Source organism: Serinus canaria, chromosome 4, assembly GCF_022539315.1.
Source record: "Serinus canaria isolate serCan28SL12 chromosome 4, serCan2020, whole genome shotgun sequence".
Taxonomy (NCBI): Eukaryota; Metazoa; Chordata; class Aves; order Passeriformes; family Fringillidae; genus Serinus; species Serinus canaria.
In genome coordinates, this window is record NC_066317.1 from 2,470,329 (window position 1) to 2,614,507 (window position 144,179).

Sequence of the window (144,179 nt, forward strand, 5' to 3'; positions counted from 1 at the left end):
AAAAGGCATTAAATGTGATCAGTGTGCTCACACAGGGAAACAAATAAATGGTAGGAAATTAGTTCACTGCACACATCAACTGACTAATGGGAGTTCTGAAGGCAGTGAAGAGATGCACAAGCCCAGTTTGCTTCCCTGGCTGGGTTTCAGGATCCTAACAGAAATCCTGCCTGTCCTACAGGAAAAGAGGAAATCCAGAAGTGCCCCACTGGCTGTGTAAAAAGGTTTAAGGCATCTTGGATAGTTCTCCTGCTGTGGTGAGCCAAGGGTACACTGGTAAGGAGACCCTTAAACTGACACAGAAGGGAAAAGTAAAAACAGGAAAGAGAAGGCAAAACTAACTTAGCAGGAGTCAAGATGGCAAGAGAAACATCAAGGAGCTGCTTAACAAAAGGAAAGATGTAATTTAAGTCTATTGAGGTGGATAAATAAAAACACAAGGAATTCTATATTGGTTAGCCTGTATCCATCTGAGCTACCAGCACTGGCATCTGGTGGTGGTTGGGGGTTGGTTTGGTTGGTTTTGTTTTTTATAAATTAAATGTTAAATCACTGCTTGGAGCCAGAAGCAAATGGGTAAAAGCGACGTAATATCAGTAAATATAAAAATAGTGGGGAATCATGATGGCAACAAACGGGACACTCACTGTCTTGAACTAAGCTCTACAAACTGAAGCACAAAGAGGAATTGACCCTCAGTTTCTTCAACAGGAACATCCTTGAGCACTAAGTGGATAAAATAAGTGACTACCTGTAATTTGATGGCAGCCTCAGGCCTCTACTGCTGAAACAGCCTCAGGACTTCGACAAATTACAGAAGAGTCCCCAAACACAAGAAGCCATTTCCAGCACTAAATAACAGTATATTTTAGTTGGTGTTTAAGAGACAGTTCCACGAGCCAAAACCAATTTTAAATAACATGAGGTGTGAGAGAAAATAGAATTAAACTGAGGGAAGTGACAATTGAGAACTTAATAAAAACACTTTGAGTAGATGCCCCCAAAACCACAAGTCTGGGCTAAAAAAAGAGAACTGCAGGTTAAAAAGCAGCCTGGCTTTGAAGGAAATGAAAGCCACAGTACAGCAAGATAAATATTGCTGTTTTCATTTCTACTGCTCTGTTCAACAGCATTCCCTTCATTCCCAGGCATGGGCTAAGAGAAGAAGGAAAAGGTGACAGCAGTGACTCTAAGTGAAAACTTGCACTTTAAAGAAAGGGAAGCAAAAGGTGTGGAAAGGTTCATTTGGCAAGCACAGCTGAAACACTGAGAGCTTTTCAAATGTACCTTTGGTCCCCATGCTGTCCATGGCAGCTTTGGAGCAGTTTGGGAAGCAGGAGCAGGAGCATTACTCACACCACTCCAAAAGCACTTTGTTTCAGGAGTTCTGTGTTTGGCAAGATGTGAAGTTGTAAAATGTCAAGGGCAGTTTGTACATGAAGAAGCAAAGGACAGCTGCCTTCCTCTACGGAGAAGTAAAAATGACATTTTGAATATAGAAAAGTGTAGACAATTTCAGTAAATGCAGCTGTTGGGGAAAATGGCCCAGAGCCTGTTTCAAGCTTATTAATGCCAATGATAGGTTTGAGAGTCTGACAGTTGGGTAAAGATGCTTCTTTTCTGGGTAGAATATTAGTGATGCCACAGGGTGACCTTCAAATATGTTCTTTCCAGAAAGAGCTGTAAAGGACTTTCTGTCTGCCAGTCTCAAGGGCAAGTTTAGCAAGAACACAGGCCACACTGGGCCCGGCCCATCCTCCTTCCCCTTGCCTGAGTCAATTACACATAAATGAAATTGTGCTCCCACCTTCCCCTGGTTTCCTCTGGCAGCCTTTCATCAAGCAGGTATTTAAAAGAAGCATTTCCTTCCTCCAGCACCTGCTAATGCTGTCAGTCCATGGTGAGAGCAGGCTCAGAGCAAGAAAAGCCCTGAGCAGGATCCCAAGGCTGCCCGTTGCTACAGAACCTGATGCTTTATTTCAGCAGCTCCTCTGGGTCCCACTCTTCCAAAGCTTTACATTCCTTGCCAGCTCAGAGGCTCCAGTTTCTCTAACGTTTTCCTTACGGTAACTCCTGGCTGCACCAAGCCAAAAGTACATATTTTTCAGCATGGATAAATCCCTTTTACTCACATCTGAGAATAAGACAAATACATGAGCACTCACTACATCTTACTATGAGCATGGACAGAAACAAGGCAGCCAAGGCAATAAATTCCAGGAGAAAGGCTTCTCCCAGGTGACCAGCAGGAAGTAAATGAGTAAAGGTACATATGTTAGGCAAGGCAGAGTCCACAGCAAGACATGTGTGGAAGGGAGGGAGAGAATAAATCTTTCCCTTATTCTCAGTGGAACTGTATTAGTCTTGCCTCAGTTAGGCTTTTCTTACCTACTCCTTTCCTCCAGTGGGCAAGAAAATAAAATCCATAGGAAGGATGGAAAGAGGAGAGCCACAGCTGAGGCAGAATGTTCCCTTTGGATGTTTGGAGAAGAACCACCTTCCATTTTCACTCCCATGGGGTACAAAGTGTATCTCATGTACAGGAACAGATAGGACACACTCGCCTCTTATGGCCAGGGTACCTGCTGCACTCCTACCCACAGAGAAATTCCTGTGCCCTAGGTGTGTGGGAAGTGGGGATTTGGAGGGGACCTTCACAGCATAACCTTCAGATGTGACAGTGTTGAGGCATGTTAATCATCTCCTATGAGCAACTGACACAGCATGCGGAAACAGACACAGAAATTATTCACAGCTTTCTTACCCAAAGGCTGTTCCCGTTTGTTGAAAGCACAATCTGCTACAGTCAGCGAGATCTACCTCCTCTATTTCTGCCCCAAAAAAGAGTACATATCTCCTCATCTGCCTATTCACCACCTTCTGATGTACCACAGCACCACAAACCCCTAAACCCAGCCCAGGATTAACAAAACATTCCCACCAGGTAGGACCCAGGCAGCACTTTCCTTCCTCATCACCACACACCCCCAGGGAGGCCCATGAGCACCCTGTCCCCAGCCCTGAGTGACCAGCTCTTCCCTTCTGCCTTGCTTTGCCATTCCCACAGCCCTTCCTCACCAGAGCTCTGCTGTGGTCCCAGACTTCTCTCCCTTTCTCCCTGCCCTCCCAGTGCATGGCAAAACCCCTTCCCAGGCACACCCCCTTGGACCCAGCATTCTGCACTTCTTCAGCTTGGACTCAAGAGCTTGGGCTCTTCTTGCTCCGTGTTTTCCCAGTGCCCAGCACAACAGGGAGCTCCTGGGTGACCTTCCCCTGCTCCTTCCCTGTCCTTGCTTACATAATGTGTATGACTCACTCATATGAAGTCGCCCGTAACATGCAACATCTGGGTCTGTTTTTGATTTTCTCCTTCCTCTGTGAAGTTGTCAAGTCAGCTCTGGGATATTTTGTCTAAACTTGATCCTTATAAAGTTGATGTAATTAGGATGGGAAATCCTTTCCAATTTCATCTTTTGGGGGATAATCCCATGTTGCTGTATGCTATTTCCTCGCTGGATGTTTGTGTTAGGAGAAGCCTTTTCTTCCTAGTTGTGTCTTCCACGAAGTTTTGGAACAGATAATCAATCCCTGGGTCATTAACCCTTTCTGTGGTCCTGCTGAGCTCCTCTTACCTTGTACTCCTCAGCATTTTTTCCCCCTGTGTATAGTCCCCTGAAAGGTTCCTCCATCTGTTTGGTATTTAAATGCTTGGAACAGCCTCTGTTTCTTGAGGGATGTGGCCCTTTCCACATAGGGCATGATCTGTTTTGCCTTTAAAAATGTACCAGATTTGTAAATTTGAGGGTAATGATTTATAGCCCAACTGGTCCTAATTCTCTCATTACTAGTCAAATAAGGACTTCTTCCAAATGTCAGATAACAGATGGTGAAGAGAAATTTTATTGCCATTTCTTCCTAGACTAACATTTGAGGTAGCATGGAAAAAGGGAAGAGAGGGCAGAGCTGGACACAGATTCTAAACATATTTGGTTTTAATCAGCATTTAAAACCTTCTCCTATTTTGGCCAAAATTTCTTACTTTCCAATCTGACTCAAAACTGATCAACTATTTACTATTCTATAAAGTTCATCTGTTTTTGTTTTTAAGATGCAGCGATGTCACAACAAATCTCTAAGTTTTAATAACAATAAAAAACCCAAACAAGCTACATGGTACCAAATGTATTTATGTTTTTCTTAGCAACAAATTTCTGTTACTACAATTGTAGCAAAGTGGAGATAAACGGCTGAAAAATGCCTGTTGGTTACTCTTCATAATCCAGGGTTTGATGAAAAGTCTAGAAACTTTACTATTAAATATTGGATCATGTAGAAGGCAACTAGTACTTATATTACAGCTACACTAAAGGACTCATATTTTTGTCTGTATGTGTTAGGTTATTGCAGGGCTAGTGATTCTTATCCATGGTGAATCTTAACCAACCTCACAGTTTTTAGTCTTTAATGAGATCTCTTTTGATCTTCTTAGGAATTTTATTTCAATATATACTGGGTAATTGTTAGTTATTGGCCTCTTGTTAACTTTCTTGACCTTGAAGCTAGCTATATATTTTAAGGGGAATTGAAGTAATTCATTAGGGTATTGCCCATAACAATCTGATCAGACAGTGGAAGGTATCTTAACACACATACCCTTCTATCACAAAAAAATTGTATGTAGACAAAAAGAAGAAGAAAATTCTAAAGAAAGTCCAATGTAAGAAATGCACATTACTGCTGTGTTAGGAGCCACAGGATTCCAAGAGTACCTGAAATTCCCTGGACAGCTGTGAACCAGCACTGGCATGATTATTCATCTGCCTTTCCGATGCATTTGCTGAGTTGTGTTTAGGGAATGAGGAGAATGTTTGATTTACTCTTAGAGTTAGTGCTGGACATTTCAGTGCGTGGTCTCATTTTTACAGCAAACCTCTCTTGTGACTTTGAGGCACCCACCTTTTACCTGCTTCCAATGCATATTCCTCAGGAGGAAACAAAATGTTCTCTCATTTTTGGGCAAACCACAGCAGTATCTCCTTCCCATTAGTGCAAAGTCAATCCCTTCTTTGCTACATGAATGGGAAAGATCTAAAATTTGTTACAGTAATTTAAACAACAGCAGCAATTTTTCAGCTTTGCACTGCTCTTGGTGACAACTGGGAATTCCAGCATGTGGCACATAACTGTGGAAGAGTCCTGGTGTTATGTGTTTTGTCAGTGTTTATGGGCTGGGGCAAAGCTGAAGATGTGGTAGAAAGCAGTGGGTAACAGATAAAAAGAGATATGAGCTGGTTTGGTTGGTTTGGTCTGTTGGGGTTTTTCTTGCTAAAATCTCAGGTTTTAGAGCTGGTCCTGTGCTGGGTGAGAACCTGACTCATGATTTCTGTGTGTGGTACCAACACAACACTGCTGCAAATGCTGCTCACAGCACCCTGAGTGGTGAAACAACAAAACCCATGGAATTGTGGAATCACTGGGGCTGGAAAAGACCTTCAAGGCCATGGAGTCCAGCTTTGACCAAACACAGCCATGGCCAAGAACCACTCAATCTATGGTACATTCTGAAGGTTGAAAATTTACCATGGAAATTTGACTTGAGGAAAACATAAGAACATATTTTCCATTCATTTTGATGATACAGATAAATATAAAACTCAGGGGAAAAAAAAGTTTGTTCTTCAAGGTTGTATACACTGCTAATAAATAAAAAATGAAATCAGATTATAAATACCAGATCCTCACACAATGAAATTCACTTTCCTTCCATTGATTTAAGCAAGTATTAAATTGATTTAAAGGCAGCTGTGTCAACTTCTATCGCCAAGGGGTTTGGTTGTGAATATCTAAGAACTTGATTTTTTCAAGTCTTTTATATTTATCATTCCCATGGTGCACAGAGAGGCTGATCACGTCTCAGCAAAGTGGAGTTTGCCAGACAAGTGAACAAAACCCAGACCTCTCACCATGTGACCCTGGTTTAGACCATTCCATGTGGGGACACATATGGATAGGGAAGAACATTTTTCCATGTATATATGTATCTAAAAATACTAAAATAAACATATATTTTATATGTACGTGGAAATAAACAAAGGTATACTGATTAAATAGACAACTTCTTAAATTATATATATAAAATATTAAAATGAAAATTACCAATTCCTTCTGGCTGGATCCCCTGCCTTTTCTTTGCTCCCTCATGTGTATTCATTCATCCCTCATGCTGGCTTGCCCCTGAAGGACCAAGGTCTATGAGCAGAGAGAGAGTAACTCCTTTAAATCTCAAATTACAATAATCCAGGATTTAAGAAGCAAAATGGTACCATTACTGCAGATAATTGTAACTCTGGAGAAATAGGTCAGAGCTGCAGTTCATCTCACCACTGCTACCAACAAAGCAGGTCACGATTTGCTTTCTTTTCCTGTGCTGTTGCTTTAAAAGAAAAGAGCTTATTTTTCTGTATTGATAAAGGCAATGAATTCCCAGGCAGCAACACAAGAAGGGATAAAAGCAGGAATTACATCTCTGGTCTATGTGGCCTCAGGTATCCAGTCCCACACAACACAGACACAACGACTCAAGGCTCTTTTTAATATTTCTTTTGCAATCACAAGCACTGTTTCCCTTCAGTTGCATACAATGTGCATGCAGATGTAACAGTATTTTCCAAACACCCTCTGTGGAAAGGATAAACATGCTGGCTCTTCTTCCTCCTGGAACCTGCATTCTCTGGGTACTTCTTAGAGACAAGCTGTCTCTGCAGAACAACTAAAGGCAAGGAAAACAAGAATCCCAGCATTTTCTGTAATAGCTTTGGTGGAATGTAGTCATTCAAGGAAGAATTTGTGCAGCTGGTAAAGGCAGTGTGACTACAAAAAAATACAGCCTCGCTATAAATTCTCTGTGATCCCTGAGGAAACCTCAGGAAAAAGGCCATTGCAATGCAGATTTGCATGGTTCCCTGAAGGATACTGCACTTCCACAAATCCTCCCCTGAAGAGATTAGGCTTTTCAACAGTTTGCACTCACATACAATTAATTTTGATGGCCCCTGCATGATTACAAGTCTAATGTTTAGTTTTGATATCAATTACCACAGGACACTCTTCCTGGGTCACTACTCTGTGAGCTACTATGGCTTTACTTACATTGAGCCAGCTCCATCCTCTCTATAATTTACACATTTGGAGCACAATGGTCTCTCTGAACCAGCTCAAGTGTAAAGGAACAGTAATAATAATAAATAAACAGTAAGTTAATGCTTTTGCTGTCAAGTATTAGAGGCATGGAAGAAATTAATGGGCACCTCTCCTGTTCTACATGCTGGCATAGGAGTTCAATTTTGGTTCAAATAATAGATGTTTATGTGAATAATAAGACTTGTGTGCAGGTAAGTCACTAGCAGAGTCCCGTGTGCAACCATTTACTAATTAATGCAGTTTGTTAATGGCAAGTATTTGTGTAAGTGTTGGTATTTAGGTAACTACTCACCATTTGTAAAAATCCAATCAGCTTGTGCTAGAAGAGAGCTGTTAGTTCTTTTCTGATTAAGAAAGGTTACCCTAACAGGAACCCTGAAAGTTTGCAGTCAAGCTTTTTTGAAGTTTTCTGCTTCACTATTCACCTCAATATATACATCATCTGTGACATATTTACAGAGGAAACCACTTCAACAATGAAATATAAATGAGTCCAATGCATTTCTCTGCCAGGTTTTACCCAGAGCGGTATTCGGGGGTTTATGCAGGGATAGGATTGCCTAATGAATCTGGCCAAGTGGAATCAATATGAGAGTAATTAATTTAACTCCATCTTTTGATTTTTCAAAGTGACAGATTTACGATGGGCCATGAAAGAAACATGAAGCATTACCATTTCCCTCTACTGGAGGCAGACAGGGCAGATAAAGATAACTGGCGCTCCTTATATGACACAGAGGAAGAGGACAGCTCTGAGCAGAAGGAAAAGGCAGGAGGGAAGAAGGAGGAGCTGGGAACAGCAGGCCAGCAGGCCTGGTCACCTGATCGCCTGCAGCCATTGCGGGGAAGCGGCACCAAAGGACAGCTGTCACTCGCAATAACCGCGGCATCTGGGGCACTTCCCCAGAAGAGCAGAGAGATTAGAGCGTACAACCACAGAACAGGCACACATTGTATCTGCTGGGCTCTTCACCGTCATCTTTATTTGACCCACTTATGACCCATCTGAACTGCTGTGCTTGAAAGAATAATTACTGCCCCAAACGCTACAATTGTGTTTTCTCTTTTATTATTTTCCCCCCAGATATCCTGCTCTTCTCTTCTTTCACTCATTTCTTTTTAATGTAAAAGGACTCTAACAGCCATATCAGCTGCTGAAATGGAGAAACCAAAGCAATAAAAGGATTTAAGCCACCACTTGTATATTCATTCTCTCTCTTTTAGCATTGTTCTTGGCTATAAATATTTTTGAATGTTGTCTCTGTGGCTACACGCAGAAGTTCCCTTTAGCTTTAGGCTTTAACAACTTAGTCACCAATCCAGTGAAAACCAGAAAGCCTGAGAACCCCTGACAGTTCACATCAACTCCAGAGCTGTTCCACTGACATTTGATAAGAGACCGTTGCAGTAGCAATACCTGGAACACTACAGGAATTAAACAAGGGCTTGATTCCCTTTCTGTGGATAAAATGTACAACAATCACCCTGCTAAAAGAGTGCAGAGATAGCAGACTGAGAGTATATGTGTTACACTTGTCTTTTTTAGTATTAATTTCCCCTCTCCTTGTTTAAACTAGTGGAAGTATTAAAGCTCATGACCAACCGTGGTAATTTCAATTTAGACCACTTCAGTTTGGTGAGCACTTTCAATTTAAACTACACGCTCCGGCAATTCCAGCAATACAAAATACTTTCCTTTACAGCTGCCCAGAATAATACAGGATTTGAGCTCTCTTAACTCTCACTCTCCAAACTCCAAGGGGAAAATATTATTGCATGCTGAGAGTCCTTACAGCGATTTCTGCCAAGCCATGAAAAAACCCTGTAGTTTTACTTGTCTGTGCTGATTGTTTCTGAGCAGTAAGGGAGATTTTGGAGGGTTTTGTAGGTGAGTCTGCATCTGTGCACCCTGTGTGTGAGCAGGCAAGTGACTGTGTCACCCTGCAGCAGGCTGTACCTGCTCCAAGGCCTGCAGATCTCATTGGGAGCTCTGTTTATTCCAAAGGCTGTTCGTGTTTGCAATAGGTAAATGGCTTTCCAAGCCAGCAGGAAGAGCCTGCTCCTGGGGACTGCTAAGGTACTGCTGGAGGGAAGAGGAATGGAATCTTTCAAAGATGTGAAATTGCATTTTGAGCACATGCAGACACTGAACAGAAATCTCATAGCGTTTTAGTAAAGCAGAATCAGAGTTTACAACCCAGTGAGTGCCTCTACATCTCACCTGCCTGGATGTTTCTCAGGGTTTCAGTGGGATTGGACAGCTTTTTCCAAGCATTTCTCCTACTGAGGAGCAACTGTTGAAAAACATCGCCATTCCCAACTAACAACTCCCACAGCTTTCAGGAAAACCACACCTGATTATATGAAATACATGAAAAAAAAATATTAGAACACACTTACCACACGTGGTGGAGGAGAACATGGGGCAACCTCTGCCTGCTCCAACTCATTCCCCTGGCCACTGCACTGCCCACCACCAAATCCCGAGGAGCTGCTCAGGGCTTTTGCTGCATTAAGGTGCTTCTTTCACACGGTACCCAGATTCTTCTTGCTCCCACACTGCCAAGCCTCTGGTTTAGTCCTGGAGTGGGAAGCCAGAGCCAGCAACCAGCATCACTAACAGGAGATACAGAGTGCCCACACCAGGTACTTGTCCCACCTGCACCCTCCTCTCAGTTCCCAAGTCACAGCAAAATAAATGGTACAGAGCAAACCTTTGCTGGAGCTCCAAGGGAACTGTCAGGCAATGTTGCCAACATATTTTATGAAAAATCCTTTACTTGGGATTTTTCCTTTCCTGGGAGCTGAGAAGCCTCAGAACAAACTAAACAATTCTTATCTGCTGCTGTGGAATGCCACGGGAAAATCTGTGATTGGCCCCGTCGGACTGTTTCCAATTAAGAGCCTATCACAATTCACCTGTTCGGCCCGTCTCGGGCTGAGAAGACTTCAGTTTACACATTCTTTTCTATTCTTAGCTTAGCCTTGTAGTGAAACCTTTCTCTTTACTCTTTTAGTATAGTTTCTATATCTTATATATCATATCATAATAAATCAAAGCCTTCTGATGCATGGAGTCAACGTTGTCATCTCTTCCCTCATCCTGGGACCCCAGAAAACCCCTGTAATAAATGGTGACCTCCGAGTGAAAAAAGGAGCACCACCACGAAAGGTGAACACCGGGGACAGAACTGACAGATGGTGCCTCGAGTGAAGAAATCACCACAATTGGACCCTGAGTGAAGAAGAATTCTTCATTTGGTAAGCCCAGAGGAGCATTGCTACATTTGGGTGAACCCCGAGTGTTTAGCATTGATGGTCACCTACACCAGGGACCACAGGAGTGGCTTCTAGCCAGGAGCTGAAGAACTGACGATCCTGAAATTGGACAGAATTCACAGCCGAGGCTGGCCACAGAGAGAACCTTTTGGAAAGTCTCCGAGACAAGATGTCCAGGTGTCTTCGCGGCACAGAGCAGCCTGCTGAAGCCCAGAGCACACTGTCGCAAGGTACTGTTTCCACTGCCCTTCCTGAAAATGCTGCCCTTCGTGTGAGGCAGATTTGGTTATGGCAGAGGGTGCCTACGGAGACGGAGGTTCCATTCTCTCCCTCAGAGGAGAAAATTATTGACCTCAGGCGAAAATGGGGTGATGAGGACAGCATTCCTATGCTAACGACACATTTTTATGAGTTTTTCCGGTGGGCAAAACACCATGGTTTTTTCTCTGATGTGCTGTATGCCTTTGACTCATATGTTTGGGAATGCATGGAATTCATTATCAGAGATCTTTTCTACCGGGGACTCGGTTTTCCTTCGATCTACCAGCCTTTCAGAACTCTCTTCCCAGTTTTGAAACGGAAAGCTTTAGCATATCAGTGGATTGCAAATGCACGGGGCTTGTCTCCCTTCTTGCTGGAGCTGGAAAAAGGCAAGCCTGTCCGAATCCGCTGCCTGGAAGTCTCCAGCCCCCCCGAATCGGGGTGGGGGGGCGACGCTTTGCCCGCGGCAGAAGAGAAGTTTTTTTCTGCGACCTTGGATCCCGCGCCGACGGAACGGCTTGCCCCCCCCCCCCCGCTCCTCTCAGGGGGGAGGTGGGTTGGCTCTGTCACCTGAACCGGGGTCAAGGGCCCCGCCCCTGCCCGCCCCAGAGGAGGGGCCGGTCCCTGCAGCTCCTCCCGTGGGCCCGTCTCCGGCGGGGGTGGATCCATCGCCTCCAACCGAGCTTGTCAGCAGTTCCGGGACGAAAGCACCGCCCTCCGCGGCTTCGCCCGCGTTGCTAGGCGACACACTCAACAGCAGCGACGATCGACGGCAGCCCGTCCCGGAGTCGGGACCTGCAGCCTCTCCCGCGGGCCCACCTCCAGCGGGGGTCGGTCCCTCGCCTGCCGCGCCGGTGGAGGGGGCTGGGCTTGAGAGTCTCCCAGCGGGACCGTCATCGGACCCGACCGCGGCTGCCGCGGCGGCACCGGCAATCAGCTCGGCCCCTCCTCCGAGCTTTTCGGGCTGTCCCGAGGCTGCCCCTGCGAGGGGAGCTGGGACGGGGGAAGGGGACTCAGGCTTGCCCCTCTGTGGGGGGGGTGTGGCTACGCAGCTGAGCACAAGCTCGGGCCGTCTGCTTGCTTTCAAACTCGGTGTTTTTCGCGGGCTGACCCGAGTCTGGTTCGGGGTTTCCCGCTGGGGGTTGGAATGCCTGACTCCCCCTGTGCGCCCTTGCGGCGTGGGGGAGGGGGTTCCTGAGCCTTCTGTCTCCGGTCACCAGCCCGCAGGGGGTGGGGGTGGTACCGAGGGGCAGAAAGTGGGAACATCTTTTGCACTTGCGTTGCAGAGGCAGGAGACACAGTGCAAAGTGAGCATCGCTCATCTGCTGTGGGGACGAAGCACCCCCACATCTGGGGTGTTGTTCCCTTGGAAAGCTTTTCTTCCCCAGCTGCTGGTCTGCACTGGTTCAGCGGGGATGAAGCGTTCCGTCACTCCTGCTGCCCGGATCTCGGCAGCTGTGTGCCGGATTGAGAGAACACAGAGCCCGCTCCGCGAGCCGGGTCTGGGCTGTTTGGCTCGGTTCCCTGGGCCTGGGCCTCCCGGCCAGCGCCTGTTGGGTTTGGGGGCGTTGTTCCCCCCGTCGGGACCTGGCCCACCTTTCTGTAAGCCGGGTCTGGGGTCTCTGTTCCCTCCACGGGGTGCAGGGCCCCCCGCAAATGGTGGCTGGTGGACCAGCCTGTTTGGGGCCTCAGTGGGCCATTGTCTGCTACTGCTCTTTCAAAAAAAAAAAAAAAAAAAAAAAAAAAAAAAAAAAAAAAAAAAATTAAATTAAATAAAAAGGGTTGAACGAGCTAGCAGCTCAGAAAGTTTTGCAAGCCTGTTTCAGGACCAAAAGGGACTTTTCTGCACTGTCAAAGAAGAACATCTTCAGTTTGGAGTTTTTCCTGAAACTCAGCTGTTTGGACTTGAAGCAATTAATTTTCCTTGGACTGTTTTTGCATTTTCTTCTATTTTAAGATTGTTTTGGTGATGTGATGGGAATTTGGTGTTTTGCAGGTGAAGAGTTTCCCTGATGGTTCCACACCAGCATTTGATTGATCTTTTGATTGCATTTTCTTTTTAATTTACTAAAATTAAAAGGGTGAGATGTTGCCAACATATTTTATGAAAAATCCTTTACTTGGGATTTTTCCTTTCCTGGGAGCTGAGAAGCCTCAGAACAAACTAAACAATTCTTATCTGCTGCTGTGGAATGCCACGGGAAAATCTGTGATTGGCCCCGTCGGACTGTTTCCAATTAAGAGCCTATCACAATTCACCTGTTCGGCCCGTCTCGGGCTGAGAAGACTTCAGTTTACACATTCCTATTCTATTCTTAGCTTAGCCTTGTAGTGAAACCTTTCTCTTTACTCTTTTAGTATAGTTTCTATATCTTATATATCATATCATAATAAATCAAAGCCTTCTGATACATGGAGTCAATGTTGTCGTCTCTTCCCTCATCCTGGGACCTCAGAAAACCCCTGTAATAAGGCAAGATCTCACCTGGGTGTGATTTTGTACAATCACTGTGCACATAAATCAAGTGTGACACTTACATCAATGCAAAGTGACTGTAATTGGACTCAAGCAGTCTCTTAAAACAAAAGTAAATTATCTAGATACATATAAATAAGTCCTGAGGGTATCCTTCACCTCCACACAGCTCTGCTTCCATGGCCCGTTGCTTGATTTAGTTTTCAGTCCTTACCCCATTACTTTCCATTGTCTGCATGAATTATTTATTTTACATCAGAAAAAAAAAAAGCAAAGGAAAAAGAATAAAAGTAGTAACTTAGCAAAAGATGAAACCACATGTTCCTTCTTTGTGATGTTAAATCCACTCTGGGAGCAAGAAAGGTTATTGGGTCCCTTTGATCTTGAATATGTTGGGTAAATTATATCTCAGTCTAATCAGTTAAGTGATGTTCATACTGCACTGATACTTGACAAGGAACTTTGCTGAAGTCTCTGAAAAATGTGCAGCTGTGAAAAAAGCATAAGCAAGAGGGTAGGATGTGTGAGAAATAAGTGAATAAATATGACCCAAGTTGTGATTCCTGCATGAGAAGCGAGCACTCAGCCCTCTGCAGCCAGGGTGTGCTGCCAAATCAGGTGGATTAAGAGACCAAAAGGGATTTTTTATGTTTTGTAAGTTGACCAATATGGCATAATTCAGAGATTTCACATTTTCTGATTAAAAACGTGTAAGGAAAGCTACTGTTTATCACAAAAGCTGGCTCTTGGTTGTGTGTATGTGTGTGTGCATTAGGGAACAAGAAATAATTTTCTTTGAATGCTGACATTTTTACAGGACTTTTTTTTACCATGTGCTAACTTTACTTCCTACAAACATAGTACGTGTGTGACCGGGTTTTTTTGGAAGATGATATAATAACTGGAAAAAAATGTATACTCCCTCTTCCCAGTGGTTTCCCCAGAAGTCTCCACAGCTTGCTATCTATTATTTCCTGAACAGAGAATACTATTGCACAGCTATCTCCCAGCTGTCATCTGCTTTTGCTTTAGTCATTCTGCAAGACTTTGGAGCTGGATTTAATTGTTTCTACACCCAGTTCAGCTGGTAACTCATAACATGCAGATCAGCTAAGTGACAAAAAGAAAAGGTCAGGACAATTAGGAGAATTTTTAAAGAGGATTATTTTGTGCAATCAAGTATTTGTTAATACTCTGCCCTTCTACATAATTACTGTTTTCTGTTTTAAAGTCATTTATTGCAAGAAAATGCTATCTCCTATTCCTGAAACACCCTTAGAATATTAAAATATCTTGAATATCAAATACCTTAACATATTAAATATAAAATACCTTCATGGATTTCCTTAGGTTTAATATATTTGGGAAATTTGTCAGAAGTATATGAATTTACTTTTATTCCAGTTTTATTTTGTTCTGAAATTTTACTCAGCAATTAATCTGCCTCAAGAAATTTGTATTATTCCAATATTATATGACAGAAAATGCTAAGTCAGAGTTCTGCATAAAAATTACTGACAAAAATACTGATGAAGTCTTTCCTGCCACACCTCACTGTTCACAATATCCACAAACACGCTGCTATAAATGGTATTTTTTTAAACTGTACGAGAACTGTCTGATGGTTTCACCTAAATCAACACCAGTGGGTTAAATAGCAAGTTCAGGGTTATGTGGTTATTGCAGTTGCCAGGTTCAGAAAAAAAAATCTGTTATTTCCAGTAGAGAAATGAGAAAATTTAGTGAGACCAATAAATAAATAACACGTGTACTGCCTAAAAGCAAAATAATTCTGAAAGTGACTGGTTTACAAAGTGCTGGTTCTATTGCAGACTTGAAGGCCAAGTGAGAGAGAGGCCTGAGAGCAGGGCAGTGCTGGCAGCACAGGTGCCAGTGCCTGCAGGGTTACCTTGCCCTTAGGGGCACGCTGAGGAGCCCCAAAGCCGCAGCACGGCTGAGCCAAGGCAAAGCTGAGGCTCTGCATCGTCCCAGGAACACACAGGGTGAAGGCAGCACTGCAGTTCTGAGTTGCTCTTACTCCCTGTAGATCTTGGGCCTGTTGCAATGAAGGCCTCTCTGTTTTCAAGGCAAAGCCACCATGGCCTGGCCTGCCCAGGGCAGCCTCAGGACTCCTCCATGGTGTCTTCTCTAGAGGGATCATCTCCTGGCCAAAACGGGGTGCTGAGGACCCCTTCCATCTCAAGGACATTTCAGATCAGGTGATATTCAGGAGCTTGCACCAGTAACAGAAAATGTGTTTCATGCACAGATGAGGCCAACATATCCAGGCAGAGCTGCTGAGCAGCAAGGGGCTGCCTGCAAGAGTTTTCACAGGACCATGGAACAGTTTGGGTTGGAAGGAAGACCTTACAGACCATCCAATCCACCCCCTACCATGGGCAGGGACACCTTCCACTGCACCAGGTGGCTCCAATCCCCATCCAAGCTGGCCCTGGCCATTGCCAGGGTCGTGTGCTGGGTAACTGTGGCTCTGTTGAAGTGAAAGCCAGTGTTTGGATTTGCTCTGAATGTCCCCGCAGCTGTGAAACGTGGATGGCAGTGCTGCTGGAACCAACTCTCTTGTGAGGTTTCCTGTACTCTCTGCTAGCAGTACTGCCAAGAATATTCCTCAGACAGCTTTTTTGCAGTCACTTGGAATTTCACACTCTAGATGAAAGCAATTCAAAAGCAAATTGAGAAGCAGAGCTTAAACGAAATAGGAGTATTTCAGGTTAGTTGTGTAAGGTTGAAGAAATGAGCAGGATTAAAGGGAAAGACTCCTTTTGGAATCCAGAATATATCTTATGGATCCAGAATGCCTCTGGATCTCTGCCTATAGCTGGAAACAACTGAAGTGGTACAGTAGCATAGCTGGCTTATCCATGTTTTGGAAAAGCAGTCCTCTCTTAGCTTGGAGAAATGAAGATGTGTAAGGATATTATCCTCTGTAAGAACTCCACATCTGACACTGCTTTTTGTTTTCCCCACAAAACTCCAGGCAGGAGAAAGCCCAGCTCCTCACAATCTTCAGGAAAGGTCTCTGGAGAAAATCCCAAAGCAGCCTCCAGTTCATGTGTGTGTGATGCCTCACATGAGAACTATTTCCACCTCCAGCTTCCCTGAGGACACGTGTTTCCCTTCTGAGTTTTTCTGTACAAACCACCTCTTGGTGAGCAGCTGAAAAGCAAGGAGACGTGCTGGAGTTGGCTCTGGAACTGCTCCCGAGTGCTCACATGTGCCTCATGCCAAGGAGCTGCAGCGCTTGAGTTTCATTTGGAATATTGTCTATGGTGTCACCACGGGCACAGCTCCCAGGTCCTGCACATTTAATGAGCCTGAGCACACTTCTCACATCTCCAGGCACAGCAGCTGGAACCTGCAACAAATATTCCAAGCTACATTGCCCAAGGTAGGTAGAGAGGGCCTAACACGAACCATCAACACCCAGAGGTTACCAATTCAGGATGATTTATGGATGGAAAAGTAGAGATGCCCAAAGTCCAGGGTCAGGAGGCTTAATCCAACTGTTTGTGTTACTGTGAGGGTAACTTTGCTAGCATTGTATCATAACAGTTACAAGTGTCTTGGATTGTCTTTCATTGCCTAAATATCTGGTCTTGTACTAAATACTCACATAGACAGTGATTGATAATACACTGAAGTCATCTGGTCATATAAAAAATCACAAAATTCCGTTGTTTGGAGTTCTTTATTCAAAAGTGGACGAAGAATCAACATCTTTCCTGCTCCATAAACCAATTCTAGCTGTATTTTTTCCCAGAGGCTGAGTGTGTAAAGGCAGAGCCTTCATTTGAGGGGAACTCTGTCATTATCTTCCATCTCCACAGCCCAGTAACTTATAGGTCTAGCTGAAAGATCCTGGGAGCATTTTCCCTTATTCCAAGGGTTCTCAGAGGTGCAGAGAGCTCAGATACAATCCCACCTTTTGTCTCATGCTTCTCAGATGCCTGTTCTTCACAGGAGCTGCTGCTAAACTTCTCTATGAGGAACATTGGAGGAAGAAGTCACAGCCACAGTATTCGTGGAGAATATGAAAGGAAATATTGTATTTTTCAGGGAAGAAGACAGCATGGGGAGGAATGAGAACAAATCAGAGTGAATCATTTTCACTCACTGAACTTAGTACAGAAATGAGGGGAAAGGGGTGAGTGTGAAGACGCTTCCCTGACTAATTCTATAAAGTAATAGCAAAACCTCCTCAGGACCCCTTTAAAACCTGTATGAAGCACTTAGTGGAGATGCATCTTCTGTACAAGCACTCAGCAGAGCAAAATCATACAGGAAGAAAACCCATGGGCTGATTTAACAGTGGCAGAAAGGCCACCACTAACTGTGTCCCCACCTGCCACATCTACACAACTTTTAAATCCCTCCAGTAATGGTGATAAAAGTTACTCTGGTCACTCTGGAGAGAAAGTACTTTTGAGAAAATCAAAAGGCAACCTGGCACCCTTCTAAACGGGAAATCCTTTGAAGAGAATGATCCTAAGGGATGGCAAGCACCAAGAGCTGAGGGGGAGGGATGGGAAGTGAACCTGGCAGGGGTAAAAGCTGGAGCAGAAGACGTGCACATAGCCCAGGATTTCAGGGCTGAGTGTTGAACACCGGCCCAGCCCAGTGCTTCTGGGGTGAAGCAATAAATGCAGCTGTCTCTGGAGAGGTGGGCAGTCCATCCTGCACTGACTCATCTCCAGGCTGTGCTGCTGCAAGTTGGCCTCTGCTGGGAAGGAGAGCTTGGCAAAAAGAGGTTTCTCTCTTGCTCAAGGTCTTGGTGCTGACTAGCAAGGGCCAAGTTCCCCAGCAGGGCTGGCAAAGGTGCCCGGATGCGTAACTCGGTGAGTTGGTCTTTTCTTTCTTGGTCACAAAGAGGAGTTACTGCCCTGCACTGTCAGGATGTGAATACTTCCCCCTCTACCTCCCAGGAAAAAGGGAAGGGCTCCAGAGAGCATCTTACCAAGGACTCCCCTGACACCTCAGCCCAGAGCACCGTGTGTCCTCCTCCCAGTCCCCCAATTAATTTAAAATAAAGAGAAGGACTTCACACCCTTTCTTTGGAAAAAAATAATAAACGACACAGCATTTTAATGACAATTCCTTACCAAGATGAGTAAAGCTTTGCTGGAGAGCAGCACCTGGACTAGGAGGTTTTTGTGTTTGGTCTCAATCTATGCACTCCTTCATACAAAGGAATTTTAAGATGATCTGAGGGCTAAACGAGGAAATTAGAACTAGAAAAACAATTACAAAGAAGGTGCACACTGCTAACAATCGGGGTAATTAAACATTGGAACAATTCAGCAAGATGGGGGCGGATTTTCCATATGGTTTAACATGTTTGTACTTAGACTGCTTCATAATGAACACGTATCTGTAGCAAATTTAAGAACACGGTTTGGTAACACAGATTTTTGCTTCAACTTGCAGCAGGAGCATAAATAGACTTAAAGTCATTAGCAGGAAGGCTAATAGAAAAAATGAATCACACCATGAGCCACACTGGTGATCCCACCCACCTTTCAGACGACACAGGCAGAGTTGAACCAATCTCCAGAAGGGCAGATTGGGATAGAAAAGAAAAGAAAAACAATATTCATAAGAGATTTATAATTAAAGCCCAAGATTCATTTCCGCTGGAAACAGATGGCCAGGCAAAGGCATTGGGGATAATTTAGCTAAAGCCTGTGCTTCAACTTGCTAACAAAAGCATGGATTTAATCTTCCATGCAGAGGGTAACCTGTTTATTGCGTATTACAGAGCACGAAACACCCGCATCGCTTCAAACCTGACACACTCACAGGGCCAGTGCACAGCCAGCACTGCTGGGAACAGCACCGCTGCCTCCAAGGAAAAGAAATTCCAAGTGCAAGGGAACAGAACAAACATCAACACTGGTAAAATCCCAGGGAGGAGTGAGAGATTGAGGGCTGGGTGAATGAGGAGAAACCTAATGAGGTGATAATGGGTGGGAGATGCTTAAGATGGACAATAAAACCTTTGTTTTCCTTCCCTTCTTTCAGGTAAACCAAGGTTACAGTGTGGCAGGATAAACCTCAGCAGCACAAACACACTTTGACACCGTGGGAAGTCTTCTGTCTTGGGAGACAATACAGAGGAGAGTCCCTGACTGGCTTTTCCACGGGGAATACAAGGAGAAGTGTTGATAACTTCACACCTGAACTTGCTCTCCTTCCATCTACCCTCCCTGCAATGACCAATCTTGTTTTACTGCTGTCACACCCACCTCAGTAATTCCCCAAATGCCCCTTTACACCCGTGTGTCTCTCACCTGGACCTGTGCACAGCAGGAACTACAAACTCTCAGACCTGGCCCACTCTCATTACCAAAGCTGCTAATGTTTCCAGCAGTACTGCCTTCCTTGCACTGCAACTCCTCCTGATGTGTTGTTCTCAAAGTACTTGGTGGGAAAAACGGTGTCAAATAAATGATCTTTGGGGAAGCAGTATCACTAGACAATTACTGCCTGATGAATTCTGGAATTAGAGGAGAGACTGAGTGAATTTCCTCGTTCAGCAGTGACAAACCAGCACGCTGCACTTGTAATCAGGAAAAGCAGAACCAAGATTTCCCTGTAACTATAGAAATGGAGCAGCTATTTTATGGCACTGATTACTCACCTCGAAGATCTTCAACTTGTTCTGCTGGGAAATGCAACCACTGAAACACTCCTGCTATGCATGAGACCCTGAGGGCTGTATATGAATAAATGTAATATCTCTGATTTCAATTAGGGGGAATTAAACAGTGCCTACCCTCTGGAATGAGGAAATGGGGAAAAGTGACTTCTGAAAATATAATCCTCACAGAAGGACAGGTGTATTTTTCCTGAATTGCACATTATAGCCATGACTGCTGTGAGCATATTATGGGATATAAAATATAATGAGAAAGTTTATTCTGTATCCTCTTTCTTTTCTCTGCTTTGCCCAGGCAGCTTTTATAAAATGGTTGTAGGGGTTGAGACAGAGAATGGAAATGCTGTGAAAAAACATGAAATCCTTCTTCTGGGATATTTTCAAACTTGAGTGTTTGGTTTGGGTTTTTTGGTTTGTTTTTTTTTTCCTTTCTAAGAATAAACAAGACCTGAGGAGTAAAAGATTGCCTCACACAGAACAACAAAAATAACCACAAACTCCACAGCCAGTTCCCTGCCTGGGAGTGCCATCCCAAGCCCAGAGCAGCAGGGGATGCTCTAGGCTCAGTGCAGCCCACAGGGCTTTCTCCACAGGAGGTAATATTCCTGTACAACATTTGGAGGACACTACTATTGGAGTATTTTATTTACTTTTGATGTCCACATTTTCTACAGTCTACTGAAAATCTGGAGAAGGGGTGTAAAAAAACTTCAGCTCCTACTTGGGAACTGGAGAAAGTTTCATAAAATGATTAGACTCTAAGGAGCCAATCTGTTCAGCTTCTAAAAAAATATTCCAGGTTGGAATACAGATGTACAGTCATGAGAGGAAAACAGCAGGTGCCTAAGGACTCTTTGTCTTGTGGATAAAAATAACATCAAGCTGGAATCCGTAGCCAGACCAAAAATCTTTTTACCTTTAACTCAGATATTAACTACTGCAAGAGATTTACAATGGGAAGCAATGGATTTTCCATGTTTATCCCTTCTAAGTCAGAAGTGGATGTTTTTCTTCATGTTAGTTCAAGAAACAGCAACCTTCCAGGTAAACAGAATTTCCTAGGTTTGAGCAATGAAATGGGACTTGAAGACAATGATAAGAAATGGCCACCTGAACTCTGTGCCTTTGGGAGAACACTGTATTTCAGAAGGCTGCTGTGTAAGCAGACAGGACAGTGAGAATGGTTATTGGATGCTTATGAATTTAGGATTATCCTATAGGAAATGTTTCCTGTGTGCCTCTGAGGAACAACCACAGCTAACAGAGGAAAGACATGACTCCACCTGGATTTCAAGGACTGTCTCCCAGTAGAGGTCCATGCTGGCCTCTGGCATGGACGAGAAAGAAACAGAAAGTCAGTGGGATCTCAGCCTACAGAGACTTTTCACACATTTCAATATAAGCACCCCACAAGTTCAGTCAGGGTAAGAGATTGATGGGAAAGAAAGACAGGAACCACAGAGGGTGCCAGAGGGTACCATTTAATCTCACCTGGCTCATTACCTGGGATAACTGCAGGCTAAGGAGTTGAATGACTGCTGGTGAGGGCTCTGTGGCTGTGGCAGGGGAAACAGCACACTGTGTTCCTCCTGACAAAAAGCAGGCACTTCTTGCTCTTCTCTGCTGCCATTCCATGCAGGGGCTTTCTAAGCAGACTTTCACATCCAATGCTGAAAGCAGAATTAATCATGCAGCCTTTTTCCTTGCAAAGAGAAGAGAAGAAAAATCTAGCAGCAGTAAAAACCTCAAAGAAATGACATTTAAAGACAAAAGATGCTGAAGTCACCTGGGCTGAAGGCCAGAGCTATGTGCTCCCTCTGTACTTTTTCAAATCCTTCATTGTGAATTTCTTTCAAATTCTCCGCAGTCACAGAGTAATAAGAGATCAATTCTTTTGGTGTATTAGAAATGGGTCTGCTAAGAGATTGCTTAGGGGTCACTTGAGAGCCTAAACAATTTGTTGAAGATAAACACCACGGACCCAATATGCTTTTTATCAACACTAATTATATTCCCTCCGTCCAGAGTGACAAGATGTAATGGAATCTGCTGATGAAAACCAAAATAAAACTGGAACCAATTACTGTAAAAAAGTATGCCGTGAGAGAAGGACTTCAGAATGTTGCCCAAAGGTAAGACATTACTAGTTATGCCCTTCAAGTTTTGCCAATATTCAGAGCTTTGAGGCTTATGTTTCTTTAGAAGAATATTAGATGATGATATATGAAGCATTTATTTAATGGCATACAGTTCACTGTCCCAAAATGCTCTTTTAAGCAACGTGCCATTTCTTCATTCAAAGTCTGACAGCAGTCACAGCTTGGTGCTCTTCATCTTCTCACAGGGCCACGCTTCTACTCCTCCTCCAGCCATCTTAAAACCCACAAATGCAGCTTGGTTATCTAAAAGGAACTAGTCCCTTGCTCTGGATTGTGGCAAGTCCTTACAGATGTTCTGTCACTAGTGATGGCCATTTCCAAACTGTGCCCACACGCTGCTGGTGTAGAACCATTCCTACACCCAGAGCAAGGCTCTGACTTCCTCCTGCACACTGTTCATGCTGGCCCAGCTCAACCAGCAGAAGCAAGCTGCATTTAATGAGGAATAAATATGCCCTTGCCATGTAATGCTCATAAATTATCTTTTAAAGCAAATCCAGGGAATGACAACAAATGTCATGGCCTGCACTGATTTCAGGTGATTAGATACTTGACTTTTACTGAGACACTGATGTTTATAAGGAATTATAAAAAAGTATTTTTCAGGCTACATCAGTATGACATTTCAGGACCCTGTTCCCTCCTCGTTATGGAAATTTACAATAACAGTTGTTAATCAGTTCTGTAACTTCAATTAAAAGCTAAACTTCAGCAACCTTGCCCTGGTTATACCTGAAACAAATGGAATTTATTAAATAACTTTAAACCATACCATGGATTATACTTTTGTTGCACCATTAATTCAGATCTAGGTACTTAATTATTCATGTGGCTATCTGTATTTATATTTTTTGTTATTAGCTTGCTTGGCAGAGACAAAAACAGGAAGCATAAGGCAGGAAAAGAGAGCATTTTTTTATTTTCACACTGGCCTGTCTTTGACACAAATCCTCCACTTCATCAAGACCATGACTTATGATCCACAGAAAGGAAATCATGTACATTACTGAGTATTCCTCTGAACAGAATGAGATGCTGAAGTGGAACTTGTGTTCTTTAACTGCTAAATTAAATCTTATGCTTTTTTTCCCCCCGTGGGAATACACATTCTCTGCCTGTTCTTGAAAAGGAGAAAATAAAAGATAGAGAATAGCAAACAGAAATGTTCCTGCTGTCCTGAGACTACAGTTCATTAAATCAATATCAAACAGGCACATTGTATGTCCCAGTGTCTTTTTCTGAGCTAATGTTATCTTTTGGACAAGCAGACCTAACATGGGTTGTATAATTAATTATGTCTGTAGTATGAAGTAAACCAGATTTTACTCACTTTGCCTCAGCATCACTGATGAATATTCACTGGGTTTAAAGGCAGATGACAAAAGGAACCTGTGTTAATCTGGAAGTGTTACATCCTGAAAACCAACAGGTACTTCTTCCTGTACTTGGGTATAGTGCACATCAATAGTCACCCAAATAACAACTCTTTGTTCAGGGATCTCCTTAGCTGAAAAAAAAAAAAATCCCATCAAACAAACTACAAATCATTTTCTTTCTTTCTTTTCTCAGAGATTTCCTGAACCGCATTCAGAGTAGGACCTGGGACATCCAGCACCCCCAGCTGCACAAAAGAATACCCCTGGGAGGAATTTACTATATCTGACACAACGTGGTGGAGTGACCCCATGGCCTGACATAACACTGTGGAGTGACCCCACGGCTTGCTGTAAAATGGTGGAGTGATCCATGCTCTGACACAAAACGGCAGAGTGACCCCACAGCCTGACACAAAATGGCGGAGCAACCCCCATGGTCTGCCACAAAATGGCGGAGTGTCCCACAGCCCCACACAAAATGGCAGACTGACCCACAGCCCAATACAAAATGGCTGAGTCACCCGCAGCCTGACACAAATAGGCAGTGACCCCACAGCCCCACACAAAATGGTGCTCTGAGTGCACAGACTCACCCAAAAGGGTCGAGTGTCCCACAGCCCCACACAAAATGGCTGAGTCACCCACAGCCCCACACGAAATGGTGCTCTGAGCCCACAGCCCCACAGGAAATGGCGCTCTGAGCCCACAGCCCCACAGGAAATGGCGCTCTGAGCCCACAGCCCCACAGGAAATGGTGCTCTGAGCCCAGAGCCCCACACAAAATGGCGCTCTGAGCCCACAGCCCCACACAAAATGGCGCTCTGAGCCCACAGCCCCACACGAAATGGTGCTCTGAGCCCACAGCCCCATAGGAAATGGCGCTCTGAGCCCACAGCCCCACAGGAAATGGTGCTCTGAGCCCACAGCCCCACACGGAATGGCGCTCTGAGCCCACAGCCCCACGAATGGCACTCTGAGCCCACAGCCCCACAGGAAATGGCGCTCTGAGCCCACAGCCCCACACGAAATGGCGCTCTGAGCCCACAGCCCCACACGAAATGGCGCTCTGAGCCCACAGCCCCACACGGAATGGTGCTCTGAGCCCACAGCCCCAGGCACACCTCCAGCCCGTTTCCCCGCCATGCCCTCACCCCCAATGGCAGACCCACACCCCCACCTTCCCCTGCCCGTCCCCCTCACCCCAATGGCGCCGTGTGTCCGTGCGGCCCCTCAGGACCCATCGTGCCCGGGGAGCAGAGCCCAGGACACATCCTGAACTCCCAGGGCTCCCCTGCCGTGGATCCAAAGGCCCTCGGGGCATGCTGGGCCCCACGGTATTGCCTCCATACCTTTGTCCTTTTTCTTCCTCTTTTTTCTCCTACCTTCTTCTCAAAATACATTGTACACCAAACTAAAAACTTCCAGGCAATGCCTTAGTTAAGTGCCCTGCTGTGTCTGGCTCAGTCAAAGTTTGGCCAAGCGACTTTACCAAGTCCAGATTTGTGCAGTGCTTTACTTTGGTGGTGGTTAAAATGTGCCGAGTACCTCACAGTGCCCAGGTGCTCCCAAGTTTGCAGGTCTGGCTGACCTCACACCCCCATGGCCGTCCCCTCCCATGCTCCCCAGGGACGGACGGACAGTTCTGCTTCACTCACCGCTCCTGGCACCACCTTCCACTCCTCTTCACCTGCAGCTGTGCAAGTGTTTTGTCTCCAAATTTGTGTCAAACTAAGTAACAACAACACAACAATAATAACAACGATATTATTGGTAATAAAACTTTAAAAGTCACTGAGGATGTTAAAGTTATCTTACCATTAGAGGATTGTTTGTGAAGAGCTTTAAAATAAAATTGAGAAAAGCTGGAAAAGACAGCGTTCTCCTGAAGAAGAGGCTGGCCCCCTGAAGGTGTGGTTGTCTCTGAGACCAGATCAGAGTTCTATCCAGCCTGCCTTTTCCCTCTGCCCTCACAGAGTCTGGAGAAAGCTCGAGACAATCTGAAAAATTGTAAGTAAATGCTCCCCACTGTCTGTCCCCTACCCAGCCTTTCTCCAGGTCTCTTTCCCAGTGTTTACCTATCAAACCTTCCCGAGAGTGGGCATGTAACACATCTGCAGATGTCAGCAAGCTGTGAAATCCTGCTGGGAGCCTGTATGAGCTACTGAGAGCTCAGCCAACAGACAGTGGGGTTTGAGAGCTGCACAGCACCCCAGGAACCAGAGCCCACGGTGCTGCTGCAGTGAAACAACAAGTGTCGTGTGAGAGCAGACACGGAGAAACTCAGCAAAACATTCGGGAATGCAGCTCAATTGTGGCTCTTTTCTGCCCCACTCTTAAGCCAACTTTTGCCCTCCTCTAGATCCAAAGACCAGATTTACTGGAAATGTGCTCCCACTCTACAAACACTTACTCTCGTGGCACGTTTATTTAACACTCAGAGAACTGATCCACTGCTCTGCCTTGCACTGGTTACTTTCAAGGACTCCCATTCTGCCTGAGAGCGAGAAGATATAAATAGGTATAGAATAAAATGTTGTCAGAGAATAATGTTCCCTGCTGCTTTGGTCCAATGAAAGCCAAAGCCACCATAAAACTTTGAGGGAAAAGGGCAATAATCAATTCTATGAGGATAACATTTTATCACACTGTCTTGCTGCTATTATGACAAAATAAATTAAAATATCTTAGTCTCTCTGTATATAGTTATATATTTTAACTTATACACTAATTTTCGCCTTTTAAAAATTACCTTGGAAAATTAAACGTATCTTCTCACAGATATGAATTTTATAGATCACATTTTGAAGAATATTATCTCAATATGTTACTCTCATTTCTTTTAAGGACATCAACGGCACATTTTGTTAAAAAGTGAGAATTTAGAGAACATCAGAGTTCCTGATTACTCACTGGATAGCGTGGATGTGAAGAAAAGCTAGACAGATTTCTAAGGAATTAATTAGTCATCTTAAGGACCACACAGCATGAAAAATAACAGTGACAATATCAAGCACTTACGCAGATACACACCATCCTTTTATAATTATTATTTACATGCAATTCTCCAAGTCCATTTCTGTGTCCTCCCCGGTATATTCATTACAGAAGTAACTCTGAGAGCTGCCTGACTTGTTTCTGTGTTTTGTTAATGGCAGCTTTATTCTTCTTTGCACCTTTAAGCACGCCATTTGCTGGGGTTTGGCAGTATGTACCTGCACTTAGCTGCCTTTTGAAAAGGTCAGAGGCTGCTGGAGCTCTGGACAGCTGTATTTCATTCAGATTTCTGTGTGCACTGATTTTAGGAACGCTCAATTTTTTAGCCATAATCCATTTATATAAATATAATTTCTGAGTTAAGTGACACACTGCTGAAAAGCAGGCTTATCTGAAATTTTACCAGAACACGTTATGGCCATTCAACAAATGAATCATCAATTCTACTTAATATAATTCATCTTGAAGCTTATATGTGTGTGTGCATTTTATCAATTACCACAGATCACCATGATTGTGCAGCCAGTCCGTGCATCCATCATCCATGCAGACACCTTGGAAAAGGGCAAACTTTGAAGCATGTCTCAAATGATATATATATTGGGAGAAGAAATTCTGTTTCAGAAGCAAAATATCATAAAACATCCCTGTACCAAAAGTCATAGTAATGAAACAGCTTACTTGAGTTTGTTTAAAACAAACTGGGCCAGAATTGCTATTTTGGATGCAAAAAAAGAGGCAGACCACTTTTATGAATGCCATAAAAATAAACTATTTTAATAGGTGCATAAATAAAAGGTTTAAAGTAGAATTTTCCCCCCGAACATCAAGATGGCCTAGCTTCTGTACAGAAAGTGAACAATATTCACGGGACTCCTAAATTAAATAAACCCTTTGTTACATTCAAAACCACTGAAGGCAAATGCATAATGCAGTGACGCACCTGAATTGTTCTCCTTCCTCATCCTAGCAGTGTATACAGTATTTCCTTGGTTTACAGTACTCTGAGGATATGAATCTGTTAAATAAACTCTGAATGACAGGGTGGAAATAAAATTTAAAAAGTCAGCGTTAAAAGAACCCAAACAACCCTGGCACCCAGAGGGGTACCTTGCATCAGCCAGGAAATTTTAATGGAAGAGAAATAAGGATTGTGCTGTAGAATAAATTATCTATTTTACATATTGTTGCATAGTTATCTTAAAGTATTTAAATATTACATTCACTTTAGTGATGTGTTTTTGTCTAACCTGTAATAAATTACACGGGGCTTGTGCTCGTTGGTCATGTGCTTTAAACCATGCAAATGGGGGGAGCTCAGCACACCTAGGAAAAGTTAAAAATATTTCAGATTTAAATAAGATGGACAAAATCTAATTTAAAGCAGCTTTCCTCCTATCATGCCCCCCTCCCCAGCACCTCTACGAAGTTACCCTGATGGCTTCAGTTTTTGCTGTGTTGTATCAAAACATGTCCTAGGCTGATGACTAACACTTACTGACACACAGAGGTTCTTGGGTTTTGTTTCTCCTTTCTCCCTCTGAACCATCTGTCAGTTTGAGAACATCTGCCATTAACATCTCCATGCTCTCCAAAGATTCCAGCTAATTAAGGCAAGGAACCATCATTTGTCCATCAAAGCTAAGTTTCCTGAAACAAGATGCTATCGCTGTTGCTCTCTGGAATGTGTCCGGCGATGGGTGAGGACCATTCATCCTATGGAGGAGAAAGTCTGTCACATGGTCACTCAGAGTGCTCAGGTATCTTGTGCTGGTGAAATCAGAGACAAAATTAAAAGATGACAACTTTCATTCATAGTGCAGAACTGGCATTTCTAGTCTATTCCACCACAAGTTCAAGAAGCGGGGCCAGGCTGACTCAGGCCTGGCCAAGGAGCCTGCTTGGAGTTTACCCACCCGCAAGACGTGACCGGCAGTGAAACGACTGCCCCTTTTTCCGACTGGCTTTCTTCTTCTTCTTCATCTTCTTCTGCTTATTTGCACCTTTGCTTTTGTCTGATTTCTTTTTCTTTTCGTCCTCCTTAAACCACGGCCCCCAGACTCCTCCGTTGAGCTTGGGATTGCTGCGAGGGTCCTTGGGCGGGTACCGGACGGGCACCGCAGTCTTATTGAACTGTGAGAGCCTCCGCAGCAGCTGCTTCACCACCTCGGGGTGCCTGGCAGACAGGTCCACGCGCTCGTAGGGGTCGGCTGTGATGTTGAAGAGCCACACGGTCTTCCCGGCGGACCAGGAGACGCGCTCGTTGTGCCAGCGGTTGGGACCCGCGTTGCTGAAGGCCTGCGGAGGCACCCAGTCGCTGTAGCCCGGGTTTCCCGTCAGCAGTTTCCAGTGATTCACTCGGATGGCAGACTGGATGGCAGTGTTCCAGATCCCATAGCCGGCAGCCCAGGAGCCGTTCTTGGCTTTGGTGTAGATGGGGTCGATGTTGTGCAGGATGTCCACCCGCGGGGAGCGCCGGCCCTCGCTGATGGTCTCCCACACGTCGTAGCCGTCCAGCTGGATGTCTTCATCGATCTGCCCCTCCGCCAGCGTGATCAGCGTGGGGAACCAGTCTGTGATGTGCACCAGCTCCTTGCATACAGACCCTTTGTTTTTCAGAAGGGGGCTGTGCACAAACCCGACAGCGCGGATACCTCCCTCCCAATAGGTGCCTTTGCTTCCTCGGAGCGGCCAGTTACTGCCTCCGGCCATCGGCTGCCCGCCGTTATCAGAAGAATAAATGATAATGCTGTTCTCGTAGTAGCCGTACTTCCTCAGAGCGAGGGTCACGTTGTTTATGGCCTCATCCAAGCAGGCCAGCATGGCTGCGTACCGCCGCCTGTTGATGTTGTTTATCGAGCGGTAATGCTCAAAATACCTGCCCGGCGCCTGAAGAGGCGAATGGACAGCTTGGTAGGCAATGTAGAGGAATATGGGTTTCCTGGGGTTATGAGAAGCCAGGATCTGCTGCACTTTCTGCGTGTACATCTGCGTGGAGTAGATGCCGTTGTCGTGGTCCCAGGCGGCGTTGTCGTTCTCGTACAGGTCGTAGCCGCATATCCCGGGGCTGTCGCACTTGAAGTGGGTGTAGTAGTCGCCGCTGCCCAGGAGCGAGCCGAAGAAGGAGTCGAAGCCCCTCTGCGTGGGCATGCACTCCCGGCGGTAGAAGCCCAGGTGCCACTTGCCCACCATGTGCGTGGAGTACCCGACCTCCTTGAGCTTCTGAGGTAGCGTGACGTTATCCAGAGGTAAGCAGTTGGGCTGCGTCGGCCGGATGATGGAGTGCTGCAGTCCCGTGTGGATCTGGTACCTGGAGGTGGGAGGAGACAGGCATCAGGCTGGTGGAGGAAATGATCAGGTGCATGGAGACCTAAACCCTAACAGAAAATATCCCTATGCATGCCAAAGCCTTCTCTGGAAATATTTCAGAGTGCCTGTGAGTGCCGCTTTCAAAAACCAGCTTGATCACACCATCAAATCTGTCCTTGCCTCACTGAGGGATTAAACCTTTCCGTCCATGATCTGAGCCACACAAAATACCTACATATACAGGAGCACAGGTACTTTGAGGCACCCTTCTTTCCTCCACATGTCTCCATTTAACAATGGCTATAGAAAATTATGTGGATAAATACAATTTTTATAGTGCCTCGTAATTCGCTAGTGGTGAACGTATCTACAGCATATAAAAATGCTGGGCTTTGAGCGTGTAAGAGCAGTATGTTTAAAGGATGGGGTAATAAATTCTGCAGCTCGCTATAGGCTATGTGTAAAGAATACATATGGCCTCCATATGATGACAAAATGAATCCAGCACGGGCAGCAGTAAGTATCAAAAATGAAGGGCAAATATATTTATACCAGTTTGACACTAAAAAAGAGAATGTAAGAGCAGATAGTAGAGCAAAGACACCTTCTCCCTGAGTGTGAGAACAGGTTCAATTCTCAACCATGCCAAGAACAGCCAGGTCCACCAATACTGCCCATCTCCCCCAAAAACGGTTCTTATTAATTTGTGGTAGCAGGAGTTGGGGCTTCTTGACACATTCTGCTGGTCTTGCCAATCTGATTGGCCTCCTGAGCTGTCTAGAAAATTAAAACCATTAGGCTCTGCCTGTCCATAAATGATTTGAAGCCTGCTTTCATATGAGGGCTTCCTGGCCAAGATCTCCGAAGGCGCCGTAGCTGTCTCTAATGGCTGGCAATGTGGATGGATTGAGTAACTCCCGTTTCATTCTGGAGCTAATTTCCTTGGACCCAGAAGCTCTGCTCTCCCTAACTGTCTGCAGAAGCTCTGGCTGTTGTGCTGCTCTGCACCCAGCGTGCTGCAGCGCTGCTGCTGTGCTCTGCCCCCGGCCCCTCTGCACAGCATTGTCTCTGGGACCAGGCTGGCGGCCTGGAGCCCTGCCACCCAATTGTCCCCAAACTCACAGGCTGGTGCTGACAACCCAGGAGATGCTGCAGGAGAGAGCTAAAACACATCCTGAGAATTATGGGTTTCTGGGATCTGCACTTCACTTTTGTAGAAGAAATGCCACACATGCACAAGTCCCACATCCTTCCCATGGTTCAGCTGCAACATTCTCCCTTAAAACAGGTAAACTACAACCAGGAAAGCCATCCAGTGCCCCATACTTCAGCTCATTCCGAATTTGGGACTCCTCAGGGAGCTATGTCCATAAGGCATTTCATTTCCTTCCCCTTCTTTCCTCCACCTTGTTAAATCCTTTGTGTAAATTCCCATTTTTTGATCCAACTGGAAAAGTCCTTGTCTCCACTTGGCTATTTCAGTCAATAGTTTCTGCTTTCTTAACTCTGACAGGCTCCTTGATCACAAGGTCAGCCCCTGGTCCCAGCTGGGCAGTTCCTCTGTACCAAGCTGATTTTGATGGAAGTCAGGATTTTCTCTGAAGGGACCCAGCCAGATCCTTCCACAACCCTTCTCCTCTGAAAACTGAGAAGCTGGGCCTGAGGGGAACAGGCGGCAGAATCTGCAGAACACTGCAAACCAATCTTCCTTTTGTAGGCAAATGTCTACACAGAAAGCACGACAGTCACACAACGTTAATTCCCATCAAGAATTCCTAAAACACCAGGCAGTTCCCCAGCAAGGGCTTTTCAACTAGAGATCCAAGCATGAAATTCCTAAGCTGTTGATCTGACAAATATTAACCAAAACCCAGCAAGAATTAGCCTCAGTCACAGAGGCATTCAGCAGTGCATCTTGCTTCAGCAGTGCCCTCGGGAAGTTATTCAATAAGCTGGTAACACTGCACATATAACATACATCCATCTATATGCACACATATTCCCTGCTGCTGCCTCTTTGCAGGAGACTCTGGTGTGTTTCCCAGATGTCTGTGTGTCTGTGTGCTATTTTTGGCACGGCTGTGCTTTGGAATATACCTATAGGCACACAAAGAGACACATTTTTATACTCGTATGTGTAAAAAAGAAGTCTGCATCGATACATTTTAAGTTGAAATATTTCAAGTGTAGAAATGCTTCAAAGAAATATCAACCTCTGTTTATCAGAAGACTGTTCACTATGACAAAAAAGGTCAAGATTTGTACACTTTCCTGCACCACATGCCTTTCTAATTAATCCATTATGTGCCAAGATTACTTTTTCAGTGAAAGCATTTCATTTTCAAAGGACTTGCAGGGCATTCATAGAAAAGCAAAGTAATCTGAGCAAAAGACAGTGATGATATGGAAGCAAATGACATTAATAGCAGTAAGAAAAATGTCTAAAAACAACTGTTTTGAAACTGTTCCTAAACTGTGCAAGAGGAAAAAAAAAAAACCTGAACCAGGAAAAACATAAAGAGATTAGGAGGCAGATGCTGATTTTGAGAAAGAGATTAGGAGGCAGATGCTGATTTTGAGGGTGTTCTCTAGCAGATAAAGTCATGTGCTCTCCAACTGCCATGAAATGTCTATAAGATACATCCTATAGATTTCATGGCTTCCATTTTTTAGAATAAATTGGCTGAATTTAATCCCAAATGCAGAGAGCAAGTTAGGACTGTGAATAGTCTGGAATTCATTATTAGAATTTCAGCACCAGTAACCAGTCAAATCTAAGCAAATGCTGACAGGCCACAGAATCTAATTTCACCATTTTTTAGACTTTGACCTTGGTGGGCATTATTTACATATAGGCCATTAACTGCTGAGAGCCTGTATAAAGAGCAGGGGTTCAAGACAGGGGAATACTTCAGATGGATGTGCTGTGCTCTCCTTCTCCCTGCTCCTCTGAGATTCTGGATCATAGGTGTCTCCTTTAGAATACCTGGAATTTCCAATCTGCAGAACAAGGAACTAAGTAAAATTTGTGCAAAATGTTCAGCTAATAAGATGCATTTTGAAAAATGATTTCTCCTCACGATACAGGGATGGCTCTTTGTGCCTTTTCTACTCTTGTTTTTGTTTTCCTGGTGTGCTGTTCAGATGTTCACAGTAAACCCACTGTGATAAGTGTTGCAGCCAAGGCAGATGCTCAGTGCTGGCTCACTGACACACTGAGTTGTTTTCTTGTTTGCAGGGGAAACTTTAAAGCAATGGCCTCCCCCTGGGAGCATCCTGATGACTTCACTGCCCTTTGCTTCTTGGATGCTCAGAGAAACATTCAGAGGGTTCTTAAAATAAATAAATAAGCAAATAAATCCTCCCTCTTGAGTGTGAGCTCATGGCAACCCTTTGCAACACTAGTTCCCTTGCTGTTTTAATTTAGACACAAAGCTCAGGCAGTGGCTTCACACCACTCCTACCTCCAGTCCCAAGGTGCAGAGACCATTAAGCTGCTGAAGGTGAAGTGCTGGAGTGTTATGGATGCAAACCACAACAGGCACACTGAAGTCAGTGAGACCTGAGCTTGAGGAATGTGGCAACATTGGGAGGCCTCATTTCCCCCTTCTGATGCCCTCAGTAGTGCTGCAGTAGTTTCCAGCTCTCATCTGCAGTGACAGAATCTCTGCTGTTCCCCACAGCAGAGAGCAGGGCTGGGGGGCTGTGGAGGGAAGGGATTCTCCTGGCACACCCCACATCTCCTGCACAGCCTCACACACGTAGGCCAAGCCAGCTTCCTTGAACAAACCTTTCCCTGAGGAGTTTTCTATTGAGCGTTTTCCCCCTTAACTTCAGGGTGGGTTCTACACCATGCTGAAGAAGAAGAAGAAGCTGGGATGTTTTTAATTTTCTAATGTGCGTGTACAACACTATTGATTTCATTTCCAAATACTGCATTAATTGTCTTCAAACTGAGATTCTTTTAAGGCTCACTGTAGATTAACAAAGAAGCTCAGTTGGAAGTTTCTAATTTCAGGAACTTTGCTAGCAGAGCTCTAGTTAGTACATGTGGAAAATGTATTTTTATTATGCTTGCATAGCTCAGGATATGTTGAAAAAATAAATCTCAATTTTAAAAATAATAAACTCTAGCCTAGGATTCAGAAAAGGATACTTTAAATAAAAACCCCACGTTTGACAGCACAGAGAGTGACAGCACTGTGGTCTGCATGCTACATAAATTAAAGAGATCATTACTGATGATTGTGCATTTCCCTGTTAAAAATAATGAAATACATCAAGTAGATACCAGTCTAGAACATAGATTTAGGGGTTTATAAAGAACAGTCTTTGACATCTTACCTGAAACTATCTGTATAACACAAAAGCTAAAACAGAGGGATTCCAGGCAAGAAAAAGTAGGGGAATATGTGATTTTGGGGGTTCTCAGTCCTCAGACATACAAGTTGCTGGGGGGAAAAAACCCAACATTCACTAGTCACCAGCAAATCATCAGAGGCAGGACACAATCACCAGTGAGAGAAACCAGATACAACAAAGACATTTTTACAGTGGACTGAGGCTTTAGCATGTTTGACAAAGTTGTTACTTTGGGCAGGGGTGTTCACTCTGAATCATCTCCAAGTTGTTTTCAGCTCTGTAAGGTGCTTGTGAGGGAAGCAGGAGCAGTTCAGGAGCTCTTCCACTGCCAGTCTTTCACCCAGGCTGGTGAAGAGCAAGGCAGAGGATCCTCACCATGGGCATGTTGGATATGGAGCAGCAAGAATCACACAAAAGGACTCTGCAGCAGAAATGGCTGCCATAAAAACAAAATATTTCATGCTCTATACGCCGAGGTTTCTACAACTAAACTCAGAATAAAGCTGGAAAAGGGGTGAGTGGATCCAGGAGACCCTGGGGCAAAGGGTAGAGCTGAGCTGATTTAAATGAGATGCAAATAAAGCCACCACAGCCTGACATGCCTGGTCCCCTCATAAGATGACAAGAAAGCCAGAGTGCAGAGCCACAGTGCTTCTCTCTCATTGCTATTAAGTCAGTTTGCTGAGAAGCAAAATGTTTACTACATGTTTGTGTCCTTCTTATTTCCATTCTTTCCCTAAGTTAGAGACTGAGGCCAGGGGTTGACTTTGCTGACTTCCAAGTGCCAAGCTGCCATGAGAGCCCAAGCAGGCAGTGGCACCTTGGCACTCCTTAGGACAGCACACTTGGCATCTGTTCTGGACAAGAGCAGGTTAAGCTAACTCCCATCCATCTCACTGCTTCAGTGTTTACAGTCTATGGCAACTGTGTGGAATCCCATGGGATACACTTCTAAATATCAGCATCAAAGTTTTCATGCTACATAGTCTGCCCAGTGCCTATCCCTAGGAGCCCTGAGCCTACACTACATTAGTGCACATTTCAGCTTTCAAAAATAGCAGAAAAATACCATTTCTGTATTGAATCTATCATTCATTATCTGTCATTTAACCATTTTTATCTTCTGGCTTATGACTTTGGGATTTTGGGGGAAGATGGGTCATGAGTGGAAATGCATCAGAGAAGAAAATGCAACATTAAAAACTAAATACAAACTCCAAGCCTTCACAGACTTTCACTGTGTCAGCCCACACAAATCAGACCTGAAGTCTTCACTCAGACATACACACACATTTATTTCATCCTCAGCTGTATTCCTAGAATTTTTATGTGATTATAAATCAGACTGAAAAAAGCATCTACTTCTAAATGAAGTGTTTACATTAAAAGTCTAACGTTATTTACTGTTTTATCACTCTGGCAATGCTATTGCATATTTGTCATTGGGAAGATTCTGTATCTTGCCCTACTTTCAAGTTTTTCATTGTTGTTTTTACATCAGTTAAGGATCTTCCATCAAATTCAGGAAAAGAAAAATAAAGTAGCAATTTCCTTGCAGACCAATAATGTTATCAGTGCTGCTCCCATGACCTTTCTTCAAGGACTTAGAGGAGCTGAGACATCCTTATTTCACCAAATGCCATTTGGATTTTGATGCATGAACTCTACCTCAGAATCATTTCTAAATTCTGATCTCACACCAGCCCTGGCATCTGGCCATTTAAATTATGTCCTTACACCCCGATATTGTTTATACTGCGAATGGGATTTTTATCACCTGGCACCTGGAAATGCTTGAAAACTGGGGAACCATGCCACAAAAAGCTGCTCTCCATAGCTCTTGATTCCAACAGTATCTATGCATATCCTGGTGCATATCTCCAGGATATGCACCAGATCCTCTCTCTTTTATCTTCCCAGCTCCTGCAGATGCAACTGGCACCCCAGGAGCAGGGCAGAGCTCAGAGAACAGCAGGAAAGCAACTGTTGTCTCCAGAGTTGTGAGCTTTAAAGGAAAAATATCTTACTGTGGGACCAAGCTGGGAGGGAGAAGGAACAGAAACCTTCATCTGCATTTCTTCAGGGCTACTCTTCCTGGTTCCAGAAGCTTGAACTTTAAATCACTGTCCAAATTAAGGTGCAATTAGTATTTTCATACACTAATTCTGAATTTTCTACCAAACATTATTAAACTGGCAGCTTATCTGCTACCAACCCTTCCTGTCACTGAGGCAATTTATCTGCTCCAATGGGAGGAGAGCGAGGAGAAGGGAGAATGTGGGAGCTGGCAGCAGCTGGAATGCACATGTGTTCATGCAGCTATTGTTTTCCTTGCTCCCAGTTTGCTGCAGCTGTGGAAACAGCACAACGTTTCCAGCTTTATCACTGTAACTCATTTAGGAAAGGGGGAAACGTGTGATTGCATAATCGGCGTTGCGGTTCCATGTCGACACGGGAAGAAAACAATGGGACCAAATGCTTTGCATGCCAACCGCAAAGCCAGAGCTCGCCACCAAATTCTGGGCTCAGCCACAGCAGATGCCAGCGGATATGGCACCTAATCACCATGTTACAGGGGAAAGGAACCTAAAATGACTCTGCCGTTAGTTAGAGATGGATTTGCAGTCCTGCTTTGGTGATTTTTGCAGGAGAAAAGCCAGAAGAAAAGGAGAAAAATGGAGTCTAAAAATTGTGTGCAGAAGAATCCCCCACCTCGGGTACTCCCAGAGCGAGGCTGGAGCAGGACCTGCCTGCCAGGACAGGGACACAGCACGTCCCAGTTTGTGATGGAGAAGTGCCTCCATCCCAGCCCCTGTTCTCTGCTGTGCTGGGGAGAACAGCACCCCAGAGCCTCCTAATATCCCAGAAGAGTCACTGCTACAGACAGGGCAAACTCCAAGGTGTCTCATATTCTGTCTAAAAGAATACTTTAATTGCAAATAACACAGGAGTTTTTACATGACTTGCCATGCACATGTGTGAAATATTTTCCACCTATTTCGGTGACAGTTTAGGCAAGTTGGTTCATCTTTATACAGGAAGAATTTATTCAGTGACTGCACCTAAGGGACATGAAAGATATTAATCATATGGTTGTCTTTCATAAGAAGACATCTCTCATAAAAATGACATATCTGATGGCAGCCCTCAAGGTAGCAGCCAAACAGTTATTGTCTGATATTACTCTCTAATTAAAGTACTCATTTTGAGCATTTAGTACCATTTCTGAATTAAAATTGTCCTTAGTTATTTTTCACACATCCAGCACTTAGAGTCTTTATCAACTTAAATGCTATAAAATGACCTTGAATTGACAGCAAGGATGACTGAGGGCAAAAAGACAAGATGTAAAATACAGGTTAAGAACTACCACATCACAGGCTTATATGGTATCATTTGAGAGAGGTAATTGCTTTATAATTAAAGAACATTATGACATTAAAAAAAAAATAGGACTATGAGGTGCTTCAGAGTCATCTCGAGTGTTTTAGACACCTTCACAACATCTGAGCTTTGTCACAGCTGTAACTTTTTATTAACCACTGAACAACTACATAAACACACCATTTCTGAGTGTGACATTGGAGAACATCATAGTTCCACTCCTTTAGTGAGCATAAGTGCACCATAGGCCATTAAGTTTCATTTGAATCCCTGGATAAGTCCTACAGACAGTAATTTAACATTGAAGATAAATTATTATTGTGAGAGTATGATGATCAAGTGGTAACAGCCACAAGCTCTCTTTAGTATTTAAAAATATTTCTATTATCCTGCTCTGTGAGATGTCTCAAGCTCAACTGTCTCCAGGATTCTATAACAGGACAGAGAACAGATTCTGCCCCCCTTAATCAATATGTACCTATTTAAAAAAAAGTGTAATTCAATCCATTTCAATTAAATAGGCTTCTAGGTAAATTTTTGCTCAGTCATCAAAGTATCAAAATGAGTCTATGAATTAATGCACCAAATTCCTTTTTTTCATGTGAGGTTCACTGGGAATGCTGATTAATTAAGAAACATTCTTGGGTGATTATTCCTGTTTCATCTCAACTTGGTTATTCTATTTGTTCTACTTAATGCATTCTATCACATAACATCATTGTAAAACGTGTACACAGGCATCAAAAGGAAATTATTATCTTCTCCTTCATCCCCGTGGATGGCACAGCAGTCTGAGACAGCAGGATTCCTGCTGTATTCTTTGGAGTTTAATTCAGCATTTCAGGCAGAGCACTGGATGCTGCTGCATATGAAATGATAAGGTGCTGCTCAGAACTGAGAGTTTTACAAAGGCTGCTGTGCCCACCCAGACCCCTCCTGCAAGGTCTGTTCTTGGCAGAGAGAGAGAGCAAGGCCCTCTGCTGCTGTCCCTGCAGGCATCCTGGGACAGACACCACCCTCAACTGCTCCATGCCACTCCAGAGTTTTTTTCCCAGAAAAGCTACAGCCCTGATAATATGAAGAACAGCTTAAACTGGGAAAAAACCCAAACTCTAATTTGACTTTTCAACAATATTGCTGGTTTTCTGAGCTGACATTTACTGGCAACAGCAGTGGCACTGAATCATTAGTGAGAGGAATAACCCTGCCTTGAAAGGGAGGGAGGGCTGGCAGCCAGGAGATGCTCTCTTCTGGGTTCTGCAAAGTTTTCAGCCTGAGCATCCCCACTGACCTCCAGTCCTTTTGTCCTTCTGATACTCTGATATCAGTTTCTGAGTCTATTCTGCTGCTCATCCCTTTGAGCAGGGATAGAACCCTGCCTGTTGCACAATACAGCCAAAGTTCAACATGGGCTTCTTAGTCCTGATAAAAGAGGTGGCAGGATGCAAATGAGCCTCACCCTGATGCCAAACCACTTAGAAACTGGACTTGTTAAAATACAGAGCTTACAGGCACCTGCTTATTTACAGTGATTGCCAGCAGTCATGTATGAGTTCTGTCACATATTGCTGGCTGCTGGATTTTCTAGTTCCTGATATTTGATTCACCTGAGAAATATAATATCAAAATCCCTTTTTCAGAACTCACCACAATATTCTCATTCAGTTTTGATCAAGACAAAGGCACTGTGTGTGGTTCCCAAAGAAATAATGGATGAAGATCATGAGGTACTGCATTAACCTGGGTCCCACAGGACAGGTTCCTGACTGACACCACCGGGAAATGGAACATCTTTGTTTACTCACAGGAGGGATCCCACATGGAAAGGAGCTGCTTTCACTGCCAGTGTCTGAGTGGATGTAGGTGTGCTGTTATAGCACAGGGAGAAGAGTGGGGAGCAGTGTTGCAGGGCTGTCAGTCAGTTCTGTGACAATTTTTAACTACCACATCAGAGACAGCACACACTCTGTGGTACAGCACTAAAAGGGGAAGTAAAATGTCTGCATTCAGAGCACCACATGTTGGAACTCAAAAGAACAAAGCAACTTCAGCAGGTACGTGACCAGCTCACTGTGACCCATGGCTGGAAAGGACCTCCAGGATGGAGTCCAACCAGTGACCTGACAATGACAATTCAATGGCTAAACCACGTCCCTAAGTGCCACACCTACGTGTCTTTCAAATCTCTCAGGGATGCTGACTTGAGCTTCAGGTGGTTCCAGAATGTGACAGTCCTTTGGGTGAAGATATTTTCCCCACTATCCAACCTAAATCTTCCACTGGCACAACCTGAGGCCCCTCCCTCTTGTCCTGTCACTAATGGTACCTGATGAAGCTCTGTGGTACCTCACAGGGATTTCTCTGCTCCTGTACCAATGGATTTGAGTTGCTACCTTCACTCCCTGCCCAAATAGGCAAGGGCTAGGAGAAATGTAAGGCTCTTCTGTGGAGCAGGAATGGGATGGAATTGGAGAACTCTCCCTGTCACACCTGAGGGCTGCAAGATGCCATGGCACAGATGGTGTGAAGCCCCCTCACACCACCCTGCCGCATTTCTCACCCTCCCTCACCAGAGAAGGGAACAAACTGGAGTTAACAGGGGACAGAGGTTAACAGCACATCTGTTTCTAGGCCACTGTGCAATGAATAATGAAGAGATTTGGAAAAATGCTTCTTTACTTCCCTCTAAATCCGGCTTAGCAAAACAAGCAGTGCTCTCTTGGATGTCAGCGCTGCACTCGCTAATCCCTCCTACCTCTCATTCACACTGCTCCTCGCTCACATTCTGCTTTGCTGCTGCATTGAGGCACTGTCCAAAGGCCTAGCAGCAACTGGGGCTGTGGTGCAATATCCCTGGGAGTAAAATGGAGCATAAAATTGGTGCCTTACTGCTGTTGGTCCCACAAAAATCTAGAAGCAGAGTCTCTTACATGTCTAGCAATTATGTATAAAAGCAGACAAAGCTTACATAAAGCACTTGCTATAAAATGTTAATGTATTAATGAAGCTGTGCCTTATTTCAGATGCTAGTAGGTGATTTTGATCCCAGACAAAATACCTCAAAAATGACTCATGTAACAGAGTGAGCTGGATAAGAGTAAGTGAGGTGTAAATGGGACACACACAAAGTTTTGAAAGTGTGCATTCATCATATCCAGCAACTCCTAATACACTAATGGAACCTGTGTAGAGATACCATCAGCATTGTATGCTGCCTTCTGTGGGGCTTTGTCTCCCTGTCTGAAAACATTTATTTAAGTAGAGAGATGTTAGCATCAAACACCCCATGAGAAGGGATTTAAGGGCAAACACCTCCCAGAAAATGAGGATCACTCATTAAAAATTGAAAATAAAAGCTATAAGTAGTGATTCTTTGAGAAATAATAGTTGTTCTGGAGAAAGGGAAACACGTTTAGCATTTATCAGTGTGTGATCACAGAAAAGCAGGTCCTGCATATTTGGTCTCCAACCCCAGGGTTTCCAGTGGGAAATGTATTTGGAAAAATATAACAGCACGATCACAACCGATCTGTTCTTCTGAAGCACAGTTAACTCTGTGGAAAGTTACTCAACTTGTGGCTTCCAAATCACTTACATCCTGTCCAGGTTGTGAAATTATGTATTTTAGTGGTTAATAGTCCTAGCAATAACATCAAAATTTACAAAATGGTGCAATGCTGAACAAAGCATCATCAGTTAGAATCTGTTCTTGTTATTTTCAACATTCTTCTCTAAGTGGGAATAAAATTTGCATATTGTGGGGATTGTAAAGGGAAAAGAGGGAAGGAGAAGAGATAAGAATCAGGCATGTTTTGCATTTGTCCTGAGTGAAAAAGCTAAATCTTTCTTTTCCCTTCAGGAGCCAGCAAGGCTAAAGGAGGAGCAGATCAGCCCCACAGCAACTCCCTGACACTGTGTACAGCGTCTGTAGCAGCTAAGACTGTACCACAGCACAGAGGTGACGAGTGGTGACACCACCACAGAGCAGTGGCTGTGCTCAGGGGAAGGGAACATGTCAGGAACACTGCTGGAACCACAACATCTGCTCGGCTTTGTCTGCAGGAGACTTTGCCATTCCCTAAACAAATCTGTGGGCTGTAGCTCCAATGGGTCACACAGGAGACAGGAGCCAGAGGAAGCTGTGAACTGCAGGGAGCCTGTCAGCTCACATTCTTATCTCTACTGTCCCATTAGACACAGCAATTAGTACAGCATTAGTAACTTGTCCCACCAAACAGATAAATCAGCATCCCTGTGTACAGCTGCACTAAGTCAGAGCAGTAAGTCACTGCCAACTTTGAATATATTGTTAGAGCACTGGGCTCCTGCAGGATCACCTCACCAGGTTTCTCACAGGAGTGGGTGCACACTACAAAACACATTTTCAACTTCTTCTACAAATATGCCCCTGCAGCTTAACCACACTGCCTTGGCTCTTCATGAACTCTCCCCGTTGGCTTGTTCAATATCCAGCACTTACTGTATTTGGAATTCTGGTAATCTGGCTGCATGACTATAAAACTCCTCAACAGTCCATTTCATGCCCTGCTTTTCACGAGCAGTGCTCGACAAACTGCAGGACCAACTTCTTTGCTATTATTTATGTTCAAGTCAAGCATCTGCTTCTCAACCCCAGGCTTAAGTCTGTGTGTTCAAAATCAGAATGCAGGGGAGGTGACTAAAGAGTCAGCAGCAGCAGAATGGGAGAGCAGCAAAAGGTCTGTAAAGCCTCTGCCTGTACTCCTTGGGAGCCAAAAGTCTGGACTAAATATGGATTCTGGCTCTGACCTGGAAGTTTCTCCCATATAATCTCTCTTATATAACTTCTCATATCATCTACTTCCTGAAGATGGAAGCAGGGCTGATGGTCACTGGGGAAACTGCAGCCACATCTCCTGGTAAGGAGACTACAGAGAAACAACGTAAAAGAAAGAAGGGAAAGATGAAAAATCCATAAAAACCACATCAGAATCAGAGTGGAACTTAGTGATTCCAAGAGGCCTTCCTCTAATGAGTAACACTACCCAAAAGTTTAAATTAAGCCTTTCATTATTTTTTTACATTTTCCTTTAGAACTTTCAGGAACAGTATTTTAGACATAGAGCCAATATAAAATCAGTATTGTAAAACCAAATAGACACTAATCTAAAAATCCAGATAAATCCAAAAATCGGAATTACCATAGCCAACAACAGCGTAAAGGACACCATGAGTCAGCTAACAGGCAACAAAGTTTCCTCTCAGGTTTTTACTGCCTGGAAGTTCAGATATTTTTTTCTGCTCTGGGGAGTTGTGGTGATTTGGGGTGATTTTCTTTGAAATGTCACTCGAATTTAAACACTCCAGTATATTTTCTGATGTCGCTCTCCTCCTCCCCCTTTTCCCTTGCAATTACATTATTATACCAAAAAAAACCAACAAAAAATCTTGTGGCAAACTACTTTTCTGCAGTTGGTCACAGTGAGCATAGCTTGGACATGATGCATCCATCTAAGAACAATAGAATAGGAAAGAACTGAATAATTGGATTTGAAATGGCAGACATGCTGGGATAGCTGAGGAAAAGCCACGGCTGGACACACTTTCTCTGGAAATATGCAAGTTCAGTTCAGTTGTGGGATGGGAGAGGAAGTTTTCTGCTGGCTCTTCATTTTTTTTTTTGGTATGTTACATAAGCTCCCTTTCCTCTTTACTTTTATAACAGCACATAAATATTTTATGAACTATGGGCCTTTGAACTGTGTTGCTCTGACCCATTGACTGAGTCTCATTTGCCTCTCTGAAATTGCATCTCAAGTGCTTTGAGAAATGCATCATCCCAGGCTGTCATATAAAACCCAACATAAACCCCACAACAGTAATTCTGTTTGTTGCCAATGCTACAAGTCAACTCCAAGGACAATAAATTTCCACTTAATGCTAATAGCAAGGTTGCTGGAGACATTGGCATTCTGATATATTAAAGGCATAAAGTGCAAACAGCTTTTAATTCATTCTTTATATACTTTTAGTTAGCCACCCCCAAACAAAATGTAAGAAAAGGAAAAAGTGAAGAACAGCTCCACTTCTGGTGTGGAGTAACATAAATCCTGATTTTCACCAGCAAAATAATGCCTAGGTAGGTCTATGGATCTTACTGCATCTCTGGAGTTATCTGTAGGTGCCAGTGATACTCACACCGTTCCAAGGCAATCCCAGGCCAACATCTGGTGCTTCACAAAGTGCACAAGACTTCCTAGTATTGTGGAAAAACAAATATCTAATGTAAGGCATTTAAGCTATTTACCAGTCCAACACTGGTAAATAGCTCTGCATTGACTACATTTTCTAGAATCCTCCAATCTGTTCCAGTCCAGGAAAAGAGCTTTTGTTTGGGTTTTTTTCCCTTCCCCCTCCCTTCTTCCCATCTGTCTTCATTCTCATTGCTATGGGATGAAGGATGAAACCGCTTGCTAGAAAACACAGCCAACTGCAGTTCTAGGACCTAAGCTGGAAGGCTTGGTTTGACAAAGAAACACCTCCTCCTCTGCTGAGATTACCTGTACTCCCTGTACAGGATCTGAAATTGCTGCTCCAGCTCTTTCCCAGTTGGACTCCAAATTAAGACGTTAGCCTCACCATGATTTAGAGCACTTGCTCGGGAACAAACCTCATTTTTATTTCATTTGCTCCGGAAAAATCTCTCATCAGTATTCCTCCTGAGCCTATAAATATCCTTTGCATCAGCCACATTTTAGGATTTGATGTGCTGGAATAACAGCCTCTCTGGGTCACTGGGGTTCCTTACTGGGGCCATGGAATCACAGAATGATTTGGCTTGGAGGGGCCTTAAAGCTTATCCAGTCCCAAGCCCTCTGCAGTGGGCAGGGAACCTTCCACTGGAGCAGGCAGCTCCAAGACCATCCAAGCCCTACTATCACCTATATTACAGCTAATAACATGGCTCATTACAGCTGCAGATACTCTGCTGGTACCAAACACAATAATGGAGCCAACAAAATAAAGAGCTGCGTATGATGCCCATCCATTTGTTTTTCTTTTGCTTTTCTAGCTGAAAACATTTTTTCCTTTATTCCTGCCTTCCCTAGGGATGAAAAAAAGAGAAGAAAATTCTCATTCTCTTCTTGAATCTGCAATTTCAAGGTGTGTTACTGAGACAAGAAAATGCAACAAAACAACAATCTGACAAAGGTTAAAATTTTCAAGTGCCTGACTACTATGCAGCTCTTGATCAGCCTGTAGATGGAAGAGATAAATTTGAATTAAGTAGCTAAACAAATGGAGTCACACAAAGCACACGCTGCCTTCTAATAAACCCCCAAAATGCACACACATTATTTCATGCTCTCAGCAAACAGAATTATTTCTCCCACTCACTCCCTCAGGAATGTGCTTAAAAAATTGTATTTCTCTCTCCTTAATAACTCCTACGACAAAATTCTTCCCAATTATGACCATGGCTTCAGCTGCTTTTCTAAAGGCATTTGATGGCCTTTCCCCACCTGCAGGTAGTTTCTTCTCTTGCAGAGAAGTGACAGAAATGAAACGCTGTGCCTGCACATTTCCATCCTAAAGCAAGCTAGCAGCTGAAGCAGCAAGAAAGGATTTAAGACCCAAGATATGGCAGTGTGCGTGGCTCAGGGACTCCCTCCGTGTTCGTGGTGACAATCACAGGTTAGAGAATCACATTTTCCTTCCCAGAAAAAGTTTTGCCGTTGGCTGAGGCGCCGGTTGGCCTCTTGCTTGACTGGCATTATCATCCACCCACCCCAATAACGCCATGGTTCCTTTCTTCCCTCATTTCCTTAGATAATGGATTGATGAGGTGTGAATTCAGAACAAGTGCTATCAGCAAATGCAGCCTGGGCAGGCTTGGCTTTTTTGTACCAACACCCGAGTGCCATAAATAGGTTAAATCTTCCCTGTCAGTGAAGGGAAGCAATCTGTTCTCTCCCTGCCATGTTCCTGGCATGCCAATCTCCAGTTGTACACACAGACACAATCCCAACAGGGGGGCAGAAAAACGGAAGGAACACACAGTTCAGCTGCATTTAGAATTTTGTGTGTTGCTGGGTGCATTTCTGTTCTGCGTGTACTTCTATCTTCGAGCACCTACTCCTTACCTAAGTGGACTGTCTGGGTTTACCTGGATTTATTTAACTAAGCAAGTTATTTAAGAAAATCCACACTCTTATTTCTAGGAGGTATATCAAATTATAGCTTCAAGGGAATGACATTTTGTATTTAATGAATTATTTCTGGTTTAACCATGGCAAAACTGTGTGTATTCAATAAAATCCTGGGAATACAGGCTTCACTAAATTTAGGTGCATCTAGAAAACAAACTGAAGATGCATCAATGTAAAAATTAATGGAAAATCATAGAATTGGAATAATGGAATGACAGAATGGTTTAGGTTGGAAGGAACCTTAAAGATCAGCTGGTTCCAATGCCCCTGGTATGGCAGGGCCACTGAGCATGTTACATTCCCAGTCCCTGATGCTCATATGGAGCATCACCGGCTTAACAGGATAGAAAGGCAGAGGAAAACAGGGAGCACACCTTCCCACACAGGCTACATACATTCACTCAGCACAGGCTGGGAGATGAAGGACACTCACTGGCTGTCTTTGGCAAAAAGAATAAAATAAAAAATAATAATTAAAAAAACTTCAAATTGCAATTTCTGAACAGTAAGAACAATGAAATAAGTCTTGATTTACACTGAGTTTTGTGGGGAGACAAACTGACTGCAATTCAAGCATTGCTGTGAAAGCCCAAGTTGCTGAAAGATTTCTTTTAAAAATGTTAATGCAGGACAATACTTTCAGTTTGGATCAGGGTACTACAGACCAAGTTTCTCTACGGCATCAGCAGCTGATAAGCCTCGAGCAGACGGCAGAGAAGAAATATTTTAATTCCACTCCTGCCTGGCCAGTGTTGCACCAGCACCAACTGTTTCAGACACTTCTGCAGAACAGCAATATTTGCAAGTGTTTCTTCAGAAATGTGCAGATTTAATTCCAAGTACACAGGACTGTTTTGACACCATTTATCAACTGCTCCCAAACAGATCAGGCTGGGAGCACACTTGTTCCATTTGCTAAATTCAAAATTTCCCTTGTGCAAGCCAAGGGAATTAGGCTAGACAAGGGTGGGGGTTTTCTTTGTACACTCTTGCTGTGTGTTTGCAAAGCCAAATACCCTGGCCATGGACAGTGGTTGCCAGAAGACTGAGTTCAAGTGAGACAGCACATTTACTTTCCATAACAAGAAGAGTTGAGCAGCAGACTTTGCCTCCCCAGTAATGCCATTTTATAAAAAGAAACTGGCAATTTATACACACATATATATATACACATATATATGATATAGATAGATATAGACATATCTTTTATGCTTTACTCTGGCAAGCAATTATTTTTCCTCCCTTCTTCATCATAATCTATGGATTTTTGGCAAGGAAGAAACCCTCATGCACAAATAAGAGCATGCATGGTTTATTCTCAAAACCAAAATCCAATTCACTGATAACAAGTGACGATTCCATTTTGCTGCACGTGACTCAAAAGCAAATAAAGGTCATAATTCTAATAAGAACCTGCATTAGCTATAGCAGAGCAAACAGCTGGAGCGTGCCTAATTGGTCGTCTCCAACCTTTAAAACCTAATGAAGGCCCAGCAGTAATTTTGTAGGAAATGTCCTTGCTGTTAAACACCATACACCTACCCCCAAAGACCCAAAAGCTTCACATGGTCTTTTAAGAAAATGTCTTTATATGTCACTGTCCATTACATCATGAAATTGGTCTTGGCTCAGCAGAGAAGCAGGAATTTGAAGGAGCACAAATGTATTTGTATTTTTGAATACTGGAGCTGTAGCTGCCTATTAGTTTTCTGGCCCTGCAGATGCCTTACCAGCACCTTGATTTGCAACACAGACCATTTTTTGTGATGAAACACAATCCAGCAACTTCATCTGCTTCACACCCTGTGAAAGACAAATCCTTCCTTGCACACTGCCACAATCAGGATTCAGATGAGGACAGCCTGGATTCCAGCTTGTTCCAGCCCTGTCCTGTAGGCCTCAGCACAACACCACAGCTACAGAGGAGGCTCTGTCTGCTCCTGTGGGAAAGTGCCTGCCTCGTTTCTTCAGAGAAATACCCAACCAAATGAAGATGGAACAATCAGCCTATTCTTATCTTTCTGTAATACCTGCAGGTGACATCCAGAGACACTCCAGCAGAGCAGGATGCATGGACACTGGCATGGGTCATTGGACACTGGAACGCCAAAACTTGAGATCATTATTTTGTTTGATGAACCAGAATACAGAGAAGGGAGAGCAGAAACACTTCAAAAACAAAACAAACTCAAAACACATCAACATCCAAGACTCCAAAAGCTCAAGGTTGAAAATGCCATCATGAAAAAAAAACATTTTACTGTGAGGAGGTGAAGGGGTGAGCCTGGCACAGGTTGCCCAGAGCAGCTGTGGCTGCCCCATGCCTGGAAGTGTCCAAGGCCTGGTTGGACAGGGCTTGGAGCAACCTGGGATAATGGAAGGTGTCCCTGCACATGGCAGGGGGACCAAATGAGCTTTAATGTCCCTTTCAACCCAAACCATTTTATGACATGCCCATATGATTTAACTAACCCTGAAAATTGATTTGGCAAATTCAAGCTGTAAAATGAAAAAATTGGAATAAATATATTTAAGCTGCAGGCTTTTTCATTCCTAAAGTACATCTGGGAGGAATTAGAAAAAGCAATTTGGTTAATTACATTTTGAGTGATTATTTTCAAAGGGGTTATGAATATATGTTTAAGGTGAAATTTATACAGAATAAATTCCACGACCTGTTCAGACTGCAAATTTGCACTCATCAAACTGCTGCACTGCCTGTTGGAGAGCTGAAATTCAAAAGGAAATTGGATTAGAGGAATAACCTGAGCTGAACAGGAGGCAATTCACTTACAATAACCACAAAGCAGTGCTTTTGGGGTCAAATAATCAATGGCAGTAACTGAAGTTTCTTGCAGAAAAGAAGATCTGGGGCTTGCTGCTAGCCCAGACTGAGGGTGAGTTGTCAGCGACTTGGCGCTGTGGAAAAAAAGCTTTGTTTTATTGGGACCTACACGAGGGGTTAGGGAAAACACGACACCCTGCTTTAAGTAAGGCAGTAACACACAGGTTTCCCAGGTCTGTTGGAGGAAAAGAAAATGCACTTGCTTCATATCCAAGCATTGAGAAAGGGGGCAGAGCTGCCACCTGGCCATTATCCTGTCATGGGATGGCGAGGTTTGAGTGCACCTCGCCCTGTGCTGCACAGCATGTGGGGGTTCTCAAAGGAACCAGCCCATAAGGATGATCAGCCTGGTTTAACTGGCAGATCACAGCTGAACTGGCAAAAATAGTACAAGATCTGTTGTTCTTGTGACATTCCCTACCCATCAGCAGCGGAAAAGCCTCACACACTCTCCCATAAACAGACGCTTTGCCCAGATTTTCTGCCGAGGTAAATTGATGCCAGTAAAGGAGTTGATGTGCTGCCTTCCAATTACTCAACTGTGAAAATATTTCAGTAACTTTGGGATTGAGAACAAGATAACAAGGCTGGACTGGTCGAACTTTTACAGGAACACTGTGTCCTGTTCCTGATGACATTCCTCACTAAAAAATAGGCCCAGATATAAAAAGTCCAGAGGAGCATATTAAGAGCCATCAAAGGTATATAAACCAAGGTCTGTGTGGAAAGATGGAAAGAACTGAATTTACTCAGGCTGGAAAAGGGAAGAGCAGAGATGTGATAATAGACTCAGATGTACAGATTTATCACCTTTTGTAGAAAAGTAAGTTCTTCACCTGAAAATTGCCAAGAGATCAGAGGCTTAAACTACAGGAGGAAAGATGGAAGTTAGACAGTTTAAAAGTTATCTAACATAAATTACAGCTGAGACTGCCTGGGGAAAGCGTGGAAATCTCTGTTGAAAGTATCTTAGGAACAAGTTATTTTCACATACTTAAACAGTATTTTTTAATGATTTCTTGAAGAAGGAGATCCATGGTAATTTACTAGGATTTCTTAAAGCACTCTTTTCTTGAATTTTCTGTGGACACAAAGCAACGAATGCCAGTTTGCTCCCTCCCTTCTGAACTGTCCAGCAGCAAGGCAGTCAGCTCAGGAGCCATAAGGACAACCACCCAGAGAGCACCATCCATTGGGTCCAGCTGGGATTCTAACACAGGAGAAGTGGATCCACAGAGCTCAGCTGGCAAACCCCAGCTCTCCAGCAGCATGTGGTGAATTTGTACCCAAAGCACAGCTCCTCCTGCAGGAGCCGGGAGCAGCCAGACCATGGCAGAGGCAAGGACGCTGTAGGTGCTCAAGGGAGATCTGCTTTGCTGGAAACACCTTGCTCCCAGAGCAGCCTGCAAACCCCACTGCCACACAACTCCCTGCAAACCCCGGTGCAACACATCTCCCTGCACTGCTCAGGCAGGCTGGCAGTAGCAGAGAGCTGAATTCCAGGGCTTGGAGTAAATCAGGGAAGCATGGCTTGGTTTGAAGGGTGAACGTAAAAGGTGAATAATCTTGCCCATATATCACATCACATCACTTATCATATCATGTCATATCTAATTAGAAATCCCTGAACTCCTTCCAAGTGCCTTAGGTTTGTTTTCTTTTCCAAACACTCCTGCCTGGGAGTAGCACAACCTTGGTAAAGTTCCTTCTCCTCCCTGATAGTATCAACTTTTCCAGTTTTAAAAGACAATGCTGATGGAAAGCTACATGGTACAAAATTGAACATCTATTAGAAAATCTCCTTTGACAACAGTCTTTTTAACTGTTTCAAAATAATTTCAGAACTGTGCAAGGAGTATTACCTTTTATACCCCCTGAAGTGCATTTTCAACTATGTGATCAGCTATAATTAATCCAGCTTTAAAATACTGATAAGGAAAGTATAAATATTATTTCTTTATGCATACAAATCTTTACACATGCCAGTAACTGATTAACAGGAACATAACTTCTGATTGTATCTGAAAGACACATCAATCTGCTCTTCATCCAAAAAATATCTGAAGAACTAGAGAACTAAAGGGCAGGCTGAGACAATTCATTCTTGTGGAGAAGACTTGGTTGGCTCTTCCTCTGCTTGGTGCCAGAGACAGGATAATGGGGAAAATGAAGAGAATGGATTTAAGTCTGGCAGCCAAACTGATTGGCCTTGGAAGCAGAGAGAAGACTCTGAAAGGACATCCTGGTGGGCTGGGGTCCAGGAAAGCCTGGAAGCGGTTTGGGAGGCTGCAAATGTTTCAAACTAATTCTGGAATGACCTGAAAGGCTTGAGTGTTTTCTGGGGATAGTGTGCAAAAAGGTCAGGGAGGCATCCTGAAGGACAGGAGGGGAGGGTTGCACAGAGCACCAGTATTACTGCAGATACAATAATTTCCTGTGGTTTTCCCTCTGAAGGATGGGAAGCTGCAGAACGAACTGGCAACCAGGTCAAGCTAATAAATAGTCCCATTCTCTAAAACACACACCTCCATTACCTGAGAAACACAAACCAGCCAACAGCTTTCTCCGAGCTAACTGGGGAGCAAAGGGATTGCTCCCCACTTTACCCATGGGTGATGGGCACCCTCATCCCACAGGAAGGGTTTCCAAACACACAAACATGGGTGAACGATTGCAAGGGCAGGAAGTAAAATCTTGGTTGTCTGACTCACTGCTTGAGTTGTTCCTCCTGCTTCTGCTCCCAAATACATTTATTGTGGATATCAATAATTTATTGAGGAGCAGAAATGTCCTCCAAGTACCCCCAAAACCCAACTATGACATGAAATCATTTAATACAGAAATGCTCCACTCTGGGTTTTTTTCCTTTTGCAATATCCCAGGCTGCATCTTGTTCATAAAGAAAAGCAAAGCAGCCCACAAATTTCATTTAGCATTACCATGACTCACCAAGGTTAATGGTAACAAAATAAATGTTTTTGTTACCAAAGTGAGCAGGCATGACTCAGGTATATGGAGGATGCACGCTGAACAGTAAGAATCATCTTGATGTTATGGTTTTTCAGATTCAAAAGCACTTTTTGAATAGGGAAAGCTACATCTCTATATACACATGTATAAAAGATCCCATTAAATCAGTTTACTGGGAAAGACAGGGCATTGTAGGAGGTAACAGCTGAAATTCAGGCTATTAAACCCCAGTGCACTTCCAGGTCACATTTAGCAGGAAACATGAAAACAGAAGCTGGTAAGAATGGAGAGGGCCATAAACCAAGCAGCAAATACTTCATTTTTTGCCTAGAGTACTTCTACAGGGGGAGAAACAACACAGAAATAAGTTGTTCCTTCCTCCCCTCCACCAAGAATTTTATTTTGACATGTCAGAACCATAAAATAATTCAGAAATTAAGAATTAAACAGACCACAAATCAGAACTAATGTGGAATGATGGTAGGCAAGTATGTACAATAGCAGAAAAATCTGCTTTTTAGAAAAATGAAACAACAGGCTGAAATAGCTTCCTCTGAAGGCTCTTGAAAATGGGACCATGTTAAAATCAAGGAAGGAGATGCCATTATGCTGTGGTCATGAACAAAGTCTCTAACTACATCAACTGGCCCTTTAAAAGAAAAAAAAATAAATATAAAAAAGTTCACTAAACAGTTTTCTTTACTGAAACTGACAACATGGTAAAGTTAGGGAACTCCCTAACAGTCAAGATTCCAATTTCTTGAATACTTGGCAAGATTTTTTTATTTCCAGGAGGAAACAAACAATAGAGAAGAGTTTATAAAGTCAGTGTGTCCCTGATGTGTATGTAAGTTGGCACAAGACCTAATTCAGCAACCTCCAGAGGCCCCCTCAAACCCAGTTTTCTGGGACTTTATCAACTCTGATCCATGGCAACTAAAACAGGGTATTCAAAATATGATGGTAAATGTTGTTTTGACAAAGTTTATTACATTCAGAGAGGTACAATTTGTGAGGCAACAGTGGGTCTATTAGAGTATATTTAGTCTAAAGATACTACAGTGCTTCCCCCTATCCTGAGACTAATTTTCTCCTTTCCCTTCAGCTTCCCATTTTCCTCAAATTATAGTGTTTCTTCAAATTTGTAATTTTCTGCCTCTTCAAAACAGAAGGGAACTCATTTCTCATGAGAGCTTATTATCACAGAGATCGCCTCTAAAGCAGTACCTTGGTACCCACTTGTGTTCTATAAATGCTAAAAAAAAACTACCTCATGCTATCTCATAATGGGAGAAAATTCTCTTCCAGGGAAGGCATGCTTTAAAACTCATAAATGGAGATAAAAGTAGACTGAATCAGAAAATGGACACAAGAGATTTGGCTAGAAAACAGCTAATAATCTGATAAGAGGATGCACTGGAATTAAAATGTATCCCAAAAAGCTGAATTATTATTTCAATAAAATTACAAAAGGAAAAAAATTGAATGAAAAGCCAAAGTAATTTAGTTTGAATCCTGCACTTCCAACCAGAGTGCCATGACAGTGAGAAAGCTGCCATGGCACAAACATCCTCAGTAACCACTTGTTTAAGTGTAAGAAAAACAAGGACTAGGTTTGGTTTCCACATGTGAGATTTCTGCCCCAAGGCTGAAAACAAAGGCTCAGGGGCCATAACATACTTATGGTATTAATAATGTCTACTTCAATGCCTGTTATCTAATATCTGCAGAGATGCATTTGAGAAGATAATTTCGTGTTTGAAGCAGATGAAAATGTGCCTAATTATCCCAGATTTGTTTTCCAACTCCAGCAACATTCTGTCCCTCTAACCTCGAGCTTGCTAATGTGTTGATAACAGCCTGAATTAATAAGCAGGTGATAGCTGACACCACCAATTAACGTAGTACAACTGCAGTTGAACTAGATGGTGAAACATATTGAACTGCTTTCTTATTATAAACCAGCATGTACAATAAAGTACCCCATTTAAAATTCTGCAATTTCATCACAGGCCACAGAGCTATTTTAGTCAATGCTTAAAACACCTTTTGTATTATTCCTTTGCATTTGTTACCCACTAGGACTGTCTTGGGTTTTCTCTCAACTCTTGCTATTGCATTCCAGCCTCCTAACTTAGAGAGAAGCTGAGGTCAGCAGCCAGGTCTTCTGGCTTTTAAGTGAGAAAACCAATAAATTGGGCAGCTTAGATAAAACACTTACTGATACAGAGAAAGCTAACACATCCTACACAAGATCACTCACACAGGTCCAATCTTCTTTGCCTTGTGCTATTTATAGTAATTGAGAAATGGCTGCTGAATTACCTCCTTCATTCTGGAACAGACATTCTAGAATGGAGCAAACTCAACTCAGCACAGAAAATCTGACTATGAATCAATGCAAAGCCAAGCAAAAAATAAGGGGAGAACAGGAAATCTCAAAGACTTTAAACCCAAAGTGTGCAATAAAAATTCAAACCCTGAACTAAGATACACACAATTGGGAAGACCAAGCCCTGGGTGTGGTATTATCACTCACATAAGTGTCACATAGACAGAAAGAATGTGGACAGATTTTTCCCTTCTTCTGACCTTCAGCTCACTAATCTGGAAAATCTTTCTATGAAATGTAAAGTGTCTTATTGAAAACATTAATTTAATTTGTCCCATTTCATTTGGTCCAAATCCTTTGACAGGAAAGCTGATCCCATCTTTTAATTTCCAGTTCTATTTTCAGACAGCCATCTCAGGTTCCCACTTGATTCACTTAAGGGTCTCATGAAGAAGGAGTAACAGTGAAAAGGGAGAACTGCACAGGAGTCCATGGCCACCACTCACCCAGCTTCTTGCCACAGGCAGCACTACATCAATTACAAAGCATCTATCAGGCACAATGCTAAAAGGGCTAAAGTCCTTCATTACTTTAAGCTTCACTTTTCCATGGAATATAATTTCTCTTTTACAGCTGGAACACCTAACAAACCAAACCACAGGATAAAAGCCTATTACAAGCTCTTTGGAGTACTGATAATTTACAACCACGGATTTCCTAAATTTATTTCCAACTATATTTCTTTAGCTTACTGTACTTTGCATAAATTGGAAAATGAAAAACAAAAATCAATTTCCACTACATAGTTATAGATGTCAGGCAATGCTGTTTGTTCCATGCAACAGACTTTGCCTCTCAACCAATATTCTTAGAGGCTGCCAGAAAGTGATGCAAGAAAAAGTTATCACAACCTGTCCTACACTTTGCTACTTCCTGCATGTGCTACTTTTATCTTGATTGCTCCCATGTAGTTTCCCTTCCAGCCCTGCTCTCCACATGCTCCTCTGTGCAGTCAATTAATAATGACAATGATATGGACAGACCTCTTGTAGCTTAATACCCCAGAGCAGCTCAGTACCTGGGTCTAATTTCCCATAGAAAAGAGGAGAGCAAAGAGAGGCAGAAGAAAATAAAGAAAAATAAGTCCTTGCATTGAATTATTTACTTGTTCTCCATGTGTGCTTCATATATATGTATGTATGGACAATGTCATGCTAAGTGAAAGACATAAGAACATGGAAAAAGATACCTCAACATCTTTGGCAGCCGTCCCACAAACGGTCCTGAAAGAAGTCAGCAGAAATAAACAATGACATACTCCAAGAGTTATGAGGCCTAGAGGGAAAAATCTTGAAAAATTTCAGAGAAAATGAGGATGAAGAAAACAGGAATTTCTAGGAGAAAACTGAAATTAAACCTTCACACAGCATTTTCACTCAGAGTGAACGCTGAAATAGTTTCTGGCATTTAGTAGTGTTTTATTCACACCATGCCTCAGAAGGCCTTCTGTATTAATCTGCACTTCAAATGAGGCACAGATGAATCTGAGCTGGAAGAGACACCATCCAACTCAACCCTTGTCCCCAAGGTAGACTCAGCTACATGATGTCATTGCTGACATATCATTCCTAATGACTGCCACTGGAGAAACCCAATTTCTCAAAGCCACTTTTTCTGGGGTTTCACAATCTCTACATTGCAGGTTCTCCCTCTGATCTGACCTGGAGTTTTCCTGCTCCAGAAAGTCCCTCATTTCTTGTACCACCCAGCATGGCAATGAACACACATGATGCCCCTTCTCCACACAGCTTTTAAAATACCAGAGGCTTAGCACATCCCTTCCCATTTTTCTCTCCTTTAGACTAAACAGCTCCATTTCCTCTGATCCTTCCCCCCCCCGGGTTATCTCCCTGAGATATCAGATCACCCTTCTCTGGACACTCTCCAATGACACAGACGCTGCTCTTGGAGAATGATGCCCAAGTTTGGGCAAAAGTGCTCCAGCCATGGAGAAGAAGGGCTCCTCACAGACCTGGCAGGCCCCACATTCTCACAAACTCATGCCATGTTTGCCTTTTTTGTATCAGCATGACATTGTTGATCTCACACCCAGTGCATGATGCACTGTAATTCCAGCTACTTGGCTGAAGGAATACTGTCTAAGGAGTTGATCACCATCCCCAGCCTGTTAAATTTCTTCCTGCTTCAGGAATTCAGCAGAGTATCTTCTATTTATCACTGCTGGCTTTAATTTTGCTTTATTTCAGATTATGTTTCTGATTTGTCAAGATGATTTTCAGTATCACTACAGTCCCTTAATGCTGGCAGGCCCTCCTCTCTCACCAGCAAATTTAATCAGAACATTTTATTTCATCATCTCAGTTCTTAATGGAAACACTGATCAGAATTAAACTCGGAGCACTGACTGCCAAGTCCCTTTACTCCAGAGCAGATAAAGTATCAGGTCACCTCTTGCTACTCAAGGCTGATATTCTGCAGCCCTGATGCTTTGTCAGCTACAGCCCAGGGAATGTACCTAATGGAGTGTTAGATATGCTTCCCAGTAAGGCTCCAGGACCCTTCTCTGCAGCTCAGAGCACAGCAGGTAACTTCCCAGTCCCACACTGCTGTACTGGCTCCTTCCCAGAGAGCACCCTGCTGGAACTGCAGCCTGGGCCAGGATGCAGCCAGGAGCAGGGAGAGGGAGAGGAGGCTGACCCTCGGAATAAGGATTTCTGCTTGCCTGAAGCCAGCTACACTGCCTTCAACTCAAAGTACTTAGCCCACTCCTGTTTGCCAAAATAAGTCTTGGTTTGCTCAAACATTGTCATTTTTAATGCTGAACTAGGTATCACTACACAGGGATGCCCAGAACCATATGCCTAACACATATAGCTATAAATATATGTTTATAAATGTGTGACATTTCTGAATTAGGTAAGAGATCTAATTACTTATATTATAGTAACACTCAGATTATGCTTACTGATTTTACAATCTATTTCTGTCTGCTTTGGATGAGCAAATTCTCAATATTCCATTTTATCCCAGGGGAATAAACAGGATTTATTTCCCCAGACTTTCAGCATTTCCCAACATCTTCCATCTCTGCATTCCAACCGCAGTGCAAAGCTCATTCCCGAGATTAGTGCAGGCCTTCCATGACTCAGAAAAGGAGTTCAGATTCTCACTGATCTGCAACCCCAGCTGTGCATCAGATTCTACTAAGAGAGATCCCTACTTCTGAATAGATGAGGAACCTTCCTGTGGCTCAGGTGGATTCCAGAGCACACCATGGTCCCCAGGCTCCAAGTCTGATGGTCAACAGAAAACCAGGAGCCTAGAGGAGGAAGCAGGTATCTAAATAATGCCAAAAGCATTTACAGCATACTATGTCTAGATTCCTTCTTATCAGCCAGTATTAATTGTCAGATTCCTTTGCTAAATTAGATATTGTTCCAGCAAATACCCCTGCATTGCATAATGCCTGCTGCACAGAACTGGGACAGCTACCCCAACACATGCTCCTCCACACTTATAGGCCTTCAGCCAGGTATCTCATTCTGCTCAAATTATTTAGGTTTTGAGGCATGCCTGATACTTTCAAGAAGGAAACAACCACAAGAAATACTGTATCACACAAAACAATTCATCTGGAGACAATTTATGTCACTCACAGCCAAGCCCAATGACAAGCACAGGTTTAGTCCAGCTGTAGGACGTGGGAGAGGCCGGGCAGCGTCCCAGAGCTGCCCAGGGCAGAGCACACCCTGTCACCCAGGTCCCTGCTGCCATCCCAGCTGTGCAGCTGCTGTGCAGAGCTGCTCCCTCACCTCCCTTCACAGCCCCAGCACATCACATTGGCCCCCAGCCCACTGGCTCACGCCCTTCTTCTCCATTCCTGAGGCTCGGCTCAGCTGCAACCCCCCACGCACACACAGAAGTCAAGCCCAAAATAAAAAGCTGTAGAAGCCAGCCCTGCTAGTGGCCTAAAAGCAACAGTTTTGGATGGAGTGAATGGGGAAAGTGACAATACTGGGGAAAAGCAAGGAATGAAGTAGCCAAAGGCTCACACACAGGATGTGAGAAAGCAGATAGGGACTCAGAAGAGGTCAGGACAACAAACTCACCAGCTGCCAAACGGTGGTACAGCACAGGGAGGAAAAATACTTCTGCCTCTTCCTTCTAACATGTCACCTAAAGCCTCCCTCCCTGTACTAGATCACACACAGGACAGCCACCAAAAGAAGGGTCTCTTTACTAACATAGGCCATGGAGGGGCTGCCTGGAGACCTGTGAAGAAATTGGGCTGTTCAAAGCCTTCTCCAAAATTTAAGTTCCACTTGGCAACCTGAGTCAGTCATGACTCTGATTTACCCAAGTCCCTCTGGATTTCACTGATCCAACAGGTTATGTTTGGAACAGGTTTTAGTTCAAGGGGTCCATGCCCATGGCAGGGGCCTGGATTAGATTACCCTTTAAAGGTCCCTTTTGACCTAAACTATTCTTTAGTACTATGTTAAGCACTGGATGTGTATTGGGAGGCATGAAGCATCCAGGTGATCCTCCAGAAGATGAGCAGGTCATTAGCCTGGAACAAACACATTTAATAGCCCAAGAAATAACAGCACTTGTCCCAGATTAGGAGTGCCCAAATCCTGGCATTTTAATTAAGACACCTCTTCTAAGAGGGCATTAAAAGCAGTCAAAGCATTTATCTTCAGCAAGAATGGAAAGAGCATTCTCTGAACCCACCTTGTGAGTACTCTACCCAGCCTATCAACCCCTCACCAATCCCTCCCTGAATTCTCACTCATGAGAAATAGTTCACTCTTTACAGCTCCTTTTACCCTAACGTAGAACACGATAAAAAAAAAAACTTCTCTAAGGGCTTCAGACCAGCAGACCAAGAAAATAAAGACGAAGTATAAGCAAATTTCTTTTTTCCTATAAAAGTTTCCAAAACCAAAGCAGGCAGATTTGCAGAACCATTTCCGCCTGGTAAGTCAATGAAAAGAGCAGGGCTCCTCAGAACATGCCTACCTTTTACTGCATTTAAACAACGATCAAAATAGTTAAACTGAGTCACAGTTACTAACTTGTACTTTTCTCATGTTCAGACAATCTCTGCAGCCTCCAAGAGCCAGAGCAGCACCCTGGTTCCACTGGAACCCGGTCATCCCATTCCTGCAGCTGCTGCATGAGTCATTCCTGTGCAGCATGACATTGCCTTTGTGAAGCACTGCTTCCCAAGCCATCATGCTCCGAAAGCTGGCTGGCTACGTGCTGCTGGCAGAGCTCCTGGCCTCCAAGCGCTGCGTGCCTCCAAAGACAGCCGAGATGCACCGAACTACCCTGGCACCCGTTTCCCTCGCAAGCCGCTGCTTCAGCAGCCTCAGGGCAACTCCGTTCTTGTGAATGAGGAGGTGCCTGGAAATAACTTCTGAGACACAGTCTGCACAAAGAAGTAAAAATAAAACCCAAACAAAGACCTGTGCGGAATTCTTGCTCTAGATAATGTGTCAGCTCTCCATGCAAATCTCCCCGGTCCAGCAAGTCTGGGAAATAGACCGAGACTGGGAATTATCTCCAGCTCTACCATATGGAGATGCGAGACACCAGGCCAGTTGCTTGTTTTATTTAACATGTGTTTCTTTTACCAGCAGTATTAACATGGCCTTGTTCCTGTTTATACTTTGGGAAAGGAGAAAATAAACTTCTTTCCTCTCATTTTGTTTTGCTCTTTTAGGAGTTCCCTGTTCCTGTCAAAGGCAGTTAAGCTAAACAGAGACAAGGAAGTTTTGTTCCAGAGTAAATGTGTCCACACTTGGAGATTTGGAAATTGTTCCTACAGTTCAAATGCATAAACTCCCCCCCTTAAACCTCATTAACCTTCTGATGTAAGAAGGCCCTGAGGTTGGGTAATAATTTTGTTAGCAGACCACAGAATAACACAACTTTAAGGCAAAGCACATGACACCCACCCAGAGCTCTCACCAGTTAGGAGAGGGCACCTATTTTAGAGGCTTAGGAGTAAAGTTTGTAATTGTCTGCAAAGTGGCAAAATCGATGCTGCTCGCTAGGAGGGTGCTGAGTGAGCCTGACTCCCTGTGTCCATCCACATGAGACACACTGGGACACCACCTCATAAATGCAGGATAACCCTTGGAGAGAACCCACACCAAGACAATGCCAGTGAGACCCGTGAGCCAACTGCAATGAACACAGAGAGGAGAAAATGAAAGGCTGGCATTTGCTCCTCCTCTGAGTGCCCTGGAAATCACAGAGCAAAGCAGAGCTGCTAGCTCTCAGCAATAGCAACGTTACTTGACAACCAGCACGTCTGTCAGTGATGCTGTAAGCACCAACGTGCTCCAGCACTCCACGGGGCAGCTCGCAGTGCTGAACCCTCCTGCCTCCCACGGTGACAGCTTCATTTTGCTGTTTCAAACCTATCACACGTCCGTTCCATTCAAGGGTTTTCAGGGAACCAGAGAGGCACCTTCTGCCCATAGGATAACCCAGACGTGAACCTGCCAGGTTCGCCCCTGCTCTTTCCAACAGGGACAGCTTTTAGGCTCGAGAGGCGAATGATGAAGTAGTAGCAAACTTACTTTCCAGTGATCAGTTGGCTTCTGGATGGTGTACACATGGGCTGGACATAGTAGTTCTCCAGCTTGACCCCTTCGGCAGCCAGCTTGTCCAGCGTGGGAGTCCGGATCTCGGACCCGTGGTACCCCACGTCCCTGAAGCCCTGATCGTCGGCGAGGATGAAGATGATGTGCGGCTGCGAGCGGGGGGCGCCGGCCGCGGGCTCCTCTCCCAGCAGGTCCCCCGGCGCCTCCCCGGCACCTCCCCGGCGGCTGCCCCAGGCCAGGTAGCCGCAGGTGAGGAGGCTGAGCAGGGACAGCCCGGCCAGCACCGCCGCCACCATCCTCCCCGGGCTGGGGCGGCGCGGCCAGCGGCGCCCACCGCGGGCCATCCACCGCGGCGGGAGGGCAGAAAAACAGTAACGAAAAGGAAATAAATCAACAAAAACCCAACAAAGCCAGGCCGCCTCGGGACGGGCAGCGCCCGTCAGGGCTCCCGCCGGGCGAGGGACATCGCAGCCACCCCAACTTCGGCAACTTCAGCCGCTGGAGCCGGTGCCGGGCGGGTGGGCAGGGCCCCGCCGGGGGTCACAGCACCCTCGGCCCGCCCCCGGCCCCGCGCCGGGGCGCCGCTGCCAGCCCGTCCCGGGGCCGCTGCCCATGGCGGGGCGAGCCGGGGCGCCCCGGGACGGGACGGGACGGGCCGCCCCCCGCCCGCCTCCGCCGGCGCTGCCGGGCCGCGCCGCTCCCTCCCCGCTCCCTCCGCCCACCCTCGCCGCCGCCCCCGGTGGCTCCCGGTGCTCGGACCCGCCGGAGGACAGGGGCACCCCGGCCCCGGCAGCGCCCGCAGCCCCGCACCTCCCTGCCCGACCCCTCCGCAAGCCCGGCTCCTGCCCCGGCCCGACCCGTCCGCAACTCTTTTCTTCCTTTCCCTCTCCTCCCCTCTGCCCGCCCCCCGCATCCCAGAGGAAAACCCCCCACCCCGTTCGGCCGCCAGCCCCAGCCTCCCCCCCACAGCGAGGTGGTCCTGCTCCTTCCGCCCTCTCGGAATATTGATTGTTTTAAGTGTTTCTGACTTGGCCACAAACATCTGGAAGGTATGAACGTACCGGATTTGTTTCCAGCCACAAAACAGCCCCAAATCCCAAACCCTCCAATTCTGGCGAGGCTGTGGCAAACGCCAGGAATGCGCCTTTGCAGAATACAATCACTTTTAAGAATTTGGGTTAAAGTACCAATGTGCTGCAGTTGCAAAATACAACTTCGCCCTGCCCTGGAAGACACCGAGTCAAGCAGAAACTGATATTCACACACGATTAGGCTGCAGTAAATCTGCAGGTCTGACCTGTCTAACGTGAGTCAGCATGAACTACTCTTAGTGACACCAGGTTTTATAAAGCATTAACTCTTAAACAGGAACTTGGACCAAGCCCTCTAGTTCCTGCACCTCTGTGCTAAGCTCCAGCTGGTCGCTGCCAAGGGACTTTGCAGATCCCTCTGGGATCCCTCTCGGATTAAAAATAAAGTAGTGCTGTCTTGAGAGAACTTTCATTTGTGTTGAATCTAACTGATTCAGTTCACATCAGGTTGTACAAAACTGTCCCCACTCTAAAATTTCCATTGAAAAAGACCTCTTCAGAAATAACTAAGTGTTATGCTGAAGTTTTCAATGCTTCAGCAGGAAACAATGGAAGGAAAAGCAGATTTAGGGATTTCAGTGTGCTAAGTAAGAGCTTGTTCACACTGAAAAGTGATACAATAAAGTAACAACTGCACTAAAACCCTTTAGAGTTTAACTTCTGAGGTAGAACATCTTTTGAAATCACAGCACATTAACACAAGCTCTTAAAAAAAAAAAAAAAAACACCAAAACCCTAAACTTAAGGAAATGTGACATTTTCATCTACCTTCCCTGCCCATGGCAGGGGGGTGGAATTAGAAGTTCCTTCCAACCCAAACCATTCTACAACTCCTTGAAGTTACACTTCCTTTAAAAGAATTTTCTATTCCAATTTTTACTCCTGCCTTTTCCCCATGCTTAGAAGACCAAAAGAATGTATGTAGACACTAAATCCATAAATGGTCAAGTACAAACCAGATTAGTGATGCCATTTTGCCTTTAACAAGATATGATCTCCTCTTAATGTAAGCTGTAGTAGCACCACAGACCCAGGCAAACATCAGACTATCATAAGAGGTATCTGATCAAATGTATATATACATATTTTCTAGCAGTAGAGTAGGAAAAAATATTATTAACAAGATGCCATAGAACAGCTCCATGAGGACAGGAGGAGAGCAGAACCTGTGACTTTCCAGGGCCCCATGAACCATACCAAGCCCAGTTCGTCCCCACCCAGCTGCAAATGAAAATATTCGAGGGCAATCTCTGCCAGACATCTATAAACTTGACCTTCTCTCTTTTTGGGCCTGACAAAGCTTCCTTTTTTTTCTTTTTTTTTCTCCCGCTTTTGCAAAAACAAAAGTAGGCTTATGTCAGCAAAATACTCAGCTGACCTTCAAGCAGAGAGGCCTTAGAAGATAATGTGCTATTAATATTCTACTTAAGGAAATATTTGTAGATGCTCAGAAATTGTAGCCAAGGTTTATAGAGCCCATTCAGGATGCTCAGTGAAAGGAACAGAAGAGTTGTGAAAGCTGGAGGAAGTGTTTTTTCCCTGAGGGGAAAGAAATCCTGAACATCCATAGGTATTTAAACTTGAGTGCAGTGAATACATTAATTCAAACATACACTAGTTAAAACTGAATTTAGCACACCATTAGGAAGGGATATATTTTTAGTCCTTGCTGTGCAGTCTCCTGTGTGTATTGAGGCCATAAAATGAAATTTCTGCAGAGAGGATGGCTGCAGTTGGAGGCTCATCTGCAGTTACCTGCAGCCCGGGTGGGGGCTCGTAGAGCTGCCCTTTGGGGGTTCTTTCAGATCAACCTGCTCTTCCCGAGCCAGACGGGTCTGACACACAAAGACAGCCTGAGAAGAACACGTGTTCTGTTTCCTTTCTCTGCCCTGACTGCCCTTTGCGCCAGCTGCCTCACAAAGGTGACAGTCCTGTGGTGCAGGAGACTGCGGAGAGCTCCAGCATGAAGGCTGGCCATGCAAACTGCCATTCCTTGTGCCAGCACTCTTCCTGAGAGAGAGCCTCACTCCAAGTTACAGAGAAACAGGAATAACAAGGGTACATGAGGTCTTGGGAAGACAGTTTATAGAAAAAAAACAGATTCAAGTCCTAAGGCTCCTATGGTAACATGATAGCTGTTTTTCTAACCCTCAGGTCGGTCTTGAAAAGATAATTCTTCCTAGCTGGACAGAGGTAATTCTTCCTAGCTGGAGCCTACATGTTTCTCTTACCTGTGACTCAGAGCTGTCAGTAACAAGGAAGGATGCAATCTGGGATGTGCAATTCAGTGCTCTTCCTAATCATGCCTGAGGCCAGGAAACTTTGCCTGAAGAACAGCTTTGTATACTGCTATTTTTAGCTGAATTGCTGCAACTAGAAGAAGAATGAAGCAGGCTTTGGCCTACACACAGAGTCAATATTCTACATTTTTCCAAGAACAGAAATTCCTGCGCATTTCCTTTCACCTTGCTCATTTCTGCACATCCCTGTCCTCAGCATCCCCTTCTCACAGGGGAAGGAAAAAGGCAGGACATCCCTGCACTCTGCTTTCCAGGTGGGTGCCATGCTTTTGCCAGGCACTCATCACTGAAAGCAGCAAACTACAACATGAATACAAGTCTGGTGAGTCACAAGCTTGACATCATTCCCTTTGCCTCCTTTGGTGGACCCTGGTAATTAATTTTCAGATGTGCTGCTTGGGAATGCTCAGATTCCACCCATGGCTTATTCCCTGCTTTATGATGACATAAACAGAACTCTGCTCTTAGCTTATTCTATATTTAACACAGACTTTCCTCAACTCCCCGCCGTATTTTGTAGGCAAAGGTCCAGATTCTGACCTCAGCTGCCTGCACTGATGTAAATGTGCAGTCACTCAACCGATGTCAGTAGTCACTCTGGAAATCTGGGATGTGACCTTAGATATCCCTCTCGTGTCAGTTCCTGTAATCACTGAAACAATACAACTTGGGAGCTGGTGCTGGCCTTCCTGGAGGAGTTTCCCATTTCCCATTTACACATGGTTTATGGTCCCAAGTGAAACTGAACCAGGTCTTGAAACTCCTGCAGTCCTACTGAAATGGCTGCTTCTGGAAACAGCAACTGGTGAGCTTCTGTAGGAAAAGGGGACATGTCAGGAACAGGCGCCAGGGGAAGTCACAGAATGGCGTGGTTTGAAAGGGACCTTAAAGACCATCCAGTTCCATTCCCGTGCCATGGGCAGGGACACCTTCTACTGGACCAGGTCACTGAGCACAGGTCACAGTTCTCTGGCTGTCAGAGCAAGGGGTGTGGACACGCTTCTGGCTTTACTGAGTCTCTGAAGAGCCAAATAATTGAAGAGGTTACAGCACACATTTAGAGGCTGCCACAGCCATCAGCATGTTAGTGCTTTGAAGCTTTGGCATGTTGGATGAATCCCTTCCTCAGCTACAGGCTCCAGCACGGTTTCCTTGCCACTAACAGTACAGAGGGAACAGTCTCATCTGTTCCTTAAGCGTGGGTTTTACACAAAGGTCACCTGTCCTGTTTAAAACTTGCACTCTTGTTTAAAACTGCACTCTAGTCCTTAAAAAGGACAGAGGAAGAGAAGTGGGGCAAGGCATGAGCTTATAATAAATGTAATTGCAACATAAATCTAAGAAGTTTAAGCAGCATGGAACATTTATTCTCTTGTCAAAATTACTGAAGTTTTACAATGGAAGAAAAACGTTTTTCTCTGTCCAGAACAAAACTTTCCTAGTTTAGGAGGGATACAGCACAGACCGCTGCAAGTGTTCTACCAACTGCCTGGCATTCACACAACAGGACATTTTTATCCCGTGCAACAATAAAGCCAAAAATATAGACTGGTCAAAAGGGTACAACTACAGCAAAAATATAATTCTTTTTGTTGGTCTTGGGAAGGATTTGATTTCAGGGTTACGGGTGCACAGCTGACAAAACGCTGTGCCTTTCCAACTCAAGCTTTAAGGGAGAGGGATGATTTAAACCAGGAACGGTGCTTGTCCTTAGAAGGAAGAATGCTAATGAAGTGTTTGTAAGGCTCAGGATGTTTTAAATAGCTGTTAAATACTAGAAATGGCATTTAGATGATTCACTGCTACACACCAAATAAAAGCTTCATGCATACAGAACTCTACAGATTGCAATATCAGAAATTACTCAGGTAATAAATTCTAATTTCACCTTATCATGATTCAGGTAAAAAAAAACAACAAAACAAAACACACACACGCTAAAAAAAAAAAAAAAAAAGACCCAGAAAACCCAACAATCACAACCCCCAAACACCCAGTCATTACCTCCACAAAAAAAAAAAAAAAAAAAAAAAAAAAAAAAAAAAAAAAAAAAAACAACCCAACCCAAACCCACCCCAACACCTCACTCCTTCACCTTTGCTGGGGCCATTTCTTTCAGTTCGTTTCTAGTTCAGAATTATTAACTGCTAGAATGTCATTGCTGCAGAGAAGTGTTAGGTAATGGATCATAAATGTCCTCTGTGTGGCTCAGTAATCCCAGCTACTCACAAACCAAACAGGAGGAATAAACTCAAAAGCAGAAGTAACCAGTCAAATCACAGCAGCACCAACTTGCATTCCTCCTGCACACACTGGAAAGAGCAATAAAGCTCGATCTGGCATATTCCTTATCTGTCTGGAGCCGGAACAAAGGCCTCTTGTCTGGGAAACGGGTCCCTTCCAGCACCCAGCAGGTTGGGGATTTCCTGAATTTACTGTGTCACAACCAATAATTGGGAGGGAAATGATATGGTTTTCTATTGAACCTGTTCCTGGTTTTGATCTCATAGCCAGTTTGGCTCATGCACTGTGAGAAATACTGCCTTGGGTTTGCTTGAAACCCACTAGTACATTTCATTTTTGCAACTTCATACTGCAAGAACTTGCATTTGCTTTCTTTACTGTGAGTTTAACAGTGAGATTTTCAAAGCAGTCACAGCAGCTCTTAGTGCAGACAGTAAGAATTAGATTTAGTTATAGATTTTCAAGCTGGAAGAGCTCACCATTACCATCTGTGTAGCAGCTCATGTCATACAGAGTACAGAACTTCCCTGAAATAATGCTCTTATAAACACAAGGGCAAATGTTTTAGAAACTAAGACTTCACTTAAAAGTTATCATTACAGACCCCGATTCACTATGCCAGTTGTTAACCACAATCACTGAAACGTCTGTATTTTATTTCTAGTCTGAGTTTGATACTGTCCAGTCCACAAGGCAACTATTTGCATTCCTCAATCCTAAACTCTCTGCTTACTCACATAAGCAAAACATGTATTGAGAAACAGAACATGATAAAGAAGATTAAAATTTTAAAAAAAGAACCACAAGGCTTCTAAGAAGCAGTGTGCTATAAATCTCTTTTTTGATATTTAAATCAATCAATACTTCATGCAAGCTTGGTAAATTATCTAAGTATGTGTGAACACAATGTATTTCTAAAGAAATGTTATTTATTATGAATATGAGAATGTATATTGTCTGGGGGGTAAATTTCCTCTCTGCATTATTCCCATTTTTATGAATGAGGCTCTATCTATCACTCCTTAGAAAGGTCTTTGGTAGAAATGACCTCTCCATCTAGAGATAAGATAAACTTCATTAAAGCTGCTGTGCAGATACAGCCTCATGAGCCCAATTTACAGCCTGCTGGAATCAGACTCCTCAATGGAGAGGAGTCTAATAAAGCTCTTCTCATGCCCTGTGCTGCCAGGACTCTTCCTGTTGTGGATAATGGCTGCATGTACCTTTTTCTGCTGCAGGCACTTTTTTCTAGTATCTAGGATGAAATCATCAATTCTTCCAAAATTAATAGAGCACCTACACATGTAAAGGACAATTAACCAATTCTGCATTCTTTTAAAAACCCCTTGTTACACTAAAATAGCTTCCTGTGTTCAGGAAAACTACTGCCTACTTTGTGTCATAAAGCAGCAGGTAAAGGGATAACTAACCTGGCAGAAAATAAGTGTTGCTTAGGAACCGGGAGGTAAGGATGAAGAAGAACGCATTTATCAAATTCTACTGCAAAACCTGGCCGGAATGGAATTCAGGGGCACACTGACTCACAGAAATGTAAAATGTAGGCAGCAGCATGTTCTGAACACCAGAACAACCAAAAACTGCTGATTAAGGTCAATCGGTAATTAAAAACCATAAAACCTCTCTGATTCCACAGAGGGTGATAAATCCCAGGTGAAACATTGTACAGGAGTGTGTTATGCAAACGAGAGCCTCAGGGCACCGTTGCAGTGTAAGTAATAACAAGGAGCCGAAATTCTGCAGGTAGAGTGCTTCTCTCACTTCCTCTGGGAATGTGTGAGCATTCTCAAAGTCAGCAGCTCCATAGGTTAGATGGGATTTCAGCTGGGCCTGGATGAGTGCCAGGATTTCTGAAAACATACCATCCCCTGCCTGCCCAAACTGCACACGTAATGAATTAAGAATTTTCTGAGAACCCTTTCCAGCGTTCTGCTCTGGTAGCATCACACAAATGGCTGCTTGCATTAACAGCCCCAGCACCCTCCTGGCCTTGTGGATGAAGCCCCATCGATTCCCTCTTCCGAATTCCTGTCAGGCATGTTCAATGGCTCGGATCAGGCTGTCTTTTCAATTACACACAAACCTTCTGAAACATCTCCACTGGTAACCGAACACTCTGTGGGCAATGAGGAAACTCAATCCTCTTTCAGAAGATCACCCAAGTAAAGCTTTGCTCTCCTGCAACAACGAAGCTAGGATTCATCAGTACACTGTTATCCTGCCTCAGCACTCCTCGGTTCTTATCTGCTCTCAGAACTGCGCATTCCTCCATCCCTTTTCCAAGCACAGGCTCAGCTCCTGCGAGAGGACTTTAGACAGACAGAGCTGTGCAATAAAACCAAGCTGCTCTCCCAGGTGGGTTTGTGTTTCCTTCCCCACGCTGAAATGAAAACCTCCTGTCTCCCGGCCTTCCCGTTCGGGATGAATTACCCGTGCAGGTCCTGCGCTGCCAGCTCTGGACTCCTGACAGTATCATTAAGCTCAGCTCCACCAGGGACACATCCCTTCAGACACTGAACAGTAATACTTTTATGCTGCCTTCGGAGTTTGCGGCCTTGCACGTTGCGTCGGGAAGCAAATCCCTCTCCCAGGGCAGGAAAAGGCACGGGCAGAGCGTTCAAAGAACACGTTGTTAGAGGTCCCTCTGTGTTTCTAGAGAGCAAACACTGCCTTTTCTTCTGCAAGTGCTCAGGACAGAACAGGCTGCTCCTCCTTCTTTGCTGTGTGCTAGGAGCTCACAATAAATCTCTGAGGTGTGACACAGGCTGCAGGCATGGAACATTGTGTGGATATACCATGCAAGCAGCTGTGGGGGTACTGACAGCCCCAGGTACCTTTCCCAACCCTATCCTGGAAAAAAAAACTTCCTGTGAAGTGTGCACACCACTGCACAGTGCCCACAGGTAGGAGGAACACGCTTTACCTTAGGAGTGGTTGAACTAAGACCCACTGATGTCCGTGGAACATCACGGACATGCAGCTATGGGGCTCTAATGAGCTATGGAATGCTCTTGGAATGACAGCAGCTGGTGTAGCATCATGATTCTGCAGTTGCTAAAATAATTGCCTCGGCTTAGAGGAAGTTGTACTACTTTAGTTTCCTCCCTTCCCCAGTGCTAGGCCTGTAAATGCTGTGAAATAGAAACTATCACCACATTCAGCAGTGAAAAAAAACACAACAAAAGAAAAAGCCCTGAGAAACTAATTTCCTCAACTGGGTGTCAGCAGTCTCTGTATCAGCCTGCAAAATCCTTGAGTTACCTGATCCTCCCTGACAATGGACTTTAAGTGCATGTATTTGGCAAAATCTACTCTTAGAGCTGTAATAATTTGCAGCTGCCTGTAGGTCAATACTTTTTTACAAACACATATGAAGGATAAAACAATAGTTGTTTCTGTTAATTTTCGATGTTCTTTATTGCACAGGTTCTTTCACCCACAGAACTCCTGCTACCCTAAACCCTCAGAATTCTGGACACAGTAAGAACATGTATGGTCTAAACTTTCACTACTTCAATTATCAAAAAATAAAAACCTAAATTGTATTTTCTGCAACAGAACTGTGTGAAATACAAGAATCTAGAATGAGTGTGTTGCCCCTCTTTCTGACATGTAGCAATGACCATTCATAAGTAAGCTGTATCCATCTTCTGGTTTGGGTGAAGCTCTTTTTTTACTGTTATAGAAATTCCTTCTGATATTATCTCTAAAGTAAACAATTATAAATGTATTTATGGGTATTTATAATATTGCCAAAGATCTACATCTTCAGATCTTGGATCAGGCACCTAATTCTCATGGGATTTAAAAAAAAAAAAGGGGTTTAATTAAAGGGGTTTAAAAATTTGTCTAATTTGTTTAATTGGTTTAATAAAAGACTTTTGTTTAACGCATTTTGGATCCAATATCTCTTCTGAATTTGGTCATTTTAATGCATTTTCTCTTCACTTTTGAAGGGAAAAAGAGCAAGAACTCTCCCACATTTTTTACCACAAATAATCTCAAGGCATGTTTCACTTGCCTCTCACACTCAGGTTTGGGCCAATAAGTAAATTTCAGATGCTGATAAAATTGTTAAAGCCAGCAGCTGTATTGTATGTCTTTAGCTGTATTTCACCCTTATCAGAGGCAGCATCCAAACGTTAGCCAACATTAATGGTATAAAGGGACACACCTATTTTTCATAGGAGAAAATAGCAGGTCTAGAATAATCATGGAAGAAGTACAAAAGCTGTGCAGTTCACTCCGTGATCCGTGACTGAAGTGCCATAAACACGGATTAACTGAACATAATTTATAGATTTTGATTTTACTAGCAGAAAGCATAGATTAGAATTTATCCTTAAAGTTATTATTTAGATGCTTGAGCTCATCTGTAAAAACCAGAGCTTGCATAGAGGCAAACCACACAAGTTGCTTTCTGAAAATTCAAGAGGCCTATGTTTGCTTAATGCCGAGGCTGTCACTGATTAAAGATGGGCTTGGCAGCTGCATCAATGGGGCTGGAGGAGGCAATTCCCCGCCATGGCAGAAACCTGGAGCCAAAAACCACGGAGGTCTCCACCAGAACCACCTTGCTTGCAACTAACTCTGGTCTCTCTCTTGTCTGATTCCAACCGTCCTGATGAAGAGATCAGTCTCCCTTTCTTGGTTTACAGCAAATCACGCCAATCTCTGCTTACAGCAGAGCTCTCACCATTGCTAGCAATCCAGATCAAATCCACAGTTCTGTTCCTAGATGGCTCACTTCAAATTCACCAAACAAATACCCCATAGTCCTCATTCCAAGGATACAGTAACCTGGATATGCCTGGAGACATGGAACAGGAAACTTGGTTCCTTTCCATATTTCATGACTAATAGTGTGGGTGTATTAACTCTCAAGTGGAAGGTATTGTGCTGATCAGACTTTGATCCAGAGCCTTGATCCCAGTCTACTGTTTCCAATAGTCAGGGAAAGAGCCCCTCGGGTAAAATTTTGGGGTTAAAAAGATTTAAGTGTGTGAGGTTGGAACCAACTCACAGAAATAACTAATATACAGTCAGTGGAGACTCCTATATCACTCAATACACATGGCTCAAGGTTTGCATATGGAACTCCAATGATTCCCAAACTACAGGATTTTCTCTTCACCTGTTGCTTGCCACAGACTGCTGAACCACAAAATTCCAATACATCATACACAGAGCTGAAGGGATGCACAAGAAAACGCATTCTGAGGTAGCTGCAGGAATGTTAAAATGGACTAAACTCCCCGTGAAGTCACTTTTTAACCTGAAGTGCCAGGACCTCAAAAATTGGCTGCCACAAATTCTCTTGGAGTCACTTCTATACCTTGCAAAGAGACATGAGTCACCAGAGGCTCTGGGAACTCTGCAATCTGCCCAACAGGACAAAGTGTCAATCCCACAACACCCTGGTACAGAAAGCAGAGTGCTAGGGACAGGGAGCGCTTGGCTCTGCCTTGGAGGAACCTTTAAAGGTCTGGTCTGGCAACAGCATAAAACTGAGATCCCAACATGTTTTCTGGGCTGCAGCTACTTACACCTCAGGAATAGCTCTACCCAGATGCACAGCAAAAGCAGTGGGAGGCTTATTTTGGGGGATCTCCCTTCAATCCAATTTATCACTGATTGGTTCTGGAATCACAGGATCAACTAGAAAAAAGACTTTCCCAGTGGGATTTCACCGAGAATATATTAATTCCACTGACTTTCATAACACTCAGGGGAGCCTCAGAGATCCACATTACTTTGCATTTTAGAAAGCCCAGTGAGGTCATTACCACAGATTTAAGAAAACCAATATTTTGGTTTTATATTTATGATCTTTTTTCCACTTTTTTTGTATTTTAAGTGTTGGTATTTCATGGTTTTTCTTTTTGCCAGCTGTTCCCCTATAAGAAGGGTGATCTATAAAACCAGTTTCAAACCGTAGATGGTTTTGTAATCAGAGGAAGTTAAGGGCAGCAGCTAGGGACAGTAGCACTCAATAAAATTTTACTAGTTTAAGTAAAACTGGCACCAGTATTTTCTCTGTTAATATGATTAGCCCACTGGAAATTACTGCATGACACACTGTGCTTCGAGCAATCTGTCTCCTTCCTTTGTTGTTGCACTGATCACAGAGATCTCCTTAAGGACATATTTACATGTTTTAGAAAATTCTTCAGGAAGAAAATGTAATACAGCATTGATGCTAATTGTTGTAATACCATGTACTGAACCCATTTTAGGATATTATGGATATTGCTGTTTCTATGGAAATTGAGCACCAGTTTACGGATACAAAATCCAAATTGACACAGGCAAAACCCAAGCACAAACAGACACACACATACACACACTTGGTGAATGCTTTTGGAATTAGTCCAGGATGATTTATTTTCCAACAGTAAATTTCCTCTGTGTATAACATTCACTAAACACTGTGAGCACTATGTACAACACTTTACCAGGATGAATTACACCCTGGGAAGCTTTTAAGGCCAGGATAGAAGACCGTCAGCCAAAAGGTAAAACTGGGGGGAAAACCCCCACCCGTATTCCTGCTTTTAAGCCAGCCAGCATCAGTATCAATATCCATGTCAATTGATACTCCTCTTTGTAAGGAGAGGGAAAATAAAACAAGCCTGCGTATCTATGTCAGTGCTTCTCAGTAACAAATAAGCAATCTGAAGTGAAAAACTAGGAAATACAAGAACAGAACTGCAGTTTCCCAACTCCAGAAGTGGAAGAAAAGCTCTACAGGAGGATTTGAGAACAGGCAAGTGTGAAGCGGGCTCCTTACTGAACTTGAGCAATTTGATTTCTGGTTTTGTGTTTCCCAAGCAACCGCCGTGTTTTATGTCCATGGCCTGCATTATGCAGCTTATGACTGGGACACATCACACATCCATTACCTAGGATGACTAATTATTTGGGAATTACTGCAGTGAGGAATGCCAGCAGAATTTGCTTTATTGCCTCAGCATAGCTGAGCTGGAAAATGCTTTATGGATATATCTAATTCCATGAAGACAAACAACTTTATAGCCATCATTAACACAAGCTGTAAATGCTAAACATGCAATTCTGTAGGAATTCTTAGAGGCATGGAAGAAAGCCCTGACAGCCTACCTGGAATATAACCCACCCATGGAACCTCTCAGCTGTCCCATCCAGGGAAAGGGAAGCAGAAACACTGCAGCAATCAGAAAACACGGCTGTGATTTGCTGAAGCCCGGGGAGCTCCTGTAATTCAGTACAGATGTAAGCCCGGGGTAAGTCTGTCAGCATAATCAGGATTTTCACAGTATGGGAGTGCTGCCTCCAGGCATTTGGAAACACCTTCTCCCTGCTGGCTCCTCACAGTACCTGGGAGTGGAATGAAACCAGACCTGTGCTCTGCACCATCTGCTTTACCCCACACTGACTGTGGCCCTGATCCTGCACACGCTGCCATTCACAATCAAAATTCCAATCATAAACAGCCCCGCTGCTCATGTGAGCAAGTACAACACGCGTACGGTTTTTGGCAGCACTGGAAATCGTGCCTCTTTAGGGGCACCATGGAATTGCTGACTGGATAGGAATGGGTCCACAAGTGTCATTTCACTGTACAGAAAAACACGAGCTAAAAGCAAATTGCAGAATCTGAGTTTCAATCACCAAAATGAATGCCAGCCACAATGCACTCGCTAAGCAATAAAGGTCTCTCAGAAAATGGTTTGATAAAAAGCAAAGCAAGTAACAGGCAAAAAGATCCAACTAATAAGGATCCAACAGGGCTGCTGAATTGAAACAAGCCAGGTCACTCTTTCCTCTGCTTTTTTATGGGAACAAAATTGTTTAACGCAATCAGAAGTAAATACTGGTTATCACCAGCTTTATCCTGACAATTCTCTTTTCTGGCAGACCCAAACTCTTTCAGAGCACGATCTCCTTAAAAAGAAAAAAAGCAAAGGGAGTAGTTCACTTGACAAAGCAGGCATGTTTCTCCCCTTCTCCTCCATCCCTTCAGAGTTTCTCCAGCTCGTGCTACTGAAGGAAAGGATGTGATGGAAAAAAGCTGGTCTGGGGCTTAGGGGGGCAGTTCCGAGCTCTGTACAGATGTCTCCTATGATGGAGAGCTATTAGGTACTAGTACAGCACAAGGTACTAAGTGGCACTCGTGAATAGTGTTGTTCACACAGATACTGCTAAAAATACCCAAACATGTGGAAGGTTTAATGGCTTCACAAGGATCAATTATAAAGGTAAGGAAGTTTTGAGTTTATACAGTTCAATTTCTGGAAACAGGAAGAGCCTTTTAGTTTGGCAAATGAATTAGTAAATGAATATAGAATTGCAGAGTTTCCTGAGTCTCTAGAGAAAAAAAATCTGTGGTCGTGGTAGGTACTGCCATTTGTTAAAAGCTGTTTGGGGATTCCTCTGGAAACATGAGAAACTGCTTTCCATGTTCAAGGGCAAGCCAAAGAAAGTGGAACAGACAGAACTCATCAATGCTGAGTGTTGCCTGCTGTGTCACACTTTTAATGTCTGTTTAGTAAGTTGTGTGAGACCCGTGGGTTTAGGGATCCCCAAATCCTGCAGTTCATCATGGATGGGCTGCAGCACAGGCATCCCTGACCTAGAGGAGACTTTTTCCAGAGAGATCATCTCTTTTTTGATTGGAGTCAGCCTGGTACTCTGACACAACCATAGTGTCATGGAATCATTCTGAATCTACAAGGTACTTCCCAGGCAGTGCTTTCTGAACCCTCACTTCCATTTGGGAAAAGGGATCTTGGCTGCTTAGGACCCAGCTGCCCTTTCCTTTTAACAAATTTTCTAGGGATCACATTGCTTTTTTGAAGAATTAAAAGAAGATAATGGGCAGTTGAGCCAGCCCCATTCTGGATGAAACTACAACTGGGCTCAAATGAAAGTTTCAAAGCACATTTAAGGAAAGAGAACACTGGAAAGGAAGTCTGGAACAGAGACACAAGAGTAACCACCTCATATCTGCAATTATTTTCCCCTTTAGGAAGTTTGGGCCTCTACCTTTTGATTCACCATCAAAATTTGTGAGGAACACAAACTTATAAATACATCCACAACAACCACATGAGCTGTGTTATAGAAAACCTTATTAGGCTGAGTATGTGAAGGCTCTTTGCAAAGCAGCCTTTGAGGAGTTCCTCCCTGGATTTCTCTCATTCCAGACCGCCTGAAATCCGGGTGTGAGCAGTGCAGGGGTGAGAACACACATCAAGATACTGTATGACTGCACTGCTCCAACATGCTCCGGAATTGCTAAGGAAACACAATGGTATTTTTTATTAGGAACTGAGAAGAGACTTGACAGCAAGAAGAGAACCCCGAAGGGCATCTCTGGTTGCTTATCCAAATTGTCACAATGCTTCAGAGGAATCTCTTATGCAACAAATGACAAGAAATTTGGATAGATTGTTCTCTCTCAAGAGAAACGGAATGAATTTAGAAACCTTATTAAAAATAATCTCGATGCTATTTTTTTTTTAATCTAAGAATTAGGTTTTCATTTCTTTTTTATGACAAAACAATTTCCAAACAAGAAAGAAAAAAAGTCCACATAAATTAGGCGCTTCAATGAAATACCAAAAGCATTTTAAAACTAAGCTCAACAACCTCCCAGAAAAAGAATACTCATACTTTAAGACAGGGGAAGCAGGGCAAGATAAAAAAATCTTTAAGTCAAATTACTTAGTGAAGACCTTATTTAAGCTGAGGTCACTGCAATGCCTGTGATTCCCTTGCAGAAAGGATCCGGAGAGAATGAGTGGTTTCAAGGTGAAGGCAAGTGACCCTTCTCTCCTCCTGTGCTCACTCTCCTTTTGTGCCCTGCCTTTCAATTACAGAGCAGCTTGGCTGTGCCTGCAGAGGGAACACAACCCCGGCAGCCCGGAGCCAGCATCACCTGCCTAAAAGCCTGAGCTGGGCACAGTCACAGGCTCTGTTTGAGAGTCACCTTTGACCACATCAAGTTAAAGCTTTAATTACTTCATCTCCACCTACAACTGTCCCACACCAACCTAAAATCTTCGTGAAAAACACTGCCTCGCCATCATCCTACCACGGAAGGACAATGGAAACGAGGCAGTAAACTCAAGGAAAACACTCAGTTATTACACCAGAGAAAGTCTTGGCACATGCTAAAATAAAACAGAGAACAGTGTATTTATTGTAGGCTGGTTTTTTGAGAGGAACAGTGACATCTAAGTTCCGTGACAGAACGTGGTATAAAACCTGCCCTGCTGAGCTGGCACAACCCCATTCGGAGCATGTGCTGAATCACAGAATGGCCGAGTTAGAAGAGACCCATCAGCATCAGCGAGCCCAGCTCCAGGCCCTGCCCAGGACAGCCCGGGGTCACATCCTGTGCCTGACAGCCTTGTCCAAATGCTCCAAGAGCTCCGGCAGCCTTGGGGCTGTGAAGGCAATCCTTAATCCTTTCACAGTGTGCGCGCATTCCAACAGCGCAGGGAATCCTTCACCCTTCCACAACGCTACCATTGTGTCGCTTTCCATTTATCTGCCAAAGGAACCTCCTTAAACCCCAGCACAGAGCCAAAAGAACCCCAAACCCCAAAAGCCGGAAGGACTCACCACTGCAGCGCGCAGACGCGATCCTGCCATTTTCCAGGAGCCCATCGCACGGAAAGAGAGCTCCCAGGAAGAGCCCGCAATCCCACACCGCAGCCATTACCGAGCACCGCGGGCCGGCCATTATCAGGCCATGAGGGCGCTACGGGGCCGCCCTCCCGCGCCCCCAGGGGCGCCATGAGGCGCAGCCCCGAGGCCGAGACTGAGGCCATCGGCCGGCCCCGGCGGCTCCATCCGGCTCCATCCGGCTCCGTCAAGCCCTGGCAGTGCCCATCCCGTCCCCGCGAGGCCCGCACGCCATCCCCTGGAGCCACAGCCCGGACGGGGACGGCTCCGCTCAGCGGCGGGGAGCGCCCGGCAACCGCTGCCAGCTTTCCTCCTGCAGCGTGTGCTCGACTACGGGGCACATTTCTCGGGACACTTCGAGAGGCTTCGCTGGGAAGCCTTCGAGGAGAGAGAGCAGGATTTTTAAGTAGCATCAGCCCAGCTGGATGACAGGAGAAGAGCCTGCAGACAAATGAGATTGTGTTGGCACAAGCTGGGAGTGCTGAGCTGCAGCGCCCAGGGCACCGTGCCATGACATCCCAGTGCTGCCAGACTCCGGGCATTGTGAAACCAGGGGCTTCACCTCGGAGAGATCCGTGTGTGCAAGTCCAGCTGTCAGCCGCTGAAATTGCTGCACCTCTTCCCTCAGATAGCACCGCAATTTAATTAAGTGTCGATGTGTTCTGGGTGGAAGCCCCTCAGCAGCACTGCTTCTGAATAAGCCATTTCATTTTAGAAAAGGAATGGGAACAGAGGCCTTTCCCATTCTACAGAAATATTTTGGAACCAAAGTCGAATTCCACTTATTGTTTTCATAGTAGTTGGATTTAAACTCAAAGGAAAAAAAAAGAAACCTACATCACAAATTATATTCCTACAACACATAAAGGGTGATTAAAAAATCAGTGGAAAAACTTGAACCAAATCTCCCAGTACTGAGGGATTAATCTCTTTTGCCACTGTTTTCCTGGCTTATCAAAAGACAAATCTGCCTTGGTCTTTGCTTGCCATGTATAAAATGGTCTGAGGTTGGAGAACAGTAAGCTGTTGCTATAGGATATGTCCCTTTTTCTAGCTAAAATTGTTTCATTTTTCATCTGAGGAAGCCTCTGGAGGTGATTATAAGTAGCACTAACAAACCAAGACTCAGATTTACAGCTACTGTGTTACAGGTTTCTGCCTCTGAAAAAGAGAAGCCGTCCTCTCTTTTCCTTGCATGTATCTGAGAGTCCTTGTGGTATCAAATGCAGACCAAAGGAACATATGGCACTGGGATTTCTTCTGGATGAGGTCATTCTGAAGGAAGGTCTCTTCCCCCCCCACACACTTACATCTTCTCCTCAGAATTTGGCCATGACATTCCAGATAAAATTATCACTTCCCCAGCCCTTAGTATCTCCTCAATTTTCTGTTTCAAGTCAGTGCTGGGAGGACAGCCACATTCCCTGCACAATGGCTGACAGATTCCTTGGGTTCCAGCCAAAATGCTGCTTTGGAACTTGTTCTTGCTGTGCTTTGGAGTCATTTCAGCCCCTGAGCTGCCAGCTGAGTTGGGAGTTTTGGGGGTGTTTTCAGGAATCACTTTTATTGAGAGCATGAGGTGACCTCTAAGCCAGATATAAGCCCAGTTATTCCTAGTTTTGAGGAAATTCAAGCTGCTCTTTTTGGAAAAAGAAGTTAGGGTGGTAGCAGGAATTTGGTTGAACAGTTAAATGTGCTCTGTGACAATAACCAAAAAATATCATCAACACAGGTTCCACATCCTGCAAGACTGATTGGCCTGTGTCACCTACAGCAGTTGATCTGATGGAGTTGCACATTAGCAGTGGTTGTACTGGCAAATGTTTTGGGATGCATCCTGTCTGCATCAAAAATCCCAGGCATTACATGCAGGGAATGAAGAGCAGGGGAAACAGGGCTTAGTGCAAGCACTAGGTACATACATTGGATCATGACTGGAGCTGCTGAGCAAAAGGAGGTAAATCAACAAAAAGTTATTCTGAGGAAGAAAAGGGTGTGAGGATAGTACCCATCCACAAATAACATACCCTGAAGGATTTTTTCACATTTCTTTAAACAGCCAGACAAACCCCTCCAATTTAACTTCATTGTTAGTATTGCTCTTAATTTTTAAAAATCCAGAAATGAGCAGTAACAGGCATTAGATCCAGCTTGTCTCTAGGTGTGAGATCTCCCCCTGAACTGCAGGCAGCTCCCATGGGCAGGGAAAAGGTGCTCAGGAGGGCAGCTGCGAGGGCTGGAGCCCCGGGACGGGGGCGGTGCTCGGCAGGGAGTGTTTGGGGAAGTCCTTCAGCCCTCGCTGTCCCATCACCGCCGCTCTGGAGCCCCGCCCTGCCCCACAGGTGCTGCGAGCTCCGGCAGCGTTCGTGAGAAACCGGAGATTTTCAGCTGAAAGGCACTACTAAAAATATTGTCGTTTCCATGGCAACAGCCCGTGCAATACAATGGGGTGGCTCTTCGCAGGATATTGCCAAAAGATCCGAGATGAGAAACTCTCGCTTCAACCGCCGGAGTTGCAATACAGTAAAGGAGCCCCAGAAGCCCCTGCTATTTATATAACCACCTCTGGCTTGCTTTGTGCCTTTGAGCAAAGCTCCTGGTTCTCTCAGAGCCCCATTCCAAAGACAAACCTCCCAGGACCAGAGAGCAACAGGAGCAGCAGTTCGTCATGTAGTGCATTAAGGTCTTCTCCTTCCATAGGTTTCATACTGGTTGCCAAAATGCTATTTTGTTAATTTTGCTATGGCTCCGAGCACCTTTAGAGCCATATCAATATTTAGACTTGAACTACAGCAATATATTGAAGCCACAGAGAGGCTGCCCAGACTTACCTCATAACAGAATCATGATTGCTTGAGGTAAAAGATTTCATAAATATCCACCCACAGACAGGCTTCAAAATTCATAGCCAGCCTCCTAAAAGTTGAATTTTGTAGAGCTGCTGATCACTCGTTAGCCCTTAGGGTTTTAGAGTGGGATTTAGTGGGAATTACTAAGAGAAAAGCTGTTACTGGGATCAGAGCATTATGATTTGACAGCCTGAATGGATGTTACACCTGACTTCAATCCCATTCTTGAAACTCGTTGCATAAAACCTAGAAATAAACTAGGAAATCAATCAGCTTGGCCTTCATGAGAGCCGTCCTTGCTCCTTATGTCTAACTCGAATAAACAAGAGTTTTTGATACATTGTTTCTGAGTGATTAGTTGGAAGAGAATTTAAGCAGACTGGCTTGCCATCCTTTGCTCTTAAGTTATCCAATTTTCTTCTCAAAAATTGGTCAATGTGCCAAGGCTTCAAATAAAAACGAAGGCAAAGCACAACTAAATGAGGACATTTCTTGGAAGTTTATCTTTTTTGGTGATTACAACAAGAGGCCATTGGAGTTAAAGCACATCCACTGTTTATCCTTTGTGTGCAGAGGCTGCCTGCAGAAAGGGATTCAGTTTACATTATTGTCAGTCTGGCAGGAACTGAGGAGCTGAGGGCCAGTGTGCCTTGCTCAGCTATTCAAGAAATAGCATTCAGCAAGATCCTTCTACAAATATCTCATTGGCTTCTCAGGCTAATGTAATTAAATTAGCTTCAAACACTCGTTTGGTTGCCAAATTGTTTGAAGTACAGTAGAACACAGGGATATTGCCAGGGAGATATGGATTAGCAAATGAAGAGAAATATAAAACTTCAGGGCCAAAAATAGCATTGTACTGAGGGAAAAAACTCAAGGGTTTTCAATTAAGAAGTGAAGTTTTCTCTCTGATAGTTGTAATAATATTGGCATTATAACAGCTGTAGTATAAAGGTGAATATATAGCAGAGAGGACTTCTCTGGGGACTGCAAGTACACACCTGTATTAATAGAGCTTACATTCCTCTAATCTCTATTAATATGATTTACTGATCTTGCAAAATGCAATCCTTATCGGTTGTCCCACCATGGCTTTGAGTAATTTTCATTCACCAAGGCACTGAACTGTGTGATTTCAAAGGGATGTGAGCACATAGTTAAAGTTAAGCCCATATAAGTGGAAAGGGATAAACTTCAGCATGTGCCTAAATGCTCACTGAATTGCAACCTACACTCCTTTGGCACCTGGCCATTTTTAGGGGTAATTTCATGGCTTTTTTTCCTTTGTCTACAAGTGACTCCCATGTTTTTCTGTGCAGAAAAAAATGGAGATACCAACTTCAGGTAGAGAAAAAGGCAGTAAAATCAAGGTCATGTTTTATGGACTTTTTTCAAACTTGGCATCCCTTAACCAAGACAGAAGTGCAATACAGAAGAATATATATATATATACTAATCAATGATCACATTTCACTGCAAAGTTCCCCTTTTTTCCATTTGCTCCACATTAATCCCCAGCGATTTTTCTGAGAACAGAGTAAAGCCTCCCTCACCATCTGACCTACAGTGATTCTTGATCTCCCAGAACAAGGAGATCAGCATTATCTATCCCGTCCTTCACATTTTACTGTGGAAGGAATTACTAGGTAAAATCTGGCAGTAAACAAGGTTGCAATAAGAACTCTTCACCATGAAAAAAATGAGTCAGTTAAATTATCCCTGTCCCACTTCCCTGCAGGAATCAATGGTCATAGCTAGAACAGCACAACAGAAAGAATCTTTTCATTTTTTATTAGAAAATAGCATAGGAATAGAAGTGAATAGGGAAGTGATGTACATTCCTAGAGTAAATATACTATTAAGAGAAAGAAAATTGTTTAAACTTTTAAAATGTTGTAAATGGATCAACAGAGTGAAAATGAAAACCTGATGAACAAAATGATTTAGAAAAATACAGAAAATCTAAAGCTGAGCAATTGCATCAAACTGAGAGATAAAAGCACTCAGTGTCCCTGAAAATTGATCTTGCAAGCAAGGAAAGAGCATTCTAAGTGTAGCCTGACAGGTCTTTCAAGGACTTGAGAAACATAAAGGCAATTGAATGCAGTTCTTTTATACTTTAATTAAAAGGAACATTCCATGCAAAGACTTAATTTGCCAGTTTCCAGCCTAGACTGAATTTTTATAGCTGAATTTGAAACTCTTCAAAATAAGGGTTTATATAATGGAAAGGCTGACACAAGCCTGACTTCAGGGATGAGAACCACAGCATCAGATTTTCCTCTCTTGCAGCAGAAATTACAAATGGCTTCAAGCAAAATTGAGGTAAAGAAAAGATAAAAATGATCAGTAGCTTTTTAGATGCACCTTGAAGAAAGCACTTTTGAGTGGCAAATAAGATCAGATTCTAAAGCATATAAAGCAGATGTTTGCCAGCATCACAAGAAGTAGCAGGGAAGAATTTTGCTTTTCCCTGAGGCAGATCTTCCTTGGACATGCACTGGGAAGGAAATTGAACCCAAAAGCAAAGTAAAGAAGTAAAGCTGCCCTGAAGAAAAATAGTAGCAGGTGCTGGCAATGCCAGAGAAAGAGGAAATGCCCTCTTTCCAGCAGCTCTTGGGCAAGACAGTGTATGATAGCAAGCAGAAAGCAGTTCCCTGACATAATGGTTCCTCTCAGCATTTCAGCAAACACCTCTTGGCTTTCTTGCAACTGCTTGCAGAAACAGGAGCACTGCAACACTTGAGCAGCTGCATGTCTGCAGGATTGTAGGAAAGCTGGGTGTAACCCTGAGCTTCCCCTTTTTGCTCTGTGCAAGGGAGAGTTTTATGTGCAAAGGTCTTGTTTCTCTCAAGATCTATTCAAAATCACTTCTATTTTTATTTCTAATAAAGCTTTTGGGGTTTGGGCTGTAAAACCATCTTTGTCTCCTTTTAGGGAGTTCACTGCAGCAGAGTCTAGGTTGTTCCACTGCAACATCCTGGCTGGCTTTGGATACTTGGTTTCAGTCTGTGAGTTTGCTTGTCACAGTGGATGACAATGGGAATTTAAAGAAATCCATGCAAGCATGGAGATTTTCCTTGTTCCTCTATTCCCTGAAACCCCAGTGGTGTTGGTTTTCAGAAAAGCAACTGAGTGACTGAATGGAAATTGGTGGTTTCTTTGGGAAGTTTAGGACAAGAGTTAAGCAAATAAACAAATGCTGTAGACCAGAACATTTAAACTGGTGCCAAAATAAACCCAGACAAACGCTGGAGTGATTCAGGCTCTGGAATTGTACATACAAGAGTGTTCACAAATGTTTTCACTCTTTCAACAATAACAATAACAGAAAGTTACCACAGGCAGGGAGTGAGCTATCTCAGAGTTAAAATTTGCAAGTGGGAGCAGTGCCAGCCATGGCTGTGGTACCTTGGTGAGATTATATGATACAGTCAGAGCAGAGCACATTCTCCAAGTGTGTCAGTCACACAGATAAACAAAAATTCTCTAAAAACTACCTGGGCACAGCTTTGCTTCAAAGACCAGAACTCCCCTTCTTCCATCATAGTAGATGCTTTTCCAGCCCTCCTGGTGAGGAAACTCCCTCATTTCTCTCCAAAACCTGAATGCCCAGCAACTCTTTGACATTCTGCACATTCCCACTCTGCATTTTTTCAAAGAAATACATTTACATCATGATTGTGAAAGTCTCTTTACTTTCTCAGTACCAGGCTAGAGATGTATTTCATATTATCCCTCTTCTGCTTCTTTGGAGCCAAGTGTGGAGGAACAAACCACTTGGGAATGACAATATGAGCGAGCTGTGGGAGACTGCCAGACTTTATTACAAATAAAGTAAAAAACCCACTCAGAGTGGGACAAGGTGCAATATAAACCAATCTGAACTATCTCAAAAGGCAGCAAGCAAATTTCTCTCAGATTCAAAACCTGTCTTGCCTTTTTTTCCCCCTGTCCTTTTGATTTTTCTACACCTCTGCATTTTTTAGGTCTGGTCATGTCTGAAAGCAAAATAGTGACTTTTGCCAAGAAACCTGTTGTCACAGGATTTCCAGTACATTTTGGCAGGTGCAAAAGATAGATCCCTGCATGTTTACCCAGTCACTGTGAAAACTCCAAGCCTTCAGAGATTTCTCCAGTGCAAGCTAGAATATGAGCCTAAAGCAATTTCCTTCCTTTTATATAAGTCAGGGTCACCTTTGAGTTAAAGAGAATCCAGAAGGATTTTCAGCATGGGTTTATTTTTTCTAATTTCTATTTCCTTTGTTCCCTTTCTCTGATTTAAGAATCCCAAAGGGAGCTACAGTTTACCACAGCAGGAGGGTGCAGACAAATATAAGAACCTATGTTAATAATAAAATTATCTGATCTTGCTTTTTGTTGGAGGTGCCAGAAGAAATCAGTCTCATACATCCTCTCCAAGAACTGAGGAACATTAATCATAGCAATGCTTATTTTTCACTCCTTTTGAATGTATGTGCTATTTCCCCAAAATGCACTCATTTTTCCTGTGCTGTGGTGTTGCTATAGGCTGGGTTTGCACCTGCATGCAGAAATAATCCTGAAAAAATACCACACTGAGTGGAAAAAAAAAAAAAATATAGCAACTTGCAAAATGCATAATTTTATGGGAAACCCACAAGCCGTGGATCCCACTTGACTTTAAAACAGTTATAAAACATTCTTTTAAAGGGAATTTTCCAGGCCATGATTTACTTCTTGGTTTTGGAGTTTTTTAAAATTTTATTTCCAATGGCAGAAAAATGCTTCAAAAATGTCCTATGAAGTTATAGCAGGTGATTGTCTTCCTGAACAAAAAAGGATATATGGTTTTTCAAATTTCAGTATGTCTCTGCTACTTCCAAATGCTTTAGTAACCTTTTGAAATACTCACAGAAGCAATCAATTTGTTGAGATGATCATCTGCTGAAAAATAAATGACTCAACATTGCTGTCCTTACTTTCATTCCCATGAAGCCAGATTTTAGATATAATTTCTGGGTTTAGGTTCCATGCTTTGCCTAACTCAAAACAAAGATCTTAAATATGTTATTAAGGGAAAGGGGTGAAGCACAACAGGATTATGTATTGTCCACTTTGCTATGAAATGACCCTGAAATGCTTTCCCTGCCCTTTTTGGCTGGCTGTTGCCTGTAATGTGACACTGTTTCAGACACCACTTCCAGTCTATGGAAAATCATTTGAGAGATGTAAATGTAATTCCTGGAGGGTGCCTGACAAAGTGTAAGTGTTACACTTGGCATCATTCAGAGCACAGAGGTTACATGAGGAATGCAATTGGGAACAATATTAGGTACTGCCTGTGAATCAGGGGTGTAGTAAAGCAAGTAAATAGGAAGGAGCATGATGGTTATTACATTGATTTTGTTCCATGAACAAAGATAGCTTTTTAGTCTCTGGGGGTGGTAGCTGCCTAAAAGAACACAGACTGCTTGGGATAGCTTACATGGAACTGTATCACAGGGCAAACAATCATTTCACTGCAGTGGGTAGAGCAAGAAAGAGCTTGCATACACCAGGAGTGTGGAAGTTAAGCTGCAGAGCTGAGTGACCTTTGAAAGCAGTCCTGAAAGAGGCTCACAGCCTGCAAGTGTCAGAAACCTCAGAGGCTCCTGGAGCTCCATGTGTCTGACTCCTCTGTGCTCAATCTTCCAGCCACCAAAGCTGACCAAGAATGAAACCTGATCTCCAGAGCCTTATGGTTCTTTGCACCCTGGTCACAGCTGATTTTATTTCTACCCTCTGGTAAGAAATCCATGCTAAGAACTACACTTGCATTTGTCAACTAAATTTTCAGGTCTGTAAGTTTCATGCCCCAGCAATTTCCTTGAGCCCAAATGTGCTCAGGGATGTGGCAGAACCACACCCCTTAAAACACAAGTCAAAACACAAGTCAAAAAATGGTCAGAAAATTATTAGGAAAGCTTTTAACTGCCCTGGAAGATTCCAGAAGAACCCTGACACTTAAATGAGGGGGTTAATACACTAATAAAAATAACTGCTCTGTGTTGAAGTAGGCTATCAGCCCAGTGTGGTCCTCTGAAAATGACAGTGAACCTGCAAGTGAATCCAAGCCCACCCTTCCCCTTGTGGCATCAGCTGGGTGGAGGCTCTTCTATTCAGACCTGAGCTCTGCCACTGTGCAGCCAGCAGAGTTTTTGTGAAAAGACAAAAGGAGGGGAAGAAAACAAACTGGGTGTAACTTCTTGGAGATTTTTATTTTTCTGGGTGGTAAAAAGCTGAGGGCAAAGTGTGGACAGTTGGGAAGCCAACAGAAAGCTCAGCCAAGCTGTTCCTCTGCTTTGAAAAGAGGAAAGAATAGAGGAGTTTATGCTACTGCTACAAAGCCAAATTGAAGTGTTCAGATGTTCTACTTGAAGAGCTTTAGGGAAGGTCTCTGAAATGGCAGGGACAGTCAGAACTTCTGCCACCACAGATGGTGGCTTTCACACCGCCACCTTCTCCTGCATCAGATGGATCAATGTGACAGTGCCAGATACAGGGGACAGGCACACGGTGGGGAGGAAGGAGAACTTCCCTGTCAGCAGCAATGAACACTGAGATGAGCTCAGCAGCCACCTACAGAGTTCCTGCCTTGGTGGAAATCTCCCAGAGAAATGCAAATGCCTGTGTGCCTCTGACAATCCAGGCCAAGCCTCAGGACACCTCCTGCTTCCTGAAGAGCCATGTGGGAAAGTGTTAAGCTCAGCTGAAATCAGAAACAAATCTGCCTTAGAAACAGAGCAGGCTGACCCACACACAAGCATGAAAACTACACATAAAAAACTGAATGGACCTGCAGACCAGTTTAATAAAACATCTCTGGCTCCCACTGATTTATAAGAGAGAAAGAGACAACTACTTACTCTGACACTACTGCACCTACTCCTGTCTGCTGGGAGAAGTTCAGAACAGCTGTACTTTATGCAAAGGTATTTTCCTTTATTTCAGTGGCAGGATATGCAGGTATTCTGGAGAGGGAACAGTGCTAGATTTTCACTCTTGGCCAGGGCACGCCAATTCAGGGTGCCCAAAAGCAAAGGCTGTTCCTTCAGCAGAGACATCACATGTTGATTTGGCTCATATTTGAGCAATTGATTTGGAGTTCTCCTTCCCTGAAGAATCTGGACTCCTCTCCTGCCCTGGGACCCCAAGGATTTTTTGCCATCACACAGCAGTCCCAGCCAAAATGGAGCACCTAGACAGGTTTCTGATTTTCATATAGCAGTGTGATCACTCTGTAGTCATTTCCTGATTCTGGTGCACCAAAAAGAAACTGTCCCAGTTTTTTATAGAGTAATTTGAGCACAAGACATATTGTCAGGTCTGAAAGGCAAAACACATGGCAGGACTCATGAGTAAAATTCAATTTTAGCAGGAGGGCTTGCTGCCATGTCAGATGCAAAAAGTGCAATTATTTTTATCTTTGAAAAGAAAGACTTATCATTTAATTACCATGCTCACCACACAGTCAATCCACAGGCAGTTAGGTCCTTGCACTGGCAGAAATGGGGTGGGCTTTGAGAGACAGAGCCAGACCTCAATGACAGGAATGTTTCTGGAATGTTCCCAGTGGCAAGTTGCTTATGAAAAAAGCAAACCACACTTTTCACAAGTTCTTAAGTTTTTTCACTTTGTTGTATCAAATTGGATTTGCTTGGATTTGGAGCAATTGAGCCACACCACTGGGGGATTCTCAAGACAGTAAAAAATATATTTGAATCAAAATCACAGGAAAGGGATTTTGGCTGAAATACCAAGTTCATGAGGTAGAAGCAGTTTGCTGCAATCTCAACATTTGTATAAGAGCATTTGACATACTCATCTTTGCCCTGCTCTGACCAGTAAGTTCAAGCACAAAAAGTCAGATCCATACATCCCAGTTTGTTTTACCAACTATTTATTCATGAACAGGGCACAGTCCAAGGTAGAACTATGTTATGAAGATTATAAAAAGGCCGCATGGACCATCTATTTCTTGGACCATCTATTGCAAATAATATTGTTTCTGGTTCTGTTCCTCAGGCTAAGAGTTCTGTAACTTTCGGGGAGATTTTGAAACTCAAAAATATCAATAAAATATTTGAAGAGTATCTTTTTGCTTTCAATCCTCCCTGTTATGTACTTGTTCTTAAATATATCACCAAACAAAAATAAGCAGATTACGCCTACCTATGGCCCACGAATGTCTGGCAGTCAGACATTTATTTTAACTAGGAATTTGTGATTGTGAGAAAGGCATTGCTGGAAGCAATGAACAATGAACAAATGTCTGGCTTTATTACAATAACTATCTATGAAATCTCTCTCAAAGGGTTTTCTCTACTCTTCTCAGTATATCCTTGCTCATATTTTTAAATAAGATTTTTTTTTGCTGAGATGTGGTTCATATCATGAAACTTGGATGAAATCATGCTTCTTACAGCCCTAGCTCTTTTCCAGTTTGTGACTGAAGCTGAATTACTATTATTATTAAAAGGCAGACATTTAAGACAAAATCCAGCTTGGGCATTTCTGTAGAAGGGACATTTCACTAGGAAGTTTTTACTTTCTTTCCTAAGCCAGCATTTAGTTAAAAACATCCCTATACTACTGCTATTAACCAGCTTTTTCTTTATTACCACTGGCAAGCAGCAGCATCTAATATAACTCAGAATGCACTGTGAGGCAGCAGGAAGAAAAACTCCCATGTGTGTGTTGAATGGGGGCAGGGAGAGAAAAACGAAGCAGTACGAGACAAACAGCACAGGAAGAAAAATTGTAAGGGAGATTGTAAAGTTTTGTGAGGCTTTGTAAGGACAGTGACATTAAAAGAGAAAAATTGCAATGATTTTAAAGATTGTAAAGACTTCCTTTAACTTCAGATGACAGACTATGTGGTATCAGGAGAAATTTTCAGTGCCAGAAAATGGTCTCAAATGCTCTCCCATCTGAGCCAAGTATAGCCTTGGATAGGTGCTCCTGTGGGGTAAATGCTACAGAGAAAGGCACCCAGAGAATGAGGCAGCTCTGGGAATTCCTGCAGCTAAAAACACTGTGCAGAAATCTTACACATCTGTATGTCTGCTAAAACCAGCTACTATTTTTCCTTTTTTATTTATCATGATAATGCACATTAGAATAGCTCATCATAGAATGTTGTGGGGTTGGTAAAGACCTAGAAGCTCACCCAGTCCCCTCCCTGCCATGCAGGGACACCTTCCAGTCTCCCAGGTTGCTCCAAGCCCTGTCCAGCCTGGCCCTGGACGGTTCCAGGGCTGGGGCAGCCTGTGCCAGGGCTCCGAGGGCTGCTCAGGCTGGGAGGAGCCTGTGGCAGGCAGGAGGAAACCTCGGCCACGGCCGCTGGGGAAGCTGCTCTGCTCACATCAGAATGAAGGGAATTGGCAAACCACTGGCAGGAAGCTCTTGGTTGTGGCTGCCCACATGTGGCTGCACTGTGTGGAGCCTTGGGGCTGCCTTGCCCAGCCTTTTCACACCTTTGCTGCTCCGGGCCAGGCCTGTGAGTGCTGGGGAGAGCTGCTGCACTCCTGTGCTCCCAGTGCCAGCCTGGGGTGAACTCCCCCTCTTTTCCTCTGTGAGGAATCTGAGCCACACTGACAGCGCTGTTCCCATCTCAGGGATGCAGCACCCAAGGCACACACTGGGGCTGGGGGACACAGAGAGCTCTCAGAGAAGCCCAGTCCTCCCGCTCCTCCTTTTTTAGAACAGCAGCCCCACTAAACGGTGTGCTCTGCCCTATGAAGCTGTTGTACTCAGTCTTTTTGATAGCAGGAATGGCACACTCAATCAGACATTTTCTATTATGGGCTATCTAGCTCCTTTTCTGAAAACTACTGGAAGCACTCATGTTATTTAGTGACTTCATCTTTTTCAGATAATCAATTACAGAAAATTGATTTCAAATTTACAATCTCATTACTAAGCTCTAAACCACCAAATACCAAAGAATATTTGTTTTTTACTCAGTTAATTCTAAGCATATATTCATGGCTTATGGTTAACTGCTAATTAATTAGGCCTGGGTCCTACACCACCCACTGATTACTGCCTGATGTACAACAGTAAGTCATTAAAAATCTTTAACTGAAGTCCTATCAATCATTCCACAAGAGCTCTTCACCAGCTTGTAATTGATGTACTGTGTTTCTGCATAAACAACTTGCATCTTGTGTTTCTAGGTAGGAAACTTGTAAGAAGTAGATTTTATTTCAGCATCACTCTACTGTAGGGACTCAAGCTTAAAGACTCAGGTCTTCAGCAAAAACAATTGGACACAACATTCTAACTTCTGCTGTGTCTGAGGTGTTTTAGGAATTGCCAAACATGGAGCAGGACACATGTACCTGCTGTACATATAATAAGCATATGTACAACCAAAGGGAAATTAAATGTAAGTAAACATATGGTGATAGCTGTGAGGTAAAATCAGTTCCAATGTTTTACCTTCTGCTTTTCACAAAAGTGTGGAATATTTTGTAGAAATTACAGTGGGTGATGTTTGTCATTGCTGGATGAGCAGCACTGTAGGTGGCTGCATTAAATCACATTTTATAGACATAGCTCCAGCTTCCCAAAGTTCCAGATGGCACTGCAGGACCTCTGTGTCCTACCATTATTTCCCATTCCAATGTCCTTGGCCCATTTTATCAGCCACGGCTCAGTGGCTGCTCCCAAAGCATCCCTTGGCCTGCTGGCTGTCCCTGCCCACTTTGCATCCTCTACTGCCACAATTGCCCTGCCTGAGTAGTTGAGTTGGAAGCTCTTTCTTGCCATTGTGTTTGTTTATTGGAACCAGGTTTCATTAGCCTCTCTGCATGACAGAAGACTGAATCAACAGATTTAAAAGCTGCCAAAACCTATAAAATCCAATCGAGAAAGCAATCCCTAAGGGAGAAAATGACTGAGTGCCTATAAAGGTACCAAGTTCTTGCACCCAGATGGATTTTTTTTTAATAGAACTCAGCTCTCTGAAGGCACTTAGGGTGCAATTCTGGCACCATTGGGTGAGGCCTCATTATCTGGGAGATAAGGGGACTGTTGACAAGGAGAGGGAGAGCTTGGGGCCACTGAGTGTGTGAGAAGAGCATTCCATTTCAGAAATGTCAGGTCAGATTGCTTCCACTTCTTATGTTATCCAACTGTGAAAAATATTAGTATGCATGCTAGGTAGAACAACAGACTAAATAAATAAAATAAAAGAAAAAGTTCTCTTTCAAGCCTAGGAGGTTTTGCAGTATTTGTGATTAGTAGTTACAACAGAGAAGATACCTCTAGGAGAACCATGCTCATTAAAAAACAGAGTTAAAGCAAAGTTGGAGTGAGTAAGAAGGTATGTAGCTGTGGCCAGTGACACGGCGCAAACACTGTGTGTTTGCAGGGTTGAGACAAATGAGGGGGGAAACAGGGAATATTCTTGATAATATTGTAAATATTTATGTTCCAGCACAGTATCCTTGGCAGCTTAGGCAGAGGTTTATAAAATATGAAGATAGAAAAGTGCAACCTTCTACTAGATGGGGTTTGGCAGAACAGGACCAAGTAATTTGCAGGTTATATAAAGAGAATACCTGACTCATCCTTGGAGCACAGCAGTGTGAGGGCTGGGTAGAGGCAGCCCTACCCAGGCTGCAGGGTAGGGCTGCCTCTACCCAGAGGCAGCCCTACCCTGCTGCAGGCTCTTTGGAAGGAAGGAAAGATTCACTTGGGGGCAAAACCACTGGTGAGGTACTGTTCTGTTCTGTACCAAGTGCCTTGCAGGCTCTGTTCTGCTCCAGTGCAGCTCTGCAGATCCCCAGGAAGGCAGGATGCAGACACAGGTTCATATTCTCACTGGCACCATAGCTCATGTGTGCTGCCCAGTCTGACTGTCCAGGTTACAAGGGGACAGCCTCAGCAAGGGATCAGAGGTGCCAAGGAGCTAGAGGATAAAGGGGGACACGTCTTCCACTCCTCTCCATATGCAAGGAAATGCTGTCACTGCTTTTAAGTCAAAAATCTGCTATGGAATGCCCATTTACCTGTTGCCTTTGCCCATTTGAACTGATGGTTCAAACTTACTCAATAAAAGAATGGAAGTTCTGTAGTGACCTCTCCTCTTGCTCCCTGGAAATTGCTTTTGTGAGCAGAACCTCTCTGGGGAAGCCTGACTCCTGATCTCCCCAGGAAATTAGCAGGGCAGGGAGACAGTTATGGCTGCATTCGCAGTGCCAGCACAGCACAACAAAAACACACACAAAGGATTTTAATAATGGTAATTGCAGTAAATCCACACCCTGGGGAGCAGGTATGTGCTTTTTGGATAAGCAAACCCCAGTGGGAAAGTCTCTGGCTGTAAAAGCCCAGGCCATTGCAAGCAGCTGAGAGGAGGAGCAGAGTAAGCTGTGGCAGTGGCTGCAGTTTCTATTAGGAGCAGGGTCTGGCTTCCCAGGGGTGACTCTATCCGTGGTCAGATTGAGAAGGCCACAGAACAGCCAGCATTTTGCCCCTGTGTTACCCCCTCTACCCAGGCTGGCTAGCTATGGAGAGCTCAAATAACTGGCCTGAGACAGCAGCTTGGATCAAGGGTAAAGAAAAGATAATAATGATTTTTGAAGACTGTGCATATGTAGGAAAAATACCCACAAATTTTCTCAAAGTGTTTGCTAGTGCAGATTCATTTTAGCTGTCATCATTAGATTTTTATGACAACTCTTTACATTCTCCTTTTTTTACTTGAAGCCACCAAATAATTCAGAATATATCAGCTTACTTATCTTGGCTTTGGTTCCTCATGATAAATATTTCTGAAAGTTCTGATTTCTCATTATTATTATCACCTTTAAACCTTTTCAATCCTTACTTTTTCTTTTGTCATAAGTGTGGGAAGCTGCCAAAAGGATGAATTTTGACAGCTCTAGCTCTTTTTTGTTTGTATTGACGAAAACTATCTGTGCAGAAGAGAAAACATTCTTGTTTTGTAAATGATAATGAATATCTAGGTATGCAGATGAGCATGTGGAACAGAGAGAACAGGATGTTCTGTCACTCAGAGCTGAGCAGGAGCTGCCTACCTGGCAAGAGGAACCAGTGCACAAACAAGTGACAGTTTCTGTGTGATGACAGAGGCTGTACAATGTGGGAAATGGAAAGATAAAAACTTCTACAGATACAGGAGGGTTTGATCTGCAGCCCTGAGGAGCTTAGATTGATGTAAAAATAAAGCCCACCAACATTGAGTAGGAAAATCATAAACTTATGTTTCTATAGTTGTAAGAAAGAATATGCCTTAAGTAAGTGAGAAACTGTACTGACAAGATGGTGAAGGGTTTATAATGTAGGGCTGTGTTTATATAGGTTAAGCAAAGAGTTCAGAAGGTATAATAGAGGCATATGTGTATGTATCTGTAACAAAAACCCATTAAGCAAAAGTTTTGTTACACATTAAATGTGTAACAAAAACTAATTAAGCAAAAGTGTTCACAATGCAACAAAAGTAAGTAAAGATGATAAGTTAAAAAAGCACAATGAACCTCATAGCAACTGTCTATTAAGATAGAAAATTATATATTGTCTTATAGCAAAGAACTTGTTTAGCCTGAACTCCTTTAGGCTATAACTGACTACTCACTCCTTTAAAATCTCACGGCCTCTGAGACTGGTGTTTACCTGAGCAATAAATCATTTTTAACCTGACAAGAGTCCCATTCCTTCATTAAAAACCAGTGATAATGATAGAACAGCAAGGTTTTATACTTCCCAAACTAAGCTCCCACTGCTGCACAACCCCTCTCTGAAAAGCCATTTGCTTTGGTTTTCCTCCTCTCCAGAATTCATGCGCTTCTGCCTGTTACCCTCACAAATGAACAGGTGTATTGCAAAGTACCTTCTTCAAATCTTTTCATGAGCATAACACAGCAAACTAAACAGATTTTAGAGACCTGATGACACACATTTCGTGTTGTTATCTCCATGAAGGAAACCCCTTATTGCTCAAAAACTTGAAGAGAGATCAGCCAACAGCAGCAGGTGTGCAATGCCCAAGTCATGCTCCAGGGAATCAGGATGCACCACGGAACAAAAGCAGTACAAATAATTTAAGCCAATGTAGTCTAAGGAGAAAAAGGTTACTGAAAACAGTCACTAGTAAGGCTGCTAGCTCTCAAGCACACCATCTCTGGTTTGGATGTGGAGCTTGCCCTTCAGAAATGGGCAAGGGGAAGGACACTGCTCTTGGAGGTTGATGTGCCAGTTCTGTGGGCCATGAGGCTCTCATGTGTACGTGAGATTCCAGTCCTTTGTAATTCCCACTGCACAGAAGGAACAAGCTCTCCTTTAAAAAGCCTCTACATCATGTCAGCCTTTATTCTGTCATTCTCTGGTTTACATTTAAAAGCTCTGGAAGGCCACCCAGCATTTTTGCCAGGGTACATAGAGAGGTCTGCATTTTCTTCTTCTCCTACACTGACACAAATAAACAGCAGTGCTATTTAATACAGGGCTAAATGAAAAGCAGAACAAACAGAGCTTCCAAACAAAAAGGAACAGCATACTTTGTGAGGGAAAAGAACCCCAAATCTCAGAATGGATAAGGAGGGACTCCGTTCAAGGGACAGAAAGGAATAAAACACCAGCATGAATTTGTGAGGGAGCAATTATGCCAATTCCATTTACTTGCAGAACACTGAGAGCTGGGATCACAAAGAGAACACAAGTTATCCTTGAATTTATCATAGTATCACAGGATTAATGAGACACATTAAAAAAACCTTTCAGGTTAACACTGATTAAGCCTGCACTAGAACATTATGATCAGTTTGGATGCTGTGTTTCAGTAAAAACTCAGAACAATTGGATAAAGTTCAAAGGAAATCAGCAGAAATTGTAACAGGCCTGGAAGACATGGCCCAAAGGAAATAATAAATGCTGGATTAGGATTATGCAAATGTTAGTGCATTCCTGGCCTCCTAATAGAAGTAAGTGCTGTGAAATGGAAGAGAGTGTTTCTCTTTCTTCATGTATATGTTGGATAAGACAAGGAAAAAGGGATTGAATTGGATCAAGGAAGATTTATGAAAATCTTCATATTATAAAAAGCCTTGCAACAGCAAGATTGGTTCAGGAGGTTTTAGAACATCGGCACTGGAAAATTAAGAAAAAGCCTGACAGCTGTGTCAGGAATGACAAATACTTTTGGTACACTGCTGTGGGGGAAAGGGAATGGACTAAATCATCTCTTGAAGTTGCTTCCAGCCTTGTGATTCTCTGATTTCATGGTACATTCCTTTATACCACAGAGCTACACGTTTAACAGTGTACTGTTTAGAGCATTTCTCTCAGGAATTATATAATTTTCTTTTATTATTTACACTTATTATAGTCCATTCACTTCATATTCAGTATAAATATTGCAACACTGCACTCTCCTAAGTGAGTTTTTTTATTTCATTAAACATTTCCCCCTGTGAAACGCTCTCTTCAATAAAGCATGGCAGCAATAATAAATGACCCACAGCAAGAGGAGGAGTGGAATGGGAAAAGTCTAACAGGAGGAATTCTCCTGTTTCATAGACGTTCCATTAATTTATTTCCAGCAGGCAAACTCCATTTCCCTCTCAGCAGTGTAAGCCCTGAACTGTGGCTCAGGAAACACTCTGATGCTAGAGGTTCAAATAAACGCCTCACAATTTTCTACTGACACCTCCTCAATAGTTCGAGTGGTTCCTCTGCCAAATGGGTAAAAGCACAGAGTTCACATTCATTATCACTATATCCATCAGCAAGAAAATGCAGACTTTCAACATTTGGGGGTGTTGATGGAAACCAAAAAATTCTTGGTGAGATGTAGTGGCTGCAAGCTGAACAGGTGACACCACTGCTGGAAATCCAAGGAACCACCCACTGCTGAGTCACCCCCAAGCACTGCCATCACTTTCTAGCCTGGACAGCATTAATAACACAACATTAATCTCTTCCAAAAGCTCTCAGTGCTTAGCTCTGCACCTCAGTTCTGAGCTGCTTCACAGCCCCGCTTTCCACTGTGGAAAGTCTCAGGCCCAACCCAAAACCTGTTGGTCAGCACTGAAAAAGGAAGAGTTCTCCAATATTCTCCTTTTACAATTACAGCATCAACAGATCAGGGAGCGGAAAGTGCTTGACTAATATTTGTGAATGAAGGCTTACAATGCTTTTCCTTTTCCCCAGGCACGGATCACTGACAAGAGAAAAAATCCAAGAAGAGGTAAGTGATTTCTCAGAGTTACACAATCAGCTTGTGGGAACACTTAGTTTTAACCACTCTTTGCCCAAACTCTGCTGTTCCTGCTGCAGCCCTCACTAAACACACATCCCCAGGATTACCAAAATGCCTTTAGGATGCAAATCCTTTAACACTTGCCATTTTTTTATTCAGGGGTTGTTTGCCTTTACTGAAATACCACCTATGCTTAAATGTCTGAGTCACTTCAGCTCAGCCTGTTCCTTCATTGTTGGACTAAGTTTTCAAGGGGAAACCTTTACCAGTCACCACTGCAGAGCATCTCTTTAAAAGGAGCTGCAAGTACCTGTTTTCCATGGTCTTTTTGAACACGTTCTTTCATTCCAAATCCAATTTGGATTCTTTCAGATCCTGGAAAGATCACTTGAATTTTATGCTAAACCCTTTATCGCAGCAGGGCTAAGGACTCCCACAGAAGTGAAGCACAAATAGTTTGCTGTAAAGAGGGAGCCTTTTACAGCCCCATTGTCAAGGTGAATGTTTCTGCACAAAATACCAGTTCCAGATTCAGGTTTTCTTAGAGTGCTGTAGCAGAAAAGCAAAAGTATTTTAGTGTATTTCAGAACTTGATGCCCAGAACTGGACAGATCTCAGGTGCACAGGTTCTTCTATACCTTTGCCCTAAGATCCTCTCCTTGCAGATTTGAGTCCTTTTGTGTTTTTACACAAAGATGTCTGTTTAGAATTTGGGTAATCTCAAAACCAGAGGAAATGAACATATGAGCAATGAGAAATCAGTGTCTATTCTGGAAAATTAACTTGGGGAGAAAAGCAATGAGAATGTTGGCCTGGTTCCTCTATCAGAAGGTGCTTTCTGAGCCTGTCATTTTGCTGTCCACTGGGAAAAAGAGTGAGATCTCCATGTAAACTTAGATCTTATGATTTTCATCAGCTGCATCTCTAGTGCTTTTATGAGGCATTTAAGACTCAATGTCAGCTTTGGTGTATTTTTGAAAATCAGTGAAGTGGTAAGTTCAAAGCAGCTTCTGACCACACTGTGCTTCAGAACATTTAAGAAAGCCTAATAGACCATTGAGTCATTATCCTGATATTTATAACATTAAGAAAAATAACATCCTGAGGGATATGAAAGGCTACAGAGAGCGTGTACAGTCATCCTCTAGGAGAACAGCTTCAGCAGAGCAAGATGCTCTTAGAATAATCTTCCTGATTACAGTCAAGAAAGGACATAAATTGCAGAACACATCACATTTTTCCCTCAGCCTTTTGGGAAAGTGCTGACAAATCCCACATGACAAGCCCTTTGCAAAATGTGAGCAAGAGATCCACAAGAAGATGTCGAGTTCAAATGAGAACCTCAATTATACACAAGCACCCACTCAATGCTGAGACCTCAGTTAGCAGATTCTGGAAGGACTAAGTCAAAGCAGCAAGTGAAAACCTGGGCAGGTTTATTTAGGTAGCCTGCGGTAATGGAGTTTCTAATGCATCTGTGTCATACTGTTTCTCTGAGCAGTCTGTGTTGCCTTGCTGGTTCTTCATACTCGGCTTCACATTTCATTATCTCCTAACTGGACAGTGAAATTCTGTGTAAATGCATTTCTGTTGTCATTCTCTGCACTGTGTGACACAGCTGACCCTGAGCTACAGCATCTAGGGGCAAGTAATGCAAATTTGTAACCTTAGAAGGCTGTCTCAATCAGATTCAGGAAATGCATGTTATTTCAATATTCAATAGTTTCCATCACTACAGCTCTTCTGAGGCCACCATAATATCCTCTGTGTGCTTTTCTCTAATTATATGTATACAGCTCGTATCCCATTAGCCACATACCTGTTATGGCTCTGCTCAGAGACTGCAGTTCAGTTCCTGACACTTTTCCTTAAAAGATGTGCCAGGAAAGGGCTTTTAAAGAAACATTAGTACCACTGGAGTTTCCCAAGCATTGTGTAAAGGGCACTGGGAAAGCAGCCCCAAGAATTCCTGTCACACAGCTCTGTTCTTTTGCTGTGCCTGCACAGATCTGCTCCTGGCAGTGTCACACACAAGGATTCTTTATGTCAAGTGCCCTAACTGGGAAAGGAGGGGCAGCCAAAAGTTCTTGAAAAGCCTCTGTTCCCTGCATTTCACTTCATATCCCGTTTCCAAAACCTTGAATTTAAATGTCACTTTGCTAATCCCTTCATACATAGTTATTCATTGTAGAGTCAAGAAAGCAATTCTAATCTTTGTTGGTAGAGAAGGAAGAAAAGCACTCAGGGCTGACTGTTTACATGACAACAAAGGTTTCCCAAACCAGCTGCCTTTCCCCAGGCTGGCTGAGCAATTCTCCCAGCAAGAGCAGCTGCAGACGTTGCAGTTCCCAGCTCAGTAAAAGGAAGTCACGATGAAGGAAGGAGAACAGGAATCTTTAGGACCGAAAAGCTGATTTTGGACTGCAGGTAGAGGAAGTGTTAACACGACTGAGCTGAAGTCTCTTTTCCTGGCTGCTTGTTCTCCAGGACAGGAGACAGCGCCAGCATCCCCGCTGGCCCTGTGAGAGCCTCCCGAGCCAGGCACAGAGACCTGCCCGGCCTGCAGCAGCCAGGAAAAGCCAGGAGCCCTCCAGTGGCCAGAGCTGCCTCAGCTCCTGCCACGGCTCCTGTTCTCTTGCTTTACCTCCCCCGTGCAGAACTGGAATGGAAAGATGTGCTATTTTTACCCGTTTTGACACTGTTGATGGATGGAGTCCCTGACAGGAGTCAAAAGGCTGCTATTTTCTTGGGACTGCTCCTTGGCTTTCAAACTGTCTTGTCCTGCTTTCAGATAACCCAAATCTTTTTACTAACCATGCATGCTGGAAAGTATTGCTTTAGCTGGGCTTTTGGGAAATTAGGGAAGTAATTTATTCTTTGATTGTTCCAATAAAAAAAAAATAAGTAAATGACATTGGCAGAAAACTTCAGTACCTTGGTAGAATTTTAAGTTTGCCAACCAAGTATTTAATGAGGTTCAGCTGTACTCTTGTAGCTACCAAACTACCTACTCAGAATATACCATGCACCCTCTTTTTTGTGATATAAATTCAATTTTCTTCCTTTGCAATGCAAATACCTTTATTCTACAGGTTACAAGGGACAGGTCTATAAGGAAGACTGAACACTTGGCAGTGTGGTGCTCAGGGATCAGTGTAGCACTGACCTCCAATAACACATGGCCACTACTTGAGGAGCATTAATGGTCTCCCTTAATGTTCTTCTACACGTTGAACTGTGCTTTCCTCTGCAGTACCCTCGGATATTCCACCAGGTTACTTAGAAAGCAGGGCCCTACTCTTGGCAAGACAGAACTTGCTGAGACAACACACCCAAAGCACAGAGATGAAAAGAATCCAGCTTCAGCAGATCTTATCAAGGCACAGGATAATCATCAAGTGAAGGAGGAGCTGTCACTTATTTCCCCTTTTCTAGAGCTTCAAGGGAAAGCAAATGTCATTCCTGCCAGCCAGCCTTTTCTGTAACATCCCTATTGTCAAGTGCATGCCCAGTAATGAGGAGCAGAATTGCTGCCCAGGGTTTTGGCATGACAGTGACCAAACACTAAAGTCCCTGCATTTCTTTATGAAGACATGAAACTCCAAGGCAAGGTGTCATACTTCAGACAACCTTCAACTGGTGATGATGGAAATTCTTTGGAGAACTTAGGGAAAAGCAGAAGGCCATGTCATGTTATTTTTACCACATTTTGCTGCTGCATTACTTTCAGAAAAAACATCCCACATATAGACTACAGATTATAGAGGCAACATCTGTATTCTCCCCAGAGCCACATGTGGCTGGTTAACTCTTCCAGAGGAACTGACTGACTCAGACAACTTGATATATGGCTGTAAAGATGCAGTTAAAGATGCAGCTACACCTTTCCACCTAACTACACATCCCAGTGCAGTACTCCAGCTGTCTGGGACACCCTTAGTTCTCTTGAGCTCACTTTGGGCCAGATTCTCAACTCATAGTGAATGTGCCCTGCTTTACTAAGCTATAGACCCAAACTGGTGTATCCTGTTTAACAGGAGATGAGGAATAGCATACTGTTCCCTCAATGAACATCACACTGGACAAAGAGCTTTAGGAATTACAGTTGTTAAGTTTTTGAAACACAGAAAACCATTGCCATATTTTTAATATAAACATCACTTCTCCATTTCTTTTAGCCGAGAAAGAATAACAGATCACTTCCCCTCTCCTCACTTCAAATTCTAATTCAGCCTCATGAAAATCACTGATTTTATACCATGGCTGAATTTGCTCTGTCATAATTTGAGAGGGCAGAGAGGTTGGAGAGGTATTACAGGTATTCTTACTCGAAACAATCCACATCTGCCCTCCTTTTCTTGTTAATTACTCTTTTATGACATACTAATTCTTGGTCCAGATGACACATTGATATAACCTCAAAGACTTGGAAGAATTGTTCCTGCTATAGAAAGACTGACTAATGCATTTTTACTTGCTGAAATAATTTTTAAGCCCTCATTTCACAAAACCTGGAAAATGCTATTTCAATAATAGATCTTTTAGCTCTGCAGAAGAATGTGAGTGTGTTATAAATAAGCTATAGCTCTCTCCTGCTTTATGGCATGTGAAGATTAGCTTTTTCCAGATATTACTTACTGTGAAGTAAATATACTGGTGTCCTGCTGATAAGACCATTATTTCTTTATAGCTGCAAATAAAACCTGGTCCCTCTTATAGATACCTCTGACAAGCTCCTGAAAATATGCCTCACACAGACACTGCCAGTGAGTCACCTACAGAATTTCTCCAGGTGTAGTTGAAGCCTCTGTACTTTCAAAAGTGTTCCCAGAAACTCAGCTCACCTCTGCTCTTCACAGCCTGTACCTGAGGAATAAAAATGTTGATAGACAGTCCATAAATCTGGCCAGCTGTTGCCCAACACTGGGAAGGGACTTCCAAAGGTGTGTGGCCCTTTCCAAGAGAGTCTTTCCCAACAATCCAATTTTAACTGAAACATCTCTGTGGATCGCAACTGTGAGGGCAGTTCATGCAATGTGTCACTAGCCTGGAACCCTGGGGAAGGGCTGCTTCTTCTCCAGAGTTATGCACTTCAGCATGGACAAAAGGAATTCTATTCATGGCCCCAGGTGCAGCTGGGAAAGAAACAAAGTTTGCCAAGAGTGCAAGAAATGTCAAGACAGCAAGTGCTACAGGTGGCTCCTGACAGCAATTCAGCAGGGGCCTCTCTGATTCAGGATCAGAGCTGCTACGTCTGGATTTTGTCAGCAACCAGTGGACAGATTCTGAAAGAAAAGTGGGATAGATCTTTCCAAAGGTGAATGATGAAATTTATTTCACTTAATCAAGGGCTGCAAATGCATTAAGCCCACAGTGCCAAAAAGCCTGAGGTGTCTACTGCAATGCTTGGGGGCTGGTAAGACCCTGTGATTTTGGCATGCAAAACCAGGACTCCAGAGAACAAGAGAAGTTTGCTGCATATTCCAGTGGCCAGCTTGAGGCCCTTCTGCTAAGAGAGGAGTTGCCCTGCAAGACATAGAGCTGAGCAGATGACCTAAATTCCTGAGAGTAGAAGTAAGTAATCCAAAGGGGCTGCTGGAGCTCCCTGGCCCATGGATAGGTTGTGGTCTGGCTGACTGTCCCAGACAAGGATTCTGCAGGAAGAAGGTTCTGGAGCCTGGGGCTGCTTTCACCCAGGACTACTGAAGTCCTGCTGTGTGAGGCTCTCAGGAGTACAAACCACAGAGCTGCTTGGAGCTCTGACATAAGAGGGTGGGAGCATTTTAACCAGACTAGCCATGTGAGCCTTCACTTACCAGGCAGCCATGAACCACCTCTCCCCCTGACATCAGCCGTCCCTCAGCTCTGCTCTCTCAGTACCTTCCAAATGGGATTTTTGACTCCAGCTCTTTGAGTAGTGTCCATATGCTGAAGGGAGAGGGAAGCTGTAAGTAAATGCAGCGATTTTTCACTTTTTCAACAAGGAAAAGCACTGCGTGCCAAGAAATGTCCTCTTTGTACTTGTTCAGACAAGTTGCTAATGTCTATATTGCAAGATTCAAGAGATAAAATAATCTCCCTTCTGTGTGCACATGTGGGAAGGAGAAGGGCTAGCAGAATGTAAATTTTGACTCTGTTGAAAGCACAGCCCTGTGGGAATAACTCCCTACCCTGCTCAGCTGCAGTGAGGATGCACTGCTGGAGAGAAGAAACAGGAGAATCTTCATGAGCGCTGCCTTTCCCCCTCTGTACCTGGTGGTATTTAGCAAGTCTTTCCCCACAGTCTTATTGGTGGAGTTGGGAGTGATCTGTTCTCCAAAGGGGTATTTTAAACACATGGTGAAAATGCTGAATATAATGTGGGGATTTTGCAGCTGGGAACCGGATAGCAAAAAGGATATGAATTTAAAAAAAATGTCCCAACAATTAAATCATAGCTCAAAAAGAAGTAAGCAAAATCTTTGCAGCTGGAAGGGGGCAGGAAGATAGAATGGATTTGCACATTCAGTTTATTTATTATTCCAAAATAAACTGAAAATCAGGCTTAGAAGCACAAATGGGCAGCCCAGCAGTGGAAGGGTGGGCAATGGTTGTACAGAACATTCTTTAAGGATTAGTCACTTCAATGTGCCCATATGTATCTTCAAAAAATGGACCAGATTCTCTGTGGGTGTAAAAGGCAGAAGTTCATAGAACTCAATTATTTATACTAGCAGATACTCTAGATAATGTTTCTACTCCTGGCAAACACCAAAGTATGAAAACTTGATAAAAATACACACAGAATAGCAAAGCAGAAGAGCAGAATACACACAGAAGACCAGACCTTGCAAAAAGTGCTTCTCTTCCTGCTAAAAATACACATTAGATTTTCCTTTTAGTTTAAAAAAGATTCTGCTCTAGAAGTCTACTTTCCCCAAGCTGTGCAGCTAATTTTAGTGGCTTCCACACATCACAACACTAAACAATTGTGCCAGCCTGCCCATTCCTAATGGGGGGCATTTATTTGTTTGCTTTCCAAGCAGTCACCAAGGTGAAACTAATCTGGCAATATTTAGCACACTGAAAAGAGAAAACCAGCTCTGATGCCCATAGATCATCCTGGGTGCAGCTTTTGGTGGGTAACCAACTCAGCCAGCTCCTGTTAAGGATATCTCTGAGAACTAAGTGTGTATTTGTAAACCCAGCTACCCTTGGGTTCCTGTGTCCATCTCTGTGGTGGTTCTGGCCTTTTCTCTGTTTTGTGACCCCTCCCTTGTTAGAATGATGATTAATTATCATAGTCAGAAAAGAGACTCAGTCTAGGTTATACAAAAAGCAAAAAACCAAAATGCCTCCCTACCAGACTGCAATTCTCTCTTTCATTTTTGCTGACAGTGGCAATGACATTTAATCAGAGAAGGGACAAGTTCAAACAGAGGAGGAGTCATTGATGCAGAGCTGTGTGCAATTGGTGGGAAAAACTTTGGCGTTATCCTTCACCATTTGGAATTTCACATTGCTGCTTTTAAATTCTCTGTTGAAAGATAACTCCAAATGTGAAACTCTCAGTACAATTCATTTATCAAGGGCTTTTTTAGCCCAGCTCACCATTTACCATTAATCCACCCATCCTGGTATGAATCTTCTGCTCATCTACTTTTGGCACAACTCCCTATTTTTCTTCAGTATTTTTTTAGAAAGAAGTTGAAAAGGTAAAGCAGACATGTTATGCTTAATACACACAAGCTGTGACTAGAGTCTTCCAAGAGGGAAAACAGAGAATTTTTAATCAATAATTTGATCAAATGCAAAACAGCAAACTTTTCTCTTTTATCCCACACCAATACAAAACTGGAATCATACAAATGCTTGAGAAAACATTTCTCAAAAAACTGACTGTAAAGGACAATTAGCATTTTGCAGTGGTATGAAGTAAACTTTTTACAGGACTTAGACCTTTTGTGCCAATATTTACCAAACAAAGCATCACAAGCCACACAATGACCCAAATTCACTTGCCATTTACAGCCATGCAAATCCTCCTCAACTATAGAGAACTATACTATTTCAAAATAAAGCTGGCCTTAAATAAAGATGTGAGATTATCATCCTGCTTGAGAAATGTACATTATAACCTGAGAGAAAGAATTCTTCTAAGCAACTATGACATGGTATTTGGACAGCTGTTTAATAACAACATAAAATCCTGCTAGCTGAGTTCTATTATAGTTTCTCCTTGTGCTTCCAGCTGGCCTCTGCCTGCTCTAAGGGGAATGGAGACCAGAGCCAAAGATACACATTGCTCTGTGCAAGAATCAGAAAAAGGAAAGGCTGGGAGCCAAAGCAGCCCCTCTGCTGCTGGGTGCTTTGGGCTGGAATTCATCCCAAGACTGGCCAGAACTGGCCTGGAATCCCATCAAGAAATGCAGACACAGATGTCACACTTCCACACAGGTGGCCCAAGACCACTGCAGTGTTTCCATGGCTCTTGGGTCTGACACCCTGACCAACCCCCTTCTGGGGAGGAGGTTCTGACCCCTCTGGAACACCCAGCTTTGCAAACTTGGCAGGCCTTCACCAGAGAAGACTGACTCTGATGTCCCCATGGGAAAGCTGGGCCCCGAGCCCATGACAGCAAAGTGTTGAGATACATTCAAGCTCATTCATGCTCAGATATGTGTAACATCATCGGGGAGGGTGAAACCATCTGAACAGGAAATGTCAATTCATACAGCTTGTTGGAAAAACAGCCCTGGAAGCAGGTTTTATCTGAATATGCCAATCTATTCAAGTCAGAACTGTGAGAAGGCATGGCTTTTATCTCCTTTTGTTTCAGGAGAAAGCAGAACAATAATTAAAACGTGTCACTGCAAAAATAAAGTGATTTTGTCTTTAAAATACCAAACATTTTTTTCTTGGTAAAGGATTCTGAAATGCAAGCATTTAGTTCCACTCCCCTGTGTGACCAGACTTCAAAACTTCTAAAACTTCTCCTGAAAGGAACTCTGGCTCTGCACAGCTCCAAAATTTAGATTGCCAGCTCATAAAGCATTTTATAATCTGTGTCCTGCAATTATAATAGAGGAGAAACAAAGACTCTAAGGAAACCTCACTTGTTTGTTGTCCCAGTCTGGCAGCCTCTGATGCCTTTCATCCCTAATAACACTGCTACCACACCACAGAACTCAGTGCAACCCCTCACTTTTTACATATAAACTCTGAGTACTGAGGATGCAGAGAGACAAGCAGCAGAGACTTTGACTCCATCAGACCATACACATGTTTTAATGTCATGTGTTAGCAGTCATGTAAAACCTCAGAGTTACTTTGCCCTAACCATGAATCAGGGTCTGTGTAGACTAAGGATGTCAAGCAGCTGATACAGGAGCTCAGCACACAAAACTTTCCTTTTCCTATTGCCCCCATACTGATTTATTCACATCTCTGCCTGAATGCATTTGCCTGATGTGGAGCCTCTGCATGATGCCCTCCTCTTTAATCAATGTTCTGCAGAACCTGCTTTCCTGTCTGGCCATCACCCAGAAATGGCTCTTGGGTGATATGAAAAACATGCCAAATAAGCGTTTAATACAAATCAGATGGGATTTGATATGCTTCATATGGAAAGCTCCTCCTTGATTTAAATATGTGTCAGATCAAGTGTCCTGAGTATTCTACATGAGAAGGCAGGGAGCTGGGAATGAGTCCCTGAAGGTCCTGCCCCAGCTGCAAACACTCAGGAACAGCCTCTCCTGGAGTCACTCTGGGTGAATTAACTCCTGCTGGGCAATGCACACTTGCCATACCTCGGTGCCTTCTCCTCCAGTTCAATGTTTTATACAGAACTCTTTCTGTTCATTTGCAGGCACATTCAAAGAAATGTTTTGCTGAAGCAACCATTAGATTTGTCATGGGTTAGAATAAAGTCATGGTGGTTCTCATTTTTTGTTCCTTCAAAGTTTTTTTTACTATTAATGGATGAATTTCCCAATCTACTCAATTGTACCCATGAGCAATTTTTTACCTAACTAAACTGTTCCTAATATCTACATTTCAAAGTCCTGCTTTGCATATTTGCCTAAGGTAGTGTAGATTAATGTTAGCACCAAAAACCTCGACAGAACTGGAGGTACCAGGCATACAGAGGGATTGTTCCAATGTGTGTCATGTTCTGTGGGAAAGACACCAAGAAAGTCTCCAAGCTGAGATGCAGCAAAGATTCCTATCTAGCTGTCAGTCCAGCCATTCAGATGGAGGTGCAGGAAAATTCACTACAATGTCACAACTCCCTCCTGAATTTAGTTCATTCTAATAAGCAATGTCCTGGATAGAAAATCTATGATGAATTAATCATATTTCATTTTACCCTGTTAGCAACAAGAAAAAAACAACCCAACTCAGTGCAATACCACCTTGCAAGATAGAGAAACTGAAACTCAATTTCCTTTCATTCAAGACAAGAATTCCCATTGTTTTTCTGTGAAGCACCCTTGGTTTGCACAGATTCCTATCACCCTGCAGCATAACTCCCTGCTATTATGCAGTTGGAATTAAATATGGCAAGCCAAATTTAATGCTTTTGTACTTTTAGATCACCTACTTCCTGCATTTATCTGCACCTGAAGAAACAGACTTCTTTCTCACATATACAAAAAATAGAAATAAGAGAAAATGGAATTTTAGGCTAAATTTAAAGTGATACCAAAAGCATTTAAATTCCAGCAGTGGATGAATGCTACATTCCTCACCCAGCAAAAAGCTGTATTTAGGCCAGGAACCACTGGATAAAATCTATAGTAAATTATCTAGACATCAGTTTAGAATATTCAAGAGGCTTCTGCCAACAAAATGCTCTAAGTCCACCTAAACCTTGAATTTTCTGCTTGCACTCAACACCTTTACTAATGCAGGCTAAGGTGGCACACTCAAGTGAGACCCTGTGGTTAAAAGGAAGAACATAATTGTGATCATTTTGCTGTTTGCCCATATACATGGTGGCACCTTTCTGAGTAGGGAATATGTAAGTAAGAAATATTAATGATGCCTTTTGAAAAATCACTGTCAGGCCTAGACTGCTTGCAGGATGGCTGTGATGTTTGCTGGAGAACAGAATGTGGTATTCAGATGATGGAAAACTTCAGTGAAGTGGCAGGACTGGGGTATGAATTAAAACAACTGAGCTAATGTAGAAAGGAGGAGGTTTGAAGGCAGTAAGAATAATGGACACCACGTCAGTTGACCTGTGTGGTTTTGTAATGAAATTAGAATATCTAGGTAGGAGAGGAGGATTTTGACACCATCCTGAGATGATGAGATGGTTAAGCTTCAAGGTCTGGGTGAATATCTGAACATCACAGGTCACACAATGATCTCTAAAACCTAGGAACCCATCAATATATTCATGCCAGTACCAGAAGCTGAACTGTCAAGGCTGGAGTTTGCTTCTCTCTGCACAATTAGCAAAAGTTCTTGTGGGAGAGAATCCTGTCTTGCATTTTGGTATTTTTATCTTCAGGTATGCACTGACATGCTGGGCAGACCCTTCAGATGACAAAGGAAGAAACCAGGAAATTCCTTGGGAGGCAACCTGACTCAGAAAGCTCATGTGTTCACCTGCCAGCCCTTGGGCACAGGGAGTTATGACCTGGCCAGGAGAAATGAATCAGCCTCACAAGGAACTGCAGCAAGTGGCTGAAGAGCAAGAGAGAACTGAGAATCTTGGGGTTTTCCAAGGTCTGTCTAACTAACAGCCATGAAACAGTTTGCTTTGTCTGGGACCACAGCTGGCCAGGAACACACATTTAATTGAAAAGGAGACCCCCTGCACTCTTCCTTTTTTATAGCATTGGCATCATCATCTTGTTGAGCTGGTACATGTGGAAAAACTCAACCCTGATTCTTGGCCTGTGGTTTTTCTTGCTATTTCACTCCAAAGAGAACTCAGCAGGCAAAACATGACACTTCCCTGGTAATTTTCACACCTCAAAGAGGCAATGATGTTTTTCTAATACCATATATTTCTCTATTTGCACTTTACTCACAAATGTTTCTGAGTTGAAGGTAGCAGATTGACATTTGTGATAAACCCATTGCAGTAAAGAATACTCTGTGATTCTGAAGGACAAGAACATCCCTGAGATTAGAAACGTGCAAAGACAAACAGCCCAACCCACCACAGAGCCTGGTACTGAGCCATTGGTGAGGATAGGAGGAATTGAAGGTGAAAAAGGCTAAAAAGCACCAGTAAATTCCAGCCAGCAGTCTTTAAAGTCTATTTTTGGAGTATATGAAAGAATATTAGAGTAAGGCACTTGTTACTGAAATTACAACAGCAAACCTGATTGCAAGCTGGGCATTAATTGTTGCACATTCCTTGCTGCCCCTGAAGTGAGCTGCACCAGCACTTGCATTTACATGAGTTACTACCAAATAACCAAATCCTACTGAATAAACAAAGCAGTGTTGCTTAGTGAAATGGAAAAGTGAAGCATCTTGGCCTTAAAGATGGGACTCAGGTGTAGTGTCCACCCCATAGGTCCACTTCGGCTGACACAGGTAATCAATTTTGCTATTTATTAATGGTTTTTATAATTCAAAGCACTCTGGTACTCCAGTCACTTCTATTTTAGCAGACAGCATCTATTTTTTAGCAGATACTTTACTGGCTCTTGTCCCTCAATGCTTAAACAAATGCTTCATATTGTTTCTCCTATACTTCTCCATTTATTCATTTAAGCAGAAATTATTCAGGAGTTTAAAATCAGAATATATTCGTTTCTCTTTTCTTTGAGCTGCATTCTGCCTTTGACACAATCTGAAGATCCCTTTTGATTGAAGGCATTCTGCCTTCATCAGACAGAAGAAATTTATGTAGAACAGAAGGTGCTGAAGGTGGGTGTATTTGACTACTAAAGAAATTGGCAGATAATAATGACATTCATGAAAGATTTGTCAAATTCAAGGTTGTACTTGTTAAAGTTTGTTGTTCCTGTGAACCTTCTTGAATAACAGAATACCTGCTTGTCAAAAAAAACCAAAAAAACACCACCTTTCTATTTGGATCCCTTGAAATCCAGGGAAAAAAGAACCCAAACTCTATTACTTAGAATTTTTTCTTTCCTACTTGTACCACAAAATTGCTTTTTCTTTTTAAGGCAAGAAATCACAGTGGTTAATAATCAACACTGCTCAACTATTTATACCAAACAGTAACTTATTACTATGACTCAATGGGAGGGTAATTAATGTTGTTTAATTACTGCCTCATCAATCTTCTTGACTTACATTGCTAATATGGCAGATAACTAATTTGTTCCATGTCATTAAAGAATTTTAACCTGGGACTGTATTTAGATCAGGATTTCACTTAATGCTTTTCTATCAGAGTTCAAAGAAGTAAAAGTAATGAATACAGAGATAACTTGATTTTAGCCTGGTTGTGTTCACTGTATCCTGGAGGGTGTTTATATCAGATTTACAACTGAAGCAGCTGAAGCAGAGAATAAAGAACTTCTCCATGTCTGTAGTTCAGGAAAGAACAGACAGCTGTCAGTATGAATCTATCTTGTCATTTAGAAAATAATCAAAGATTGGTTTCTGTGGTGGAAAGTAAAGGAAAAAAAGGGTTCAGTCCATGGAAAGCTCTGACTGATATTTATCTATGGACAGGAAGCTGAGAAGGTTGGGTTTTCCTTTCACCCTTGGGATTAACAGTTTCTGGCTGTCCTTGAGTCTACTGAGCTTCACATCATTCCTCATTGCAATGCTGAGAGTTCCATGTTTTCCCTTTGAAAGACAACCCCTATGCTGGTTAAAGAAAGCTTTTAGGGACAGAGCACTAGAAAGGAAGTTTCAAATCTTTAAGACAGCTGAGAGGAGTTTTTCACCCATTCCCTAGGGATGGCAGAGTCAGAACCCAGGCTCCTGCCCCCAGGGGCAGCCATCCATCCCTGCAGCACAGGCAAAAGCTTCCCTTTGGGCTCCTACACCACACCTCCAACCTGCAGCCAAAGGGACCGGGGGCAGAAAAACCTCAAGTGCTTCCACAGAGGTGGAAACTAGAGATTCCAAGGGCAGGGCCCCTGTACCTACAATATCCCATGGTTGTTCTAAGGAGTGAGCTGGAGTAAAGAAGCAAATTGAGTTGAAAAGCCCATTAGTTAACCATTTCTACTAAATATGCTCCAACAGAAGGGAAAATTCAGTTTTAAGAGTGAGTTAGCTGGTTGCTGTCTGCTTAAAGCTTGACCACAACTAAATTAAATTCTCTCCATTCACTGACTTGTAACTCAGTGCCAGAACTGCTGGAGCTGTGAAACTTTTCCAGAGTCAGGAGTTCCTTTAAGGAGCTCTTTGTACCACTCTTTGCACCAGCCATCCTTATCTGCTCAATTTATGAGCCCATTTGAAAAGCTCTTGCAAAACCCAGAGCATTCTCACTACTCAATTTGGAATGCTCATAACTCAATCCAATGAAAACCAATTTTCTCCAGAGAACTCAAAAGCCTTTCTTCTTGGTGAGAGCAATTTCCAAGCAGTATTTCAAGTTTCAGCTCCCATCGGTTTTGGCTGTAGAAGTGTTTAAAAAGTCACTCTTTCTATAAATATAAATGCATGTAAATATTACACTTATATTTTACTTTGGTATAGATATTTTTTAACCTCTCAATTTCATCAGATACAGGAGCAGCTGAATGCCCTTCACTCAGGAGCTTCCAGGCAAACTAAGACTACCACAGGTTTCAGGAGGAGACAGGCTGAAATATTTAGCAAACTGAAGGTGAAGATGCAGAAGAAAATAAACTTGACAGCAATGGAAATCTTATAGTTGTTTGTCTCACTTTCCATGGATCTCCAGAGTCCCCAGAATTCCTACAATGAGCTCAAGACTCCTTGTACTTGTCCCTCTGCAGGAAAACATGTATTAAGAAATAATTCTCCCTCAGTAAGAACTAAATATACACCGTTAATGGTGAGAGAAGGAACCATCTGAAATCGAAATCCCAATAAACCATCCAACTCTCATTTAATTCAACAGTTCAGCCACAAATTAAATTCAAGCCTCAGCCTAATTTTCCTGTATTCTAAACCAACTTGTTACTGTTTCTCACTTCTTATTTGTTTGCCTAGCCAAGTTTCAGTCAGTGCTAGTACACTACAGGCTTTGTTGCCAGAGATCTGATGCTTCCAGGTCTTACTCCTTTCCTATTTGCCTCCTCTCATTTCCAGCATGCACCTGAATTGTTTCTATCCAGTAGGAACAGATTCCACCCCGGGCAGCCAAGAGATTTTAAAACATCCCTTATTGCATTTCTGCAAAGGTTGAGAGCTCAACCTCCATTGCTTCTCCTATGGCAATAAACTAGATGTGATGGAGATCCCACACAGATGAATCCTGGCTTTCATATACTGCATGAGAGTAGGAAGAGAAATCATTTTGTTACCTCTGAACATTGCAGAAAGATTGGTTTTCTCACTTCTTGTGTGTGCAGAACATTGGAAATCTCAAATTGTTACAAGTCAAACTCCCAAGCACTTGTGGAATAATTTGAAAATTTTCCGTTTGAATAAAACCACTGCAAACACATCAGTGTTACCATTGCCTAACATTTCAAAACTAGGACTTACTCAAATAATAAAATAAACATCCCAGATTATCTTTCATACTGAAGACTGCAAATATTTTTTCTGATAATCTCAAAATCTGATTGCAAAAACTCTTCCCCTTATTCCCTTTGCCTTAGTTTCTGCTTCAACAAATTTCAGCAGCATCCAACCCACTGTGCCTTCACAGCGCTGAGATTCTTCAATGCTGGTTCTCATCTTGCAGTTAAATTTTGATGCAATCTAAATGTCCTTGCTCTGCCAGTTTAACAAATCCAACATTTTTCAGTGGATTTTGGATCTGATAAGCACTGCCACATGCAAACACGAAGTTAACAACCGAATCATGATTTCACATCTGCAAACCAATGGCAAGCATTCAGGAGTTGGATGCAATAAAGGTTGGGACAATAGCAGAAGCCACAGCTTGGTTCACTTACTACTAAAATTTCCTACAGCAACTCTGGTCATTTTGACAGCTGATGAAATATTAGCCTAAGCAAAACACATCAGCACTTGTATATGTTTGAGAAGAGCAATTTATCAGAAATACAATAAATGCCAGCTGTAATTCTCTCAGAGGTCATTAGAACTTGGAAGTTAAATTTACATTTTTTTATCACAAGGAGAATTTACATTGGATTGAATTAATTTTAGTATGTCCATGAATCATTCAGTTTTAATGGAGTTTTATCAATTTATAGCAGCAAGTGATTTATGCCATTGGCATGAGGCCCTCATAGGTTTCAAAACTGCTGAAATTAAGTGTTGGAGCATTCACTTTGGTTATTGTATCATTTTGAAACCTTGCAATGTGTCTGGATCTCTTGGATAGAAAACCATGCAGTAGCATTTCTTTCAGCCAGGAGCCCAGGCTGGAGACAGACCTTGCTGAAAAATAGGTATCCCAGCTGCAATATCTGGCATTACAGCTGAAATAATTGTTGCTCAAAGACCTACCTTTAGCACACGAAAACAAGCAGAATCAGTGGTCATGTCTGAGATGGTATTACAGGATTCATTCCTCCAGAACCACACTCACCTGTTCTTACAAATTGCAATAAAACATTGTATAATAAAAATGCATTACACTGACAGAATTTTACATGTATTAACTTCCTAGGAAAAAACTTCTAAAATACCTCAACAATTTTGCTGTTTTTAGCTCTGCTTGTATATTTCTGATTATTTCTCAAGTTTCCTCATGTTTTTCATTTAAAAACTTCTATAGAATATATTCAATAAAATGTTACAGACATGAAAACACTTTCTATACACTGCAGACAGTCAATTACGTGTGATTCAGCTTGAGTGGAAAAGAAAACGGATACTGTAAGCATGATGATTTCATGTGCTTGCTGAAACTAAGACTTGCTGGTATTTTCACCTACAAACTTTTCTTCTTCTTCCCAAGAGTGGGCTGGAAAGTTTTCCCAAATTCTCCTGTGCAATATAGTTGATAAATATTTTTTAATAGTAACTCTTCTATAGACAGCTAAGCTGGAGAACTATCCAGGGTGATGCTTTCCAAGGCAGCTTTCATTCACCTTGATTAAACTATTGTAGGAAAATTTCTGCTTTCATGCCTAAAAGACTGGGCAGTAAAGTGTTGAACCTTGATTTTATAGAGGTAACTCCTTTTTCTTTCCAACATGTGGAGTTTCTCTGTGTACACACAAGCACCAATGAAAGGGAATGCTCAGGTGAGTAAGAACTGCAGGTCTTTTTAGTTAAAAAAGCTGTGCTACACATACCACAAGATCATCCCACAAATTTCATCTTAACTGAAACCTCACACGTGCACATAAAAATAACCATAAATCCACCTAAACAAGCATGACTCCATAAAGCAGTGGGAAAACATCTTGACCTTTTCTAGACATCTCTTGAAAAGGTTTTCAAGGATTCACAGGCAGGTCTTACCTAGGTGATAGTGCCACTGATGATATCCTAAGTGCAGGAATGGTATTTACTGGCATAACTCGTGTGCATTATCTGAGCAGGGTTGTGTCTCTGCAACAAACACTGCACAGACTGACTTCCCAGATCTTGCTAACTTGGAATCAATTGCAGCACACAGTTAGTGACAACTTACTGTAGGAACACAGAGTTTGCTCCTGCTCCATTTTGATGGGTGAATGTGTCTGGTATTTTCTGCAACATTTGACAGTAAGATGAGATTGACACCATTGGAAATGCCATGTCTTTCTATGCTTTGGAGTGTGTTTCTCACCCAAGAGCACTCCCAGCTCTCAGAGTGCTCTCTAGGAGCACTTGCAGCTCGAGCCAGCTGCCTAGTGTAAATTGTAGGGGAGTTCTTACTGACCCAATCAATCTACACTGGTAGAAATAGGCAGGCCATGCTGAAAAAGCCTTCTCTCAGTGCACTCATTGAGGAAAGATTAATGGGACTGACATCTGTGAGAGCCAAGATAAAGCTGAAAGCCCAAGAGAAACAGATCAAAACATGAAGCAGCAACCCAAAATATAACAAGTATTTTCTTCTATACTGCCTCATTTTCTGTTCAGAACTACAGATTTACATGAGATTTACCTAAAACTCATAAACACAGGGGAAAAACAGAATCTCTAACAAATACTTGGACTTTTTGGGTTCAGAGTTGGGACTTCCTGCTTGAAGAGACTGAAGAAGACAAAGAGTGGTACAGAAAGAGCAATTAAATTTCTTAGATTGAGCTTTAACACTCAAAACTGCTACAAACTTGTGGGTGACTGAAGGCAAACTGAGAACTGGCAGCATTTCCTCCAAAGAAAAATCACTGCATAGCCTAGTAAAGTAGTATTTTAAGGTATGACTTCTCTTACTTGAAAGACAGGATTGACAAATGCTATTTCTGTCCTGGATCCATTTTGAAGTGTTTCCACTTTTTAGCAGCAACTTCAGCTTCAACCAGAGTGCTTCCTGCTGGAACACAGAGGCAAGCCATGGCCTCAGGTATGTGGCTGCTATAGGCCACCTCCTCTAAGTCAAATCCAAATATTTTTTCAAGATAAATCTATAACTGGTTTTGAGTTCACTAGGATATCTTCCTTGGACAAAGATGGTGTGCTACAGATGCTTTTAGAACAAATCCCTGCTCCCACTGAAGTCAGCAGCATAACCACTGACATCAGCAAGGTCAGACCTAGAAGTTCAAAATTCCCCTGTGGTATGAGTATCTGCTTTTCTGTGCCTTGTAAGTTCTTACCTTAAATATCACTGAGCTGACAAGAGCAGAGAAGTGTTTTAAAAACCTCTTTTCAAATGGGTGTCCTTGAATGGAAACAGCATTCTCTATCCTTTGCCCTTGTAACATCACTAAACAGAGATGTTCCACAAAAATACTAAATAATAAATTAGTTCTCTTTTGCTAACAGATCAGATGAATTAATTAAAAAGCCCTTACACCTTGAGAAATGCATATACTTTTAGCATAATCACCTTGGATGTGTTTTAGCAAATTAATAAATGAAGGTTTATGATTTCCTTTCTCTTGTGCTTCCCAACTAATGTGCTTATCTATAAAATTCAGCAGTGGGAAAGGATAATTATCCTTAATAGCTGGATGTGGAGAGCAAGACAGGCAGAGAAGCCAAATGTCTGTGTAAAGATTCTGCTGCAGATGGAACAGAGTTTGGTCTTCCTGAGATACAAACCTGCCAGACATAAAGCACTTCCAGACTGGGAATGCCACAGTTCCCCAGAACTGCACTGCACACAGGACCTGGAGGTTACTCACAGTCATCACAGCAAGGCCAAAACCCCAAGCACCAAGTGAGTCAGCTTGGGTCTCTGCAGGCCTCGAAAACACAGCCCAGGTTTTCAAGGAGTCAGAGCAAATAACTCATCCAGGTCACCCAGATCCCCAGCTTGTGCCACGAGCCTCAGAACAACCTTACTTTATAGAGTTTAAAAGTTCACATCTCATTTGATTTTGGGTGGATAAGAGCAGTAATTACAGCACTTGGAACTTCTGCTTAGTGCCACTTAGGAATTTACCATTAACCCAGGCTATTAAAAAGCATGATCCAGCAGGGAAGACTTAGATTCCAATATCTTTTTCTTTTCAATATTATTAATTTTTAATAGGTGGCTTTTGAACACTGCAACAATCTATAAAAGAAAATCTTCCATATTTTTACTATCTTTAATTCAAACTGTTCTATCTTGAGACCTCTTATTCTGTGCAAAGAGCTTTTGAGAGCAGTTTGTTTGGCTTAATAAAATTTCTGCTGAGGAATAAGCTGAGAAGTTCCTAATGTATCATTTTACTTAATGGCCCTTTTTTAACACAAGAAACAACCAACTGGATTTCTCTTTGCTTTGGCAAGCTTTGAGCACCTACCCTTTCATCATTCTTTCATCCTGAACTCTTTCTAGCTCTCTCCCCATATCGTGCAACAAAAGCCTTTGATGTCCCAGAGCTGTGCCACAGAGGTCTCACCACAAGCTCATTAACTCACTGGGCAAACTGCACTGCTGTGCCATGTAAAAATATACAGAGTATTCCCATTTTCTGGTAGCATTGCCCAAAAGACTCTAGAAAGGCATCATTACAAATTGGGGTAGACATCTCAGTGCTGATTTTCAGTTTATGTGGCTTTGGTTATCTTTGGTAGTTTCTCACATCCTTGCTAAAAACCTTTACTCTGTGGATATATAGACATGCAAACATGTTTTGTGAAAACTTTTACTTTTTAGTTGCAGCATATTGTACTTCTTAGTGTGGAATACTATATCTTTAGCACAAAAAGTCCTGCAGCATTTTGGAAACCACTTTGAAGACTGAATGTAACAGCCTATGATTTATCTGACAGATGTTTCATATTGTTTGATAGGGAGAAATACATCCAAGATTACAGCTTACATTTATAGCAAGATATTTGTGTAAACTCCTGGATGTAGTGCCAGCACACTCCTGGCAGTCAGCAGTACATCTGGCTATGCTTAGTGTGAGCTGAGACCTCCACAGCCCCCCTCCTGCCAGAGAGCTCTGCTTGTCTCACTCACAAGGGCATCACATGTCCTTACTGAAAGGTCCAGTAACCAAACAGTTGAGAAGTCACAAGAATTGATTTTTATGCTTAGGGACAGCCCCTCAAAACCCAGAAAGGGTGACAATTTAATAAATTACTGTACCTGACACATCCCAGCATTAACAGCAGGCAGCAGCAGCTGGCTGATGCCAATAAATCCCCTAGGAATCCTGTCATTCTCCAGGGAATGGTAGCATAAAAGCCTCAAATAGAGATTAGGCAAAAGAGCTGACCCCAACAAATGAAGATTCATCAATTAATTGAAAGTTGTGTATTTGCTGATGGATCCAGCACAGTTGAATTTGTCCCATGATATCCCATAGCTAGCAACAACCCGAGGAGCCCAAAAGAAAAGCTGAAAAACATCTTGCCTGCAAATAAATGGTATAAAAAGGCACATGATGGCAGAATCACTACGTGAGGAAGAGACAGCAAGCATTCTGGCAGCATACTCTCACCAAAGTAAAAAGACGACAATAATTCCAAATTATTTTTAAAAGGGAAAAAAGATTTTACCTGAATTTAGTATTTTGAAAGATTCTAGAAAACTCCACAAGTAAATTAAAATCCTGGATTCTTCTGAGAACACAACATATCCAGGGAGGATCAGGAGGCATATTTGTTTCTGATTTCCCTCCTGTGCTGTGCTCCCTTCCTTTCCTGCTTAAGTGACAATGCTCCCAATGTTAATTCTACTTAGTGGATCCTTAGTTATACATAAAATGCTTTGAATGTATTTTTTGCAGATTTTTAACTTAACATAGTTTGAAAGGTGAGAATAAAAATAAAAACCAATATAATATGAAAGGCTGACTCTGGTGTGAAAGAGTGAGATTCTCTTCACTGGCAGGACATCTGACAGGGCTATCCCTAATTGTGTGCAGTCCACATACCTGAACCAGGATGTTCCAGTTGCCAGAACTTCATTTTCCCTCTGAAAATCCTTGGAGATTCATTTTTAGTCTTGTTTTTCAGGCTTCGGTGAATTCATGGATGAATGGTCTCTGGAATTTTTAAAAAACATCTATGTTCGCATTTATCAATAAAAGTCAGTGAAGTAATTTCTCTCTGTTACACTCTGAAAACATAATTACAACCATGCACAGCAGAAAAACATTTTTCAGCTTTCTTAGTCTGCCTGTAGACTTTTGAAATATTTTCATATCCTACCAACTAATGCTATGCCTATTAGTAATTATAAAAGAAATTTAAAGCAGGTTTTAATGGATAGGGTTCTTGTTACATCTTCTGTGTACACCTTCATTGATGTTTATAAATTTTAAAAGTTACTCAAAAAAACATTTAGGTCATATATGAGGCTTAATTTGTAACATCTAAATTCTTAAACACTTTAGGTGTTTTTATCTGCTAGTTGTAACTTGAGCTACTTTTAGGTAAAGGCAAAATGATTAGATTTCTAATAATTCAGTTGCTTTTAACATTTCTAAATGGTTTTAAAAGCAGGCTTGTATTTTTATTGCCTTAGCCAATTTAGAATCAACAGAAGTTTCTGGACCTCGATTTTCTTAAACCTACCATTCACCATCATTAGAAATATAAAAAAACACTGCTAAAAACTGCCCAAAAAAAGACCTACAGCCTTACATAGTTTGTTACATGAGAACAAACATAAAACGCATTCTTTACTAAATAGTCAGCATAAATTCTAAGGTTGCTGTTGCAGGCCACAGGAAAGTAGAGAGGTAAAACACAATTTAGTCAATCAATGCTACCTAATATACGGACTTGAATTCCAGAAATAAAGCAGAATACAGTCATGCTAATTTTCATCCCAATAGAGGTATTTTAAAACACAAACAGTTCTAAAGTGACCCTCAGACACATCATTGCATTCCAAAGATTGTTAGTTTTAATTGTGACACACAAGGGAAGTACAGGAGGATTGCAACTAGACAGAAAGCACGTGAGTAGCTACATCTCCTACCGTGAGTGAAATGAAGAGCTCAGTGCAGGATTTAATCAGGAGAATTCCTAACTAAAGGCATCTAGAGAAGACAGGCACACTACAGATTGCTGACTGCCAGCCATGGGCACATCCATTGACTGAACTGAGAGCTAAACACAAAGTCTCTAAGTCACAAAATGATCTGAACTGAAGCCACCTTACAGCTCATCCAGTTCCACGGGCAGGAAGAAGTCACACAAGTAAACCCCTATTACATTTTTTTAAATATAATTTGATTGGACTTTCTAAGTGAGAAGCTCCACAGAACTTGCCATTGAAGTAACAAAACATTCAGAGAAAATTGAGAAAGTAAAGTATATGTAATAGCAAGACTAAAGTGCTGGGTGTTTTTAAAATTACAATTTTGAAGTGAAAATCTGCTCAGATTATGGAAAGCCTACAGAAGAAACAGAAGCCTAAAAGATGCTTATGACTTTGTGCTACGTTAATGACCCTCCCAACCTAACAGTATTTTTGCCTGTAAAGATCTTGTCAGAACACTTCAGGGCATTCTTATTATGAGTTTTACATTATTCAGATACTTTCTATTTACCTTGGTGAAATAACTTCCATTACAGACTTTCACATCAAGGCAGGAGGGATTTTGAATTGGAGCTGTAAGCACAAGAATCCATAATACTGAGAAAGTTTACTTATCTGAATTGGCCTTAGACACCATAATTCAGTAAGAACTACATTTTTACAACAGAACTCTGCCTCTGGAACGATGTGAAAGGTAAAGACAAGATCTATGTTCACATAAAGGACAACTTTTCAGCTTATTTAAGTTTTGTGAAGGATATGACTTCATCTCTCCCCATCATATATCTTCTAATCATGTTTGTGTAGTAGAGGGCAGTACAAGCCCCCAGTGCTACATAAACAATGGATAATGACTGAATGCACGTAATCTGTCTCCAACAATTCTATTATGATTTCAGGAGTTACCTGGAAACCACCCTGAAAACATCTGTGCAGGAATACAGTGAGAGACATAGAAATTACATTTCCTTTTCTTCTAATTAGGCCTATCAGAGCCCCATCTCTTTTCCAGAACATAATGAAGTATCATTAGCTGGAGTGGGATGCTGTCTGACAGAACTGTTGAGTTTCTTTTGATTTATAGCGTAGACTGTCTGCTGCATTTATTGTGAGCCTGCCTGGTTTTGTCTGCCTGCCTTCAGAGCCAGGAGGAGCCCAGGAGGCTGGGCAAGCAGGGACAGCACTTCCAGTTGCAACACTTGAGGCACAGAAGGAGCTCTCAGGACTCCCTGGAGCCTTCTCTTCTCCAGGCTGAGCCTGCCCAGCTCTCTCTGCCTTTGCTCATAGAAGAGAATCTGCAGCCCTCAGGGCCTGCCCCTCAACTGGCTCCAGCAGCTCCAACAACAAACCTTGCCTGGTTTGCAGGGGCATTACTTTGAAATGGCATTTCACAAGGCCAGATCCAACATCAAATTACCTGGTTTTATAACTGGATGGCCATTACGTAGCTTTTCAGTGCTCTGGCTAAAAGGCTGACTCAAACAACATTTTAACTAAGCTCCAATTCACTGGAGGAGCAATCTGAAGCCGGAGAGCAGCACAGTGGTGTGATGCCCCCTGGTCAGGGAAATCTGAATAGTCTGAGAGCAGCAAGTCTCTGGCAACATGGTTACATGTTCAAGGAAAAAGCAGAGTGCCAAGTCATACTCATGTCATGGCCAAATCCTGTTCAAAAGCTGGCTTTCTGATCACTTCTCAAGTATCCCCAGCCAGCCACAAACTGTCAAACACTTCCTCAGAGAAGCAGAGCTCCTGAAGACATGACTGAGAAGTTCGTGCCTGTGGGTCATTCTGCCACAATATCCTGTGTCTTGCCATAAGAATCTCAGCTTGGGAGATTGCAGCACATTTTCCCAAAGTTAGTAAGCATTCCAACAAATTTCCGTGGATCAAGTTACTCAAGGCCAAATGTTTATGCTTCACCAAAGCCCAAATAAAATGTGCAACTGTGAGCAGAGCAGTAAGCAGTGGTAGGAATATGAGGCAAATATTTGACTTCTACACGTCAGCCTGAGTCTAAGTTTCTGCCAAAGTCTTTCTCCTGGAGGGAACCGATTGAGAATCACACCAGACACAAGGAATTCTGTGTGTGCTCCACAGGCATTGCCCTCCTCACATGAAGGCCAGCATGACCATGGGAGAGCAGCTCCCAGGCACCTTAGGAATGGCCCAGAGGTCAAACCACAAAATGCAGGTGCATAACCCTCCTGAAGGCAAAATATGACTCCAGGGGCCATAGTGGGTCGCCAACACACTCCACACTTCCTTGGGTTTGGTTTAACCAATACACTCCACACTTCCTCCTCAGGTTTGGTTTAACCAATACACTCCACACTTGCTTGGGTTTGGTTGAGAGCTGCAGCAGTGGTCCATAGCTCAGCCTGTGACAGCACAAGCCATGGGGGAAACAGCTGGAGTGCTCTTCTTGAATCCATACAGCAGACCCAGCTTCATGGAACCTGCTTGTGAAACAATCATTTAAAATTACAGAGGTAAGGAAAGAGAACTCCATAGTATTTGGAAGATAGACTTGAATGCATTTTGAAGTTACTGCTCCCATTTGCATACAATATTGCTGAGGATAAAGCCAAGGCTCTGAGTTGCATATTATTTCTCTGTCTCTGTAACATTTCAATCCAGCCACCCCATAAACCCAAGGACAATTAATTTCCAAACTGCTGATAGTGCTACTCTCATGAAAGTTGACATTTTAAGGCAGCTCAGCACACATCCATCCAGAAACCCATATCTACCAAAAGCTAAGATTTTAAAGCTCAAGGTCAAAGTCCTGGGCCCTAAAAATATAGTCCCCTTTGGGGTTATTAAATTGGTGGCACATGTGAAATTAGACTTATAAGACAAGGATGAGACAAGCCCCCAGGATTTTTGTGGAGGTCTGAGAGGTAAAGACTGAACATATTCAGTTTATGCTGCTCCCTGTTGCCCTTGAGGAATATGGGACACACTGTCTCAATTATTACTATTTCTCTTGGCTTTTGTGATCTTGTTAGACTGTTCCTCCTTTGTAAGGACAAGTGTGCTTAGCAGAAAATGATGGCCTATAGTCCATTCCCCTCCTAAACACCTGCTTTGGGTTCAATTGCCATTACTCACTGAGCACAACACATTGAATTCACATTGTAAATATACACAGCAGAAGATGGACAGAAGGGCACATAAAACACAGGCAAAACACTGGAGTAATGTATTTACATTTGTTACATCTGCTTTTATTACCCTTGTTATGTCTTCTATTTCTGTCCCCGATCCAGGCCTTGAATTTTGAGAAACACTGGACTCAATTTTTAATGTACAAAATCAGACAGCTAAAAGATTAGCCAGTTGTAGAATGCCTCAACAGCATCCCCCTGCCTATCTAAAAAGCTGCCCCTCCGACTCTGGAGATGGATTTCCTCCCTTGACACAGAATATCAAGCAAAGGTAATCTATTCAGAGCCACCCCTGTTATTGTGGCCCAGCATTGCTGTAAGTAAGGACAGGTGGGTTATATTACATAGGCTGTTTTCCCAGGTATTCAGCAGCTCATTGGATCTGAATGCAGAACAACAGCAGCCACTCTCCTGCAACTCCAAGAGCACAAAAGCACCAGGGCACTTTTTCTGTGTCTGGGGACAGATCTCCCTTGGTTTTTTAGAAAGTGGAGGTAGCTCTCAATTGTACACAATCACTCATATCCCAAGTGAACAGACACAACACTTGTAGTTTCTGGTCTGTTGTTCCTGCTGCGTCCCAGCTCTGCAATCAGACTAATCAGCCTAAGAACTTTTCAGGGAGCACAAATATTATTAATTCTTCTCTGGCTCCTCAGCTAAGAGAGCTCAGCAGCTCTCAGCCTGCACAGACCTCAGACACACAGCAAAGCACTGAACCTCCAAAAATGGCTCTGAAATGGGATGTGGCACAGCACAACCGGCCCTCTGAGGCTTTTAGCAGCAATCTCTGTATAATGCCAAGCTCTGTAATTCAGGCTGCTCCTTTACTACCAGGAAGAATAATTAATGCAAGCAGTTATTATGGAAGAACACAGCCAACCTCATTTGCATCAGTGGTACTCTGCCCAACTCTTTACATCTGTGATACATCTTGATTTCCAGGCCATTTTAGAGTCCCTTTGCATGAGCAGTGTGAAGGGCAGAAGAATATATAAAAAATGAGAAAGCCTGAAATATAAATCCATTTTAATGGGAGGAGTTGGACATTTTTAGGTACATTAAGTTTCACATTGAGCATGAAAACACCAGAAGAACCCCTGAAATTTTGTTCTGGTTTGATTACTGTGTAAACCCTGTCTCAGGAAAGGTCTAAAAATAATTGATGCTGCAGCTACTGAAAATTTGTCCATAACATAATGAAAACCATTTCATGAACTTTCAGTTTCTCAGAGCTGTGAGATTAAAGTGAGCTAAATCATTAATCTGCTTTTGTAAGGAAATGTGTGAGACATCTGCTGGCAGCACATTCAAAAACCACCAATTTTTTTTTCTCTAGTGGTTAAGGCAAGGGCAGAGACTAAAGTCTAGTTGAAAACCTAGGAAGATTAGTAGAATCAGTCCTGTTAGCTTCAGTGTTTTTTTTAAAAATCTGATCCCTGATATATAAAAAGAGGTTCAGAAGACAGCAAGCATGCTTGTCCTTATTTTTTTCTTCTTTTTGTGGTAGCTATAACCTCTTGCCCTCCTTGGTCTGCAGGGTTGAAATGCAAATTGCAGTGCTCTCAGAATGAGGCAAAGATAAACAGCCAAAGAACACAAAATCAAACAATTTTCCAAAGGCACAAGCAAGAACTTGGAAAAGAACTTTCCAATATCTATTCTAGGTATCCTACTTTACAAGGCACAGAAGATGCACATTTGGGCAAGGGATACTGGCAATATTGGCCCTTACAGATCACATATCATCAGGCTGCACCCAACAACCTCCAATTCTTGTGGTTCTCAAGTTTGTTTTGCTCTAACCCCCAAAAGCCATTACAGTGGAAAACAGAGCTGATCCACTGCTACTGCAGGGCACCATTCATCTTGAAATAAAAGATTGCCCATTTTCTATCTGCTCTCTACATCCATGCTCAGGTGGAGTGATGCTGACATAGCTAGATGGAAGTAGAGATAAATGGAAACAAACCACCCAGTTCTTTCCACACATTTCAGCTTTCTGGAACACTAATTTGAAATTAATTACTGTTTGCATAATAACAAATGAAAGGTTTAATTAATTCTTTCAAAACCACATCAAATTAAACACGCTATGCACAGTCTACATTCTGTGTGTGAAAGGGATACATGGAGCACATGGAACAGGGTAGAGGGGCTTAAGTCTGCCAGGAACTAGGCACTGAAATGATGACCAGGGTTTTTTCTGGAGCTGCCAGATAACAAGTTCATAAAGAGAATTGTTTTCCTGCTGGCAAACAGCAGAAAACTGCATGCAGCCACCTAGAATTACCTGCCTGAAGACTTTACCCTGAAATATTTTCTCTTAGGGCTTCTCACTCCTTGTCCTCTGTCTTTAAGATGTATTCGAGGCATATTTTCTCAGATTTATCAACACTACAGCAAATAAATTTGCTAAGTTTGAAAAGTTAAGGCTGACATAAGTGTTCTTGAAAGGCAGAATCCAGGCACCTGTCAGCATTAAGCCTGCTATGTTTGTTTCACAATTTCACTGGAAACCCATCCTTCTTTCTAGAGTGATCCATTTCAGGATCAACATCTCTTGGCAGCAGACAATGAGATTAAGTACTGACAGATCAAGATATGAAAATAGTAACAACTGTGATGAATAAAAAGTAAAAATATGGCTAATTATTCCCTACAACCTGTGTTTCTCTGTTGGGTTGCACACAGGCCATGTTGTTTGAAGGGTTGTTGTCATGGTGCTTTGCTTTTAAACACAAGAGAAATAAGCAGTTCCTCCTCAGCCTTTACATAATTCCCAATAAATACCCACAATTAAGTAAGGTCTGAGAGGCAATGACACAAAGAACACAATGAACTTCAGCTCTTTCAAAGGCCTTTATGCAAAAATGGTGACTTTTTAAAGCTGAGTCAAGGGTGCAGCTTTGGCAGGGTGAACAAAATTCTCATGGAATATGATGATGTGCAAAGGCAACTTGTCAAGAGCCTCTGAGGAAAGAAACCACCTCAGCTCAGAAAAGAGCTGTACTCTAAGCAGTAATTACAAGACCCTGACTTTTTAGTTGCTCCAATTATCTCTACAGCTGGAAAATTCTGATTTGGTTTCTGTTCAGAAAATTATTAACTGGCTTCACTGGAGTGCTTAAAAGACTAGCAGAGGTCCATTGAATGCAGACCTCCCTCAGGACCAAATGCAGACAGTGAACAGTCAGCTGCCAAAGGCACTGGCATCAGTATTATAAGCAACCTTGAACACTGAGAGGGCACAAAACCAACAATCCTCACGTTCTCCTCACTGAAAGCCACCACCACTACCACTCATGCACTCAGTGCTCACAGACAAACATCTTCTCAGGCACTTAATATCACTTTTATAAAGAAAGTGATGGGAATGCTGCCATTTTCTGGAGGAAAAATAAAAACTTATATAGACAGGATGAGATTTTTTTTTTCCACAGCTGCCTAACATGTACAACTTCAGAGTAGGACTAGACAGAGGGGTTAAAAGGCAGTAGGGGATCAGGATGAACTACTTGAGACAGTTCATTTCAGTCCCAAACAAGCCCTACTGGAGAAAGCTGACAGAACTCTTTAATGTTACATAAAATAGAATATACACTGAGAACCTGAGTCAAACTCTTTCACACTCTTTCTGTTTTTATGCCATCCTACTGTTTGATAAGAGGCTCACTTAAAATACTTCAGCTACATTTGAATACAAAACTCTGCTGTGCCTAAATGGCAGCAGAGCTGTAAGCACAGGCCTTTCCCACTTCAATTAAGAATACACACCAAAACACCAATGCAAAGGCCAGTTGTTGCCAACATCAGTTGTGGCCAATGCAGTCACAAGGTTTTCTCTCAGCTCCACTGCCTCCACCATTGTGCCTTTGATTTGTCACTACCCATCTGTTGGAGCAGATCCTGCTGGCAGACAGAAGAATAAAGGATGATAGCCTCTCTTAAAAGGGTTTATCTTCAGGGGTTTAGTGCATATGAGCTGCTTTGGATCATGTTCACCCTGGAGCAGCACCTGGTCGTCATCATATCAAGTCTGAAACCATTACAGAAAAGAACCATTCCAAATTCCCATACTTCAAACTCCTTCATAAAAGAGGACATAAAACTATCAGATTTGCCTTGGCTATTATTTCATGCTGAGCACGCTTCATGCTTTTTTCCATCTGCCCCTCTAATTGAAGGAATTACATTATCATGACTGTGAAGAGCTTTTCCCACTTCAGCCAGATATAGCAAAGAGTGGGCAAGAAACAGGGCTTGAATTCCCCAGCTGACTTCTCCAGGAGCCAGTTAAGCTTCAAGGACAGCAGAGTGCTCATGTTGAGTCCTGCCTGCACACACCCTTTGTATTTGAGCCTGTGACTATTGTATTGTGCCAGCTCTCCTCATGCTGAGCACTTGAAAAGCCCTCCTGGATTTCACACATCACAGTAACACCATCAGGAACAACTTCAAGTGGCTCTGCTGTAGACCAAGAACATTCCTATTAAGAAAGAAGTTTGCCAGCAAACTCTGTGAGCACTCCAGTGGGCTGGTGAATAGAGGAGCTGAGCTGGGACTGACAGTGAGGTGTCCAGCTCTGCTGGCTGCTCTTCTACGTCAGTGTTGCAAGCAGGGACAGGAATGTTCGTGAGGCTTCAGCTCTTGGCAAACTCCTTGCTGCCTGCTAACAGCCCTAAAATTGCAACATAAGCAATTCTCACTCGTGCCTTCCTGCAAAGAGCCATCTAAAAGCACTGCCTCCAGATGTTCCAATCAGTGTTTTCAATTTTCTCCTGCTCATAAACCAAACGTGTCTCGGGGATGACTTGCACATCCCCTCTATGCTTTTACATATGACCTACTCCATCCACACACTTCCATTGCGTGAGGAATGCTTTGCCAAGAAGGTTACTCTCAACATCAGAAATTAAAAAACAGTATTCCAGGCCAATTTTGAACAACTTCTACTATAAAAATCCCATTTCCTAATTATTTTTTTATACACAGAGTGCTGAGAAAGCCTCAAAAGCAGGTTTCCCAGGACAGAATGATGATAATTGGTTGCATTTTTGTTTTAGCAAGTCATCATGTTTTTTTCTCCACTGAGAAGTTGGGCCAGTTCTGTCTCCCGTCCTGTGGTTTTGGTGCAAAGAAAGCTTCCCAGGTGAACCCCCTGCCTTTTCCAACCCAGACAATGACTAAACACAAACTATTTTACACCAATTTCTTCTCTAAGTAAAATCAGTATTTGTAGGTTTTAATTAAGAAGGTCAAGTTTCATACAAGGTATTACAGAACTTGTGACATCTAGTGATAGAGACTAAAAGTAAGACAAACAAAAATAAGAGATGAATTTGAGTTTTCCTCAACTCGACAGCACCCTGACTTGTTTGAGAATGAATCTGTTCTCTAATTAAGGCTTGGGGATGCTCTGGGAAGATGGATTTTCCCAGAATCTTTGCTGACTAACAGAGACTAACCTCATCCCTCAGCTTTGACATGACACAAATTCTTGATGAGCTTTCCTGGCACACTCTGCCTTGCGCCAGACACATCTGACTAAGCAAGTGATGCTGGCTGCACACTGATGGACTCTTTGCTAGGCACCGAGGTAGCAGGGGAAGATTAAAGGCTCTAGGATGTGCCACTGGCATTTCAAAACCAACTCCCAGTCCAGAAAGACAAAGGGGATAGGACTGCATCCAGCCCAGCTGGGAAGCAGAGAAAAAACAAATTCATTGTGTAAGAAATAATCATTTTCAGAAGCAGATCCTGTGTGCTAGGATCAAAGTGGCTGGTAAATTAAGGCCACTCCAGAGCAGTGGAATAAATTAAGTGCCATAATGCAATGATATTTATGAAGCTCCCTGTGGCAAAAGACCTCTCTGCATCCCAAAACCTGAATCCAAATATTCAAGCATTAATATTAACCATTCTTTTTCAGAACTACTGTTATGCTGCTGCAAGATTTTGGCACATCTATCAACAAACCTATTTCATCTGCATGGCCCCAGACCTCTTACTGGGAGAAAGACCAGGCATGTTTTTGGGTGCTGGGCAAATTACATCTTTCAGTAACATCCACAGTCTTCTCTGAGGACAACTCTGAGCTTTCCACACATGAGATGATAAAGACAAAGGCAGGTTTATTTACGTGGTAAGTCGGATTTTTGCCTAAACATTAAAACCCTCAGGTTCTTCAGGTTGAGAAGGCAGAGACAGCTCACAATGGCTATCTTTCTTTTAGGAATAGGTAGAACCATGCTCCCCAAAAGAGAAGTGAGCCATCTTCCTTAAGTTTCAGAAATAATTCCTACCTCAGCACTGCTCATCCCTACAAGGCTGAATCCATACACACCAATAAACTGCTGAGCATGCCAAGGATTTCATGCAGTCAAAGAGAACAGGACCAGGGATGCAGTTGCTACAAATACTCCACACTTTTTGGCTTTTCATCTTGAACTGGGATTTTTTCCTCTTTCAAACCGTAACAGTTCAACACCAGGTACAACCTCATGTGGATCTCATGATCACAAACAGGCAATCAAGCTCATTATGTAAAAAAAGGAAGCAGTGGCTGGGTCCCCCTTTCCCCCCCTTTCCTAAACAGGTTTTGATTTTCTTATACCAAAGCATTGCCTGGAAACATTACCAACTTTTGAGTGCTTTGTGTATTATTAGGGATATGAATACTGACTAAAGAGAAGGGAATAAAGCAATAAAATATTTAGCCAACTTATGAGCTTTACATGACTCAACTTCATTGGCACTGTCCCTGAGTTTTCTTCACTTGAAGGATGAATTGTATTCTCTTCCCCTCACTTCAGTTACTTAATATAAATGGAAGAGGAATAAAAAGTTGAATTAAAAAGTTATTCCAAGAGCCTTTGAACTGAAAGGGTGGAAAAATGAAGTCCCATTTTCTTCCATGTGCTTGAATCAGAGTTGCTATTGAGGCACACTGATATTGGAAAACTCGCATATTGTGCTTTTATTCCATCAACTCCACACACACATTCTGGACACCCTTGTTCAGTATTTCACCTGTGGAAATCCAGAGATATGGCACAGATGTTGAAGTACCAGTAGAGCTGGTCTCACACACCAAAGCAGTAAAGACTTACTAAGTCAAAGCAATACCTTAAACCAGCAGCTAAGTTTGCTCAGTCTCACCTTCCTATCACATACATTTATGAGATTTGGTAGTCAAATGCCAGGGAGAAAAATCAAATGCCTCCTTCTCCTGACAGGGAGAACCTTGTGGCTGTGCCCCATGGAAGATTTAAACCAACTGCCTTATGGGAAGGAAGCACAGCCTATCTGGTGTTATCCTAGGAAATCCCAGCTCAACCACAAGGCTCCAAAGTGCCTCATACTTGAAGCACTTGAGGAATGGGATGCCTTCTTTTCTTCCAACAGATTTCAGAAGCAGCTTGTATTTGATGAGCAGATGTCTATTTTCTCTCACTTTCAGCCCTGCAATTTTGATTCCTGTTACACAGCTGCCACCTTTAATTTGTGTTTTGTGCCTGAGAGAGCTGCTCTGAGGTCAGTGATACATTGACTAAGGCTCTGCCAAGTCTTCCAGCAGCAAACCAGGAACTGGCCATGCCTTTTTCCTGTCATGGAAAGCTAAAGGAAGGGAACTTGATATGGGCTGCAGTTGGTACTCATTTTCAGAGTCAAGCTAAAAAGAGACAAGACCCCTTTCTCACCAATTCACTACACACACAGAATATGTAAAACCATGCAGATGCAAGAAGAAATAATTATAAACTGACCCTTGATAACTTTAGGCTGGAAATTAGGAAATGAAATTATTCAAGGCATGAATTTTTGTATTAAACTTCCACGATGTTTCATCAGAGTTCAGAGGACAAAGCAGACAGCCAGTTCAGGTACAGATAAAAATATAATAATCTTCTCATTAAAGGATTCTGAGGGTCTTTCACAGAGGTTAGCACTTTTCTCAATCCCTTAGCTGCTAAATGGAATAGTGGTTAGGGTATTTTATGAAGTTGACCATTACATGACTTTATATAATATATATATATATATAAAATAGAAAATAATGCTGCATGAAGCAATTGCGCTTCGGTGAGTAATTAACATGTAAACATCACATTTCTCAATGAACATTCCCTTTCCATTTCAGGAGAGCCCCAATTCTCCAGTACGGTACAGAAGGAGGGTAACCGTGCTTTGCCTCTGTCCGTGTTGCCCCAGTGCCGCCTTGTGGGCACTCCCTGCAAGTGCACCCTGATCGGCTCTACGGCCTGGCGCTGCGCAGCCCGGGCAGAAAGGGAAAAGACCCAATTCCGCCCGTTTCTGGTCTTCATGAGAACAAAAGGGCACTGTGAATTATGACGGGGAAGGTGGGAGTCCTTCCGACACCTTAGATTAACTTTCACACCCGTGACCGCACCTGTCATGTCCAGCTTTCAACCCAACGACATGAAAGCTTATGCTCACCTCATTATTTGATCCCCTTCGACATGAAAGCCAGATTATGTACATGGTCAGAAAAAGCTGCTGCACATTTTGACACAGAGTCTTTGCTACATCTCCTCAGCAAACTAAAGAGCCTGCACACAGAATTTGAGAACTAATGCTTCTCCTTGAGTTTAGCAGGACTGATGCAGGACTTGCCCAAGGTGACCCTACCTTTATTCCATCTTTTCTGTGACTCTGGACAGCTGAGATATCTACACACAAATTACATCCTTTTTCTTCTTTTACAAGACTGAATGCCCAAGAATGGAAATTACATAATTTGTACCCTGCATCGCAAATAAAAATATTTACATGACTAGATCTCAAATTTATTTTGAAGTAAATTCTAAATGAGGGGAGCCTGGATTGTCTATGGTCTCCCATTTCTCCATCAATACACCTGCTCAACTCTAACATGACACGTCCTAGCAAAGGGACAAGGGACTTGGCAGCCGATTGTCTGCTAGAACCTGACTGCTTTCACAAGATAACTGATAGCAGCTGCCCATATTTGCTTCTCAGTCTCCTCTTCTTTAGCTTTTATATTATTTCAGATGACCAAAACACTTAACAAATAGAAAATATTCTCAGTTCTGCTTTCTAGAGCTGAACTCAAATCTCCTACAGGAAATTAAAGTAATGAAAAACATCTAAAAATTACAACCGAAGAAGACTCACTTGGAATTGTCTTTCATGGCAACATAGTCCTACAAGAGTTTTAGGGACTTACTCTGACAAGAATAATTTGCAGGCTTGAATCACCTGTTTCAGTAAGGTTTGGCTCAGTAACTGTAGAACACTGACATCTTCAGGTGGAAGAGCTATTGAACTATTATTTATACCTAAATAATAGGACAGACTGAATCGAAACCAATTCTTGAAACAGATTTTCCTTCCAAGATACACCAATTTGGCTCTTCTCTCTTTGAAAGAAGTACACATGGCTCCAGAGACAGCTACAAAATGTTAGCATAGACATGAAAATAACTGCAGCCTTTCCATTATGTGATTTGAGCAATGCTTAGAAGGTGTCAAAAGATATGAGGGTTCCTCACAAAATATCCTAGTAACTGTCAATGAAATCGACAGTTCTTTATTGAGGCATTTTCCCAAGGATTTACTTATTATGGGAAACCCAACAATTTCTAATCAATTTATAGTCTTGGTACAAAGGAGCAAAACACAGCTTCCTTTTATTCTAGCAGCCCTTATGCATCACATGCACTCTCAATATTGGATTAATTTGACTCAAGACAAGGTAATTTTGAATTTACAATCATGCCTAATACTGAAATTTTGTGGTCCTGTTGGTAACTTCACTACATCCATGGAACAATTAATCTACTTTTGGCACTTCTATGCACACAGATACTCAAATGACATTTCAAGATGTTAAAAAAAATTATTTTTCCTGATAAGGGCTTTTGATGACTTTTATTCTGGATTTGAAGGCTATAATTTTAAAGGATGTTAAGTGATGGTTCTCAGATGTCACAGTAACAGCTGATTCAAGCAATGTTAATCTATTTGAGAAATTAACTTACCATGCCAAAGCCTCTTATGAACTTGTTCTAATTTTAAACATTTTACTATTTGATCTGTTTATTCCCAAGTCAAAGTTTTAGCACAAACAATTTTTATTAAAAAAACTCATCGAGCAAGTGCTCATTGCTCTGAATAAAACCACTCTAACCCAAATACAGGAACATGGACAGAGATATTGCACCTCCCAGGTTAAACAGAACACTGTTAAACAATCTCCCTCTCTGCAATCAGTTCAGCTGAAATTATATTTTTACTCATCATCAATGAGAGAAAAAGAAATAAAATGGCAGATTAATTTTTCTAAAAGGCAATATAAAATCATGTACATGTAGCCAGTGCCCCTACTGTAAAATGAAGTTGAAATCGGCATGTTAAACACTGAGAGAGAACTTCATTATATACATTCCTGATCCTCTGTGCAATGCAGCAGCTCCTACTCCTGGGTATTCTGCACATATGAACCTTTCTTAAGGCTGCAAGAAAGACTGGCATGTTATTAAATGACACCTGCACTTAGATGAGAATGGCTACTATGAGTTGCAACTTGCCAAAATCAGGTATTTACTGACAAGATAGTACATTTTAGTCATATGGGAAGACAGATTTCAAACACCAGTGCAGTTTGTCTAGCATCCAAACCCTTAGATAATCACTAAATCAAGGAAAATTATTACCTATGTGCTCAGACACTTCCATAATTAGAAAATCATCTGAAAGTTCCTGTAAATGCATGAACTGTAAAATTCAGGTTCACAAGAGGCTCAACTGTGATGTCAACACAAAGCCTTGGAGCACCTGTGGATTTCTTCCAGGGGCATTCCTGTGCATGCTGGCCCAGCGCTGCAGGAACACAGGACAGCAAGGAACGACCATTTACTACTTGGGCTCTCTAGAGGTCCTCCACGAGCTGTAAATGCCTTACCCGCAGCTCTGCAGGTTCCCGGCTGCTGAGCAGCGTCGGGACCTGCAGCTTGGGTTCTGTGAAGACCTAAGACATCACCTCTGCTTTCACCCAAACAGCTGCTCACACTGCATTTAAATCAGTGGCAGCTCTAGGAATATGGTGGCAGTGACTGTCACAGGCATGTCCCAAACTAGCAGTTGTCACTAAGGCAGAAGAGTAAATTAAGCTTCAACAATCACTGAATGCAGATTGTGATGCTACCTTACATCTACTGAGGGAGGAAAAAAAAACATGTTGAAATGGAAGTTTTACTGGATTAATTTCAGCAGGACTACTCAAGACTACATTTAGGAAAAACAAGGGGTAAAGTGTGCGTTAGGGAAGTTGGTTGTCACAATGAAGACTGTAAAACAGTATGAGAAATGCCTCCAAGATATCATCAGGAAACTGCACTTATTTGGTTATCAGCAGATGACAAATCCCTTCTCTGCCACTAAACCACAAAAACTAGATTAGTACCATGGGCATGCTGCAGCCATCTTTTCAACTTCCTTGGCTTTGTTGTAGGTCTCTTTCCCTAAGTAGAAATGAATAATCATTATGAAAGCAGCTCCATTAACTTATGTCTGCTGATTTAAAAAGGTCATATATCCAACCAGATGAGGAGAAAAAAATTAAATGTGGGAAAGCAAGGCTTTATGTATATGGACATTCCTGAACAGTACTAATTTAGGGCAGCATTTTCCACTCTAATTCTCTGGAGTTCTAACTGAAGTTCCAACCTTAAAGTGCCCTTCCTTCCTGACTGGAATACTTGCCTCTCTCCCAGCTGCAAGGCAGGAGTCCCACTGCAGACCTTTGAGAGCCCCTTCTGAGCTGCCATCAGAGCTCCTGCTCAGCAGTACAGCACTATGTCCCCAGGAGTAAGGATATGAGATCTCCTCCCTGACATCTCCTTGAGAAACAGCCATCTTGGAGGAGAACAGAACACCTCCTTGGTCAGCTGGTGGCCTTTGCATCAGGCCCTGCTTGGTGGGTGGTGGGACAGACCTTGCTGGGCCTGTGTTTGCCAACACTGCTGATAATTGCAGGCTTGGCACCAGGGTAACCCAGCTGGATGGTGCTTTCAATTACCCTTATCCTCCATCTCACCTTCCCCACCTGTAGTGCATCACTGGCAATTAGCTGGGAGGTACCTGAAGGCAGGGACCAGCTCTCCCATGCACACAAGCCTGCACACCAGGGACCATTTGTGCATGTCACTGCAACACAAATGATTACCTTGGCTTCTGATTGCTCTACAAAACACAGCCTCTGCTTAACAAATGTTAATGAAATGCTGTTTACCAGATGTCAAAGCATGTTCATACAAAGAGTTTGATTTTCTTTTTTTAAGCAAATAACTATCAGATTGTCACAGCTTTTTACTTTCAAGGGATACATCAACTATTTAATGGAGGACTGAAAGTGATAAAACACTACTCTAATAATAGAAACTGTTTCCAAATCTTGCTTCCTTTTCTATTCAATTACTAATATATCCTCCACTGTTACACTAGAAGATTCTAGTCATAGGAACAACTGCTACAAGGCAGTTCAGCATAGTCTAAAATGCAAAATGCCTTAATGAACATGTCCACAAGGACTCAGTTCTGCATTGCATCCTTACTACAACATTCCTCCAAGAGAGGAGACCAGTTTACCTGTGTTAACAGTTCTTCCCTCCCTGTTTGTGTATCTCCCCAAAGATCACCACCACAGTACAAAAACAACTCCAGAAACAAAAACCAGGATGATTGCTTTCACATCATTCATTGAAGATTGCTTTCCCTTTTCTTTGCCATCTGGTTAACCTCCAGATCAATCAGGAAAATCAGCTGAGCTGTGTTTTTCCAAAGCTGTTGTATTGACAAGAGCACCAATGTATATTCAACTGAACCTGTAAGCGTCCACAAAACACACACACCAAGTGTGGACTGCAGCATGCCAAAGCACAGTAATTCAGATGACAGCCTTGATAGGTTGAAAGATTAGACCCCATAAATGCTCAAGCATGTGGAGGCCATGTTTTATGTTGTCTTCAACAAGTTTTTCTACTTGGCTGGCCCACACTGCTGAGTTGCAGTATTCTGTAACAACAGATGATTGTGAGTTACTTACCCTCAACAAATACTGGGAAATCTCTCTTAACTGTCCAGCATACTCAGTTGCTACCTAAAAGCAACTCTGACAAAGAACTCTGATTCATTTTTTATTTGTGCTCTCATGAGAGCTTCACTTGCACTCAGAGTTAACCTCAGGGACACACCTCTCTTACCTAATCAGTGCACAAAGGAGCCAGAACCTCATTCTATACTCCTTTGAAGTTAATTATCCCTACTACTTCTAAGAACAAAACTTTAGTTTACTAGAAGTCTTTTGTTATGCTCAAGTATTTTGACTTGCTCAATTATTTCTGAATTACAGAATCCTAAAACATTCCAAGAAACAGATGCTAAGACAGAACCAGTTCTCCTCACAAAGAGCCATTTTTTTTCTGTAGCACGGGGGCGTAGAATATTTGTGATGTTGACATTTGTGACTGGGTAAATACCAGAATGTATACTTTGTACCAGACAAGCCTACTCAGCAAAAACTCATACCTACCTGACTGTTCACAGGGAGCTGTAAAAGGAGCCATCCCATGTCAGAACTAAAAACTGAAATCAGGGCAGGGCAGCTGAATCCCTATCCTCATGAGTAACCTGAGTAATGGGGTTGTACAAGAGAGTTGTAAAAATTAACAGCAACATAGGACAATTAGAAGTGATTTTCCATTCATTACAGATGAGGACTTGGATTTTATGTAGGGATTTTAATGCCAGAAAACAAAATGCTCTGCAACATTGGCTTACACATGTCAAGCGTTTAAACAGTTCTGATAAACTGACTAATCAAAACTTTTATTTAAAAGCCTGTCTGGAAGTTATAGAGGGAAAATCCTAGTATTAGAAAAAACATAAATATTCCATTTAGCCCAGAACTTATCCCATGCCTAAAACGGTATAATTATACCCATAGTCCCAGATAATCTGGGAGATGGCATCATCATGTATTAAAGGAACGCAAATTTGTTTCTTCACTGTGAAATCAGTAAGGAGAGAAAGCAGTAAAGCTACTAAATGAACATAGGTTTTTTTTTTTTTGTAACTCCAAAAGTCACATCTGAGGAGTGCCTGTGCATTTGTATGTAAAACAGAGCTGAACTTCAACACTCACACGGTCTTGTATTTAAGACAGAGTTGGACTTCAACCCAAATCCTCAGATGCCTGAGGTTTCTGTTCAAGCCTTTTCTTCAACACGGTGTAAACTGGCATACATTCAACAGTGTAACTGCAGATGAATATGATAGTCATACATTCCTCTTTCTGGAAATACAGGAAAAGGTATTCAAAATAAACACTTAGATAAATGAAAAGGAAAACACTAGATAAAAACAACTTCTGCATGTTTTCAGGATGTTTCATTAACAGTTCAGGATCTAATCTGCCATGGCCAGTGGTGGGTTCAGGAATGCCTATTCCCTGACATACAGCTGCAGGCCAGAACCTTTCCTCCTACATATAATGCTTTTGGGATGGTTTCTCACCAACTTCATAACACTCACGTTATAATATCATGGATCATGTTGCTGCATTGGCTCCTTCTACCCTTGTCCCACATGTACATAAAGCAACCTTTATTCATGGGTGGACACAGTTGTCCCCATTCCCTCAGGCTGCTCCATGACACATGGTCTTCTGCTCTGACATCTGCAAACACCCAAGATGTTCTGATACCTCACCCATGACTTGTTGGTCTGCATCACCTGAGCACACCCATGGAGCACGTACACATTTCTGGCACTTCCAGCAGCTTTCTTCAAAAGGAAAAAACATCCAGGTTGAATGTATATTGGGAGGTCTCTTAGTCAATAACACTGAGAACATGAAACACACGGTAATTTGTTTTGGTGAGTAAACAACATTTTTGAGGCCTGTCATTCCTTTCCTATGACACCATTGAGATAAGGGAATCTGGGAGGGCTTGCAGATCCCGGATGCTGGATGCACACCCTGAGAGCATCCAGACTTGGTGTTGTCATCTGATATCATTTATTCTGTGCTGGGCAAAACAAACAAATGAACAGCTCTCCAGACAAGCAAGATAAAGGAAGAAACAGCCCTTGGAGGCAAGTGTGAGATCTAGATGAGCTGGGAGCTGGAACGTGGGTGTTAGCCACAGAGCACCCCTGTGGACAAAGGCTGATACACCCTAACCTCTCCCAAGAGCCACTCAACACTGCAGGTTGCAGCCCATAAAAAAAGAAATTAAAAGATTGAGAGCACCAGTGCCATTACATGATGATTTTAATTCTTAAGTGGATGTTGATCATGGATTATGGCTGGGTTTGACTCAGCCACTCCCTACTTGAATCTAAAGGTATTGTTTGTCATTTCCCCAAGTGTTTGCATTACAACTGACATCCCATCCAGGAGAAACAGCATGCCAAACTACAAACTGGTGTTCTACTGCAACCCACTCTTTGCTCTTGTGTCAGCACATTTGGACTTATTTTCTTAATGTGCATTTTAATATGGGGCTTGTTTTGAAAGTTGCATGTTTTTTTTTCATGAAGCAGCAGAACCAGCAGATGATCTTACTGACTGGTGAGCTAAGTCATACAAGATGCTGAAGATCAGAACAAATACTTGATTTTCATATTGTATTTGTTCCTGTTATAATTAGTTTAAGGGCAGCAGTCTCAGAACCCAAACCAAATCACTGTTAGCAAAGCCTTGGCCCTTGTTGGAAAGCACAGGAGAGTACCAGAATATGAATGACAGAACAGAAAGCACAATTTGGCATCACACTGCTGGGTTCTTGGAGCCACTAGTCAGGGTCCCTAAACAAATAATGAACATCAAGTACTTCTTTCTGCCCCCATTTCTTGTGGACTTTTAAGGAACAGGCAACCTCAGTCAAGGGACATAAATTTGATAAGAAGGCTCATAAAAGAAAGAGGACAGACACCACTGGCTCCATGTCACCCAGCCAGGGCAACAGCAAAGGTTATTTCCAGCAATGCAGGTACTGGGCAGCTGCAGGAACAAGCTGCCCTACCTAACCATAGTGAGGTAGGCAGAGGCAGGTGTCCTTTCCACTTGTTGAAAGCCTGGATACCCACAGACTGCCAAGATGAACATTTTCCCAGGGAAATAGACAGGAATATTGGTCTCCTCCCCTTGGCCTCTCCCGCACCATTTACCCATTTCAGCTCCCTTGCTGTGCTTATCACTTGATTTATTAATTCTCTAATCTTTGAGAAGCAAATGAAATCTAATAAAAATCTTCATTAAGTCAGTGGTTCAGAATATTCCACCCTGCTGACAGAAGAACATCTTATCACATTATGCAGACAACAAAGCAACATAGAAGGACTAAGAAAATCAAAACAAATCCTCAGATGACCATGTGGCCTACACACATTTTTTTGAGTTCATTTGCTCCACTCTGGACACTAGCAGAGAGCTGTTTTCCAGAACACCCCCTCTTTTTTTTTTTTGTACGGTGGAACTAAACAATTAGCACAACCTCCACCATATCTAACATTTGTTTTAGTAAGCAGAAGAAGCCTTTCACAAATGGTTACTACTGACTAGCATTGAGCTTCCCTTCTACAACTACAGCCAATTCTTCCTTTCTTCGTCTCTTCCCCCTTTTTTATTCCCAAGTTCAAGCAAATGCCTTCAGCATACTTGCTGCAGTAGGCAGCTGTTTCTGCCAACTGTAGCTACTAAAGGGCATTTTAAACTGCACCAGAGAACTCTGTCCAACACTTGCAACTTATGGATCACTAAGTCTGTCAAGATACCACAGAGCATACATGTTCATGGTCTTGAAGGAAGCTATCAAGTACTGAAAAGAAAAACATTCCCTTCATAAAAGCCAAAGTGCCTGATTATGCAAGCTGTCTCCAAAGCAGACATTGTGTACTCTTTGGAGTCTAAGGCAGCAGGGGAGGTCCACCTACATGCATATAAAAGCCCACTCCCACTGGCTGGGAGGGAATGTGTGTTGCTAGAACATTCTTCAGGCTTCTGAGAGTCAGCATCATCTGCAGCCTACTGCAATGAACTGCAGAAGAATGGCAAGCATCTCAGTAGAAGGAAGCCTCTGTGTGTGTGTGTGTGTGTGTGTGTGTGTGTGTACGCACGCCTGAACCTGGAAATGCCAGTGTGCTCAGCCTGATGGTATTTGGGATTGCAGATCCTAGCCAGAGCTCCCAAAACATTCAGGAATTCAGGACCCATTTCTTTTTCCTAGGGATAGAATCACACATGGCATGGAAGCAGAAAAGCAGAGAAAATAGTTTCTGTACATCCACAGTCAGCTGGTTACAGTCTGGGTCATGGGAGCCTAAATTCAAAGACTGGAGTTTTCTGCAGAATTAGAAACCCGCTTCACATCAAGAATAATTTCAACACCTTTCCCCAAAAGTATTTCATTTGGTAATTGTATTATTGAGAGTACTAACCAACTTCCAGAACTAGAACCACACGTGACTGTTTAGATGCTGTGGCACCCCTGCAAGCTCTGCAACACCCAGCGTGACGCGGGACCTCGGAGCTGTTTATACCACGAACCCAGCACGGGCCATCTCTGTCATTTCACATTAAATGCGAGCGCAGCTTTCTGCTCAAGGAAATGCTTTCTGTAGAAAGACACAGGAGTGCAATGTAAATGCCACGGAGTCCCCTCCTATACACAATAAGCCTTCTCCAGAATGGGTGCAAAGAGATAACAAACAAACAGAAAAGCAGTGCTTGCTCCCGAGCATTCAATTTACATCCCGGCAGCAGCAGAGTGCTTAGGCTACCCCGCGAGCACCCGATAACAAAACAAATCGTGCCGCTCCGTTCTGAGCGGGCAGGGTCTCCTTGGCACTACGGCTGCTCAGTGACCCTTGCAGAGGAACACCCCTACAGCAAGAGTGATTCCAGCCGGCTTTTGTCACAAGCCCAGGCACCCTCTTGGCACAGCAGCCCCGGCTACTGCTGCAAATGACAGCGTCTCATCCGCAGAGGGCATCAAGTGTATCAGCTCTTTGGCGTTCGACTCCCCTGCTCACACTGGTTTTGGCTAAGCGTCACGGGGTGTGAATCACCGATCTGTCGCAATTGCCGATCACAGTTAATGAGCTGGGAAGAAAAGAACTTGCCACAAATCTCTCTGCTGCACGCAGCACCTTGTTCATGATCCGAGACAGCTCTGAAGGCTCAGACTGACTATATAATTACAGGATATAGAAATTTGCTCCACATTTTGCTTGGCCGAAGCACATGAACACAATTTAGCTGCAGCCTTGCCAACCCATCTTGAAGTGTTTATCCCTCACCCATGTTTTCTCACCTCTGTGCTGGTTTTGACGCACAAACTTACAACACACAAACTGCTGGAGTTTCACCATCATCAATTCTGGCACTCTACATTTCGTAAAAATCCCTGCAAGCAGGATGTGCTGCAAGAAGGATTTCAAGCTGAGCAATGACCAAGCTCATCATGAACTACACTCTCCCTGTGAATGGCTTACAGCTGGAACAGGCCATATTCATATAAACCCATGGCTGCTATTTATCTTGAATTTAAGTAGCTAACAAACTTGTTTTGTTTTTTTTTTAATCAGTGCTTCTTAGAGCTTAACTAGCATCCCAAAATAATTAAAAATCAGGCAGATGACACACAAGGCTTAAGGAGTATACATGCAACTCATTTGCATACAACACACTTCTGCACTGTAGGGGCTTTTCATAATCTTTTCAGTGTACACAGTAGCTGAGTAATTACCCCAAAATCTTGTTGCAAAGCTGATGAGTTATCAACGACAAATTGATAAATGCCATACAAATGCCATAGCTCCCATTTCCTGTGACTGTACCATGGAGTACTGAGAACTTGGATCACTGCACAGGAACAGGAGTGCTATCCTCAAGTCTTATCCCCACTCCAGGTTGGGAATCCATACAGACCTCCGTGCTGGGGTGTCATTTCACAGCCCACATGACAGGCACAGGTCTGTGTGGAGGTGCATGACGCACAATTTCCTTGGCAAATTGTCTCACCATGACATCAATGAGGGCAGCAACTGTAACTCCATAACAGGGTTTGATGGCAATCAAGTCTAAACACTCATGTGCTGCAGCACCAGCAACCACAAGGTTTGACTTCTCCCACCCAGAGTGTTCAGACATGACTGCAATATCTGGCACACACAGCAGCAAGAAGTGTGGTAAGTGCGATATCCCGTGATAAGTGACGTGCCATATCTCAATAAGCTCATGGCTCAATCAGGAGTGTTCACCTAATATCGAATGAATCTGTGGCTTACAAAAATACCCAGCTACCACATCCCTAGCTGTGACACTCACACACCCAAACTCAGGCACATCAGCTGTGCCTGAGTACAGCATTGCAAACACAAGAATTGTCATCTCACCTGTCAACACCAAGCATTGGTTCATTTTCCCATTCACATGTGTCCCCTCCAATATGCATTACAATACTCCCTTTAATATTGCCAGTCGTGGGGAGAATTCCCTCTCTCCATCATGGACAGCTGCTGTTCAGCCCATGAGAGGCAGCACACTCGGGGGGTTCTGCATTGTTAAGGGCAGGCCAGCAGCCCAGGCCCCCAGTTCTCTCCACTCTCAAGGGGCAGACTGTGGCAGTGCTCGACTGCTCTGGCTGCCATCGGCGGCTCAGCAGCAGCTCTTGTGTTTCCGAGATCTCCCTTGCTGATACACAAGGAGCGGTCACAGATTTGTATAATGAATTCCAGCAAGTACAACGGGATACAAGTGTGTAACAGAGCACCATGGAGGGTGCTAATACAGGGAGACAAAAGAACCTGTAGAGACACATACTGCTCAGAAGAACAATTCTAATTCTTTTGGTAGCTAAAAAGAAATAAATTTAAATAGTGTAGATATGTTTCCAGGTGATGACTGCATAAAGCCAACACTGTCAGTGCCAATGCAAAGATGTGCTCTGCCTTTATCCACCACTCCACTATTCCGACTTACAGATTTCATTCTCATGTCCTTGGAAGCATCTTGCAGGATTTCTCACAGTTGCCCAAGTCATTACACCATTTTCTGTCTTGTTGTTAATAAAATTGTCTTCAATTCAAAAGCAACGAAAGTAACTCAAGAAGCCTTATTCCCTACACTGTAACTTCTCACCAGATAAGCAAAGCTGGAAACTCAGTTTTCCATGCTAAGTGCACACTTAAGTTGTGGATGTGGCTAGCTCTGATATGTTCCTCAGTTTTTATCATCTGAGTCTACTGGGCAAAATCCTTACTCTAATCTTCAATTCTTCCTGTCCCCTCCTGTCATTCATGTGTCAAGAGCAAAGATGCAATACATAACCTCCCAAATGCTGTATAAAATCTCTTACAAGAGCACCACACTACTTTTGTATCTTATACATTGACACAAACACAAATCTCAGAAAAAAAGACCTTCCCATGTAGTATTTCAGTGGTAAACTTCAGCCACAGTTAAAAACACACAACTTCATTCATACTTGGAATTTCTAACATTCCCAGTTGATTATTCCTACAAGTTTTGTCTGGTGAAACCACAGTGGGATACAATTACTGTGCTTAGAAGGCAAGTGTTTGGAGAATCCTCATAACTTCAAGGAGGTGGCTTTCTGTTCAGTGTACCAACTTTGGAACACAAACTCCCCAGGTAGTTAACACAGGCAAATCTTAAACCTTGTATATTCAGGAACTTGACTCGTTATTGGATTAGTTGGGATTTGGAACATCACAGCACATAGGCCTGTAGGGAACAGCACTAGGGCTGCAGACAGTGCAGCAGCAACAAGAACAATCATTAAGTGTTACCCATTATATGCTGTGACACGCCCTACAGAGAAGATTTTCCTTAGTTAAACCTTGTGCAATAAAACCCTCTCTCAGAAGCAGTGACAAATCTCTGACAGGCTCACTCCATAATTGCCTTCTTGTTTCTCCATTTGGAAGAGAAAGCTTTTGGCACTAGTTTCCTGATCATAATTGTGCCAATTTATCAGTAAGAAAAGGAACAACACTGATATTAACAAGGAAATATCACAGCCCTTTAAGTTTTTCCATCATTTTTTCCCCCATCAACTCCCTCATTTTCTTGGAATCACTTTCCTCAGGATACTAATGAAACAGCAGAACAGGTACCTAACTGAGAGCAAACAAGTATTTCTGCCACAAACTAGTTAAAGCAATGTTTTTTAAAATCAAAGATGAATAATAGAGCAGCAAAGTTCATTTTGTTCCCTTGTATGCATAAGGCACAGCAGAGTCTTCATTTACAGGCAGAAACTGATTCCAGGGGATCTCTGTTCCAGAAACAATCAGTGCCACAATCACCTCTACCTACCAGGGGATCTAATTGCAGGAAAGTGTTTCTGAGTGACTGCAGTCCTAGGTGTGGTGAATACAGCGCCCAGTCCTGGCAGAATTTAGCATTCACACTCTCCATGTCTGTTTGGGCACATTTACATCTACATGACAAAAATCTGTCAGGTGGGATGTATAAATACTCCTATTTTTTCATTAAACTATTCCACTATCAAACACCAAATCCATGCCTTCCAGAATAGAGGTAGTCAAGCTTGACTAATTCTCAACATTTTGTACTTGCACTTTGGCAAAGTAGGCTATTTTTCCTGATCCTTCTTTTCAAGTGGCCTTCTTATCACATCCAAAATCAAGTCATTACAACTCCAAAAAAAGTGTGGAAAAAATACCTATTCAAGCTCAAGACAGAAAATACTATAAAATGCTCTAAGACAGGATTTTAGAATACAAAGCAGTTATAACAACAGATGGCCCTATCACTTTCTTCTGTAATTAATATTTATGAATTATATATGTTTGTGATAACATTAGTCAGGACAAAAATACTTAGAGTTTCCATGCACTTAGAGCATTTTTCTTGCTACACAAAACACCTGCACCATGTTTGATAAAGGATTACAGAGTTTAAGTAAACATAGCTTAAAAGAACAAATTCATGAAAAAATTATTTTGAAAACTAACTCGTGCTGAACAGTATTAATCAGCATCAGAGAGAAAACACAACAGAACAGTTTTCAACAGCCAAGCACGGGGAAGGCAAAAAGACAGTAAAAACGTTTAATGTTTGACTGATACTGAACTGAAAAGGAGCTTAAGTTACAGCATTCACCTAAGTGATCAAGCAGCCTTCCTGGCACAAGCCCAAGGCCAAGGCAGAAGCACCTGACAAGGAGCTGGAAAGGCTTTGCCTCTCCTCATTAAGGACTCACATTTCCTGTTCTACTGAAAGCAGCACCCAGAAGTGCATTCCTCAGTGCAGATGTTAGAGATAGCAGTTGGCATTGCTTTGGTGAACATCCCTAAAAATATAAACCTAATTGACACATTAAAATATGAGGGAAGAATTGCAAGTTGCAGAAGTTATTTTGGGAAATAAACTGCCAAGCACCAGAGAACACTGCCCAGTGACAGGACA

The 144,179-nt window shown here is 42.9% G+C and overlaps 1 protein-coding gene across 1 annotated transcript; it reads right to left on the reverse strand.

Annotated features, from left to right (window-relative positions):
* Nucleotides 1-26,988: 26,988 nt before the first annotated feature.
* ARSJ (arylsulfatase family member J) lies at nucleotides 26,989-60,970 on the reverse strand. Its single transcript, XM_030239614.2, has 2 exons — nucleotides 60,427-60,970; nucleotides 26,989-29,731 (listed from the first exon to the last, which is right to left on the reverse strand). Exons 1-2 carry the CDS (start codon nucleotides 60,792-60,794, stop codon nucleotides 28,330-28,332), a joined length of 1,770 nt encoding a protein of 589 aa, XP_030095474.1. The 5' UTR covers nucleotides 60,795-60,970; the 3' UTR covers nucleotides 26,989-28,329.
* Between the last annotated feature and the right edge of the window lie 83,209 nt (nucleotides 60,971-144,179).

Bases quoted from the DNA above. Each gene is read 5' to 3' on its own strand.
- ARSJ (XM_030239614.2), bottom strand. From the start codon at position 60,794: ATGGCCCGCGGTGGGCGCCGCTGGCCGCGCCGCCCCAGCCCGGGGAGG. The intron at 29,732-60,426 runs GTAAGTTTGCTA...TCCCACCTCCAG, and splicing joins AGCCAACTGATCACTGGAAA to GTACCAGATCCACACGGGAC.